Source organism: Hoplias malabaricus, chromosome 3, assembly GCF_029633855.1.
Source record: "Hoplias malabaricus isolate fHopMal1 chromosome 3, fHopMal1.hap1, whole genome shotgun sequence".
Taxonomy (NCBI): domain Eukaryota; kingdom Metazoa; phylum Chordata; class Actinopteri; order Characiformes; family Erythrinidae; genus Hoplias; species Hoplias malabaricus.
This window is the reverse complement of record NC_089802.1, coordinates 43493134-43637312: the sequence shown is the minus strand read 5'-3', so window position 1 is coordinate 43637312 and position 144179 is coordinate 43493134. Positions and strand designations below refer to the sequence as shown.

The 144179-nt window shown below is 39.4% G+C and overlaps 8 protein-coding genes across 17 annotated transcripts; 3 read left to right on the top strand and 5 right to left on the bottom strand.

Moving 5' to 3' along the window:
- Positions 1-11967: 11967 nt before the first annotated feature.
- ilrun (inflammation and lipid regulator with UBA-like and NBR1-like domains) lies at positions 11968-22941 on the top strand. The gene is made up of 5 exons (XM_066666472.1): positions 11968-12254; positions 14725-14879; positions 15218-15415; positions 17009-17313; positions 20679-22941. Exons 1-5 carry the CDS (start codon positions 12097-12099, stop codon positions 20712-20714), a joined length of 852 nt encoding a protein of 283 aa, XP_066522569.1. The 5' UTR covers positions 11968-12096; the 3' UTR covers positions 20715-22941.
- A 17844-nt stretch (positions 22942-40785) lies between these two features.
- Positions 40786-51451, top strand: LOC136690680 (SAM pointed domain-containing Ets transcription factor). The gene is made up of 6 exons (XM_066662621.1): positions 40786-40875; positions 48158-48623; positions 49465-49662; positions 49766-49813; positions 51020-51154; positions 51273-51451. Exons 2-6 carry the CDS (start codon positions 48164-48166, stop codon positions 51449-51451), a joined length of 1020 nt encoding a protein of 339 aa, XP_066518718.1. The 5' UTR covers positions 40786-40875; positions 48158-48163.
- A 4237-nt stretch (positions 51452-55688) lies between these two features.
- Positions 55689-88001, bottom strand: pacsin1b (protein kinase C and casein kinase substrate in neurons 1b). 5 transcript variants are annotated; one of them, XM_066665292.1, is made up of 10 exons: positions 87889-88001; positions 65625-65751; positions 63286-63442; positions 62754-62989; positions 61717-61872; positions 59494-59669; positions 59094-59214; positions 58468-58598; positions 57772-57962; positions 55689-57317 (listed from the first exon to the last, which is right to left on the bottom strand). In XM_066665292.1, the coding sequence occupies exons 2-10, from the start codon at positions 65682-65684 to the stop codon at positions 57208-57210; spliced, it is 1338 nt and encodes a 445-aa protein (XP_066521389.1). In that variant the 5' UTR covers positions 65685-65751; positions 87889-88001; the 3' UTR covers positions 55689-57207. The 5 variants fall into 5 exon arrangements, with proteins under 5 accessions (XP_066521389.1, XP_066521388.1, XP_066521387.1 ...); XM_066665291.1 differs by lacking the exon at positions 87889-88001 and adding an exon at positions 87284-87385; XM_066665290.1 differs by lacking the exon at positions 87889-88001 and adding an exon at positions 86899-87035.
- On the top strand, positions 87897-91615 carry rps10 (ribosomal protein S10). Of its 2 annotated transcripts, none has more exons than XM_066665295.1 (6): positions 87897-88027; positions 89122-89271; positions 90197-90371; positions 91067-91144; positions 91372-91427; positions 91535-91615. In XM_066665295.1, the coding sequence occupies exons 1-6, from the start codon at positions 87908-87910 to the stop codon at positions 91574-91576; spliced, it is 621 nt and encodes a 206-aa protein (XP_066521392.1). In that variant the 5' UTR covers positions 87897-87907; the 3' UTR covers positions 91577-91615. The 2 variants fall into 2 exon arrangements, with proteins under 2 accessions (XP_066521392.1, XP_066521393.1); XM_066665296.1 differs by lacking the exon at positions 87897-88027 and adding an exon at positions 88032-88130.
- A 1325-nt stretch (positions 91616-92940) lies between these two features.
- nudt3b (nudix (nucleoside diphosphate linked moiety X)-type motif 3b) lies at positions 92941-102023 on the bottom strand. Its single transcript, XM_066665345.1, has 5 exons — positions 101614-102023; positions 99083-99193; positions 97794-97838; positions 97011-97095; positions 92941-96543 (listed from the first exon to the last, which is right to left on the bottom strand). Exons 1-5 carry the CDS (start codon positions 101710-101712, stop codon positions 96347-96349), a joined length of 537 nt encoding a protein of 178 aa, XP_066521442.1. The 5' UTR covers positions 101713-102023; the 3' UTR covers positions 92941-96346.
- Positions 102024-104272: 2249 nt separating this feature from the next.
- On the bottom strand, positions 104273-109037 carry hmga1b (high mobility group AT-hook 1b). 5 transcript variants are annotated; one of them, XM_066665719.1, is made up of 6 exons: positions 108661-108827; positions 108482-108539; positions 107886-107988; positions 107424-107501; positions 105754-105798; positions 104273-105631 (listed from the first exon to the last, which is right to left on the bottom strand). In XM_066665719.1, the coding sequence occupies exons 3-6, from the start codon at positions 107973-107975 to the stop codon at positions 105566-105568; spliced, it is 279 nt and encodes a 92-aa protein (XP_066521816.1). In that variant the 5' UTR covers positions 107976-107988; positions 108482-108539; positions 108661-108827; the 3' UTR covers positions 104273-105565. The 5 variants fall into 5 exon arrangements, with proteins under 5 accessions (XP_066521816.1, XP_066521815.1, XP_066521817.1 ...); XM_066665718.1 differs by lacking the exons at positions 108482-108539; positions 108661-108827 and adding an exon at positions 108852-109037; XM_066665720.1 differs by lacking the exon at positions 108482-108539.
- A 14403-nt stretch (positions 109038-123440) lies between these two features.
- LOC136691463 (uncharacterized) lies at positions 123441-126932 on the bottom strand. Its single transcript, XM_066664021.1, has 7 exons — positions 126861-126932; positions 126112-126218; positions 125441-125491; positions 124717-124807; positions 124285-124414; positions 123932-124152; positions 123441-123665 (listed from the first exon to the last, which is right to left on the bottom strand). The coding sequence occupies exons 1-7, from the start codon at positions 126930-126932 to the stop codon at positions 123441-123443; spliced, it is 897 nt and encodes a 298-aa protein (XP_066520118.1).
- Positions 126933-139103: 12171 nt separating this feature from the next.
- On the bottom strand, positions 139104-141238 carry LOC136691462 (serum response factor-binding protein 1-like). The gene is made up of 5 exons (XM_066664020.1): positions 141113-141238; positions 140389-140479; positions 139969-140077; positions 139595-139815; positions 139104-139328 (listed from the first exon to the last, which is right to left on the bottom strand). Exons 1-5 carry the CDS (start codon positions 141121-141123, stop codon positions 139104-139106), a joined length of 657 nt encoding a protein of 218 aa, XP_066520117.1. The 5' UTR covers positions 141124-141238.
- Positions 141239-144179: the final 2941 nt, after the last annotated feature.

Below are 144179 nucleotides of genomic sequence, written 5' to 3'. Positions count from 1 at the left end.
CTTCATCTAGAAAAATCCAGTGCTAAGGCCATTTTCTGGTTTTCTAGAAGGCTGTTTTAGAACTAAATCTGTGGACAATGAGAGAACTGCAGCTAGTCAGTTAAAAAAATAAAACCAGTATATTTACTCCACACATAGGTATACAGTTCTGTGTGGAAAATGTGAAAATCAGATTAATGTAATCTTAATATCCTAACAAAGAATTAATTAAAACCATTATTTATTTAGCAGGAGATAAATGAGGGGCAAGAAAAATATTAAAATATATCAAGACTACCAAAACTGCCACACTCATATAACTAACACATCATTTTATTTCTTTGTGAAGGAGAAGCTCCAGTCTTGCCTCAGATCTGAAAAAAAAACCCTTGGCTGTTTGTGTTCTTCCTTGCACTGTGACAAGACAGCTCATCACTATGGGTCTGAAGGAACATGAAGCTGTCTAGAAACAGAATTTTTTTTTTTTTTTTTGCATATCACACAAAGAACCTGTTCTCAGATCATTTGGGACACTGTCGCAGAACAAAGACCTCACCATCACAGAATGTGTTTATTATTACTTTGGCTGTGAGGAAATGCAACCAACATCTAAGACTGATCTTTAAAGCATTGGGTAAATATGCATTTAATTTTGTTAGAAGAACTAAAAATAAAATGAAAGAATGCTCTGAAAAATAGCCAAAAAACAAACAGCACTTAAAAGCAAGATATTGTATATAGTTGTTCAGGATTTTGTGTAATTCTATCATATTTTGTGTAATTATATCATATTATCATCTCGTTATATACAGGGTGCAGTAGAGGATGGAATGGCATTACCCAGGCACATAGTAAAACATATTTTTAAAAAATATTTTCATGCTAAATTTCAAATCATTAATAAAAATTATTGCCAATTATTAGTACTGTAAAACACATCAGTCTTATGTAAAACAATCCATTCATTTTAAAACCAGTGCACACTTTTGAATCAAGTACCTTTTTTCATCATAAATGGTCTTAAGAACCTTACATGAAAAGGTGAATAACTACATCCATTCATTGGACAGCATGTCCTTTCTGTAATTCTTGAAGCCATAATCAAAGTGCCCTGCTGCATTTTCATTGTAATGGTTCTGAAGGAAGAGATTAGGGGAAATTCAAAGGGTAAAGTTCTGGCTCTGGCTATATGTCTAAGAATAGCCAAAGATAAAGCTCTATATTTTAAAGCAGTAAATTAAGTGTACTCGCTGCTGGACCTGGAGAGCCAGCAGCTGTCCACACTGTAACACAAATGATTCTACTCACAAAAAGCCTTGATAATTACCTAACGTGTTGAATAGAGGTTGGATACTTTTAAATGGCTTGTTGGTGTTTTCTAGGACTGCTACTCCTACAGGCTCCATATTTTGGTAATTAACTAGAGTTGTAACAGACCAATGTGCGGCACATCTTCATGAATCAATGAGTGCATGCTACATGTTAATGTGAAAATAAAAAGCTGTGCACATCCCTCACTGTGGTTTAAACCTCACTGCAAGCTTAGTGAGGCAATGTTATTCCAGCACACATAAAAGACTCTGCAACACTGTTAAACTGGGAACTGCCTCAGCCTTCAAGATGTGCACAGTGCATTCTCAGTGTCTGAGTAAGTCATTGAACTGTGGTCAGAAATGTTCATTATGCCAAAGCCGGGGAGAAAGAGAGAGGAAGAGGTGAACAGAGGAGGGGTGGAGACCCATCAGTTATTGCAGTCATAGCCTCAAGCCTCCAAGTTCCAAAGCTTCCTAAAACAGTGCATGAAATGTTAGCGTCCCAATCTGCAGAGCCAGCAATAAGGGGGCGTCACACAAGGTCCACACTAACAAGTGAAGATGTGAAAGTCAACAGCTTTAGGAAAATGTGAAGTGGGGAGGTAATAAAGGTTTAATACCGGCCTGGCTGTTCCTATGTGCCAGAGTGGTAACAAGATTACAGGCCCCTAAGACTAGCCGCAATATTGAGTAATGGAGTGATGGCATAGGATGCTGCAAGCCTTTGACAGAAGCAATGTCAAGGCTGGGCAGGAACAGCACGCAGCAGCATCAGGCTGGCATGTGGTGTCCATTTTAAATTCAGCTGTGTAGACTCCCACTAACAAAAGAAACCTAGGCTGCTTTTACCATGACTGACTGCACCAAAATAGAGATAAGGAGTAGACGAAGTCTCCCAGAAACTACTTAAGACATTTTCAGTGATGCTCAGTAAATGCACTGCTCTCTGAGCAGGAACTTGCCCGTGAACCTCAGAAGCTTTTTTGACAGGTGAGGTTTTTTCCCCTCCATCTTTTCCTTCTTGCATCTTTCACTTGCTATCTGAAGATGCACTCCCTAGACATCTTCCGTTTGCTGCATGAATTATGAATGGAGTTATATTGCCATCTGTGCCGAGAATGTTTGACCGCTCACTCAAACAAGAAATTATTTAGGAAAAAAAAAAAAACTCGGGAACGGTAACTCTAAAACATTCTCATGTTGGTTACAAGGTGCTGCAGATTGTTTTCAAAACCATGCAGGTGGTGTATGAAATATATTTCCTCTAAACCAAAGATGAAGCTATGATTTCTGCACTGGGGTTACAACTGGATTCTTTTCATTATGTATGTACAGTAGACGTTCCTCTGTGGCGTCGTAGTGTTCAAACCCCCTAAGATGCTTCTGTTAAACTTAGACTCAACATGTTCATAAGCCATTAGAGAGTATATCATGTCATATTCATTTCTGCTGAAAGAATGACGAAAGCCGTGATGAAACCAAAAAACTGAATCTTGGTGTCCAAAGTGCATGTACAGGGCAAGACTTTTGTTTGAAAACTGATAGTATTCTTAGTATTCCTTTACTGTATATGAATGTACAACTGTAGACTGTAGAGGAGGTGAAACTTTGTTTTTAATCATGGTGACCTACACTTAATCTCCAAGCTTTCATCTATGTCTTTCTCTCTTTCTTTTTATCCCTCTCCCTTCCAGGTCCACACATGTCCGAACCTGAAAGGAAAGAGTGCAAGAGAACCTCAGCAAAACAGGATGTCCTTGAGAACAGGACACTCCACCCCTAGGCCAAGAAAACATAGACCTGTCAACGAGTATGTTGTATTTCTGATTAGGCCCTGCTTCTCTCTGTTTAATTAGTTAACTATGAGTTCAGGGAGAAGTACAGATCCTAACGCGTCTCCTCCAGATACTTCTACTACAAGATTCATTCTCACAAGCTAATATTACTTTAATGCATGCATAAAGATTTGGTACTAGCATCACCAGCTCAGTCAAAACAATGTGATTGTTTATTTCAGAGAAATAATAGTAAAGGGAGTAAAGGTTCCAAAATCATGTAGCATGTGGATACACAAGAGTGTGCAAAGAACATTGGAAAAGAAATTAGCGCCCAGGAAGCATTTTCTTATTGTAACAATGTATTACTGTTAAACTCAATGGCATGATTACTGCCAGTGGAGGCAGGGCAATTGCCTCAGGCCTTATGCAATTTTCCAACCATTGCCCATGCTATCTATCATAATTATATATATATATATATATATATATATATATATATATATATATATATATATATATATATATATATACACTGTATTCATAGAGTATTAATGCTTTTTGTTGGACTACTACGTAACAATATGTTGTTGCACTTTCTTAATATGTTGCTGTTTTAGTTAGCGATACGTTTTGTTGACCAATGTGTTATAATCAGGTTTTTAAGAGTTACTCATAAGTGAGCCAGGGTTTGTGGCTGCTAACTTTAGCCTAATTAGTGAACTTTTAGACATCGACTCTGGTAATAAATGTTTTTCTGTGATTGCTGTGTGTTTCTGATGGCCAGAGTTACAGTCTGTATCACTGGAACCCAAGCTTTGTTGACGACAATGTGTTATAATCAGGTTTTTGACAGTTACTGATGAAAGAGGGCCAGTGGTAGCTCCTGCCAACTTTTGCTGGATTAACACTATTTTTAGTGTTGGACATCAATTCTGGTCATAAGTGCTTTTCTGCTGGTTGTTGCGTGATTGTTCTGGCTAGAGTATCAACAAAGTTACACTTATGCTTGTAATAACATGGTCCAGTGTATATTATGAGTGAGAAATAGCTTTTATTATGTAGTCAATATCATAGGTTGGAAACGCTAGAAGTATTTTAGCATATGTAAACCTGTGTCATTATGATATGTTGATTTATTTCATTAGCTTACTGTCTGTGTGTGGAAGAAAGTGAAAGGTGTGCTTGTGTGTTTACCACTAGAAGCCCCAAAAGCTGGTCATGGCTGATGTGAATATCCATGTCAAAAATTGCCAAAAAGTGCGTGTATTCATTCATGTGAGGAAAAATTACTGACACTGAAAACACTTCTCAAAAGGAAGAAAACACCTCATACAAGGCGTGTTTCATTAAGTGTTTTTTAGTTTTTACTTTTCTGTTTACCAATCTGAAAACAGATAACAGGGAAAGTGTCTCCTGTTTTCCATTTTCCTCATTTCAAAACAAAACTGGACGGCCAACTACACTCTCTATTCTCAGTGTCCAGATTGTCCAAAATATCTTCTGCTTGAGGACCCAAGGGAAATTATTTGGTGCAAGTACAAGTATAATTTCCTCACGCATGAGAATATTTTTCATTGTGCAAGGTGGTTTTAAAAACTCACAATTGTATTTCTCCTCATGCAAAGTGTTTTCTTCCTTTTCAGAAGTGTTTTCTTCCCTGTGAAGATTTTTGCTCACGCAAAGTGGTTTTAAATGCTCGTGATCTTTGACATGAATCTGACACCATTTTGAATATCCCTCAGCTCAGAAAGGGAGAGAGAAATTAGTGTCTCTTTGTTAATAAATATAATTAACAATACAATGATTGTAATAATACAATAATATTTTGTTATTAAAAATTATTGCTTTGTCATGTTTAGGAAAATGCTACTTTGTGTTGAAATCCACCAGTGTGGATTACTTAATTTAATGAAATATAACATATGGTCAGTGTAATGTAGCAAATAACACAGCTGCTTTCAGTGATTTGATGCAAAACTCTAGAAACACTAGGATATATTAAGGTTATATTGTCCTTTGGCAAGACCCTTAACACTACATTTATGCATATGTGTATTACGATTAAAATTGTGGATTACAGCTTCTTCTTTTTTTTAATATATTCTGTTTTAATTCTATTTTATACTTTCTAATTGTTTTTATTTTCTTTTACTTTTTAATTCTACTGTATTTTTTTCTGTATCGCTCTGTAAAGCACTTTGAATTGTCATTGTGTACGAAAGGTGCTCTATAAATAAACTTGCCTTGCCTTCTGCCAAATATCATAAATGTAAACATAAAAATGTGAAATATTAATTAGCTGAACAGTTTACCGCATCACAGTTATTGTATTTATGTTTATCTTATTGTAACTTTATTCTCTTGTTGAGTAAATAAGTGCTCACGCCCCATATCATTCAAATTCTCATATCGTTTTCAAATGAGGACATTTGTGCAGCACTGTGTGTATGCAAACTGCTCGACAGGTCCCACACTTTCGTTGTCACTGGCTGATGGGAATTGCTGATAAAACAGATTGTGAGGGCAGCAGCCCTGGCTATGAATATGACTAAAGGCTGTCAGAGTGAGCAGGGAGAGAGGGAGGAGGAGTGGAAGATGAGCAGAGGGATGGGGAGGGGAGATGTTGTGTGCTGAGCGTGGGTTGCTGACCCTTGGGAAGGTGCCTGAGAAGATGTGGAGTGACAGCTAAGGCCCAATTAGCCCCGTGCGCCGTGGCCAGCATGGAAGAGCAGGAGGGACTGATGGGCCCAGCCATGCGTTCAGCATTCAGCCACAGGCACTCGCACCGCCATGCTGCTCTCTCTCTCTCTCTCTCTCTCTCTCTCTCTCTCTCTCTCTCTCTCTACACCCCTCCTCTAGCCCTCCATTCTTTCGTCCTGCACTCTCCCCCACCCCCTTCCGTTAACCCTTAGAGCTCTATGGTCACATTTCAGCCACTTTGCCATGCTATTTAACGCTACTTACTTAATTAATTCAATGAATCACTAAATTAGTTATATAATAAACATTTATATTCTTTAGCACAAATTCAAAGATACACTTCTTTTTCCTATTTGTCACTAAACAAAAAAAAACATGGCAAAATATTATTATTATGATGTAAGAATAAATTTTTAAAAGGACTAAAAAGACTAAAGTTTTCAATTATCCAAATCATAATGAAGCTTTCTCCCTTCTGTTCTACAGACAAAATGTGGCCAAAATATTATGGACACTTGCTCAATAGCATTCTTAAAATAAGGTTATTAATAAGCATTTTAGCCTTTGCTGCAATACCAGCTTTAACATTTATGTGAAATCTTAGAGTGTAGATACTAGAGTATTTCCATGCAGATTTGAGATGTTTAGACATACCATTTTTGAAAATGTTGACGCAGGGTAAATTGTCCTGGATTACAAATCAAACTCGTCTACTACATGGAGAGCCATCACTCCAGTTTCACAGTGTAATGTTGGGTGAATTTATACCCCTCAAACTGACATTTGTCTTGGTATTGGGCATAATTCATAGTATCAAATTTCAGATTTTTTTTTATTTATTTAATTTATGGAGACTATACAAACTGTGTAAATTTCTTGCCTGTGGCCACAGTTTCAGCACTGGATTGTGTCCATTTCTGTGGCCAGTTGCTGAAATAACTGCAATTGATGTCTGTACACATTTGCACATTCTGTAAAATTAACTGCACAAAACGTATAGAGCACTGAAAAATGTGATGCATTAAACTTATTTGATTCAAGTGTGTTGCTACCCATGAATAAAATATATTTCATTAACATTGCATTACATATAGTTTTTTCAGTTTACTTACTTTTGGCAATAATTTTGTAGATGTAATATATTTTATTCATGTGGAACTGATGAACACATTTGAATTGGGTACATTCTGTGCCTCACTGCATATGCCATAGGGGATCTAGGGGGGTTAACCCTCTTCTCACATAGATTTAATACTGCATATCTCACTTTCTCTCTATCTCTCTCGCTCTTTCTCTATCTGTCTCTCTTAACCCTTTAATGCCTTCCAGTTCTTACCTCATCCCACTCTGAAACGAATGAGGGCAGCCGCTCCATTGGCTTCTTCTCTGTCTTGCAGCTGGCCAGTGACTCGCTTCGTCCACCCAGAGCTCCTTCATCCTCGCAATAAGGTGACACTAACAGGTCAGAATCTGACTTGGACAGGCTCCGGGTCAGCTTCAGGTGCCCAGGTAGACTTCTGACCTGGGAGGATGTCTCGGGTGAGTCCATGGCTTTGTCTTCGGCCTGATCTGGAGAGGTGGCGTAGTTGGGGTCACTGTCCAGTGGTGGTTCAAACATGGCTGCAATGAGGCCAGACTATGAAGCAATAAATGGCAGTGGAGGAATCTGGCCAAAGGTCCCTGCTGTGGGTCCTATCCTCTTTACCTCCGAACACGATACAGACAGCCCTGGTCCTGCTGTTATCTGCGTAAGTCTGTATTATCTGGGGAATTAAAGAGGGACCATTAAGCCCCTTAACCATCCAGTCTGTTCACTGTTGTGAACAATGTTTTGAAACATTGAGGTTGCCAGTTTTGACTCTGTTATCAGGGTCCACCCACAATTTTGCATCCTCCTGCCCTCCCTCTGGCTGAGAAACCCCAAGAGTTTTTTAAAGAGCTATTTCCTTCCCCTGTCACAACCCCTGTACTCTCTTTGCCAGACTTTTTTGCACCCTCCCCCCACCCCACCTCCACAAGCACCACCACCGCCTCTCTTTGTCTTACAGACACAAGTACGCCACCTGAAACACCCCTAAAGCAAACTACTTAAACAAAGCAGTTATATTCAGCCAGTCAACCAAAAAATGAGCCACAGATTTTCAAATGCAATACTGCATGCCCTCCTGGAAAAAGCTTGTTACACACAAAACAGCTGGTGGCGAGTGTGCTCACATTAAAGTTTACTTAGTCTGTATCTGCTATGGCCCCAATGTTTGAAACACAAACAGACAAACAAAGTGCATGGACATAAAAAAAATGACAAAAATGGCTTGCCTCATCCTGGGAGATTATTTGTTGATATCTGCTGCTCTTGTGTTGGTTGGTGCTGCTAAACTGCCTCGTCTCCTCCTCTGACTGAGGATGGGCTTGCTCCTGCATTGTGGATCCAAGGCCTGGTCTTATTCTTACTGACAGGCTTCCTAATCAGGTTACTGAGGCACTGGGAGTCTGTACCCATGCTGGATGCTGGGTCAGACCATTCAGGCTGCATGGATCAGTGTAGGTGGGATAGACTCTGTCATGAAATTTGTCTAAATTATAATGATTAAACTCCACCAGTGTCTGCTATGATCATTTCTGATTAGAGGAATTTATATACATTTCAGCTAGAAACACACAATGCTCTAGAAATAGGCCACCAAATTGAAACCCTGTGCCCATGCCCTATTCCTATATCTTAGGTATAACCTTTCCATTTGTAATTGTTGTCCAATTAATCAATAAACAATTATATGGCAATAGGGGTTAAAATTCCTGTTGCAATGGCAGTGTTGAAAAGTTGATGTAATTTAAACCTTACAAAAGTCCACATCTTAACACCCCATTCACACTAGAATACGACAACCTGACAGGCGACCAGTCATTTCCTATGAGAGCAGGCGAACTGTAGCTGTGATTTGGCAGCTGGCAACACTGTGACACAGGGACGAGCGACAAATCGAGTAGAAGCGTTCTCTACTTAATGTAAATGAGTTATGATTCAAAGAATGAAAAGAAAAAAGAAAAGAGTGTAAAGATTGGTTCCGACAGTTCCTCAGACCCAATCACAGAGACACACTGTCCAAGGTCCCTATGCTGTACACACCCACAAGTGACATCGCAAGCAGCTCTGAATGTACCCACAAGATACATCACTGGATGCAATGAATGACTTGTCACCTTCTAGTGTGAGTGTAAGGTAAAACTCATGATTCAACAACTGCTTGGAGCAAAATTGCATATTATTATTAGGTTTTAACATTGGTTAGTTACTGAGCACAGTATTACTTGGTATTTATGCTTTTCATTTGCCAGTGAAATCAGGAAATAAACCATTTAAATATATGTGTAACCAGCAACGATATCCATTTTAGACATTGTGACCCTGGTTTCTAATGCCATCAATGTAAGTAAATGTTACTTTGGAATTAATCTATTTATATGGAAAAAAAATTGTGATTTTACATCTACACCAGTGATTAAATTATGCTATCATTTTTAATAATTGCTTGGATTAAGAATTGCTTGAAAAAGAATGCAAAGGAATCCAGGAGTGCGCTGACAAACAGGGTCCAAAGTATATGCAGATCCTGCTTTTCCTTACGAGCTTGTTTACTAGCTGCATTGATTAAATAAACCAGTCAAGCCTCAAAGCTACATGACAAAGCAAAGCCCGTTATCTGCCATTACTCTGAAGTCTGTTTGTGACTGACCTGACCTCTCTACTTCAAGGAACATTCAGAAAAGTGTCAAGCAAAAATGTCTTCACCCTCATGTTATTCCTACGCTATGTGAAAACATGCAGAGATAAGCATTTGAAGGAAACAAAACAGACTGACTGCGGATGCTGAAAGGACAGCTACTGCTTTGTAAGCTGCAATAGGGGGGAAATGACATATACCGCAAGCAATCCCACAGTGGAGAAAAGACATAAGAGTGTGGCAGCTTATTAAAGATGTGGTCCATGGTTTGTATAGTAAATCTACAACAGTAAATATTTGATCGTTTAAAGGGGACATACACAATTGAATAAAAAAACACTCTATAAAATTCTGAGGATATTTCTTCACCATGTGCTGCTCTCCAGTCTGTTTGCGCTTTGAACTAATCTAATGTGTTTAAAAAACCTCAGCGTCTGTAATAGGTAAAAACCCAAAGTGTCTTGGTCCGGAATGCTAGGCTTTCTCTCTGCTCACGGCCAAAATGCAGTATTTTGGAGGATTTTAGCCCTGCCAAATGTTGAAAAGCATGAACTGAAATGATGATATTACTCTATTGTTGCTCCATATGTTGGTAATATTGACTTATTTTTGTTGACAATGGAACTGACTCTAAATTCAGGAGTGTGCTCACTGTGTGAAAGTGCTAGAAAACTAAACAACTCCAGTAACAAATGAGTTTCTGTGGTAATGAATAAATACTTAAAGACAAGTTCAGTCACATACAAATAAAAGTCTTTTTTTTCTCCTCAAATATACCATTCCACCTTAAAAGGTGCAGAGCTTCTGAACATATCAAACCAGAGAAGTATCTCCCCACTGGTGGTAATTTGCATATTGAAAAATTCAAACTCTGTAATGATCTCATTATTCAGAATGTCCAGTTACATCTGAGAGAGAATGTGTATAAGACATGTCTTCTTTGGAAGAATTTTGTTATTACAGGTCACAGATTTTCAAAAATACATATTTTTGTCATAGAGATATCTAGCTTAGAGCCGGAATTCCTAACATGGGCAAGACACAAACTACAGAATGATGCATGACTTGAGTGGCCTATTAATATTTTAGATTTTCCAGGGTGACTCCCAGCAGCACAAGGGCACAGTGTTTTTTAAGTTTTTCCTTCCTAAATTCAAATTGTTTCAGTGTTAACAAAAATGGTATATGTCACCACTTTAGATACATATTTTGACTCATTGTTTGAAGGATCAGTTGACACTGAGAGGGAGGTTTTACGTACAGTTAAGAAAAACTGTCTGTGGTAGAATTTGGCACTGTCACTGTGGTGGTACGCTCATATCTTTAATTAGGGAACATTCATTCATTTTCTGTAACCACTTCATCCTCTCCAGAGTTGCTGTCTGTCCAAAGCCCACCCGGAATCATTGGCCACAAGGGGGGAAAACCACCTGGATGGGGCACCAGTTCATCAAATGGTACTATACACTCACATATTCATTCACACACTCAGCCTACCAGCATGTGCATGTGGAAGGTGGGAGGAAAACCTAGCACCCAGAGGAAACACACGGGGTTATTCACAGAGAGAACCCTCCAAACTCTTCACAGACAGCCACCCAAGGCAGGGTTCAAACCCACAAGCCCAGGACCCCCGTGGTGCCAACTTTTTCCTCTTTCAGTACGTTTTTGTTTACCATGGGACAAAATAACTGTGATTTTTTTTTTATTCCATTCCTTTAGTCAGAGAAATGCAGTTAGACCTGGCATTCCTAATGACACCAGCTAAAGAATGATTCACAGGGGTCTATAAATATTTCAGACTTTCCAGGGCACCAATTTTTAACAGATTATTTCCTCCTTTCCATCATTAGATATACTGGTTTTCTTACATTATCCTTATACAAAATGACTTTTTCGAGCAAATGTACTGTGGCAGACAAATTTCTAGTGTTTGAATAAAACATGAATATTGCTAAAGTCGATGGGCACTGCCTTTATCTTGACCAATTAGTGTAAGGCAAACAGAACAGCTGCCTTAAGTCAGTATTTTACTTGACATGATGTTCTGATCAATTCAAACGTGTTTAATATTATCATGTTTTTAATCTTGGCTCCTGCAAACAGTGATGATGTAGGAGCCTCAGTCAGTGTAAAAGTCATAATGGCACATATATGTGAGAGGGTGTCAGATTTTAGTCTTTTAATTACAATTTCTGTGTCATTTCAATGTTTTCTAATGTATAGTTATTATTAGTTTAAATGAGGAAAAAAAGAACTGAGAAAAAGCCCTTCCTTTCAATATCAAATAAAATACACTGAGGTAAGCTGCTGGTACCCACGGTGACGTAATCTATCACGATATCGGTACAACTCCCCGTCATACCGCCCACCCTTGGCTCGTGCTTTTTTTACCCCCCTCAAGAATAGCAACAGCTGACGTGCCCCTGCTCCGTTCTGAGCGGCGGTGCGCGCGACCGTGCAAGCGAGCGAGCGAGCTAGCGGGCGGGCGGCTGGCTGACGTCACGCGCGGCCCCTCAGCCATGCGTACTGAGGCTTGTTTGTTGACTGGGTTTGTTATGAGTGGAGAAGGCCTTGGATTAAATTAAAATCTACACCCCGCCGATGGAGGGCATGGACATAGACCTGGACCAGGAGCTCATGCAGAAGTTCAGCTGCATGGGCACCACGGACAAAGACGTGCTGATCTCCGAGTTCCAGAGACTGCTGGGCTTTCAGCTCAACCCCGCTGGATGCGCCTTCTTCCTAGACATGACCAACTGGTGAGCCACAGGGCCTTTCATTATCATTATCATTATTATTATTACACGCCTTTAGCTTCTCCGACACTGTTCTTCCTCCACTCGAGCGAGTAAATCATCTAATTCATCAGCACAGGTGACCCTGAGACTGACTTTACTATAGCTTCAGCTTGTCCTTGTGATTAAAGCAAAAAAGCACGGAGCTGAAGTTAGCTCCTTATTCGAATTCCCCGGTCCACCTTAAATGGCGCAGGGGCTCCATTCTGTGCAATGAGGACCCAACTTCACCCCGCTACATCAAATCCACGACTTTTAAGGTGGAACTGAATATTTGAATAAGCAGATAACCTGAGATTATTTTTTGAAGCAGGGAAGTTAAACCTGGCTCGGACAGCTCAGATAAGTAACTAGCCTCAGCCTACAGAGTTTTAAGCAAACGATAACAAAACTGAAAGTTGCTTTTGTCATGGCTTTAAGCCGCTGGAATAGCTGTGGGCTAACGTCACTGCACATATCGCTAAGTTATGTTCTATGAAAGTATATGAAGGGAAGGAGATACAGCCCTCACATTAAAAACGATTTCACACCAGGTTATTAACTAGACCCAGGCCATTTGTTCATAACTGACATTTGAGTTCTTAGATTCTGGAAAATATGAGAAAATCCTCGCAAAAACTGTCGAGTGACGCTAAGCTATTTCCCTATTACCTGTCCGCTGTATTCCTGTTAGCATGTTCGCTAGCTGGCAAGCTCGGTCACGATTTAATACAGAGTAAGAGTTTTCACGTTTAACTTCACTTTGGACAGACATTTAACTACAGTAAACCTCTCTGATTGTGTTTAACTGTTTGGAAAAGTGTGGGAGTTGTCGGGGCACGTCCAGACTCAGGCTAATAACTCGTAGATTAACTGTAACGTTAGGTAAGTTTACAGTCACTAAACTGTCGCGGGTGAGTGTTACATAACTCTCTCCCTCTCTTTCTCTCTCTCTCTCCCTCTCTCTCCCAGCTATTCACGAGTCTATTCGTTGTTTTGATTATATTACAGCCCACACCGTCCAATGTTTTATTTATTTATTTATTTTGTCTTTTGTCTATTATGGGTTTGTGTTTTTCTGTATAGTACTTGGTACTTTAAAAAGAACCCACTTCTGTATAAGGGCTCAATTTCACGTCAAACTGAAATAAAATTGGAACATGTTTATGTGGTTGTTTCATGCCCCTATTTAATATAATACATTGTTAATTATAATTAAAACACCAAAATCCTCCTTTATAATTTTTAATCACATTTTAATTACGTTCTTCTTCCTCTAAAACATCATGTTTCATCAAAACATCAGTGAGAGCCAGTGGGTGTGGAATTTAATATTAACCAATAATATCACTATTTTGAAAAGCCTGCTTTTCATCATCCAGTTAAATCATGATGGCAAATCATGTCCTGACCATAATACTTCCTGTCCCCAAAAAATCAGTTTCACACGGAAATGTATCTGATTTGTTTAATGTTGGATTTCACCACTTAATTCTGCAACTGTACAATTGCTTGAAACATCATTTAATGTAAATTGTGTTATATTATTATATGATATGTTTATATAGCCCATGGTCTGTACATATTCATGTATTCTTACATGTTCTCTGGACTATAATCCTACAACTGAAAACATTCCTATTATCCTGCAATACTCAATAGTTACAATGTTTTCGTAATTATTGTTTATAATAGTAAGTTTGTACATGTATTCATGTACATCATGTTTTTACATTAGCAGTAGTGTTTCCTAGTTTTTATTTATTCTGTTATTTTTACTGAATATATTATATTCTATATGTAATAATCTGTATACTTGGTCTGCTTTTTGTGTCATGTCATACATGTTCACACCCACAAAGATAGATTCTTCATATGTGTAACATACTTTCTACAATAAAGCGATTTTTAGTGGTTCTATATTATCAGTAAGTTTGAGGTGTGCACTTTTGCTCAGAAAAGCCCCACTGTTCCAATGAATGAAAATAGATTTTATGTCTGTCAAAATATTTGTTGAATATTTTACACAGCTGCTCTCAAAAAACAAAGGTATTTTCTTTGATTGTCATCCAACCCCCATTTTAGCTCAGTTAATGTTATGTCTTGTGCTAGCTGAACAAATCCTTGTGATGGCTGGAAGAGATCAGAAGAGCTATAACCAAACTTATATATATATATCCCCCCCCCCCCCCCCCCCAAGAAATTATTATTCTAATGAATACACCGTGTTAACAAATGTGTTTGTGATTTTGCACAATACTGTAACTGCTTTTATTCACTTTTATCACTTATGTCATACGTACTGTCTGAATTTGGTGTTATACAATATCATTATTGCAATAAATTTATTTACAACTTTACAAAAAGACAAGCTATAATTTGAATGTGTAAATAACACATTTTTGTTACTTTCACTATGCCATTTTTTAAAGACAATGTGTGTCTTTCATAATAGGAATCTTCAGGCAGCAATTGGAGCATATTATGACTTTGAGAGTCCAAACATCAATACACCGTCGATGTCCTTTGTAGAAGATGTGACTATTGGAGAGGGAGAGTCTGTGCCTCCTGACACACAGTTCACAAAAACATGGCGGATACAGAACACAGGTTTGTGATTTGGTTTTATAGATACAGCTGGCAGTATCCTAACAGTGTCCTGTAACTATCCACAAACTATTCAGTATTGAAGTGACTTCTGAGGCTGTGATGAAGGCATCTTGTTACATGCAAAATTTTTGAGATGTGCAATGATATTAATTCTGTTCTACTGAATCATCTGGGGTTTATTTAAACTGGGAGTTTCCTGTATTTGTAACAATCCATAAATTATATATTTCTCTGTAATTTTAAAGCAGGCAAACATTGGGTGCCAATTGAAGAGGCTCAGCAATCCACTTTGTCTTAAAACTCCTTTTAAGTGCTTATGTTCTGTATGTGTGCTATAGGTTCAGAGTCATGGCCTCCAGGTGTGTGTCTGAAGTACATAGGAGGGGACCAGTTTGGTCATGTGAACATGGTGATGGTGCGGTCTTTGGAACCACAGGAAATTTCAGATGTCAGTGTGCAGATGCGCAGTCCAGCTAATCCCGGCATGTACCAGGGCCAATGGAGAATGTGTACAGCTACTGGACTCTTCTATGGAGGTGAGGCACCAGTAAACACAACCTGTGCAAAATGGTGTTTTTAATGAAAGAAGAATATACACGAGACCAGAACAAACTACTTTTGTCCTCTTTGTTCGAGGGACACTTTACTAGTGGTTGTCAAACTGGAGTTCAGGGCAACCCTGGGAGCCCCACATATATAGTGTTACAGCACAAATGTGGATATTCTGGGGTTCTTTAAGTCTGCTTGGAGAACTACTGTAATATTAAGGTTAATTACACTGAAGGATTACTGGGTTAGAAACACCTTTTTATCTACATTCATTGTTTATTTTATCAGCTCCAGTGACCACACAGAAGCACATTTGCAGGTCTCTAAGTATAGACAAGAGTCCACCTGTTTCTCTGCATAATTTATCCCCATTTCACCCAGTTCTTCAACAGTAAAGATCACCACAAACTAGGTATTATATGGGTGGTGGCTCATTCTCAGCACTGCGGTGACATTGATGTGGTGTTAGTGTGTGATGCACTGATACCAGCGGATCAGACACTGCAGTACTGCTAGAGTTTTTAAACTCTGTGTTGACTCACTGCCCACTCTGTTAGACACCCCTACCTTGTTGTTCAGTCTTGTAGATGTAAAGTCAGAGACAGTAGCTCATTTGTTGCTGCACAGTTTATGATGGTCGTCCTCTAGTCCTTTATCAGTGGATACTGGATGCTGTTGGCTGGATGTTTTTGCTTGGTGAGAATTATTCTCAGTCCAGCAGGGATGCTGAGGGATTTAAAAACTCTAGCAGCCCTGCTATGTCTGATCCACTCATACGAGAACAACACACAGTAAAACACCACTACCATGTCCTTGTCAATGCAAAGCGGAGAAAGATCCACCACAAATATTATACCTGCTGTTTGGTGTTCCTCTGGGGATCCTGACCATTTGAAGAGCAGGCTGAAATGGGTACGAGAAAGTATGCAGAGAAACAGGTGGACTACAATCTGTAATTGTAGAAATACAGTGTCCCTGTGTGGTCTGTGGAGCTGATAAAATGGACAATGGGTGTGGATACAAGGTAGGTGTTTTTAATCCCGTGATCGTTCAGTGTACTGTAGTTAAAGTGATTGTGTGGTGATCAAAGATCTTCCAAGATGTTGTGGTAACTGTGGTGGTCACACCTTCCAAGCAGGTTTCACTTTCATCTTATATGCTGTTCTGTTGCAGTTGGCTGATATCACTCTATACAACAAGGTGTTGTACCAAGAAGCCACAATTGTAGTAGTTAAGCAGTACCTAAGGCAATGTAGATGGGATCATGCCAGGGCACCAGATCAGTTGGCACAACACAATATAAATGTTTTTTGTTGTAGCTGATGTTTTAAAGAAACATTTCAGCCAAATACCTTCCAAATACCGTTTTAGCATGGATACATGCATGTTATTGCAAGTAAATGCAATGTATACAATGTTTATACAAGTGATTTTTAATTTAAAGGTTATGTGTGTGAGCAACATCCGGTGAGTACCTCATACAGGATATGAGCATTGTTTTGCTCCTTGGAGTGTTCTGTGGTTAGTCTCCATCATTAGTATGAAGCTTATTTATTGTGTACTCTTGAATATTTCTGTAGATGTGATCTGGGTAATTCTGAGCGTGGAGGTTGGAGGTCTTCTTGGGGTCACGCAGCAGCTGTCCTCCTTCAAGACGGAGTTCAACACTCAGCCACACCGCAACGTAGAGGGAGACTTTAATCCCTTTGCCTCACCACAGAAGAACAAGCAAGATGCCAAGGAGGATAATCTAAAAGATCCTGGAGGCCCATGGGTGGCCCCTCTGGACTCCATTCAGCAAGATCAAAACGGACTCTCTCACAACTCTGTAAATATTACACCAAATGGTCTCCAAAACAACTTATCGGTAGTGACTTACAGCCAGGTATGTACCGGGGTTCAGTCAAATGTATGTGCGCAAACTCTCTTCTTCTTATTAATAATTATTCATTTGCTATAGCAGACCATTATTTGTCGTCCTGACAGCAACATATGGCATCGTGTCTAAATGTGCTGTCACTATGTGACTACTGTGCCACTTATATGGGGGGGGGTGTAGGAGTCTGATAAATGTATGATAGTCTTGTGTAATTTCACAGCTTTTTAATCATTACTGAGAAGCTTTGGCTTGGAGTGTGGTGTAATCCATAATTGTGAGCTTTCATCATAAACACTTAGAATACATTATATACATATAGGAAGACACTCCAAACATTTGCATAGCAGTGTATGTAGTAGAATGTGAATTCGATGGTCCTTTATAGATGCTTTGTGAATACTTTTTTATCTATTACCATATACTTTACTTGTCACTAACCTTAATTCTAACTCTCACAAACCATAACATTAACCCAAAATGTAATAATGACAAAACAAATTTTACTCGTAGATAAATATGAAAAATGATTTTAAAGTCCTGTGCAGCGTTAGTTTCAAATTGGTCTAGAAATGTTTCAATTAATACACTTCAGATGTGTCAGGAATGATGAACTGAGATCTTTTTACATAGATAATAAAAAAAAAAAACATAAACAATGTTGAAATAAAATTAATTTTAGTGTGAATATTCGGACACATGACCTCAGTAATATTACTAAAAAAAATGTTGCGTGTTTTTTTTTTCAGTTAATGGCTTACTGTTGCACCTGTAAGGCTTGAAATATTGAGTAAACATTGTTACTTGAGGTTTGGGGCATTGCCTCCTTCCTTAAATGCCAAATAGTTAGGGCTTTCCTTATAGAGTCACTCTATTGTTCTCTGAATATGTGACACCTGACGTAAGGAGAGAAAAAAAAAGCATTGTGATGATTCACAGCGTTAGGTTACACCTGTCCTAGTTCTGTCAAACTAGTTAACACAATACATTTTTATTATATTTGCAGCCAAACATACCATGTTGTCTCGTAGGTTTTATATTATTCTCATTGCAGAGCTTGTGGAAATATAGAGAATGAAATCTCTGATGAAAAAACTAAACTGATCTGAAATGACATTTGGCATGGTCGAGGAACTGAACCTGCCTTAGTATGCTGAGATAGAGACAGTGAGACGTAAAGACAAAGCAGCAAGGAGTTCAGGAGCCTTTTCCCATAACTGTCAATTCCTGCACAGGTATGTACTGTGTAGGAACACTGATGTGTGTATATGTGATAGCTGCTGCTCTTAGGGCCACTGAACACACAGCTGGTCAGGTGAGTTGGTGGACAGTCTGGGAACCAGGAATAGAGGTCTGTCTGCTTGGATTAATTTTACCATCATGAGGAACTGGGCTATAGCTGGAGTGGTTGGTCATGCAGAAGCTTGGTTGGAATGGCGATATTGAGAAGATCAGAATTTTACCATCCACTTCAAACCCAGACTCTTGCCTTTCACAAATATGCAGCATGTTTAATCATAAGGAACAATGCCTGTTAAATTAGATGTTGCCTAAAAATCACAGCTGTGATGTTGCTGCAAGCTAAGGAGAATTCTGAGTGGGAAATGGCCTGAAATCCACAGCCCATCCAAGGCAAAATGATTGAATCTCGTACTACAGAAAAAAACTGTTAAAAGCCTATACTTACTTACCAAATATTCTTACTTTCCTATGCCAAAACACAACTAACCATTAGCCTCTCACCCTTTTCTTTCCTTGTAAGCAACACTGGACATGATTTAGGAATGTCGTGCAATGTTAGATATTCAGATTTATAGATGTACAGTTATCAAATATTTCTGTATATTCCACAAAGCAGGATGTCTCAGTTGATTGACCCAGTTTAGACATTTAGTTTCGTCTCCTCGCCTACTTGCTTGGATTCCCCCCAATCCAGGGCTTAATTTGTAAATCATGAGGTAAGGGAACACAGAGTAGAGTGATCCAAGTGCACATGGAGTGTAAAAGATCCAGAATGCCTTCGACACTTGGGGGTTAGGGGGATCCATGTACATGCTGCTCTGTAAAAGCATGCACTCCAAATTTGAGAGGTGCCGAATCCTGTTCTGGCAGGATCTGGATCAAATTAAACATTGCCCCAGTCACACAATTCAACCAAATCAGGACGCATGATACCACTGTCACAGGAATTGCCACCACATCTTTTTAAACTGCTGTTAATGCAACATCATTTGACCTCACCACACTTGGAGGAGAAATTCACCGCTAGTTAATCAGCTAAGGGGGCCAGTTATGGTCAGTTCCAGATACAGAAGGATGTGGCATCATTGGCATCATTAGATTTGCAACCTACAAATGATGGTGATGGTACATAGAGCATTTAACTTCTTAGGCTCCAGGTGGACTGTTCTTTAGCTCTCATCCTGTTTGATAATAATGGATTTTGGGTTTAATTGATCTAGATAACAGAAAAATACTGCTTTTCCACTGTTTTGTGAAAGAACCCCAGGCAGTTTTTGAAAGCAGCCTTAAACGATACAGCTAGGCATTTTACTAAACAGATAGTGGCCTAAATTTGTGTTTATGTTCCTCTCCTTAGTGTTATGTGAATGAATTATTTTGGTCACCAACCATAGCCTGGGCACCTACTACACAGTTAAACTTAATAAAGCTGGGTGTGTGGTACTTGTGTGCTGCATCACATAATAGCTTTGATTCCAAGCCTGTTATTTACTGGCACACACCCTAACCTGAAGGGCTGAAGAACACAGGCGTTCCTCACACAATAACAAGTCTTATCTGAACTTGTGGTTTGAACACAAATGTAGTAGTATTCTAACTTGATAAGCAGATGGGGTCGACAGTGTGTTTCATATTTCCCTTTTGTTACTCCGAAAGATGTGACATTGTGGTTTGAATGGTTATGATTTGTGTAGCTGAGAAAATGCACAAATTTGCCACACTGTCTATCTGCCACAAGGGGGAGTGTACTTGGTCTGAGTGAACTGAGGTGTGCTGACGCTTACGTCATGTTCAATTCAGGTTCAATTCACGTGTACTCATTTCAGAATGTTGTTCTGCTAGGATCATATTATTACTCTAATGCAGTGTTGCCCAAAGTTGCATAGGTAGCCATTGGATTTGGCCTGCCTTAAGTAATATAAGACAATTCCAATGAGAGAATGAACATGTTTCTAAAACAGACAATGCACTTTGATCCCCAAAATAAATGTAATAAATAAATAAATTGAGTATTTCTTAATGTGTATTTTTGTATTATAAATGTGTTGGTGAAAAATGGGTTGTTTTTTTAATTATTATTAAAATACTATGTATTTATTCTCACATGTACCCTTCTTTCCTCTTCTCCACAGGGCTGCCACGGGCCCTACCCTTTTGGACAGTCTTAAGGGACAGAAATCATCACCATCTGGAATCCCCCCCTTTTCTGCGGGGTTACACAGGGGAGTAACAGATTTATTATAAAGACTTGGCAACCCTCCTCCCCCCATGCATCACAACACAACCTAAGATACTGACAAGGCTGTTTGGTTCTAAATCAATATTCAGCCATGGTCAACACCTGAGTTAAGCATGTGTGAATGCTAAATTAAGATGAGTGCTAGAAATCCTCAAAAGTCAGATACACAGGTTTTTTTTTTTTTTTTTTTTTGTCTGTATTGTTGCAAAATGTAGATTCAAGTGAGAGATTTGATGTGTGTATGATTGGGTGTGCGTGTGTGTGTGTGCGCTTGGAAGCGCATGTGTGGACGATGCACAAAAGAGAAGTGAAAAAAAGCCATTGAAAAATAATTTTTGCTTGTCAAGTAGTTTTATATTTTACATGGATGTTCTTTGACTTTTACTTTGCGAACTGAACGATTTTACTGAAAAAAAAAAAATCTACATAAAAACCGTAGTCATCCAGACCTGTACTATTCAAGATAAATGTGAAATTGGTCATAACACTATTTTCTTCTTACACTTCTTCATATGATTCACGAGGCACCTGCCTTATTTAGTCCTAATTTATTATTGCTGATCTTACAAATACTTCAGAATTTAAACTTATGCCAGGATCAGTTCACAAACTCAACAGTAGTGCTTGGTAGAGGCCAGAAGGTGGAACCGTTGAACCTTTGAACAGAACACATTCTTACAGCTGTTATACTGGAAATCTAGTCAGGCCCTTCGATCATTCTGGGCTAATATCACAATTGCACTGAGCTACACAGCTCCCACTTGAAAGCCCTTATGATCTCTTTGTTGCAGTCGCTCGTGCAGACAGTTAATTTTTCTTGTGACGCTTTGAAGGCCAATAGCATTTGAGTGTGTGTGGTGGCTTAAATCATAGTAGCTCATGCCTCGGGCACAGACGTTTGACTCAAGCATTCGTTTCATTACGGCTTGCTGGTTTTTCTAATGCAAGAGTCCCCAAAGCACATGATTGTTTGACACTATTAATTGGCTCAGCCACATTTTTTTTCCACCACTGTACTATTAGTTACAAAAGGTCTAGGTTGTTTCACATCCAAGAAGATTTGGACTATTTTATGGAAGACGTTTATTGAACTGTCTTTACTGTCTTGGTTTTTGAATGTGTTCTTTCATAGATGTCACGTTTTTTGCTGGAAAATCCCAAATATAAAATGCATATGAGTGCATATTTACAGAAAATCTTTAGTCGAAAGTGTTTACGCATTGAGATTTTGGTATTTAAAGGACGCAGTATATTCAGTATGTCAGGGTATAGATTACATATCTATTTATATTTATATTTCTAATGAAATTTGACCTTATGTCAGTGATTGTCCTGCAGTTTTAATTGGCTTGTGTAGTAACTGAATTGGCTAAAACACAGATCTATTCTATGTCTCAGTTCAGTGGTCTTCATGCAAATCAATCCCTCAGAAATTATGTTGCATATGTTTTGTGTCCGTAATTACTCTGACCTGTTGAAGTGAAAGGGATCATTGTAAGAAATGTTTGTCAAAATGGCCCCCTTTGCTATGCATCTGGTAACTGATAAAATGTTTGTCATTACTGACACCAACGTTTCGTTTTTACCTTTTGGAATTGCTGTGCGTTTAGTTCAGATCACTGATTATCTATGCAGTGTTTGAAGGGGGTCATCCGTTTGTGTTTCTCAGTAAAAACAAAAATACAACGCATTACATAACACAATGCTGATGTTGTCTTAGATTGCCACAGAGATTGGACAGGTAAAATTTACTTCAGAGATATTTAATTGCAAACATTTTGTGCTGCCTACAGCTCAAGGCCAGTGTCATTGCCTCATGAGTTGTCTTCCTTTGAGTTGTTTTTGTGAATGTCACCATCTACAACAAATTATATATGCCTATTTCCGACTTGATATTGCTGTCCCGGTTGTGTGTGTGAGAGAGAGGCTGTTTCTGAGTGAGAAGATGCTATGTTGTGGTCTTCAATTTTTTTTTTTTTTTTTTTTTTTTTTGGACTTATTTCTTTTGTTTGCTGTTGAGTTTTCTGCACGGTGGCATGGAGAATGGCTGAGCAGAGCGTTTGCATAGAGTCCTATGGTAGCACATTTAACATAAAAAGACAATACAAAAATGAAGCCCTTTTCCTGTATGTGTAAATGAACATTTGTATGATTAAATCAACACTTAAAAAGAACCAAACTGTCTTTTATTATTATTATTATTACCAGGAGTTGTTTTCCAGTAAGAAATATACAGACAATGTAGTGCTTATGTGAACTTAAAGACCAACAACCTGTCTATAATTTCAGTTTTCAATTTAAAAAATATAGGTTCCAAAATGCAATTCCATAGAAGAGCTATTTTGATAATCCTGTATCCATAATGCAGTATATGTTTATTTGTAATGCACTATAAGGCATACATAATACTATATAATGCCTGCTGTAAGCCTTTATAATTACTTACAGATTCAGAAACATACATACCAGGTTATAAGGTATGCATGTATGACCTTATAAAAGCAGGTGTTATAATGCCGTATAATATCTATTAATAATAACATTATACATAGTGTAGGAGCACAATTCTTAGTTTTAGGAGTTGTTTTGGCGTTTTCTATCATTATGTGTTTTGTAGGTGGGTGGTGGTGTTTTTTGTGTGACAATTGAACCACCATCTGGGACACGTTTGGCAGTAGATAAGGCTCATGATACACAAACGAATGGGTATTGAGACAAGGCCATTCAGCCAGTAAGTGTCCTTTATTGGAACAAGGGAGCAAGACAGTATTTGGGCTTGGCGTATGATGAGTAGATCCACCAGCACACAATTCTAGACTGGATACTGCTCTGCCCCTGACATTCGGCAGACACACACACATACACACACACACACAAACAACAACCAACACACAAAACAACATCTCCCACACTTATACATTGATATTATATTGCATTATAACACCAGCTTTTGTAATGTCACACAGTCAGACCTTAAGAATGTAACTATAACTGTTTATAATAACTATTCAAATATAGAGCAGTCATTATAAAATTTGTTCACTGTTGTTTTTAGTTTAAAGAACATTTTATGTCAATCATTTATGTGAATGAAGTACAAGTCAAGTAAACAAAAAGTAAGGAAATTTGTGTTTGGTAGATTATTCCTTTGTTGTAACAATGCTTCTTGGCGTATACCGTTGGAAAGCCTATTAAATACCCTTTTAAATGATGGCAAATTTGAGGGATGAGCAGCAGAGCTGAGTAGGTGCATTGTGCCTGTGAAAATTTTGCCAAATCCTCTCTGTCAATGCCAAACAGATTATTCTACCACTGCCTTGTTTGGTGGACTGGATGACTGAAGTTTGAAGAACAAGACTTTGGCAATCCCACAAGTGTTAGATGGGGTTGAGGTCAGGACGCTGGCAGTCCATTCCATCCTCTTCACTCCCAAATTCTGGAGGTAGTCTCTGATAAACCCTGCTCTGTGAGGGTGAGTGTTGTCGTCATGGAGGATAGAGTTCGGTCCCAGACTATGGAGATATGGGATTGCCACTGTTTGCAGAATTTCATCTGGATATCCCTCTGCATTGAGATTGCCTCCAATGATGACAAGCCTTGTTTTTTCAGTGAGGGAGATGCCGCCCCACACCATCACACAGAATAAGTTGATTGGCATTGGCATTGTGTGCTCATCCCACAAATGCATGTTCCTTACAAATGTGGCACCATTGACAAGGAAAATTATCAGGATTTTCAACGATATAAGATTTATTGCCAAGAAGCATTGTTACAACAAATAAATAATCTACCAAACACAAACTTTCTTACTTTTTGTGCTATGTTTATAAATGTCCTCCCCATAATGTGAGGATACCATTTAAGGACAATTTAGAAAGCTTTGTTTGTTTTAGCCACATTTTGTGGACTGATGGTCAACAGGTAGTCTTGTGATCCCTAAGTTAAGGACAGCAGGTATAGACAGCTGTTATAGTATTAGCATCAGGTGAACGTTGAGGGCTGTGGGAATCAAACCTGCTGTATCAGATGCACACTCCAGGATTCTTGGGATATAACAGGTGTAGCTGTATTGCTAGCTGCAGATAAGGACTGTAATAACTCTTTGACAGTTTTCTTTCCAGAACTCTGAGGCAGTCCTACTGATGTTCAGAACGTTTGTGTTATTCACTTGTTGAGATGTAAATTGTAATTCAGTTTGCTTTTATGTGTAAGAATCTGTTATCTGTCACCAACACCCTGAACTGTTATCACTATTGAGTTTCTCTAGAATGAAACACAACTCAAAATGTTTTTTCTCAACCTTCTAATTATGCAGACTTGGAAATATGTGGAGTTTTTGCTTCCAACCCATATTTCTCTATGATTTAGTTGGTTTTTTTTTTTAATTATAATTATTATTCCACCCATTAGCTTTGACTCCTCCAGTCACATAGTTCTACTAAGGTTGAAGGTTTGCGCTCATTCCACATTAAAAGTAGAATTTTTATATTTGCCTAAAATATAAACAGCTTAATCGGTTTATAAATTGCATATCAATACCTGTCTAGCACAGTAAAACATATTTGTTGAGGCTGTTAATCAGAAGGAAAGGCCTATGAATGCAGAGTAGATTTATAAACTGTTAAGGGAAGCTACAGATAGGCCAGCAGTCACTCTGAAGGAGCCACAGAGTTCAGTGACACTCCAGGTACTTTTGGAGAACGTTTAGCAAAATTTTTTGATGTCAGAACAACATGAGCCCCCCCAGCATATGTCAGAAAGCAAGCTGACTGGAAGGTATATTTTATCATCCATCCATCCATTATCTGTAACCGCTTATCCAATTTAGGGTCGCGGGGGGTCCAGAGCCTACCTGGAATCATCGGGCGCAAGGCGGGAATACACCCTGGAGGGGACGCCAGTCCTTCACAGGGCAACACAGACACACACACATTCACTCACACCTACGGACACTTTCGAGTCGCCAATCCACCTGCAACGTGTGTTTTTGGACTGTGGGAGGAAACCGGAGCACCCGGAGGAAACCCACGCGGACACGGGGAGAACACACTAACTCCTCACAGACAGTCACCCGGAGCGGGAATCGAACCCACAACCTCCAGGCCCCTGGAGCTGTGTGACTGCGACACTACCTGCTGTGCCACCGTGCCGCCCTATATTTTATCATATGACCTAGAATTTCCTACAATACTTTCACAAGGCATTGTATGTTTAAACTGTAAGTAAACTGCCAGTTTGGGTTAAAGACTTCCTCCTCCCTGTGCAAACTCATCATAAACCTATTTGTGTCATATATGTGCGCCCACCACAACCCTAGTCCTATTTTCTTTTTAGGCCTCGAAGGGGGGTTGGCCAAATGCCAAAATTCAGCAAAATTTTATATCCCCCTCTCTGCCTCAATATAATTTTTTATTTTAATAAAATACTTTGAATATCTTTAGTTTCATGGTGATTTGGACAACTGTGTTCTTGATATTAAGGGGATTATGAATGTGTTGATTAATGAAATTAATTATTTCCATTGGTCCAGGAAATTATTTTCTTAGCAGGGGACACTAAAACTGTGTTATGTAAGAAAAAAGTCATGAATATCACAGATATGTTATATTGGATTGTTATTTCTTAAAAGTGAAGTCTAATTTGATTAATTTGCTCATCCTTGTAATTACTGGTTTCTCCTTTGTTACTGCTGTTGATTCCATATATGCCTGAACACTTACTTTCCAAACTACAGGTTGCAGACGTGTGTAAAAAAAAGTTTTACTGTCACCCATTTTTAAAACAAAGTTAAAAAAAAGAAGAAGTCGTATTTCACTCTCTAAACCATCCATAGTTGGTAACTGAAGCCTAGTCACTCCCAGAGACTTCCCCATCCAAAGAAAAAAGTTCAGAGACTTTCTTCAGTGATTGTAAACTAAGTAAATTTACATTTACATTTACATTTAAGCATTTGGCAGACGCTTTTATCCAAAGCGACTTACAAAAGAGGATCTAACATTCAAACTACAGCACAAATTATACAAAATACCTACATTAAGTGCAATATGTCAGGAAGTAATAAGTGCATTAAAGAAAGACATTCAGTGCAAAAGATACTCTCGGAAGAGCTGGGTTTTCAAGGATTTCTTGAATGTGGAGAGGGTCCCTGTTGCTCTGATAGTGCTTGGAAGCTCGTTCCACCAGCATGGTACCAGAGATGAGAATAGCCTCGACTGACCTGTACGGGGGGTTGGTCGTGTTAGTTGGCGCTCCTTTGAGGAACGGAGAGGGTGGGTGCTAACATATGGTTTTAAGAGTCTATTGAGGTAGATGGGAGCAGAACCAGTGAATACTCTGAAGGACATCATTAGTGATTTAAATTTGATGCGAGCAGCTAAGGGTAGCCAATGCAGCTCAACTAATAGGGGTGTGACATGTGTTCTTTTAGGCTGGTTGAAAACCAGGCATGCTGCAGCATTCTGGATCATCTGTAGCGGTCTCACAGCACAGGCCGGAAGACCTGTCAGGAGGGCGTTACAATAGTCAAGACGGGAGATTACTAACGTCTGAACAAGGAGCTGTGTTGTATGTTGAGTTAGGTATGGCCTAATCTTCCTTATGTTGAACAGGGAGAAGCGGCACGATCGAGCTACATGTGAAATACATGTGTATCACTGAATATGAAACTAGTGTTAAAAATGATAATGGGTAGACTAACTAGCAGCTGACAGCATCCAAAATGCACCCATTTTTCATCTAATGTTTTTAATCGTTTGACACCTTAACTGACAACATAGGCCACCTGCCCGTCATGTCAGGCAAATCTGGAGATTTCCAGCGAAACCAGACGAAAGGTTTCTTCCAAAGTGAAGAAGTTAGATTGAGAGATTCTGCAGGTCAATATTGTGTATATAAATTTGTTTTCTTTAGAAGTTGAAGTACTGGTATTTATCAATGAACCTTCATTATGTACACGTAGCATTCAGAAAGTAACATTTACAGTTAGCTATTTATTACTGATGTTTAGATTGCCCATGCAAAGATTGCTGTGAGGATCCAGCCACAAACATTTGTGAAGTTCTATTAAATCAAAGCCTCTCTAATCAAATGGCCCTCTAACACACCCTAAGGGTACTGGATGGAGCTCCATCTATCCAGAGACTGCACTTCCACTGCTCCACAGCCCAGTGCAGAAGGACTTTATTACCCTCGGCACATGCTTGGCATTCAACATGGCAACCTAAGGCTTGTGTAGGGCAGTTCCAGAGAGGATTGATCTATTGGCAGTGCTTTTCTATGTTAATTTAACAAGCTGAGTATGCAAAATAGAATGCCTATTTCAGCAATGGGTGCGCCCATTGACTTTAGAGGATGTGTCTACACACATTTGAACATGGAGTGTAGGTTTAATTTTAGCTTCTAACTGGAAGTGCGTGTTATTATTTGTCCATAATCAGTGAATATACAAAGTCTACACACCCAGGTTTGTGATATATAATGAGAACAAGATGAACATTCTAGAATTCTTTCCACTTTTAATGTGATATAATGTGAATAATCTGTAGAATTCTATTGAAATTGGAAATGAAATATTGTGGGGAGAAAATTAAAAAAATGTGGTCGCATAAATATGTACATTTGGCTTGAAGAACCTTTTGTTTTTATGACAGCATTCAGTCTTTTGGGGTTGGAGTCTATCAGCATGGCACATCTTGATGTGGCAATCTTTGCCCGCTCTTCCTTGCAAAAGAACTCCAAATCTGTCAGATTACAAAGGCATCTCCTGTGCACAGTCCACAGATGTTCAGTCATATTCAGGTCATGGCTCTAGCTGGGCCATTCCAAATCATGGTGAAACCGTTGCTTTGCTGATGTGGATGTATGCTTTGTGTCATTGTTACGTTGACATGCCATGCTGTAAAACTGTTTATAATTCCATTCAGCTTTACTAAAGCCCCAGTTCCAGTTGAAGAAACCAGCCCTCAAGTGTAATGCTGCCACCACCATGCTTCACTGTAGCTGTAGTTTTGGTGACGTCTAATTATGTTTTTGAGCTAAACATACCTTGTGAAATTATGTTCAATCAGTTCATCCTAGGTCTCATCAGACCATCACACATTTCCCCACATGATTTTGGCAGACTTAAAATAGGCTTCTGCAAGATGAAATCAGGCTTGGAAAAGACAAATTTTCCTCCCTACCCCACAGCCCAGACAGATGAAGGATATGGAAGATTGCAGTCACGTATAATATAAAACCAGTATTTGCTAGAAATTTCTGCAGCTCTTTTAATGTTGATGTAGGGCTCTTCGCATTCTTCTGGACCAGTTTTATTGATCGATTTTGGAGGGGACTCTAGGTCTTGGTAAAGTTGCTGTTGTGGCATATTTTGTCATTTTCTTGACTCTGTTCCATGGTCTATTTAATGCCTTGGATTTTTTCGTACTATTCTCCTGACTGATCATTTTCAACATTGAGATCCCATTGATGCGTTGTAAACTCTTTGTGGACCATGGCTTGCTGAAAGGTATATTTAAGTAAATGTCAGGAAAGTCTTATTGGAATAGCGGAACTAAATATGGGGTTAAACAGAATTACTTTAGTAAATTGCAGGTGTGTACTGACTACTATTTATCATGGGTTTGAATGTGATTGGTTAATTCTGAACAAAGACACATCCCCAGAAATAAGTGTGTGCCCACTTTTTATTTTTTTATTTAATTAGTTTTTTCCCCTCCAAGTTGTTTTGCAGTTGAATTGCACAGATTATAGATCACATTTAAGGCTGTATTTAACCTGAAATATTATATATTTTTTATAATATTTTTTATGTTATATGTATGGAACATTCTAAATGTGCTGTAAAATGTGTTTCAATGCTGTTCCCTTCAATGGAAAGACAGATGTCCAAACTGATTTCAGTTCTCCGAATCTGGATCAGAGATAAGATGCTCTTCATACTAGATTCACATGAAATTCTCACAAAGAATAAACATATGCAAAACATTTGATAGCATCCAGAAAAACAGACCATGGAAACACTCTTAGGGTTTCATTGATACTTGTCTTGTTCTGTGCTCTACTCCAGTGTCTTTTGATTTACTCCATATATATATATATAGTTTATCATTTTGTTAAAAAAACATAAAGAAACATATATTAAACATATAACTGGAATGAAAATTTTTAATTAAAAATGTTCTCCCAGTCTTTAGTCATTTTATCGTAACTGATGTGTGGTTAGTATTAAAAATGACATTTAACCCTAAAAAATAAGTATTAATATGATACATTCATATTAATCATATTAATCAATTAAACAAGAAAGAAATCCCCATAATTAAATCCTCTAAACTCAAATTTACACATAATTTGGGATAAATATTATCCCAAGAACAGAACAAATGAATGCACATTTTTTTAGCACTTTTTACTTGTTGAATGATAGCTGTGATGAATAAATTATTCTCACTTGCAATTGTTATTTTTTGTTGAATAAAATGACTATTGTCATTTTAATAATTTACAATATATTTTAACAATTTACTGTTACCATAAAATAACCAAAGTGGGGAGAATGTTTGAATTTTGAATTACATTTAATTGTTACACAAAAAAAGATTTCTAATCTATTTGTACACTTAATATTTCCAGTAATTGTGTAAAATTTTATTATTAAATAAAATATGCAAATATTTTCACACTGGGGTATTTAGAACATGTGCAATATGATGTTTAAAAAGGTTCAGACAGCGAAGTGAACTATAACAGTCAAATGCCACCCCTAGGACTGCTTTACAAATGTCTTGCTGTGTTAAGCCACTATAGATCCTTGAAAGAGAAGATGGTTCGGAGGGGCCATATTGTCTTAAGTAATATCTTTGCAAATATTTGCCCATGTCTTCACTCTCTATGCATTGTGTAACACGCCTTGGACCTGGTTCATGTCAGTGACAGTCTAGCCCACCGGGGACACTTCTCAGATGGTGAAGGGCCGCTTGTTCAAGCAATAGTAATGTTTGTCTTGGCATGGTTTCAGGTCTGATATTTTGGAAGTTGATTGGAGGGTGATGAACCGATAGTCAACCTGTGGTTCCATTGACATACTTTGTTGCAGTCTTGTGCAGTTTGTCTGACATTTAACTTGGACAACGACTGTCATCCATGTAGACGGAGTGGTTTTGTTTATTGTTAGCCACTATTTGGAAACTCTCCTATGTTTAAACTATGTTTTTTTAACCACAATATAGAAAAGGGTGAGTTTGCCAGGTTTATCTAATTAACTAATTTCACGCCATTGACAAACATCTCTGCAACAATGGATCATTGAAAAAAAAACAAGGATAAAAAGTGCTTGAGGCATTCTCTCAAGATTGTCTGAAGAGAGCACATTGTCCTTCCAACCCCCCGTGTGCAGATATCATCTGCTGGTGTATTTTTATTATCTTTCCCAAATGCAGTGTAGGTGTATGAAAGAGTATTTAACACATTAGTGTTGACACAGGTGCTCTGCAAATTTATTCACGTCATTGCTACAACAGGCTGTGCCACCAGTAAGAGAAGGAGTAAGAGCTGTACACGTAATAAACATGGAAAAACGCTTAGTTTCACAAACCTACCTAGCATTGGCCAGCACAGTGATTCTACAGGTAGTGTCACTGCCACATACCTCCAGAGTTTTGGGGTTCTAACCTTGCCTCAGGCTCACTGTCTGCAAGGAATTTGGAGTGTTCTCTAAGTGTCTGTGTGGGTTTCTTCCAGGGTTTCAGGTTTCCTCCTACAGTCCAAAGACACATGCTGATTGGTAGACTGGCTGTGTGACAGGTGTGTGCACAGATGTGTCTGAGTGTGAGAGTGACCAGTGTCCAGGGTGTGTTCCTGCCTTACAACCAATTTAGTGTTTTATTATTTAATTTAGTGATTTAAGAAATATATGCTAATTGTGTATTATAATATTTAAAATAAAAATAATTATATTTAAGTACTTTTTAGTCAACAGTTTGAACGATCTCTAAGCAGCGGTGGGACCAGGGTTTTGTTTTTTTAAAGTAGAAATAAAAATAACACCACATAGAGAAATCAAGCAAATTTAACTTTCTAACCCAAATCCATAAATATACATCAAGACAAACATGAAATCATGTCCAGTGCTACAGAAGAATACTACACTAAAAGGGGGACACTGTATTGTTCCCTGCTTTATCATAACTAATCCAACTCATTAATTAACATATAATTAGCATATGAATGAAATCATAAACACTAGAGCAACCAGAAGTGTGCAGCGCTCTAACCTCAAGGACAGTAACTGCATGAACTAGAGGATACTGTCTATGATGAGACCTGAAAAATCATATATATATATATATATATATATATATATATATATATATATATAAAAGAGAGATAGATTTATAAGAGGTCAAAGCAATCCAATAGATGCAAAAATAATTTCACTGGTGTAGGGACTTATGGCACTTTACTCACTGTGTTCTCAAGCTCTGTGGCTTCAGAATCTTTAGAATTCATTTAATGAAATGTCAGGTTCAAGATTACACTGGTAGATAGGTATGGCCTCCAGTCATTGTTCACAACATAGAAACCCACTGTGTTTCATATGCCCAGATGAACCTGTCCATGGCAAATTCTACTGATAACAGATATTGTTGCTAAGGCATTTTCACTGAATTATGAAATTATTAAAGCCTAAATTTTAGCATGTCCTCCAGTAGCACCGCTGCACATGGATCACCGTGGTTTAGAAGTAAAGTTGGCTATAGTTCCTGTTTTAATTAAGAATTAACCCCACATTTGTCAGTTATGCAGAGTTTGGTTTATTCAGTCTGTCAAACAGACAATAACAGACCACCACACTGCCATAAGCTTTGGAACATGAAGCAAATTCGGATGTAAAAAATATGGTGTATTTTTATGGTATTTTCTAGAGTGCATCAGGAGCTTTAGGGCCTAACCTAATTTCAGTGTTTAGTCACACAAGTCACATGCCTGCCTGCTTTCTAAAATTAGCCCTACATTACATCAATTAGCAATGGCAGTATACAGTATGTAAGCCAGTTATACTGTGAAAAATGAATGCCGTGTAAAAGTCTGAGTGAGCTTTCAGAATCATATATCAGCACACATAAATCATGGGTGGTCGGCTGACTGCCAGAAAGACAACACAGAATCGTACAAATAAAGAAGATCCAGTACTGTAATAGTAACAGAAACTATCCTTCACTTCAACGACCAGATATTATCTAGATATAATATATTTAGTTGTTTTTGTAACACCTTTAGCAGACAGTTGAATGTTGAATATGATGATTTTAATCTTTTCATTTAACTGTTTTCTGTGAAGGTTGTTCAAGATATCTGTGCAGTCAGAATATGTGTGTCCACAATGGGTGTACATGAAGAATCTAAATGCACTAATTATGGGCAAGGCAGGCAAGGCCAGTTCAATTGTAGAGCACCTTTTTTACACAAAAGGGATTTTAAAATGCTTTACTGAAACAGTACAGGGAAAGTACAGAAATATTATAGCAGTGAAACATATAAAACAATTCAATAATTTACCTTTTACAAGATAATACTTATAAACGTAAAAAAAAGTTGGCAGGAGTACTGGTCTTCTTTTGCCTGAGGGCTTAACAGTAACAAATACCAGTCTTCCTTCGCTGAGGAGATAACACAACAAATCTTCCTACACCTGAAGAGATAACAGAATCTTTGGGGATAACAGAAACATACCTGTGCAGTAAAAGAAAAGGCAATAAATGAGAATATATATATATGTTTTAAAGTGAGCCATAGTCCCACTCAAATAGAAGTTTTAGTCTGGATTTAAAGGTCGGGGCTCTTCAAATTTTGTCTGTCAGCTGGTTCCATTTAAGGATGTCATAGTAGCTAAATGCTGCTTAAACAGGGAGTCTACAAGCTTATGGACATATGAAGAAGAATCATGTTTATGGCAGATGCACTTATCCAGAGTCAAATGTGGCAAATTCAAGTTTTGAAAGTAAAAATCCTTCAAAATATTTTGTATCCAAAGTCTTGATACCTCTGAGGCTGGTTTGAGAGGATTAGAGAAGAAAGGAAGTTGACATAAAATCCTGGAGAGGGCTTTTACTTTCACCATCTCTGTGTGACTGACAGTTTTTATCATGTTTACCGATTTAGGCAAATGTAGTTTTAGGCCTCTTCCCTAAAGAGCCTTACTGATGTAGCATGGTGTGTTTAACTGGGTGGAGAAATTAACATTAGTCAAATGTTCAAAAGTCAGCTGTGTTTCCAAATAACCTACACTACACCCACCCACTACATTACAACTAGAAATGGGCTAAATAGTCTTCTAATTTAATTTTTTACATCTAACAATGACAAATATTAGATCATTTATTATGGTTTAAGATGATTTCATGACAGTATTTATTTACTGTTACAATGTGGGGGGCCAGCTTGATCACGGTGATCCAGTAATTTCATATTTTACATTTCAAATTATTATCTACATAAAGGGCTCATTATATGGGAAGTCAGTGATGACATGTGTTTGATAAAGTCTGAAAAGTTTGTTGGATTGTGATTGATCTGATCGCCTTCTGTTATATTGAGGAAAGTCAAATAAGTAAATGATAACCTCTGTCAGACATGAGTGAGATATATCTCAATAAAAAAACAGAACAAAAAACTCCGGTTTCCTCCCACAGTCCAAAAACACATGTTAGTAGGTGGGTTGGCGACTCAAAAGTGTCTGTAGGTGTGAGTGTGTGAGTGAATGTGTGTGTGTCTGTGTTGCCCTGTGAAGGACTGGCGTCCCCTCCAGGGTGTATTCCCGCCTTGTGCCCAATGATTCCAGGTAGGCTCTGGACCCACCGTGACCCTGAATTGGATAAGGGTTACAGATAATGAATGAATGAATGAATGAATAAAATCCAAACATTCTTGAAGCTTTGATGCTGCCAAATACACAGAAGAAGTCAATATGATTAGTTAGATACTACACTTTGCCTGAATATACCTCTATACAACCTCTACACAAATAACTCTTTGCCTGTTTGAAGGTTCTTAAATACATTATATTATACATTATGTGGAGGTCCGTCCAGGATGTGCTTCTTTTATGCGACCAGTGATTCTGGGTAGCCACTGCCACTCTGATCAAGATGATGTGCTTACAGAAGATGAATGAATACTATTGCACGTTTAATTTGTATTTTCATTGAAATATTGACTCTACATTAGAAATATGCTCAGTTCTGGATATTTATTGTGTAGTTCAGTTCTCAGTGTTGCACAGCTTCCATCAATTTAAAATCATCCATGACTCTGTTCATCATTGTGTATATATATATATATATATATATATATATATATATATATATATATATATATATTAAATGTAGGATTAATTGGTGATACATTATTGATATTTGGCTATATTTAATAAGAGAGACTACTCATCTAGAGAATAAGACATCAAAATTAAATCACATTTTTGTTAATCTTGTAAATATAATGTCATCTCTGATGAAGGTAATCTGAAGCTATTTATCTGCTCAGCAGTTGGTCATGACATGAAACTGCTGTTGTTTGTGAGTGATTATCCCATTATCGTAATTATAGTCTTACAATGGCCAAATCCTAGCGTGTACCACAGTTACCTACTTCTCAAAAATCCTTCCAAAGCAGTGTAACTGATATGCAAATGTATCTATTCTTCCACAGTTTAACTTTGTCCATTTAATGCGGCCATCAACCCACTTCTAGCATCCCTCAGTGAACCAAGAAGGGATTTACTTAACATGAGCTGAAGTACTGTGCATGGCAAGTTCTTTTGTGGTGGGATTAAACACTTTCAGGTGTTACTGGAGCTCAGCTAGACACGTTATGATTGATGACTACACCCAGTGTCAGCTCCACATTGAATGTGTTGGTCTTTGGATATGGGGGGCAATCACTTTTCTGTCCAAAAACTCTTATCTGCCTCATGAGAATGTTATTTTAGAGCAGCAAGGTGAAAAGAGCGAGAACTTGGACTTCTTGCTGTCACCTTGTAACTGCCATGCAAATGAACCTGCTCTGAGAAACACGCTGAATAAACAGCTCTCACGATGAGGCTGAAATAAAACTTTGTATTAGCTGAAGGCTCAGAAAACCTACAAATCTAGGCCAATTCCTATTCACACTCTTTAAATCAACTCAAAGAAATTATGTAATTAATGTACAGAACTCTTCAGGTAGATGTATTGGAATTTAAAATAAAGCACGAAGCTAGGTGGTGAATATTTTAGCTTTTTTTTTCGTAATAAGATTCATGTTTTTCAAAAAGTCCCAACAGTTTTATTAATAAAAAGCAACCTGCACATCTAGGCCACTAATGTAAACAGCAACATTTTCCTAGCACTAGCTGTTAGAGAACAGTTCAGCCGAGAGTAGCACGAGTGCAAACGTTATAACTTGCCCCACAGGTGTAGATAATTGTAGGGGCAAGTTGTAACAACCACTAAATAGTTTGATAAATCAATGCAAAACAGTTAATAAATATGTGCATCAACATATAGACTCTATACTTAGGTTTGTAGACACTCCCCCTTACATTGAGTAAATTCATCTTCTTTAATGTGCTCCCATTGTGGACACATACACTGTCAGTGGTACACATACTTGTTGCATAATCTCCATAGTCAGGAAACAATTTGGGAAGCTCTGAAACAGCCCCACATGAGCTTATAGTCACCTTGTCCGGTACAAAGTTTAGATTAAAGGGCTAAAAAGCACCCCAGCACTGAGCTGTGCAGCATTTGTTATGTGTTCTTTGGACTAATGGAGAACCATTCAATACCTTTGGGACAAGTTGAGAGTGTTATGTATTCTTTACATAAAATAATTTGTTAGTCCCCATTTCCTCTGGACCCCCCAAAGAGTAGGAGTTTTTTGAGTGGTGGACTATTCTCAGTCCAGCAGTGACACTGAGGGGTTTGCCAATTCTTGTACCAGCACAACACACACTAGCACACCACCACCATGTTAGTGTCACTGCAGCGCTGAAAATGATCCATCTTCCAAATCATACCTACTCTGTGGTGGTCCTGAGTAATAAAGAACAGGCTGAAAATGGCTTAATAAAGTTTGCAGAGCAACAGACGGACTACAATATGTAATTGTAGAATTACAAATTGCAACAGTATAATTTGTTGTATAAACAAACGAGACAAGTGCCTTGGAGCTGCCCCTACACTGAAGTTTTCACAGACTCCTAACTATTATTACTATTATCACCAGTGGATTGACCAGAGGAGGATAGGTCCCCTGTGTGAGCTTTGGTTCCTTCCAAGGTTTCTTACTTAACTCTGAGAGAGTTTTTTCTTGACACTGTCGCCCTTGGCCTCGCTCACCTGGGGATTTTTACATTTCATGTCAAAACTTTGTTTTACCGGCATTCTGTGAAGCTGCTTTGTGACAACATCAGTTATAAAAAGCGCTATACAAATAAATTTGATTTGATTTGATGTATAAACAGAATTTTGCAGAATTCTGTGGCTTCTAGCCACTATTTGCTAATTGAAAACCCAACTTTCATGGTACAAAAAAAAGGTAATTCAGGGTAAAATATCTGTCCACTTATAGATGATGTGACTATTTACTCTCCCTCTTTCCTACTGTAAAAAATATAATGAAGATAACACGCACCAAGTGAGAAACTTTTCTATGTGTGTTTTAAATGAAGCGAAACGAATGTGTGCGAGTGATGGTTTGCATTGGTGTGTCTGTTTAACTGTGCAAACACAACACCATGCTGGGCAATTGCAGAGGCATCATCAACATATTGACGTAAGCAGAACTCTCCCACTTGTTCTTTCTCTTTCTATTGCTCTTTATTTTGAATAAAGAAACACTTTGTAGTTTCATATTCATATTTTGGATTCAGTACATGCCCTAAGAAAAACAAAACACACTAAACTTTAAAAAATATTTGATTCAGAGTAATATTTTTTTTAAATGGGGGAATATATGGGAAAATTTGAAATATAAAGGATAAATGGTGGATTTCTTTTTAAGATTACAGTCAGTGACTGTAAATTGTAATCCAGTGTGAGTATAATCATGTTGATTGTATTAAAAATATTTGTGAGTTATTTTTCAAACAAAAACCAACAAATGCCACGTAGGAGTTTCCAGATATGAACATGCGTAAGAATGCGTTAGAACGGTTATGCTGATGAGCAGAAGAACAATGTTTGTGGTCTTTTCTAATTACTACAGTCAAGGAGAACCCACTAAAGAGGTTTGATTTCTTGCTATTTCCAGTTTATTATTATTTTTTTTTAGTCCTGCAATTTTTTAAATGTCCTTTTGTGTGTATATCAGTGATCCTACTCATCAGTCATCAGTATTGAGCTGATAGGTTCAGTTCAGTGCCAAGTTGACCCACCCACTAGAACATACAGTACAATACAATAAAGGGACGGCCTTGTGTGTAAGATATCATTATTAAGAAAATTCACCTTTAATAGCTCTTGAAAGTGTTTTGATCAGAGGAGTGATGTATGGATGCACCTAGAGGCATTTCTGACTTCAACGTCATTATGCAAAACAGCGGTTCTCAATCACAGTCACAGGAGACTCTGGAGTTTCGTGTTTTTCATATTATAACACACCTTACTGAGTACGTAGTGAGTCCACTAATACTGATTATCAAGTCTGTCGTAAATCAGGAAAAGCAGAGCACCGAAAAAAACACTGGAACCACTTATTAGAGAGAAAAGATTTTATGAGGACAAGTTATAAAATGTAAGGGTTGCACATTTGTACAAGAAGTCCTAGGCAGACACCTGCAAATTAAAATGTCTTCTTAATTCAAGGGTATTAGTAGGCAGTTTGTCTCTCTTTCCTGCAATAACAGTCTCTGCTTCTGGGAAGGCTTTATGCTATATAGTAATAATGAGAGATGAGGACTTGATTCATTCATAAGAACTTCAGTAAGGACAGTTACTGATATTGGACAATTATCTATCAGATGGAGCTATGGACCAAATGGATAAAAAAAAGCCAAAATTTAATCATAAACAATGTTTCACATTGTCCGTGTTTGAGACTATTCATGGAGTAACTTTTCTGTGAGGGTGCTTCTTCGTTAAAATCTTCAGATGCCTTGTTCCTATCACCACCAAATGTCAACAATTCTTACTTGATAACAGACCATTTCACAAATAAACCATCCTGAAATATTTGAAGATTTCATTGTTTGGAAATGTTCTAAACAATGGAATGCTAATGAAAGTACTTTTCTTTCATTAGTACTTTTTATATTTTAAGTACTTAAATATATAGTATTTAATATTATAAGGGATAACTTCTTTCTTCTAAAGTCGCACATTTCCACCTTCAATTGGGAACCTGGACTAACTTCTAAACCACAAACTACAAAATATAAACACCCACACAGTCAGGATTTAATCTGGGGCTGGATTCACTGAAGTGTTTTAAGAAATAAATTGCCCTTAAATGTGATATTTTTTTTCTAACTTCATAGTGTTGCATGTAGTTTTGCAGTCACACAGCTCCATGGACCTGGATGTGATGGGTTCAAGTCCATCTCTGGGTGACTCTCTGTGAGGAGTTTGGTGTGTCCTCCCTGTGTCCGTGTGGGTTGGTAGTGTGTCTATGTGTGTGAATGAATGGGTGTGTGTTGCCCTGTGAAGGACTGGTGCCCCCTCCGGGATGTGTTCCTGCCTTGCGCCCAATAAATCAGGGTAGGCTCCGGATCCACTGTGACCCTAGACTGGATAAGAGGTTACAGACAATGAATGAATAGTTGTTCTTTAAATATCTTCATAAGAATTGTCTCATTTTTCAAACCTTTCTATTAAGAAAAAAAATCTAACTGGTATTCTTTAAATATATATATATGATTTTAACAATTTTCTAACCTTTTGAAAGCCTCATCTCTGGGTTGTGTGTATTCCTGGTAAGTCTTGAAAATGACCAAATTAAATAGCTGAATTACTATAAATAATGTCTAATTGAATGAGATTATGGGGAAACTAATTTCTACATAATAAAATAATAAATCTGGAGTCTGATTTTGATTTTCTGTTAGCTATTTTCACCTTCGTTTCTAATTCTTGTTTATATAAACTGTTGAATGCGTAGTTTGATAGTTCTATTTTCACTTCCATTTCAATTTCAGCTGCAAGCGCCAGTGTCATTGATAGTACTAGATTCACATTCATTGGCTATATTTGTGTTATACACAGAGCAACCCCTCGTTCCTACCACCACCACTGTACACCCTCAGTGGCTGTCCATCTCAGTGACTGGATTATGTGAAATTCTCTTATAATAATGTAAAAGCTATATTTTGATGAGAACCCGATGCAAATTTAAAGATACATCCTACATATTAGTTTTTAAATAATGGCCACAACAAATTAGTTACTCCTAGAGTACAACTCCTGCTCGGTTTCTATGAAAGCCCTCTGATTTAACCAGTTCTGCTGACTGAAACGGACAGTGCAACTTCAAGTTGAAAGGAATTATTCAGTTCACCAATTTCCTATCAAATTCCCCAGGCCGCTGGTGCCTCTCTGCTGAAAAGTTGAACTGGTCCGATGACAAGCAGTGGTCGGCTCTGGAGGATGGGGCTCTGGGATGGTGTTTACTCAGGTTAATACAGCCTCCCTATAAATGTGAGTTGTAGAGTCAATGGAGCAGGCATTCTTGCACACAGATCTCTAGGTTGAGGGCTTGGCCACACACCCACAGCAGGTTCACACACACAGGAGAGAGAGATTGACATTAGTGTTAGTCAGGAAGGAGTTGGGAGGTTAGTAATGCAGTGGTGTGAGCCTAGAGCCTGTCGAGCTGCCTGTTCTCCCAACATCACCCACAGCCTCCAGCCTCACATTCTTCAACATCCTGCATCTCCATAGACTCTTCAGAAGATAGAGAGAGAATAAAAAAGAGGCAAACTGAATGCCCAGCACCTGGAGGTCAGAAACTGGGCAGGAAACAACAGGAGGCTGCCCATCAACTTCATCAACGGCCTTTGACGAAAAGAAGGACCCTTTGGGCTGCTTCCTTGGACAGACGTTACACCTGCGCAGGTAAGGGCAAATAACCCAATTCTAGCAAAGATTCCGACATCAGAAACAACCGGGACCATGTTTAATAACACTCCCAGAATTGTGGATGGGTTTAGACACCTGGGATTTAGAAAACAGCTACATAGTTTTCCATGTAGTCATTAGCTTATGATGTTAGAGATAATGAGACCAGGACAACATCACTGGAACTCAAAAATATATGTGCCCTAAACATTTTACAAGAAATTAAATATAGTACAAGTAAAATAAACACAGCAAAAAGGGTTGGAGTTTACTAGGTAAAGGAGCACCCAGCCGGGCTCTTATCATCCCCCGAGCTTTTGTGTGTGTGTTCTTTTGATGATTAATAAGTGCTGATATGGTATTCAGATCAAGCATTCCTAATCCAGGGAGTGCACCTGTTGTGTGACACACTTTGGCCCTTTCCATGCAATACTTACGTTACTGATGTTAAGACCCTGGTGAGTCATGCAGAATTAAAAAAGAAACAAAGAAAGCAGATCTTTTAGTGAGTTTCTACCTGTTTTTGTGCTGGCACCCTGCCACACCACCACCAGAGCAGACCACAGTTTCTTCCCTTAAGGAAAGCCCAAGTGACTGCACTTGGCTGCCGTACAGAGCTGACAGAAAAACTGAAGTTCAAACAGCTGAATTCCCAAAGGCACGTCAGAATTTCAATAACCTCTACTTGGGCTGAGAAAGGTTCTGCCGGGAGTGTGTGGTAGAGTGGGGGGTTTTGTTTCAGCCCAGGTGGATTGAGGTTAAGAGAACAATTACGCTCTCAGAGTGAATAATGAGGGTGACTAATTGTTCAGCGACTCTTCAAGAGATACAGTTTCAAGAAATGAAGAGAGATTAACACAACACATCCGTATTATTGCTGTTGGAACCAAACATACTGTACACAGGTAGGGAGATACAAGGTTTTATATCACAGCTGTCAAAAGAAGAAGGCAAAGTAAAAAGATTTTATTCCACTATCCTATTGGTTCATGCAAAAGTACATTTTTCACAAAATGTGAAGGACATGTGTGTTCGAATAATTAAAAATGGACAAAAATGGAGATTTCTGGTTTTCTTTGGAGAGCGACAATATGCAAATACTTCATAAAAAAAGGTATGGTTCTAACAGTGATGCCACTAAATTCATACTATATACACTATAAAGCCAAAGGTCTGAGAACCCAGACTATTCCTGCTGGGGGTCTTTATACTTCCCTCGCCCATGGTTGGTATTGAATGTGGTTACTTTAGGCCCAGTTCTGCCCCTCACCCCTTGTGCTGTAATATAATATATGATGATAGAGAGTGCTGCTGATGATCTGTCTGAAGTTTTACTGTCTCTGTACAGAGGTACAGAGATTAAGAACAGACCTAGGGGTATTTACCTACATTTTTGGTCAGGACCCACCCTTTTGCTTTAGCATACGAAATTACACAAACTATTTTTTGTGCCAGAGCCTCACCTAGTAATCTACGTATGTGTGTGATTATTTATCATAGTAATAATAATAGTAATAATAATAAAAAGAACATCTTGGAGTTCTTCCAACGTTTTTTACTAACTGATCAGACCAGATAAAGCTAACTGTATTCAAACATTCACTTCACACCTGAAGGTATCTGAATGGGCAGATGAACATAAATATAGAGTCAACTGGATCTGAGAAATTCTGGAAAATGATGGAGGAAGTTGCTTCTCAGTCCGCAAAGAAATAAAACCTGCTGTAACATTATACACCTGCAGAAGAAACTGAGCCAATAAAACAAAGGAATGCCAATAGTCGCAAAGTAAACAGAACAAGCATGTTTTGAGGTGCAAAATCTGTCACATTTAAACTCTGGCCAAAAAAGCAATTCTTATCAAAGCCCTGCCATAAACTGGATGACTTAGTGGGAATGCAATCATTTGCATATCAGCATTCCATGCAGGTTTTCACGTAATTATTTGGGTGGGTTTCTTTTTTGTTTTGTTTATCTAATGAAATCATCCATGGTCTGAAAAGCATGTTAACCAGTAATAGGTACATTACAGTCCTGAGAAAGCTGTTAGCAGGATACATTCATTCATAAAGCTTTAGAGAGAATTGTTTGAAGTTTTCTTCTCAGATTCAATGACCCTTGGATGATTGCTGCTCAATACCAAGCATGAGCCAGAGGGGTATAAATGGGATTGATTTTGGAGCAATGGAACTGGTTTTCACAAACTTCAGGAATTGTGGTTTGTGTATACGTTTTATCATGCTCACTAAATTTGTCCAATGAGATTAATCATAATACTGTTTTCTTTTAACTGTAGTTCAAATGTTTGGAAAGAAGTTCCTTAGTACATCAGAAATATTTGTGTGTATGAAGAATGAGCAACAATTGCAAATGCGAATTTTTGTGCAACTTTGTTGTAATAAATCTAAGAAAAGGGGCATAACAAGTTTTGTTGGTTGTTAGTTTATGTGTAAACTTTTCATTCATTAAAAACTACTTTGAATATTTTTTTTATAATCTTCTATTCAATCATTAGTCATCCTGATTTCCACCCTGATACCTAGGGCTCCCTCAGTCACACACATTGCCACCAACCTGGGCGAGTGAACACAAACACACGCTTCCTCTGAGATACGTGAAACCAGCCACCACCTCTTTTCAAACTGCCAGTAATGCAATATCACTAGACAGCTAAAGGTGCTTTGAGGACAACACTAAATATTCATCAATTTGACATGACTGTGTTTTGTGTTGGGTTGGGGCCATCCCACTCATAGGGAATGAGGCTCTTTACAAACTTGGCCTTGGACAGCCAAAGCATCAGCAAGAATGGAACACTGATGCTTTCTTGATGACAGGATCAATGCTTCTGCACCCCTGGGAGCACATATATCATTTCACAAAGTTTCCAGGCTACCTTAAAATATTGAGTTAAATAAACATATAAAATTAACTGGACAGAGCATATTGTATAGATTCTTGTTTTGTCCACATAAATTGACGTTTATTGAACTCAGCATTTTACGGCAGCCTGGTATTGGCAACTGACAATAAACCTCATTTACATAGCCCTTTTAATTACATACCAGTGAGAAATAAGTTGAAACCTTTACACTGGTAAGTTCTTAATGCACCGCAAGGGCATAATTCATTACACTGCAGCAATATATCTTTACTGTCTCTCACACCGTAACCCAGAATGTCAGACCTAAGTTAGGGTCTTATTCATGTGTGAGATACAGGCAGATGGCAGGAAAGCTTTAAGCTTTAAGCTATTGTGTGTAAATCATTACTGTTTTATGCCCTATCGATGAGAACAGTTCTCTTACTGAACAGCTGTGAAAGCCTGCTTCCTTGAAATTGCACCTTTTTTCATGCAGTAATATTTAATTTGCTTCCTCCAGCTGGGAAGACTTATTAATGGTTAATCTTTACCTATTACAGGCACGCTAGTTTATGCTAGCAAGGTTGTTATATTGTAAGGAAGTTTAGATTAGAATCACTGACCTTTCCAGAGGGGCCTGCATTGTTACATCTCTGTTTATTTGAGCATGCATGCCAATGGTGGTTAATACTACAAAACTCCAGCTTAACAGAATACTGTGAATGTAAACAAAGCATTTCAGGGTGCAATATCCACTGTTCGGTGAATCATGCAGTGTTCCTAGTGGTGGTGAGAGAAACAGGTGTATTTAATACCTCTAAAAACAACCTTTTATACAGTTAATACATGAACTGTCTACCGGTACATTGCCTGATGCCTAATGCTAAGGTTTTTCAACAGTTCTTAGATATAGTCTTTTAGGCTTGTTTGTATAATCATTCATGAAAGAGAGCCATACAGAAGCTCTTATAAGGTAAAGAGTGGTCAAAGTGAAAAAAAAAAAATATATATATATATATATACATTTAAATACATTAATTATATAAAGAATAAAAAAAATCATACATGCCTATATTTTACCATTGATAAAACCTTGCATATTTAACCACTGACAAAACAAAATCAACAATTCGCTGTTATTTTTTACAATTTTCTTAGAAACACTTGTTCCTTTTACTTCCATTATTATAAAGCAGTGTCAGTAATACTACACAATACCACTCTTTATCAATGTTTTATTTCAGTCACTGAATTATTCAGAATTCCCCTTTAAGGTAAGAGTCTACACAGGGCAAAAAAATCCTACAAACCCAAACAAAGAACCTGTTTCTAAAAGGGGAGGGTGAGAACGTTTGGGTATGGCTTCTGAAACACATTTTTCTTTTTTTATTCATCTTCTAATTCCAAAACCATCTTGGTACTCTAGCTGAGAACAATAGGATGTGTAACCATCATCACATATAACAAATGTCCTGGTATAAACTAAGCAGATGTCTTTTTTTGAATCTGGAATCGAATGTGCTCGAATACCACCAGATTTAGGAATGTAAAAATTTAATTAACTACAAGTTCAAATTGTTAATAAGTAAGAGTTCCAGTTCACAATGCTCAAGATCCAAACTCTTCCTTCTATCTTTTAAGGAAGCATCCACCAGCAATAGATGAAGCAATCAGAACAGCTCAGCCAGTGAAGAAAGGCCTAGAAAAGGCTCTAGCATTAAATCTATACTGTTAGCCAAATCTATAAGCGTTCCTCGGCTCAGCCACAATGAGCACCACTGACCTGGCAAATGGAGCAAGGCCTAATTCCCCTGAAATGAATTTTCGAGTCTTTAACCAAACTCATTTAGGGATCAGTCACGGGCTCTAATCCCTTGCCTAGGGAGTGTGTTTGCATCTCCTTCTCTGCTGGGCTGAGTCAATACGGCCAAATGCGCAAGGGTAATGGGCTTACCGCAAGCTGTTGCTACAGAGAGGCAGCACTAGGCCGCTGAGTGTGTCTAAGCCCAGCGCAGATGAAGGAAAAGATGCACCTCCTTTTCCAGGGAGGAGAGAGGGATGAAAGGAGGGAATGTGGGGAGCAGCAGAAGGGGATGAGAGCCATCACAGGGTTAAGAGATGGGAGGAGGGGTTCTTGAAAGGAGGATAACTTCATTTCCTTTAGGGTTAAACAGAGGGCAGCTTCAAAGACACTACCCAAGGCTTGTCTTTGTGTTCACATAGAGATGTGCAAAGAGAGCCAGTGAAATGGCCTGAACTCTTACCACCTCCGTTCCCTCAATGTATCTAATGTGTTCCTCCCAATAGCTATAAATACATCGACAGCTTGAGCTTAGTTTAATAGTACCTAATTTCCTCCGCTATCACTGGGTGTGGAGCTATCATCAGATTTTATGAATTTGGGTGTCACTATGTCCAAACAAATGCAAGGTATATCAATGAGCATGTGGCATGCGACGAATTGGTCTGAAGACGTAAGAGAACATTAACAGCAGATAATCCATGATGGACACTCATTCTCCATCTGTGCTTCGGAAGACGATTCATGGTTGGCTCAGATATCTCCTAAATAGCTCACCTGAAATAGCAGCAGTGAAATGCTAAGTTGCAACAATTTGTACTAGGTGCACAATATACTCCTGAAGGCAAAGGGAAAATGCTGCCATTTCTCCTCACCATTTTCCCCTGTTTTGACGTGTGTGGTTCAATGTATCGAAAAATATACTTCCGTCCTAATTAATGTCCAGTTCTAGCACATTGTACCCCTCTGTCTTTGTTAAAGAACTTTAAAGACTGTAATGTGTCTCATTCAGGAATATGACTCTGGGAGAACTCACTCATAGAATTGAACACTGAACCTGGAAACTTTTTATTTTCCAGTTTGCAGATTAGTCTCTATTTACAGGCTCCATGAATTAAGGAAAGGTTTTAAAATTGTAACAGTTTTCATGTACAACATCAAACTTATTTTAAATCAGTAAAGAACATATAAATGTTATGTTTAATTTTAATCAAAAAACACTTTTTACAAAACTCAGAGGATGTTTTCTCAGCGTTTGCTAGCTCTCTGGTCTGTTTGTGTGCTGGAAAAAGCTCCACTGTTTGTATACCATTCTAGTTCAGTAAATGGGCAAAAAACTAATGGTATGTGGCTCAGGGGTTTTCTCTGTGTATCACAGACTGAGCCATGAGAAACTGCATCTGGAGGCATTTGGACTGTGAAGAGTGTTGAACATTATAAAGCATGAAAAGAGATGAAGATTTTGCTCTATTCCTAATCCACAGGCGGTTAACACTGCCTTACTTTTGCTGATAGTTACATTACTTAAGGTACAAAACTAATCTAAGTTACAAATGAGTTTCTGTGGTAATTCAGACAGTGAATAAAAACTAAACTTCAGCCACGTACACACTACAGTCCATTTTTTACTCAAACATACAGTTCAAAATTAAAGATGTGGAGCTTCAGAATGAACACAAACAATGGGGAGGTTTGTTTTGCTGTGAGAATCGTAGTTCCCCCAGAAAACTCTAAGCTTTTCCCAAAATCATACATTCAAGTCAGGAACCCTGAAAATTACAACGTGCTGAAAGAGTACAAAGATTATTGCCCCATTTGGACATTAGATATTATCCTCCTTTTAAATACTGCATCAATCACATTCCCCTGCATTAGAACTTGCCTCAGCTTCTCGTCACTCTCCTGATTTTCAGCTGACAGCTCCTCTGTCTCAAGTCTCGTACAATTCTGCAGTGTCAAGCTGTCTTCTACTCAGTTCCATTTCATTTCGCTTTCATTAAAAACTCATGCTGACAGTGGAGACAGGGAACTGCGGGAATGACACCTTGAAAGTGGGCAGTGACTACTGGTTATTTACCAGGACGTCATTCACTATTCTGTAGTAGTGACCCGTGAGTAAGTTCTTCAGCCAAATCCATTTTGGCCCTTGGCTTCCCATGCTTTACCGTGACTTGCTTTGGTTCCTTAGTCCCTGCCCCACATGTCCCTCAACACTTAAAGCAACTGTGAGTCTCACTGGGACTCACTAACTCAAAGGCAACCTTGGTTTCTGTGTGGGTATTACTGCAACTGAACACCATGACTCTAGCCAAGGAATAAGTACCCCGAGAGTTGATTCTACCTGAATGGTATTGTGTCTTTGTTTGTGTTCCTTTATAAACTGTGTATTTATGCTTTTATACTGAGTAAATGTGTGGTGTATCTATTTTGAAGGATCTGCTCTTGTCATGGTTATGGTGCCATCTTTATGACATGCCTTAGTAATACTTCACTTTTTCATTTTTCACACCATTTGACATTTCACAGTGAATTTAACTTCTCAAAGGTTACAATGTTTTCTTACGCCTTGTAAATCTGATTGAAACACGTCTTAGCTCTAATCTCTTCTCTTCCAGGAGGTCATGGCCACTCCGGTGCGGGTTCACCCCGACAGTGCCCTGCTTCAGCCGCCCCGCAACAGCTCTGCCTTCTCTGAAAGTACCCTGACTCACCTCAAAAGAGAAGAAGGGACTGTGGAGACGCCAGAACTAGTGGACTGTAAACCGAGGATGGATGGCTCTGAGCGAGGAATCCCTGGACTTTATCTGTCCTGCTTTGACATGCTCTTCACCGAGGACACTGCTTGGGTGGTGAGGGTGGCAGACTCTTCTGCTTCGGCTGGCATTGGACCTCGTCCAGAACCCTGTCCAGAACCAGAGCAGTGTCCAGTCATTGACAGCCCGGGGTTAGGGAGTTCGCCATTGTCACCTGGCCTTGAAGACCAGATGGAAGAGAGGTCTCTGGAACAAGTGCAGAGTTTGGTGGTGGGAGAAGTGTTAAAAGACATTGAGACAGCCTGCAAACTGCTGAACATCACACCAGGTTAGAGACTGTATAACGTCAGAGACTGAATAAGAAGTGTAATGTTGTGCATTGCATGTGGATTATTTTTATATACATATATTTTATATAAGTAAAAAGGAGACTGCCAAACTGCCAAAATGTCGGTTACTATTATGAAGATGGATGATGCCATTTAATTAGGCAGTTGAAGAATTCTTAAGATTCAAAGGCTGAAATCCTGAATTATAATTCTCATTTGTTTGACGCAGATTGTATCTGACGTCAACTTCAGCTTTCCCTACCAGGATGTGCTTAATCCTCACTCTTGCATGTGGAGAACTTTGTTGGAGCAGCTTTACGTAAAGTCTTTGGGTGTTTACCTAGCAGTAGCTGTGTACACTGTCCAACCAAACCCTTCCCCTGCACTTTGTGAGGGACCCTGTTTAAAGAGTAAATTTCAACAGTTGCGCTGATCCATGGGCTATTTTTTTTTCAGCCCATCACAGAGCTGAAAATAGTCCATTACCAACATCTTAAAAATAGCCAAAACAATGTCTTTCATTTGGAAAAACCACTAACAATCACTATTGATTTTATTGGTGTGTCCTCTTTGGCCTGTGAGCACTTCTAACTGACATCTGTCATGCCAAATTTCGCTCCTTCAAAACAATCGCAGTGCACCTCCTTTGGTAAATACCTGTTTCCCCCGTTCACACATTTCCCTCTCGCTCTCCTTGAATGACTCTCTCAAAGGTGCATCAAAACACACAAAGCCCTGTGCAAACACAGACTAATCCGTATGACATAGGGCTTGAGTGATGCCTCAAAGGGTAATGAGTAAGACAGAGAGAGTGAGTCACACTTATCTTGGATCTTTCAGACCCAGTGGAGTGGAGTTGTGGGAATGTTCAGAAGTGGTTGCTGTGGACGGAGCATCTGTATCGGCTCCCCCAGGTGGGCAAAGCCTTCCAGGACCTTGACGGTAAAGACCTGTGTGCCATGACGGAGGAGGATTTTCGCCAGCGCTCACCACAGTGTGGCGACACACTGTATGCACATCTGGACATCTGGAAATCAGGTGCAGTTTACACCTTTGCACAAACACATACATAAATAAAGCTGACAGAGGTTTAAGTGTTTTTTTTTCTTAATATATAACTTGCCTTTCTTCACATCTTCAGCTGCATGGATGAAGGAGAGGTGTTCATCTGGAGAGAGCAGGATCACAGGTAAGGCAAAATCTCAAAGAGAGAGAGAGAAAAAAAGAAATTACAGTAATCATAATCAACAAATATCATTTTAACTGTGAACAGTTGTTATTCTTGGAGCATTTTCAGTTTAAATTATTTTTCCAAATTCGTATTTTATATTATGCCACATTACTTTGAGAAAGTATTTTATGCAAAGTAATTCTACAGTATAGAAAGGGCATGAGTGGGCAATATGGCAAAAATATAGTGGTACTACAAGGTATTTTCATGATATACAATACGCATTTAAATATTTTGTTTATTTTGTTTTAACATACAACTTAATCAGCAGTACCACATTTTACATAGTCATTTTTACTCAAATTTACTTTATTTCACATAAAGGGCAAAATTAAATCCTCATAAATGGAACTCATTAATGCACACAGTCAGTGTTCTTTTAAAATTTTGCCTGACTAAACTAAATAGCTTTTTTGTTCCAGATAGTCTGTAAATCTGTCCATCTTTGTTTGCCAAATCGTGTTAATTTCTGGCTTACAGTTTGTTTGTCCCCGCTGCTGATGATATCTGATCCAACAGATTGCAGGTCGAATATTATCTAACAGAAGTGTGCATTTTCTGTTTTTATAAATACTTAAGATGAAATTAGTAATTGTTAGCTGTAGCCAAATCAATTGATTAGGGGGATGATAGAGTTACAGTAAGGGGATGCTGTTCTAGATATTTTTGCCGTACTGCCTACCAGGCCGACCTAGAAGAGGCATTAATATGAAGCACCAAAGCTTCTCCAGACCTTCCAATGACAAGCTTATGTATTTTGGGCTTTCTTGTTTTTGAAATACCAGAAGCACATCTGTGACAATTGCTATAAGGCTAATGGTGGTCCGGCAAATCTATGCTTGCCTAGTTTCTCTTTGCTCGTTTTTCCACAATAACTTTTAACAAGATGCTTCTCAACCAGACTGTTGAGTCAAAAAAATTGCTTTTATTGTGACTTTATAATGTCTAACTGATCACAGAGAATACTGCTATTTTGCCCAAAATGCAATAAAGTGACAGTGGACATCTACATATGTGAGTGTACTAAAAAGTACTGCAAGAAGCACTTCCAGCACCAAAAGTAAAGAATGGTCTTAATCGTGGTTCAGCTTTGTACTAGAGGACTGGAAATTGTGGGAATGCTAATGGTATTGTGTTTTTGTTTGTTTGTTTGCTGTTATACAGGAGGAGAGGAGCTGTGGTCAGAAGCTGACTCGTCCTGCTCTGGTCAACCCATTCACTTGTGGCAGTTCCTCAGAGAGCTGCTGTTAAAGCCTCACAGCTACGGGCGCTGCATCCGCTGGCTCAACAAGGAGAAAGGTACAGAGCCTGAAAAAAATAAATGCTCTGCGTGGCTAACAGTAAATAAAGCTATGATAGCCCGTAAGAAATGTGAAACCTGGGTTAAAATCTCTAATCCCTTTTTCTTCCCTTTAAGGCATCTTTAAAATTGAAGACTCTGCTCATGTAGCAAGGCTCTGGGGCCTGAGGAAGAACCGGCCTGCTATGAACTATGACAAGCTAAGCCGCTCCATTCGACAGTACTACAAGAAGGGCATCATCCGCAAACCAGACGTTTCTCAGAGACTGGTCTATCAGTTCGTCCACCCAGTATGAGTCTATACTGAAAGACGAAAGAGCACAGACTGGTTAGACTATCTATGCACTGACTAACGCCCCTATGTCAAAAGTGTACAAGCTAGCACTGCATGCTAGCTCAACAGGAGTTCCATCAGTTTCTTCACACTTGAACTGAAAGATTGATCTGGAAAATAATGATCTGGTTTAGGATTAATGATCTCAACTCATAACCACAGTGGTTTTAGTGTCAATATAAGGTCTATATCAGAAATGCTCCCCTATTTTCTCAAATATGTTATTACTGCTGGCACAAAGCACCTTCATATTTAAAAGTACTATATTTACATTTTTGACATACATTTAAAATTACATATCCCCTTTAAATACTGTCAAAAGACCATGCTGACAGGACAAATAGAAGTGGTCCAACATTTCTTGGAATATATCACTTTCACATTAACCCTCACTAACAGTTAAGAAGTATTTCATTAAGAGTTTGAAAAGGTTCCAGTGAAGCTGGAGATACAGGGTTTGTACTGAGAGTTCAAGAAATGATTGTAATCTGAATCTGATATTGTAAATTAGAAACTAGGTTAGAAATACAGGGGTTTTTACACAAACAGAAGTTACAAAAACATGATGGGGTGTATTCGCATGGTCTGCCTGTCTTTCCCGCTGTCTCAGCCTTCCACTCAGCACACAAGATGAAATAGGAATTACACTGAATGTTCAAAAATATGCATAGTAAATCATTGACATGTAAAAACAAAGTGATTCATTATAGTGTGATGTAAGATGATTGATTGAACAAAAGCCTATTGTCTGTACACTCAGAAAAATTCTAACTGTGGTGGTACCCTCATGGGTACATATTCAGTACATTTAGTTAGAGAAAAAAACTGTACTATTCTCTATATTATACATGTTTAAGTTGTATTGATTTCATATGCCCCCTTTCAGGACTACAGGATATATACTTTTACACAGTTCTATAATGAAAGCTTACAAATATTCACCTCTTTTGGAGAAGTGAATGTAATGTATCTTTAGGGAACACAACTGGACTCTAAAATCACTGTTTGTCCTTTCAAAGTACATTTACACTGTTTGTACCTTTAATGAACATATATGTACCTGTACAGTGCCTTTTTTTCTGAGAGTGTACAGCCATGGAAATAGGAACCATACAGTTTATTTTATGTTTACTGTCAAATGACCAGTGAATGGATAGTTTCTCTTTCAGCTCCTCTGAGCCATGGACTTATTTTAAGAAATATGTTTCAGGCCAAACCCTGACATTCAAACTACTGTAAAACAGCAGTGTATTCATAAACTTTGAGTTTAAAAACATTTTGTGATGTAGCTATAGGCAATAAACTTTTCAGATGTCTGGTTCCTATCATCACCATCACTGTGAAGAGAAAAGAGTATTTCACATCAAAGCGCTCCAAATCTTCTTGTTTATATCTTAGCCGTGCAATTATGCAGATTTCTTTTAAATCCCCCTTAAGAACCTGGGGCCAACAGCAAATAGAGTGTTGAACTAGAACCATATTTTATATAACATAACCATACACATATCAAGGAGGAGAGCACCTGATTAGTCCATTTCTCTTAAACCCTTGATAAATATAAAACCTGGACTGCAACAAGGAACCCAGTGTTTTGTTTCTGTAAACTCTCCATTAAACACTCATATTTATCGAACATACACTTCTCTCTGTCAGTTTTCAGACACAGCCATGTGAGCTGCTGCGGCATGTGTTTGAGTAAGACTCCACTCCCTGCCAGATCAGGCACACTTTTGTGTTCGGCTCTGGCCTCCATCCAATACTGCGCTCCTCTTGCTTTTTTAAGGCCTAATCACACAGCAAACATTATTAACTCTCCCCAAAGGCATTCACCCTGGAGAAAGTCTCAACTATATTGAGCTCTTATGAATAATCTTCCTTCTTAAGACACTTGAACCTTACCTTTTTTTTTGGCAGAGAAAAAGGTGGGTTTATTGGCTAATGGTTATTGTTAAGACTAATGTGTTCTTGGCCTCATATGTATCACAAAGGTAGGTTGTTTTTGGAGAGTCAAGGTTAAGAATTGAGTTAAGAATTAGGTGAGGGTGGGGTATTACAGAATAGCTCTGAGCTTCAGAACTTGACTTGTTTTCAGTCGGGTTATCAGTCGCTCTCAATAAAGACAGAGTGTGGCCTCTCTTCTTTTTATTTTGTTTTTGTATTTTAATTTGTCTATTGCATTCATTTTAAAGGTGCAAGTAAAGCTTTCCCTGGATTTTTTGCTGTGTCTGCCATTGTTTAAAATATACATTAAAATTGTGTTGAAGTCATTGTTAAAACACAGAAGTAAAAACTGAAGTGTCTCCTACTGAATGTTTGTGCCTGTATATTCATACTTTTTAACCTGGTCAAAACACTATAAAACAAGGATAGTGCAAAAATAGTTTAATTCTCAATATTAAAGTTTCCAAAATTTCAGTTGTTCAATTGCGTACTTCAATTATTTACACATGAAAAAGGTCATTCACAGAGGGGTTTGAAATAGTTAAATAAGACATCTTTGGAGTGGTAAAGATATCAAATAAGTTCTACAATTACAAAGGTAGGGCAGCACGGTGGCGCAGCACTTAGTGTCGCAGTCACACAGCTCCAGGGACCTGGAGGTTGTGGGTTTGAGTCCCGCTCCGGGTGACTGTCTGCGAGGAGTGTGGTGTGTTCTCCCTGTGTCTGCGTGGGTTTCCTCCGGGTGACTGTCTGTGAGGAATGTGGTTTGTTCTCTCTGTGTCTGCATGGGTTTCCTCTGGGTGACTGTCTGTGAGGAGTGTGGTGTGTTCTCCCTGTGTCTGCGTGGGTTTCCTCCGGGTGACTGTCTGGGAGGAGTGTGGTGTGTTCTCCCTGTGTCCGACTCCAAAGTGTCCATAGGTGTTAATGTGTGAGAGTGTGTGTTGCCCTGTGAAGGACTGGCGCCCCCTTCAGGGTGTATTCCCGCCCAATGATTCCAGGTAGGCTCTGGACCCACCGCGACCCTGAACTGGATGAGGATTACAGATAATGAATGAATGAATGAATTACAAAGGTAATGACAGGAACCAAGTTTTAAAATTACAGACTAGTCCATCTAAGGCTCTACATATTTTGGTAGCCCACTTTCAGTCTGTTCTTTAATGGTCAGGACCTGACAGGATCACCACAGAGCAGGGTTAATTTGGGTGGTGGATCATTCCAGTGTGTTAGTGTATATTGCATTTGTATGAGTGGACCAGACACGGCATTTCTTCTGAAGATAAACACTCTGTCCACTGTTGAATCTATTGCACAAACCTACCTTAATTGTAGTTCATTTGCTGCTGCACATATTTTATTGGTCTTCTCTAGTCCTTCACAGGACGCTGTTTGCTGGATATTTTTAGTTCGTGAACTATACTTAGAATAGCTGAACCCCATGCAGAGGAAAACGTGGTTTTGGGGTTATTTGTGTCATGTACAGTTTTACAGTCTTTACAGCACTGGTGACATGCCAGTTATTTGCTTTATATGGTTATGCACTGGGTGGAGCTTTATCTCTCGGTTTTGCTTGATAAATAAACAACAATGGAAGAAAACAGTTAATTAAACGTCGTCACCTGAAACACTTACAACCTTCAACATTTTCAGCCATTTACTTTCTCTCGTTTAGTGAAGGTGTTCTCCTCGACGCCGCCCAGTGGGCTGCAATCACACTTGTGGTAAAACATTATTATGAAATAGGAGACTCTGCCCTCTAGCGGCTATGTTACACACTGCAGGTCTTAAATTCGTTCACTACACAATGGCTGCGTCTTAACATAATATTCACTATGTTCTTGCATTCTGTTCTCTTCCAATGCACACGCTGCATTAACCTATTCAGCAGTGTACTAAGAAGAGTTAAAGTAACTGGGTGTGTTCTGGATTTGGTTTTGGATGGGAAGACCATACATTAGTTAAAAGTATAAAGTCACGCAAATGTGAAAAACTTCGTTAAAGTAGAGACACAAACAACTACCTATGAAAAGAATTACATTCACTTTGTTACAGTCTATGTCGCACCACCGTGCTGCCCCAGGTTTGGTACATATTTTCTGACATTTTCAGGCCACAAGATGTCTGAATAACCGCAGTTATTGTGAAACTGCAAGGCAACATTTCAATAATACTCTTCTTAAGAACACAAGATCCTTTGTTGTTGGTGTTGAGAAACAACCAAGACAGAAATACTGAGCAGAGCATTTGTGTGATGTTGATGTGTTTTATTTTGATCTCTAGTTGAACAGTCACTACACCAGAATTAAGAGAATATTACATCACATTAAATTTAACATACAGAAGTCATAGAAGTCATCCTGCGTTTCTTATTCTCATGCCCTTAGCAAACATGAAACAGAAAAAACAGAAATAGTCTCAAGTATTTTGAAGGAATATGCCACTTCTGACTGTAAATAAAAACTTGCAGGAATCAGTTAGCATGGGGTATTATGCTAATTGTCCTTCAATTGTGTGTACATATTTCTAATTTGCACTGCTTTGGTCAAGTATTCCTTATGGTTCAGTTTTCCAGACAGGGATTAATTGTAGTCCTGATTCTACACAACATTCTGAATTCAGAGCATCCAGTGGAATTGAGGGAGAAGCCCAGGACTAGAATGAACCCGTCTGTGATTAAGTTTGTATGACTTTGAATTTTATGGACCAGTACTCAAGAGGACAGTGTCACTGACAAAATAATACACTTATAGAAAAGACATGTTTTTGCTTTGTTCAAGACCCACATGGACAAAATAAATAGCTCAGGATTTCCATGGGTGTATTTTTTATTACGAAACAATACATGACTGCATTCTCATTGAAATATATAAATAAATAGATATTTTATTATGTCCATGGGAGGATGTCAGCTTGACACTGATTTTCTGACGCCTTGGAAACAAAAAAAATCAGAACAAAGACAGGCTCGTGTTTACATGTCAAGGAAAATCCAAAAAGTAAAAGTACATCATGACGGCACCTGAGGAACACAAGCCAATCCACCTGAACTGAATTTCTGAATTTCTAAATGCCGGAGCCCGGTGGTTTTCAGTCCAGTTGCATTAAGGCTTAGAGCAGCGCAGGCAACAATCAGTGTGGAATATAAACTCCGTACCACATGCTGAAACAGACTGGACGTCATATAAATGGAAATAAAATATATTTCACACCATGGGACAGTGATGTCTTCATCAGATCAATAAATAAAAGGTAAGAAAGAAATATAAATGCATTTTTTAAACCAGACGTGATGCATGAAGTTGGGAATCGCAAACGTCATGGAATATACACAGTGCATAGCTCATTCTTGCTATGCTAGGCTTCATGGACTACATTATTTCAATGTTTTGTTTTGTTTGTTTTTTTTTTTTGCTTTTTACAGGAGAACATACTTATACACATATGCCAACTGCACATAAATTCATACACAGGGATACACAGGGATAGAAAATGTTCCCCGCACTGACAAAGTAGATATGCACTGCTTTAAATGCTGCCATTAAAATCCCCCAGACCTCTCGGATGGACACAGAAGATACAGTATTCTATGAGTATAGGTTGTGGTTTGTTTTGTGATGGTTTATTCTCTTCTCTGACAGCTTAAGTATGTTCATGGTTGACACTTCTTAGTCAGTCTGTGGCTCTAGGAGAGTGTTGGGGAGTCTCTGGTAATGTACAGTGGACAAGGGAAGTCTTTAAGGCCAGTCCAAAAGGAAGGCCGTCCTCCAAAAAAGGCAACTAAATGGGCTCAACATAATTGGCGGGGTACAAGCCAAGCTGACCACTGTCCAGCCGGCCTTTACACCAGCCTTGCTCGTCTTCGTCCTCCAGCTTGATCAGCTCATCACCTGTTAAAAAGAGGCATACTGAAGTTTGACATTGTACATGAAAACATGATGAACAAGGCTGTCCAAAAAATGGGAACATATATATCTGAATTACTATTAATATAATAATATAATTATTAATATAACCCATCAGGGGTAGATTGAGTAGCCACTCCCATCTCTCTTATTTATACCAAAGTTTCTTTTCCAGTGTGAATCCACCATAAATATTACTGACATGCTGTGGCAAAATGACATTGCCTTCAGCTCTCCACGTAAAACTAATCCCATCTGAATAGGGCTTTAGTGGGTTTAAGTCAGTAGTCATGAAAAGCTTATGTAAGTGTCACATAGCCTAATAAATTATAACCTACAGTGAAGTGTCACGAAATATAACATTTTCTGTCAAACGATTAGGATGAATTCTACCTTTCAGAGAGTTGACCTTCTCTGAGCCTGGTGCTACGCTTCTCACCTGCTTTAAAGCTAAGTTCATCCTGTTCTTGTCCTTCATAGTCATACAGTGCTCTGACCCGCACCCCTTTGTTCACGTCTTCCTCAAAAGGGTTGCTGCCTCCATTGGTCTCAGTAGTGGGCTGAGCTGTGGGCTGCTCTTCATCTGACCACTCTGCTGAATACGCCTGGTTCTTATCATAACTGCTCACACTGCAAAAATCACAGCGACAAAATGGGCACATTTTTACACTCTTGAGTTTTTTCCCAGAATATGGACAGTAGTTATTTGAGCTTGAAACATGACAGGAAAACACACTCTAAATTTATCAGTACACATGTTCATATGAGGCAGACTCTTAAATTAGCCCCATATTATTACTGCAGGACCCAACTTGCCTTATCTGTTAGTTGTACATTCCAAAAATCTGTAAGGTATATATATATATATATATATATGTGTGTGTGTGTGTGGGGGAAAGTCGGTTGTTGCACATAGCAGAATAATTAAGATCAAAGAAATTTAAAAAAAGAATAAAATTCACAAAATCAATATGTACACAATAGGTAAAATTACCAACAATTTTACAGTGCAGTATCTTGTCCTTGAAGAGGAAAAGCAGATCACATTTCCAAAGGAATGACTGAGTAAGTCAGTAATTGAATAATGTAAGTATATGGTAAGAGATGCAGTATATAAAAAGATAAACTTCTGCACCTGCCCCTGTCTGTACTCTGTGGAGTCGCATGTTCACCCGCAGTTGTGACGTGAGTGAGCGTGACACCATCGTGGTTCTTCTTCACCTTCTCTTTCTTGTTAATGGAATGGCTCAGCTCTGGGTTATATTCCTAAGGAAGTTTATTCAGTGTGAGTCATGGAGTCAGAGAGAAATAACTGCAATCAGGTGATGGTTAAAGCCCATGACATTGTCCTGGGGGTCATAGCAACAACAATATCAGAACATGTTTTTTTCTTAGAGCCCCTCTGGGGGCTTTTGTGTGATCAACTTTAAAACCTTCAGGTAGATTTCATTCCAAATATAGACATGTGCCAGTTTCTAAGTCGGATTCACAGGTTAGTGTACTCTGTTGACCTAGGTTTACCACAAAGGACAACTATCAAAATGAGACGTCATGCCACTTATTACGACCTGGGTAAGCGTATGAATCTGTTCAGGATAAGATAGATAGATAGATAGATAGATAGATATGTATTGGATATTTATGGAAAAAACTTTCAAGGGGAAATACATTTTTTTGGCTGCCTCTTTATTCCCACAAACTAATATAAAAAAAAAAACATCAATCATGCACTGAACCTTTAGGCTACAGTAATTATTGTACCTCAAACTGTGGCCAGTTCATGGGCATGCCTGGGCCGTGGTTGTTGTTGAACCACTTGAGGTCTTCTTGGGCACTGGCGGAGGTGATTGTTCGTTCAAGCTCCCGGTAAACTGTGGCATAGCTGCAGCAAAATGAGAAGCATTTTTCAAATGTAAAAGTCCCTCGGTGTTTGTGTTTTTATTTTTGTTTGTGTGCCCTATACAGAGTCATTGTTGCTGACAGTCTATGAACCCTTAAAGAAACACACTATAAATATTAGAAACACTTATAATATTGTTGTACATGACTGAAAGTCAAAGAGGTCAAATATGCTAATTAGTCCCAGTTATCTCTCCTTCATTATTAGCTACAGTCATTATTCCCAGAGCAGATGTGAAACAGAACATAACTCCTGGCTGACCTTTGGTTCTCAGTGAGGTTGAGATGCCGCTTGACATCCAGCAGCACTTCTCGGAGGAAGGCCAGTCTCTTCTCTTCGAACTGCTGGCACTGTTCAAACACTGTCTCCATGCTCTCCATGTACTGCGGCGTACACTTCCCCAGCTCGTCCAGGGCCTTCTCATATTTCTCTTTGGCCTGGCACACAGCACACGACAGAGCTATAAACATTGTACACAGGCTACATTTCAGTAAACATGCTTAACCACTTTATACATTGTTTAGATCAGAAGAGCACAGAAAACATTAGATACCTCATTCTTCACGTATGTGCAAACAAGGGTTAAGGGTAACAAAGTTAAAAAAAAAATTAACAAGGTGTTGCCAGAAAACAAGAGTTAAAATGAGTCATTCTGATTTTGATCTTCTTCTGGTGCAATTCCAGAGACTTCAGGAAAGACCCACCTCCTTTTCTGAGTCTCCACAATCACAGCCCTAGCAGTTCATGTGAGAGCGCAACGACAAAGTTAAACAGAGCAAAACAGACACAATGTGTGTGGAGAAATGAGTACAGAGTAAAAACAGCTCAGAAAAAAATAGAATAGAGATAGACTCCTGCGCTGAGCTGAGCAGTGGTTCATTATTATTTAAAGGATGATGTGCTGAAACTGGTTGTTCTGTTCAGGGCTGTTTAAACAGGGGGAGAAAAGTGCTGTGGTGTTTGATCACTGTGGTATTTTCATCAAAGCATATCACAGATATTTCATTAAGACCCCAGGACTGTGTTCATTTTGAGAAAATATATAAAAGTCCCATTGAATGATTTTAGTGTTTATGCTCTAACTAATAACCACTGATTAACAATCTGAGTTTTACATATTAATTAAAGGATAATAAAAGACATTTTGTAGTTTTATTTCTTTATCAGATCTGCTCCTGAGATGTTCATATAGCACCACATGTGTGTGTAAGTGCATGTTTGCTGGTGTTAGTGGATCAGACACAGCAGTATTCTTGGAGTTTTTAAACCCCCAACCAACAATATCCAGCCAACAGTGTACTGTAGGCAGCGTCCTGTGACAGTGAGTGGGCACATTGTTTAAAAACTCACAACACATTCTAACACACCACCACCATGTCAGTGTCACCGCAGCACTAAGAATGATTCAAAACACAAATTACTTCATTTCTGTGCTGGAGGTACCTCTGGTGGTTCACACAATTGAGGAACAGGGTAAAGGGACAAAGTATTCAGAGCAAAAACAACAAACAGTTGGACTACGGTCTGTAATAGGAGAATTACAAAGTGCTCCCATGGGGTCAGTGGAGGTGATCGAATGTACAAACAGTGCAGAAACAAGGAGGTCATATCAATAAGGCTTCTTGCATATTTCTTTGCACTGCCCTGCATTATAAACCAACATCTAGACATTACTGCTCTTACTATGGATGCTTTTGAGATTATAATAATCACAGACAAATGTATGAATAATTACTTTACTTTCACTAATTTAATTCATTACTCATATACACTGCAAGCCCACAGGTCAATCCAGAGTCATTTGAGTAGGAAGAATTTGAGGCCTGGCATGCTAACTGCTCTAAAGACTGGGGTTAAGTGCTTATGATTAATGTTAGGAGACTGATGTTAAAGGCTAATGAATTGACCCTGTGGTGCATCCGAGGGCTCGTTATTGAGCGGAACTGGGCTATTTCACATTGAGTGGGCCAAGGGCGTAACAGTGATGTCATGGTGCTCTCAGCACACTTAGATCTGCTGCCATTGTGATAAATGGTGAAATAAATAGCTCGGAGGACATGCTTTGCTACACAGTGAGCTGTCAGCTTCTAACTCTCTTGCTTATAGTGTGAACTGCCAAGTAGTCTGTTGTCATTTTCTTAATTAAGCTATGTCACACTAGGGCAGTACAACAGAATTAGATCCCCACATTTTGCATTTGCAATATACCTTTCAATAGTTATTATATTTCAATATAATGTATATGTTACTGGGGTATCAGTGTTGTGGCAGGCATTATTCGATTATTTGCATTCTTTGGACTACAAGTATAGCTCGCCAGTTTTAAATTAATCATCCTTTTATTTAATCAATATTATTAATCTTATATTTAATCTCCTTTTACATTTTAAATGCATTAAATCTATGAAAACTGCATACATTAATGACTACTTTAACTGGACTTGCACAGGCATGCATACCTTGTAATTATTTTTCTAGTCTCACCTTCTGAACATCGTTTTTGCACTTGTCCAACTTTTCCTGAAGCTTCTTCTGCTGCTCTGCAGTGGCAGAGGTCTCTCCCTTGCTGTTCGCTTCACGGGTGGAGGCCAGTTTCTCCTCCTTGCAGGCCATGTGGTATGCTTTCTTCGCTGTTTCCAACTGCCAGGAAAAAGGAGTTAGCAATCAGTCAGTGATTGGGAAAACAAGCTAACCAGTAACATCCTCAAATACATTCTGTGTACAGATTCATTTTAAGAATCCATCAGACAGCGCTAAAGGCTGCATTCCTGAGCTTTCAGAATAGGACAAGGCTATTTCAGGAAAAATCAGCACACACTGACATTATTGAAATAAGGCAATTAGGGCCCTGGCTGCCAGCAGTAATTGCGCAGTGGCCGTGTCAGATCCAATAAAGTATTGATTCAGATCTAGTAACTGTGCAAACATTGCCAAATGTAGGCCCAAGGACAATTAACAATGGTACAAAAGTGCCAGAACAGAATGGAACAAGATGGTATACACCAGAGAGATAAGGAAATTAAAAAAAAGAGGCAAGAAACTAGATCTAGCATTGTTTACTAAAATAAAATGCTGGGTAGCCATGGATTTCACACATAGATTTTAAATTCTGGGAATGTTTCTACTGTTTTGCCAATGAATTTGAATGTTTTTGCTATAACACGTATGAAGATTATTATTATTTCTGTGTGAATATGCAACATTTACATTTATGCCATTTAGAAGACAGCATCTTCCTGACAATGATTTGATATTTTTGGCCCCTGGGACTTTGATTTGACAGCCCTGTCCTAAAATCAAGGTGTGGGGGGTTTGTACCCTCCTCCAAAAGTTACATAGTGCAGTTTCTGCTGAGATGAGCCCAGAGTAGCATTGCCAAAAGCACTATTCTCCCTATTACAGGTCAATGAAGCATCTTTATAAATCTGAGACTACAATGTTAAGGTAAAAATACTACCTAGTGTTCCTTTTAACCATGCCTTCATGAATCTAGGAGAAAATATCACCTGGCTTGTCCTCACCTCTTTGAGCTTTTTGGCCCATGGTTTTTGAGCCTTTTTGAAACCTTCCTCTGCCTCTTTGGTCTCCTTGAATCCTCCCATCATCTGTTTGTGGTAGGAGTCTTTCTGCCAATTTTTCACTTTCTCCAAATCATCGTTCAGAAGACTGTTCTTCACCTCCTGGTGGAGTTCGCTCACCTTCTCTGTTTCCATCATCATCGCAAGCCATGCTCGTTCCACTGTCCCATACTGAGGGCCTGAGAAGAGAGGGAGAGAGAGAGAGAGAAAGAAAGGATAGAAGAGAGAGAATATTGAATTTGAAAGCACGAATCAGATCCCAGTGGAAATTACAATATGCAAATAGGAAGAGCCAGTTCAAACTAAATAGTACAATGATGATAAATAGGATACACCAAAATTGCCTCATTTTATCATAAGTAAAGCTTTTAAGGTACTTAATCATAATAAATCTTGTGGCCGACTGTAAGGGATTCAGCGTTACTGATGTTCTGTATAAGAACATCTTCCAGGTTTAGTATTTATTTTACATTACCTTTTTCCACCAGCTGTCTCCATCTCTTGGACCAGTCTGTTAGCTGCTGTGCATAGGCCTTCTCTATTTTGGCACGCTCATGAATGCAGCTCATCATGTCATTGCAGAGTCTGTGTCCATCATCGATCCGCTTCACCGTGCGCTTGTAGTTCCCCACCTAAGAGACCACAGAAGATAAGACCACTAAAACCAGTTCCTATAACTAAGGTTACACTACAAAACAAATCACATAATAACAATAAAGTAGTATTACACACAACATGATCAGTAGTGCTTTCATGAGGATCAGTATTGCATGACCTTTATGCTGAATTTTGTCCATAATACGTTTTAGATAGATGTCTGTGCAGCATAATAAAAAATGGATAAAAACACAATCCATTTTTATAAATAATAGTGGTTGCACAGTGCCAAAACAAATAAACAAGTCAATCTGAGTCTTCAGAAAGATCAGATATTGATTTGCTGTACGTGATATGAATGACTGGATTGTAAAGAAACTTACTGTGTACTAACGGTGGCAGGGCCCGTGTAAGGTTTACAAATATAGAAAATTGGGTTTAAAACTTTTTTAAAAATTTTTTTTAAATCAGCTATAGTAAAAAAAATGGGACTTCCTTTGCTTTTCCAATTTTCATATTTCTTCATTTCTGATCCTCAAAACTGAAATTTCATAAAAATGAGAAAACCACGCCTTATTCTATTTATTGTGCTTTGTAATGAAAGTGATAGGACTGTACCATCACAGCGGGGTAGAACAACTACTGTACCCCCTCTGCCTCTCATTAAGCACAGTTCCCACCAAACAGCGGTGTCAGCCTTTACACAATACACAATTTGATTTTACTTTTTAATATCTGGAACAGTGTGAATTTCATTCAGGATATGGGGTTTGCTGTCTGGTTTAAGGGTTATAACAATTATTTTTCAACAAAAAACAATTGATTGTGTGATTAAAACTCAGTAAATAACATCTAATTAAAGTTTAGTGTCCAGTTTGTCTGTGCTTTTCCACAAGAAACACCACTGCTGATGCATCCAGAGAAGCCTACATAGCATGACTGCCTTTTCTTGAAGTGTAGATGCTTTGACTGCATTGGCCGAGTAAATGCTGACCCTGCTGCCACGTGTGTCTCTGTATAAGTCGACCCTTAAGAAGAAGAAGACGTCATCCGCTGTTTAGTGGAAAGTCTGTGGTTTGTGTCTATGGTTTACGTTCAGAGAGCATGTCTCCCCCGCTGTGACGGTACAGTCCTATCACTTTCATTACAAGGCACAGTAAACGGGGAAATGAGAAAATGGAATAAAGAATCATTTTTCCATTTTTCTGAAATTCTGATTTTGAGGATCAGAAATGAAAAGTTAAGAAATTGGAAAAGCAAAGGAAATCCCAATTTTTACTATATCAAATTTAAAAAATGAATAAAATGAAGTTTTAAACGCAATTTTCTATATTTGTATTAAGCCTCAAACGATCAGGAAATTGAACTGATAAATATTACACAGACCATGGTAGGAACCAGGGCTCATAATGTAATGTGAAAATATATGTTATGTATAATCTTTTTGCCTGAAACTGCAAATGAATGCAGAAAAAATAAGCTTAAGGTCAAAATTGTATCACACATCCAGCAGTGTAAATGTAACAATCTGATTCAATAACTTTCTGTAATGTAGCTTTTACAAATGAAAAATTCTGGCTCCGTAGTTTTCTCTAGAATGGCACATCTCACATATACTCTATATGCAAGAGCTCAGAATTAAATGGTGTAAAACAGACAATGAGTGCTGTGAAATAAAAAGGCTGAGCAAGAACTTTGAAAACAAGAATGGAGAAATAAGAGAATCAAGCACAACTGGTTACAAATGACCTTCTCACTTTATCTTTGTTATTTTGACTGGTGCATGTCCCAGATATTTCATTAATACCCTAGGGAACTGTGTTTACTTGTGGACAAGGGGGTATAATATGTCTCTTTAACAGCTTGGTTTACTATGTGGGATGTGGCTGATGATTTAGTTACTAGTTTGCATAAAATTTCTATACTTCATTTTTTAAAGGAGCATTCAGACATCAAAAATTACACTTTTTGCTAAATTTACATGAGCAGAAAAGACTGTAGTGCCTGAATGAAATAACATATGGTACATCGAGCCTGTCCCTCATAGAGGGCATAGATATAGATCAGTCTGATCCATGCCACCAGGTTGTGATGGCTGTTGTTTAATGAGAAGAAGAATCATTTGAGGAAATGACCTACTGCTCCTCTAAAATTAAAGTACATTAAATTAAATTAAAGTAAATTAAAGTATCTGTTAGCTCTGGTTTAGTGTCTGACCTCCCAGAAGCTGTCGGTGGCCTCATCAGGGCCCGCGGTCTCATCATAGGCACCGGACATGCTGTGAGGTTCAGCAGAGCAGACTCAAGACTGGTGATACCTGCAGCAGAGTTGACTTCACCATGCACTGCACAACACAGAATTAACACAGCGTTACTCTATTATACATAATTACAGATTACATGTGAGAATCCAGAAATAACATCTTTGAAAGCAAGCCTTTGAAAGTGTATGTTCATGAAGCAGAGTTTGCTGTTCTTTTTAACTGTGATTTGCAGCTAATAAGTAGATTTAGACTTTTATTTGCCTTTCCAGAGTACAATACATACATCATAAACATCTGTTTAAAACATCTATTCAATCCCTGTATGTTTTCTAAAGCAACATTGCCTGATACTGATGGGATTCTCTGATTATTGTATTATATATGAGGGATGCACAAACACTTGCTTCTGTATGCCAGGTTATTAATCCAATGTCTCCTGTTACACATGTTGCCCTCTTCCAAAATGATTATAGCAGCCATCATTTTAATTGCCTTCTTTTGGCTGATGGCATAATGTGCCTGGGCTCTGCTGTTTACTTCCCATAACCATGATAGTGTAATGGCTCATTGATTTCTATTCCAATCCACTTTAGACAACAGAAAGGATCAATGCACCTGTAGGCACAAGGTCCTGCATACACTGTTGTTTCATTCATTGTTGAACCAGAATGGCTAAGAGTATCTGACAGTATCTGAAGGCCACTGAAGCAAGAGGGACGATGCATAAGACACACTGTTTTAATGTGACATCTAGGTGGTCCTTGGTGATCCTAGTCACTTTTTTTTTTGCTTCATCTGTGGGGCCCCTCAACTGGTGACAGTGTTGGACATTTAACTGTACTTATTATGTACTTAAATTGTACTATATGTACTTAAAGGACCACAACCAACTTAATTAACCAAATTTAAGTTAATCTACAGCATCTGCATCATGTATGTGTCAAAATATTATGGTACATACATTGTGAAAAAGTCTTTTCATTCTCATAAAGTTTATGTCTCCCACACCTACCTAATGCCATCAAGTCAATATTTAACACAAGCATGTGTATGATGTTATAATGTACATCAGCTGTAACTTATTTCACAAACATCTTTATTCAGTGTCAAAAATACATGACAATGTGAGCCAGTTATTCTGCTTTTTAAGTCCAGGTAAATACTCTCGTAAGAGCCCCTTGTTGTCATATTATTTAATGGGGTTGACAGCTGGAGCTATAAAAATTGTTGAAGGACTTTTTTTTTTCATCCCAAATATACATTTCCTAAAGGTCCTAAAAGGTGAAACTTCCAGACTGTACATAAAACAATTTTAGCTAGTTAGCTAACAACTCTTTGTGTATGCTAGCCCACATTGCCTGTAGCACTTTCTTAGCAATGGTTAGAAATTATTTTCAATCTCCTAATGGGATAATGTAGGGTGAACATCCTGGTGATGTCCCCACCCCCACCCCCACCCATCCACTCACCCCTGCCAAATGTTAAATATAATATAAAATATAGCAGACCACCCTGAGTATCACTATTAAAGCAAGCAGGGTTCTTCTCTCAAAAGACGAATTATGGCACAGTTTATATATATATATATATATATATATATATATATACACATATATATATAAGAGCATGTGGCAATATTTCATTAATAATTCCAGTAGAAATACCTATTTATACTAATAAGACTGCTTCTCCTGAAAAAGATCTTCATTATCATTTTGACCCAGGTGTCTCTCTCACAGACTGAAAAGTAAAGTGCACTATTATGCAGATGCAATTAAATTATCCAACACTGACAACAATGGTTTTTGATTTAAGAGCAAAGAGGAGGTGTGGCTCTTTCCAGTGACATGTGGGAAAAGGAGGGGGGAGGGGGTTGTGCTAGGCTGTTGTTTGATAAGGGGGGTCAGTGGGGGAGGGGGAGGGGCAACACAAGTATTTGGGTCAGTTGGAGCAAATAGGGTAACAGACTTTCAAAGACAAAAGAATAAAAAAAGAAAAAAAACCCAAATGAGCCCTAACCCTGTCTACAAAGAAGAATTCAGAGCTATGGGATTCACAAGTGGCTAAAACAACATTACAACACAACATCCAGCGCATGTGGCAGTGTAGTGCCTTTTCCAACTCATTGCTTGGTTAATCCACTCCAGTGGCCTGGGAGAGCTTTTGTTCAGCAACTACACAAGCCGCACTGCTATGGCAGACAAAAGCGTAGTAAGCGTGGCTAAAATATCCCATCCATTATCTAGCTTAGCTCACAGCAAGTGTTCTCCAAGCTGCTACCCGCCTGAGGGGAAGGGAACTTGATGTTACGTGGGAAAAAGAGAAAAAAACTATATTAATTTCTGAGAATGAAGAATGATCCCCAAGACTAATAGTCAATGGAATCAGTAGATCTATCTCCAAAACAGCTGTTCAGATCAAAGCTCAGGCCCAAGCAGATGCAGAAAACATCTAAATATTTTATACATTTCTTACAGCTCTTTTTAATTTCTGAAAATTATAAAGTACAATTATAACGTTAGAATCAATGTGCATTTCAGAATAAAGCCTTGTATATACATTTTTTCCCATGATTTTGAAACAGCAGTTGCTCACTAAGAATGGACCATTTGAAATGCTCAAAATAGACTTACAATGCAACCTGGTTCCAGTAACTTTCATTCCGTTTTAAAAATGCAGTATGATTCCATTTAAGAGAAACAAGATTTAGTTCAGACCGTGATGATCCGCAACACGAAGCTGAAAACCATTTCTCATCTGACAAAGTGCTTTACTGTATGACAAAGTAAAAATGCATGACTTGAATGAAGCATTACTTCATGCACAGATGCATAACAAAGCATTCCTTATAAAATAAAAAAACAACAAAAAAAAACATAATTTCCATAAACACAAATCTTAACCATACGCAGAGGTAAAAAGCGTGTGTGCTGCCGAGGAGCATGTGCCAGAGTGAGTCACGCGCCCACAACTGCAGCCTTAGCTTTCACTTCATCACAGACAAAACATAGCCCAGCACACCCAAACAAAGTCCCCCTGCTCATTCAAAACACATCCGCATCCCTGCTCTCAGACGACTCGACAGCTCAGGAGACAAAGGAAAATAAGACCAAGCTGAAACGTAGCTCCAAAAGGCAGCATAATACAGTGACAATACAGTGGCTTACCCGCTCTCCTCCATTAGATCAAAGCAGGAGAAGATGCAAACACATGGGTCTTCCCTCTCAGCACCAATCACTACCACTCTCCTCTCAGCATGCTTGTTATTGTTCTGCTCCTCCTCTTTGAGTAATCATGCTTTCGTCCACTTACAACCGTCCACTTTAAACCTTTGTAGTGACCACATTCCCTCCGTAAGAGGTGCAAATGAATAAATACATTTCTGAAGCAGCTTTTTGTGGGTATTGTCTGTTTGAATGTGAGTGTGTGTGTGTGTGTGTGTGTGTGTATTTGCATGTGAATGGTAGAGAGGGATTTCAGTCAAATTCTGCTCGAGCAGTTCTGACAGCCCTGGGCAGCGGTGAGCGAGAGAGCAGAGAGATGAAGAGATGACAGAGAGAGAGAGAGAGAGCGAGAGAGAGGGAGCAAGAGAGAGAGAGAAAGAGAAAAATGAGAGTGTTTAAACTTAGTAGTATTTAGGGAAGGAACAAAAATAATCAAATATTATTAAAGTGGGCCAATTCCTTTCGAACAAAGCCAAAACAATAAAAAAAGACTCAGCCTATTACGTAACAAATCACATACAACCTTCCAGGCCACCTCACTGTAAAAGATGACCTCAGAAAACAAAAAAGTCAATATTACACAAAAAATACATCGTCAGTATGATACAATAAGTGTTTCTTAATGTTTTCGGAAAGGTGTGAAATGTTCTCTTCTCCTGATAACGTGAAATAAGCAGAGTGAACTTTGACCTATTGTGTCTCATTAATAAACGAATGTGAGTCCATATGGGTCATTTGACCTGGCTTTCAGAGAATTTCAAAGATATTTATAAATGTATACATGAGTGTGAGGGGGGTGGCATGGTGGTGCAGCAGGTAGTGTTCCTGCCTTGTGCCCAGTAATTCCGGGTAGGCTCCGGACCCACCACAACACTGAACTGGTTGAGCGGTACAGACAATGAATGAATGAATGAAAGAGTATGAGGGACTGTTAGAGAGAGATCTACTAATCTGTTATTTAAAAGCTTTGGGACACTTTGCATACTTTAAATACAAACGTAATCCAATAACGTGTAAACCATTTTTACATAACATTTAATTGAATATATAAGTTTTGAAATGGTGCAAGTTTGTGGATTTTGCTTCTTTGTTTTTTCCTATTTGTCCATTTTGTATTTAATGTCATCAAATATCTATAACTATCTAAAATTTCTTTATCTAATTTACATTTCTGAAGTCCCATAAAGAAGCCATTTGATTCAGCTATTCAAAAAGATATGCATACAACATTTCTCTCAGATAGCTTATCTAAAACTCCTCAGATGATGTTCAAAGTCTGAAAGCAAGAATGTATTGCTGGTCTTTATCTACGCCACACAACAATAAAGCAACACCATATTAGTTCACTGAGGTCTTCAGTCAATATAGTTATTTAACAGCTGATGCAATTTAAAATTAGCACGTTGTGGGATGGCATTACACTATGTTAGAACATTGTTTTGGATTTGACTTCATTCAGCCTTGAGAGCATCAGTGAGTGAGGTGAGGTACTAATATGGGATGGAGGGAAGTTGACGAATGAACTCATTTGAAAGAGTTTCTCAGCCCCCTCCAGGGTGTGTTCCCACCTTGCACCCAGTGATTCCGGGTAGGCTCCGGACTCACCGTGACCCTGAACTGGATAATCGCTTACAGACAATGAATGAATGAATATAAAACAGTTTCCAAAGACTTTTGGACATATCTGTATAATCATGGTGTCTATGATCAAAGAGTTATTGCCATTTGCTTAGCACTTTGGATTATTTTGAATCTCAACCATTTATAATGAATTTCAAGAAGGCTTGTTTGTGTTTGTTTGATGTTTGAAAACTGTGTTTACAATATTACACAGTTCCCTTTGTGGAAATTTTAAGATAGGGCACAACAGTCTATTCCAAAAATACATTTATGCATAGTTTTTAATGCATATATAAATAATTAATTAGGTGTGTATGAATGCGTTTCCATATAGCAAATGTTTTCAGTGGCTCTGTCTCCCAGCTTGTATTTTCTAGCAATAGCCAAGTCTCAGCATCTGTGTATGTTCTTCAGTCCTGCTGGAAACAATCTCAGGTGGCTGCTCATGAAGGCCTTTGGGAAAATGCCAAGAGTGTAGAAAGCTCCATCAGGGCAGAGCAGGACTACTCTGAAGAATGAAGAAAGTTTTTGTCTTTCATAATTTATAATAACCTTCACTTGTATTCACAAAATCTTTAAAAGTATAAGTAGATGTTTTTAAACTTTTTGAGTGGTACGGTACTGGGGGATAAAAAAAAAAAATAAATAAATAAGGGCAAAGGGGGTGTAGTGATTGATCACACTGTCAGTTTTGGGAAAGTGTAGGCAGAAAGAGAACAGACGCACAGCCCAGAGGCAGTCAGAGGAACCTCAGGAAAATTCCACTGCATTAGATCAGCAGTCTAAGCACAAGATTTCCAATGAACACACAAATCCACACATGCACACACACACACATACACACATACAGAGAGAGAGAAAGAGAGAGAGAGAGAGAGAGAGAGAGAGAGAGAGAGAGAGAGAGAGAGAGACAGACATACACACAGAAAGCCCATCCCCAGATAAAATCACACCTCTCTGTTCGTGCTTTCCCATTTTTAATTCTACAAAAGTAGGATACAAGTGCTTTTGTTAAGATCACACTGCTGTATACAAGCAATGAAACTGTCCTCCAAGATAATGGCATCTAAGAATATTTTAGACCTGTTGATGCTTATCTAACATCCACAATTGTTATCTCAATTTTCTTCCCAATCTCCACCAATTCCTCCCTTATAGCCAGGACTACCCCAATCAACCTGGGAAGCTGAAGGAAAGCACATTTCCTCCAAAAAATCTGAAGCAAGCAAACAGCTATTTTTGAACGGCTGCTAATGGAACTCCACTGGACAGCTCAGCACGCCTGAAGGAGAATGCTAAATATCCAGACCTGTATGGTCAGCCAAAATGTCACCCATGCTGACTAGCCCTGTGCTTGTGTGGTGGCCATCCTAAACTCTGAGAGAGAGAGAGAGAGAGAGAGAGAGAGAGAGAGAGAGAGAGAGAGAGAGAGAGTGGAAGTGGACAGTTGTACTCTCTTGGATTTCAAGCCTCAGATTGTTGCACTCTCACCGGGGACTGAATTGGTTCTCTCCTGATAATGATAGGGTCAACATTTAGGCCACTGCACCCCTAGGCAGCCACAGCGTCACCATATATTTGAAATAATGATTATGAGGACCAGACGGTGAGGGTTGTGAACTTGACACATCAAGATAATATGAGATCTGAGGTAACCTTACTGACTGAAAGAGGGGTCATCACTTTCTCAGAAGGCCCAGTGTTGCCAGGACCCCCTAGGGCCATCTATTTTCCTAACTAAAATTTCAAATAGTCACCCCAGTTTTTCCAATGGCTTTGTTCCCCATGCTCTCTGTAATATGTTCAGAAAGCACTATTTTCCTTCACTGACATTTTCTAGAAACCAGCTTTAAGCTCCTGTATTCTCTGTAATATTTTACAGGTAGTAAATATCCCCTCTTCCAGCGACTTAACCTCAGGCCACACCCAAATAACAAAAATCTGCACCCAATAATTCCAGATAGGTTCTAGGTCTCCCATGATTCTGATCAGAATGAAGAAGTTACAGAAGATGAATGAGTGAATTATTTGGTCATGTTTCCAATGAAAACAAATTAACAGCTGAAAATATATTACAAAATAAAAGTCAGGGGATGGGCATATGGAAACAACACATCTAAACTTATATAGGGGCATAGGTCATGTAAGAAATCACATTTAATAATTGTACAATCGGATGAAGTATATACAAAAGCTCCAATTCTTTCCAAACTAGAACAATATCAGGGAGGATACTAGGAAGTCGTACTAGGAAGAGAGGAAGTTAATACTAATGGGAATGATATGACATGCCTCATTCTACAGTGTCTAACCTCTGCCACCCTAAAGTGCTGCATCACTGCAGTGTCCCCTCCTCTGCAATGTTCATGTTGCTGCAGATCAATGTGTCCAAGGTCACTAAAGCTGCTGCTGTATGCATCCATGCATTCACATCCACACTGAGGGCAAAAAAAAACAGGACCCACTCTAACCAATAGCTAGCTCTTCTCCTCTCTCTCTCTTTCTCTCTCACCCCCAAGAGGGTATCACATTTATCATCACCTGACGAATCAAGCTAACCACTAACCCTTAACCTGCTCCTCTTTCACAGATATACTGAAACTACAACCAGCATTAGCACCACCAGAAAGATGCTAGGAGCTATAAAGTGTTAAATATGTGGCCCAAAGTTCAGAATTCCTTAACATCAAAGCCTACAATCCAGGACCTAGCCACAGAATTCCACTTTTCCTAGTGTCCAATACTGCTACCCCTGTCATAGCCACTCCTCTAAATATAGACCTGGCCAGAGATAAATTATTCAGGCTTTCTGTTACCTGATAACTGTAGCAACCAGCGCTGGGCTGCCTGGAGACACACATGAGGTCAGGGTTCATCTCATTTGAGCCGTGGGAGCCATCACTGCTCCTTCATTGTGAATATCTGATAATGTCCCAATTAACTTCTCCAAAGTGCTTTGAGGCTTAATGAGATTTAGTGAAATTTAATGATGCAACAGAGCAGAGATTACGAATGCATTTGTCAGACGACTCTGCAGATGACTCTATATTGTGTAATGTTTCTCAGAATGGAAATGCATTCTGTAGTTTTCTGTAGCCTTTCTGCAATAATAAATTCTATATTTGTTACTAACATAATATCCTTAAAAAGTTAATGGTTTGTCATTTTTGTTTTGACTTATTTATTTTAAAATGCAAAGCACCTCATGAAACTGGCTTGTATCTCACAAACGTACTCATTTGCATACTCACTTACTCATTCGTGTTTTAGAAACATGAGTAACAGGAGGGGATGCTATTTAGTGCTTTGCATCAAAGAGACAATTTTTATTTTTTTTTCACTTTGTTTTTGATTCCACATTTGTGGAGTTTTTATGGTTTAATACAGCAAAATAAAATGTCTATTTTTTGTTGCTACCATCACCACCTGTAGAAGGGATATACAATTGTAACTGGTTCCGCAGGGACAAGCTGGAGTGGCATCTGTGATCCAAAATATCATTGTCTTTACAATGCAATCAAATTCTCTGCAGTTTCCTTCCAATATCTAATGTTAAGCGTTTCTAGAAGTGCAGAAACTGTTGCTCCTGTAAAAGGTGAAAAAACACCTATTAAAAGCCTTTATCTCAGAAAGGACACAGCATGAGCAGGTTCCCTGCAAATACTGTAATATGCGAGTCATCAGTTCTATCTTTTTTCCAGATTAGAGGTAAAAATACAAAGGACTGTGACATAGTAGATGGGGTGACAGAGGGATGAAAGGATGGATAGCAGGCTCAGGTAAATGAGCACTCTCAATATGAAATGCAGTTATGCTTCAGATCAATTGCCAAATCCTTATTATCTTTATGCCCAGATTAATGGATCTCAAGAAGTATAAAGATAAATCGGTGGGATGACGAAGGATAAAAAAGGATTTAAAAGGAGCAGAGTGGAGGCTTTTGTGTTTTATTTTCATATAATACGGCAAGTAGAAAGTTTTCAAATACACTTTATGTCCTAACATTAGTAGACACCTGCACATTTGACATTTTGTCTGAAATCCAGGGAGTCAGTTCTCCTTTGTTACAGAAACAACTTCCACGGAATATCCAATAAACTACAACCTCAATTCCAATGAAGTTGGGACACTGTCTAAAACATAAGTAAAAACAGAGTGTGTTGCAGGCCTCAAATTCAAAATGAGTGAATATTTGCAACAAAAAAAAAAAAACAATAAAATGTATCCATTTGAACATTAAACATCTTGTCTTTGTAGTGTATTCAAGTGAATATAGGTTGAAAAGGATTTGCAAATCATCGTATTCTGTTTTTATTTATATTTCACACAATGTCCCTACTTAATTGAAATTGGGGTTGTAGATGGCATTCAGCCACATTAACATCATTCATTCATACATTGTCTGTAACCGCTTAACCAGTTTAGGGTCGCGGTGGGTCCTGGAATCACTGGGCACAAGGCAGGAACACACCCTGCAGGGGGCGCCAGTCCTTCACAGGGCAACACACACTCACACACTTACTCACAGACTTATGCCCATGGACACGTTTGAGTCGCCAATCCACCTACCAACGTTTTTTTTTTCTGTGGGGGGGAACCAGAGCACCTGGAGGAAACCCACGCGGACACAGGGAGAACACACCAAACTCCTCACAGACAGTCACCCGGAGCGGGACTTGAACCCACAACCTCCAGAACCCTGGAGCTGTGTGACCGTGACCTGCTGTGCCACATTAACGTGAGTAAAGTCATATACAGATGTTAGACGTTATTCCTTTCTATAGAGGATATGCAATTTGTAAATGAACGGTTAGTTGATTTTGAGATTTTAAGGGAGTATCTGCAAACTTTTGGACACCCAATGTAAGGGCAGATATCCATGAGATGTGAAGGCGAGAACATTTGTCAAATGAAACATAAAGTTTATGCATAAGCATAAATTTTCCCCTTCAACCTGATACCAAAAGCAGTTCCAGGCTACAAATAAACTCTGGGCCATAAGTTGCTGAACACAACAGTTTAAAAACCTCTAATTCCCCAAATCTGGCCACAGCTCTACAAAACACAGCACAACACCCAACACACAGGCCGTTTTCAATGATCCCCAGGCAGAGTTATGGCCACAGCGGCCTATTCAGTCAATACAAAATAGATTAAAGCAACCTGAAAGGTGACAGCAGAGTAATAACAGTGAACCAATTTCCTGACCAGCAGATCCCAACAGACCCTTGGGAAAACTACCCGAAAATCAGAGTACACGTTTTACACCTGAGAGTTGGAGAAGCATAAAAGCCCTTCAGGCTAAACCAAAATGACAACATACACTCAGGTCATTTGCATAATATTTAAAATATAACAAACCTATAATGACAAATGTCAAAATCATTTTCTGTTTGGTATCTTGGGAAAAACAATAAGGTAAAAATAAGGTAATGTAATTTCTAAACAGACGTTATCACATACATTACATGAATCATCATATTATGGTTTTCAGTAGCTGGAAAAGACACTAGTTCCAAAGGAAAAAAGCTATTACTAATTTCAGTGACTTTTTATTCAACATTTCATGTACTGAGAAGCACTTTGTCTAATAACGGAGGTGAACTGTAAACAACGCAACACATGGGAAATCCCTTTAAGGTTCTTGACAATGAAACACACTGTTGGTCAATGCTGTACAAATAGCTCCCAATACTGATATAGATACTGAAACATCAAGTATTGGTTTTGGAAACCTGCAAAACTTTGAAATTCAGAGTTGAAATTAACTATTTTGATAGAAGCACTTCAAGTAAGAGGAGGGAGTAGCTGTTTGTGCCAAAACTACGCAAACACTCTAGTGCACCACAGGAAGAAATTAACAATATGCTATTTCAGGTTTGATTTGTTACAGGACAAGATCTAGTTCATTATTATTTTATATTTTTTTTCATGCTGCTATCCCATTCAATGTCTCCTGTACCTTCTCAGACTGATACCTTGTGTCACATGTATAAATAGTGTTTGTGATGTGTTTGGAATTTCCATTTCTAGTGACACAGGAACATATCTTGTGATGTATCACCCAACTTATTGTATGACATAGCTCTTTTATACAAGATATCATGTACAAATGTAGCACAAGAAATGCTTGTAATATTCTATGCATAGTTGTTCATGGAGAGACGATGCCTCACCTGGTAACTCCAGTCTAAAAAACAGTTTCCACGGTTAAGGCTGGCGAGTGATCCTCCTCTCAGTGCAGGCTTTTAATGCACAGATGACACACTGTTTAATGCCACACCCTGCTCCAAGTGTTACACACACCAAATAGTGGACTTTGGCAATTCTCTCAGGGACATGCCAATCCATCAGTAATTAACAGACAGACCCCTCCTAGCCATAAACTCTGATGAAGTGTCTTAAGAGCTACACGGGAAAGAAACACTCCTTTATGTCAAACGTCACCCTGCTCCTAGCAACCTGAAGGAAACACATAACATAGTGCTGTGAAACCGCCCTTTAGGTCGGTAAATTCTGACTGAACTGTCGATTACGTACAAGTTGTTCACTTTTCAGCTTCAGTTAATTAATATATAAATGAATAAATAAATAAATATATACCTTGTACAAATATAGCAGAATAAATGTTTGTAACAATGTCTTGTCAATTCTATGCATAGTTGGTCATGGAGAGATGCCATTTCAAAGAAACATATGACCAGTTCTCATAGAATCCACACATTATTGACCCTTATAACAGCTTCCATTTTTTTCAGATTTCCTTTCTCACAGAGAAAATCTGCAAAGATTCAGAATTCATGACATTTGGACATACAATTGTTTTACATGGCCTTGCACAAAATATATCAAAATAAAAACACTCACTTGATCAGCAAATTCCAACAATAAAAAAGGTAGATCAAATTAATTCTGTTGACTCATTACAACACCCACAGATGCCCAGCTGGAAGATCTGATGATATTGTGGATGTTCGCAGTTCACAGTTTTGTTTATGATTTAAAGGCCTCATTTGCATATTGCAGCCTTCTGTGAAAGCAGTTTGGCAAACCTGCTGCCAAAGCTGCAATAATGTTTCACAAATGCTACCCCTGACAGTCATACTAGCTAAGCATACTCAGGCCATATTTAGCACAATAAAATACAACTGCTGTCATGAAAGTAAGTCCACAGAAGTTGTTTGACATTCACTTTGATGACAAGTGAACTGACCACAGAATGGTTCAGACTCCTTTCATTTTGACAACAGCTTTCTCCTCACCAAGGTGCACATAGGGAATGTCTTGTTCCAGTATTTCATATGCTTTTAACAAAATAGTTTTTTTTCTCTCCAGTGCTCTGGATCCTACACTGAAGGGACATGGTGAGAATTTCTTTTTAGGGAAAAATCTCATGAGCACCACTTAGTATGTCGTGAGCACCACTTAGTATGTCGTAAGCACCACTTAGTATGTCGTAAGCACCACTTAGTAAGTCATGAGCACCACTTAGTAAGTCATGAGCACCACTTAGTATGTCATGAGCACCGCTTAGTATGTCGTGAGCACCGCTTAGTATGTCGTGAGCACCGCTTAGTATGTCGTGAGCACCGCTTAGTATGTCGTGAGCACCACTTAGTATGTCGTAAGCACCACTTAGTAAGTCATGAGCACCACTTAGTATATTGTGAGCACCGCTTAGTATGTGGTGAGCACCGCTTAGTATGTCATGAGCACCGCTTAGTATGTCGTGAGCACCACTTAGTATGTCGTGAGCACCACTTAGTATGTCGTGAGCACCACTTAGTATGTCGTGAGCACCACTTAGTATGTCGTGAGCACCACTTAGCATGTCGTGAGCACCGCTTAGTATGTCGTGAGCACCGCTTAGTAAGTCATGAGCACCGCTTAATATGTCGTGAGCACCGCTTAGTATGTCGTGAGCACCGCTTAGTATGTCATGAGCACCGCTTAGTATGTCGTGAGCACCACTTAGTAACTTAAGACTTACTAAGTGGTGCTCATGACATACTAAGTGGTGCTCACGAGATTTTTCCCTAAAAAGAAATTCTCACCCTGTCCCTTCAGGGTCTCCATAGGATCCTACGCTGGTATCATAATTTTTCATTTTCATGTTAGAAAATTCCGTGCTGACCAACATAATGAATGCTTTTAGAGTTTTTATAGCGTCCACCATTTTAAGTTTCCATATAAACTGTAATGGAGTGATGAAGAGTGAATTAGCTCATAAATATATATATATATATATATATATATATATATATATATATATATATATATATATAAATCCTACACACAGATATAACTCATCTATTCTTATGCCATGTGGCTGCTAGGCTATCAGTAGCTAGCAGTAAATTAGACCCTATATCTGGAACCCTGTATATTCCTAGGGGTGTTGCCAAGTCTAATAATAGGTGAGGGAAAATCAATAAGCAATATTTTGTGTTTAAAATGGGTATCAATACATAGAAGCTCAAATACAAATATTATAATTTTATTTTTTAATTATGAGTGTATATTATGCTCATTGCAAGACTGATTAATTTAAAAGATGGTGTTCTGTCTTTGTCAATGCAGTAAATATTATAATAATAAAATTAAATAGCAGAGAGACAAAATGCTATAATATGACACTGAAAACTACTAGCAAAACTTTAATCACTGATCAAATTGTAAAATTGTTTTGAAAATATACCTTTTTTTAACCTGTCTAACGTTAAATATTGCAATAGAATAATACTGAGGCTAAAGTATTTTGATAATAGCATATCACAGAGCTAGCAGATATTAAAACCTCTAAATGTTAGCCCTTTGGAATGTCAGTGGAGCCTCAAATAAAACTGTTCTGCTGAAGAAATAGGAACTTGAGGAATTTAATCTGGCAGCTCAGCTGACACCTTTCCTGTGATGTCCTTTAAGAGTGTGAGACTCATGGCACTATAAATGGTAAAAGAGCTCTCAAACGAGTAGAATGACAACAGTTATCAGCATCAGCATGATCCTCCTCTTGCACTGGAGCAAATAATTTTTCAGTTATGTCAGGTTCACGGGTTTAAATACACACAAAACACACAGGACAGCAGCACAATCCTTCGCTATAGCTCAGTGCCTCCAGATTTGAAAAATCAAGTCTAGGGAGCAGCATGAAGCGCCTCTGTCTCCTCTTAGCTCCTTTACAGGGAAGTCACATTAGGACTCCTTCAGTCATTACAGCAAGAAGTGTTTGGACGTGGTTTCACATACAGCAGCTGTTGTGCTGACTACACAGTACTTACACAGACCTGCAATGCAGACAAACACATGCTCCGATAACAGATCATTGTTAAAAATGCCAAAACACTATTAATTCATTTGACACCAGGTATTAGCAGATATTTGCGTTGGGGGAAAAAATCAATCCTATTAATAAATACTGTAACAAATCAAACCTGAAATAGCACAAATTCTGAATGTGATCTTATATTGCTGGTTGTGTATATTTTCTGTGAAATAGAGTGTTTAAATAATTTCTACATCATCATATCCCTCAAAAAACATTGTTATTCATTTTTTTTAGAACTTTACAGTTTCCTTAGGCTGTGGAATGGCCTTATAAAAAGTGATACATTTCACACATAATTTGATCCCTATCTGACTTACACTGTGAAATAAAATGTGTTGGTAATACTACGTAGAGTCATTTCGGTTCCTGACACTGATACTGTACATTATAAGCCATAGCTGCTCTGATTTATTCATGTCCAAACCTTGCTGAGTAACTGCCCTGCAGAGGGAAAGGGCTGCTAACAAGAGAGTCTGACTCATGGATTAAATGAATAGTCTGGCAGGTTCTGAAGCATGTGAATCAATCTCTCTCTCTCTCTCTCTCTCTCTCTGTCTGTCTCTCTCTCTCTCTCTCTCTCTCTCTCCCTCCCTCCCTCCCTGAGGCAAACATGGTGTAGTAGTTTGTTATGGTTTGTTACATAACCTCAGGCAGTGTTGATTACTGCCTAAAACAGGACACAAACTCTGCCCCTCACAAAAAGCCAGCAAAACAATATACATAAATTCATAACCTCTTTTTCCTGTAAAAATACACCTGATGCCTAAATAACCCATCTGAATACAGCGTGTATCTCTAGCTGTGTCTAAGGCTCAGCCAGAATCAATATGTCTGACCATCCTCTTTCAAGTGTCCCCCCTCCATCTCTGTTCATATCAACTAGCATCTGGAGATTTGATAAGCGCCGGCCAACAGCAGCCGGAAATCGATGGAAACGAGAGATTGCAGCAGAGCTGGGTCAGACAGAGATGTAACTCTAAAACCCATTCAGTAGTTTTGGTCCAAATTGTAAATAATATGATCCTTCAAGCAAAGCAGAGGGCAAAAATACTGACGACTGAAATCCCATTAATTGAAATGTCATGGTGACTCACTCAAATCTATAAAATATTTTGGGGGCACCTACTGCATAACAAACAAAGAACTCGAAGCCAATAAGCACGTGTCATCTGCACTGACCTCAGCCCAGTCTGCTATCGGTCATCAAAACAAGAAGCAGCTCATTGATAACTTGAATGCAACTCAACCGTGGCAATTTACTTAAGATTGTATGTGCATGCTGTTGAACTCAAAAAGCTTAAAACAGCATACATAGCAGAGATCTCTAAAAATATCATTCTTATATGATTATCAATAAACACCATATACAACAAAGAGCTAATTAAGCAAACTTTGAGTGAGGAAATAACGTTGTTTCAAATAGGACTGAGGGCGGCACGGTGGCGCAGCAGCTAGTGTCACAGTCACACAACTCCAGTGACCTGGAGGTTGTGGGTTTGAGTCCTGCTCCGGGTGACTGTCTGTGAGGAGTGTGGTGTGTTCTCTCTGTGTCTGCGTGGGTTTCCTCCGGGTGACTGTCTGTGAGGAGTGTGGTGTGTTCTCTCTGTGTCTGCGTGGGTTTCCTCCGGGTGACTGTCTGTGAGGAGTGTGGTGTGTTCTCTCTGTGTCTGCGTGGGTTTCCTCCGGGTGACTGTCTGTGAGGAGTGTGGTGTGTTCTCCCTGTGTCTGCGTGGGTTTCCTCTGGGTGACTGTCTGTGAGGTGTGTGGTGTGTTCTCTCTGTATCTGCGTGGGTTTCCTCCGGGTGACTGTCTGTGAGGAGTGTGGTGTGTTCTCTCTGTGTCTGCGTGGGTTTCCTCCGGGTGACTGTCTGTGAGGAGTGTGGTGTGTTCTCCCTGTGTCTGCGTGGATTTCCTCCGGGTGACTGTCTGTAAGGAGTGTGGTGTGTTCTCCCTGTGTCCGCGTGGGTTTCCTCCGGGGGCTCCGGTTTCCTCCCACGGTCCAAAAACACACATTGGTAGGTGGATTGGTGACTCAGAAGTGTCCGAAGGGGTGAGTGTGTGTATGTGTGTGTTGCCCTGTGAAGGACTGGCGCCCGCTCCAAAACTAAGTCATCAAAATGGTTCTTGATTTTTTTTTTTACTTGTAATTTAGGCCTTACATTCAGACTGCCTTTACTGGTAAATAAATGCATTTTTTGCCTTTTTTGGCTATAAGACTCTAATTAATCTTTCTAATGTTTGAATCATTGCAATGAGGAAACTCTAATTTCATTTAAACTGAAAAGCTCTACTGTATAGACTGCATGATGAAACTGAAATTGATTGTGATTAGGCCAAAAGTTACTGAACACCTGCTCAGCATCTGTAATGGAAGGCTTTAGACACTGTAACATTGCTGTGAAAATGTGATGGGTTTCAGCCACAAGGCCAGGCACTGATGTTCGATGATTAGTTCTGGATAACAAACATTAATTGTTCACATTTTGTCATGCTGTGCTAGCATAGCTTACTGACCACTTTAAGGTTGTTGCTAAACACATGGGAGATACATAGCCAGAAACACTAATATTACTTACACACTACAAACACCATACCAATCTATTGTAATGCAGGTGCAGTGATGGTGCATTACTTTGTTTGGTAGTATGTGGCTCTGGCCACAGCTGAAACCTCAGCACACAAGATTAAAAAGACTTTAAAGTGCAGCCACAGATGGCTTAGGGGCCCTGCGGTTGACTGGAGTGACTGGTAGGTTACTGGTTCATATCCCAGAAGGGGCATTAAGGTGAAATTCATTAGTAACCAGGGAGTCAGGATCCTGCGGAAAAGATGCCCTTAACTATGACAATTCACCTAGGTTTACAGAAACAATAACATGGCCTTTCCTCCCTGAGGTCTTTCTTGTTAATGAGCAACACTGAACAGCTTGTGAAGTCTGTTCTGCCTGTAATGAAGGCTGTAATTAGGAATGAGGATTTCTGATAAGGATATGTTAATTTGTTGCAAGAAATTATGTCACAACACACTTTTTTGTCATTCGTTCACTGACTTTATGTAGATACATTCTCATGAATTTCTTCCTGCTGACCATCCTATGTACAATCAAATGTTTTTCAAGGTGCTACACACAGTAGACGTTTAAGACTATATGAGGGGCATGAGATAGAATGTTTTAAAGTGTTTCAAATAGAAAGATTCTTTAAAAAAATAAAGACCTTTGATATGCAAATGAACAGCTATGGGGTGTCTAGACTATAATTTATCACAGGCAGTGGTGACCTGAAACATCCTAAATGCTGTGGATTGTGGCACTGCTCTGAGGGAGGATGGCACTGATCTTTTCTGATTTGAATGTATGTATTAAATGCTGCCTGCTTTTCTTCTGATAGTTGTAATAATTCTGGCTAGTGAACATTAGCGTATCAGTGTACTGATGCCTTTAAAGCATGTCTTGTGCAATTTGTTTACAGGTACCTTCATGCTGAGACCGTATGGGCAATAAGCCTCTGCAACGTTCCGTTTCAGACACAGCAACAGTACATCAACTACAGCTAGCTAGGCTGCTCTCACTGAAAGAATCACTCTGGTGCTACTGTAACGTCATATGTCTGCAAACAAACATAACTACAAGCACATAGGAATGATTGACAAAAAGTGTTGATACACAGCTAATTTTGGATCTAATCAGTTTGTAAAGTCTATCAGGATAAAGTATATATATATATATATATTATGAAGCAATAAGTGAGTGGTTTATGTACTGCAACTCCATTGGCACTGAATCTACGTCATAATTCATAAGAAACAAAGTAGTCAGTGATACTCCGATAGGCCTGAGGAAATGCTGACCCTGCTGATATTAACGCCCCACTCAAATGCCACTAGCATATTTCAAATGAATCAGAACATGCTCAGTTAATTTAATAAGGGATTTTTATATATAATAATGTGTAAATCCACTGTCTTCCACACAGTAGACTTGAGGTTAGACTCACAGACCAGGCAGAAACGCTATGCTACACCAGTATGAGTCCTTGGGCAAGATGCCTAACACTGCATTAGCCTAAATCTGTAAAATTGTTAACAACTGTAAGTGGTTCTGAATAACAGCATCTGCCAAATGCCAAGACTGTATATGTAAATGATCAGAATCTGTATGTGGGATGCAGGGATCAGTGTGAATGCAAAACAATTAAAAACCAGTCAAAGTGTCCGTAGGTGTGAGTGAATGTGTGAGAGTGTGTGTTGCCCTATGAAGGACTGGCACCCCCTCCAGGGTGTATTCCTGCCTTGCGACCAGTGATTCCAGGTAGGCTCTGGACCCACCGCGACCCTGAACTGGATAAGGGTTACAGATAATGAATGAATGAATGAATGTCACAGTCATGACAGCCGTTGCCCCATACTGTATTACATCATGGTACAATTTTGACATCTAACCCACAACTACAGACAAAGGCACACTCCAAGTGTTCAATACTATCAGCTGCAAAAACAGATGGAATTTTCAGTTTAATTGTATAAGCCAAAGGTGTCTGAAGCTTCAGCAATGACTTCATCCTCATTCATTTTATGTTGGTGACAATCCTATTTACAAGTCAGTTAGAACGTTCTTCCAAAGCACTACACAATGACAGGAGTGAAGGGAGCCATGGACCTCAGGATAGGCCTCAGCTTAATAAAATCACAAATGTCAGACCTTTGTGCCCTGTCAGTGTCCATTTCATTAACATGTGCAACAACAATGCCTCAAGTAAATCAGACAGGAAACCAACAAGTCAATCCAGCAGATGGGCTGGACAACAGTATAAAGAGATGTTCAGTACCCTGGACAGTTCACTGGTCAATTTGGGACAGCAGTGGTCTGATGGAAATCTCAGGGTTGAGCTCTTGCAAGAGATTTCATTGAACAACAGAGCAATATGAGCTGGGGAAAAGTTTAAACAGTGTATTTCATTCACACAAAATTAAATCAGACTAGGGGATCCAGAATTCATCCAATTACAATAAACAACTATTGTCTGTTACAATAGTGCCTTCTCAATGATTTAATGAACATTTTCATGATTACTTATAATGGGGAATTGTAATCAGAATAAACTGCTTTAAAGGCATACAATTCTTTTAATATTTTAAAAGTCTTCCTATCTGCTTTTCTTTAATAGTTCAGTTTGAGAAATTTTGTAGGTTGCATTTGTTGTACACTCCCTGCCTCTTTAACAAACTGTGATTATTATTATGTGTGATATTTATTTTTATTAAATAAAACTTTGATTACTTAGTACGTCTTCAAAATAATCTGCAGATTACCCAATAAAAACACTATAATCAATAGTAATATGAACACCAGAGACAACCCACAGCCAAGTAGCAAAAGAAAAATACAACTGCAGCTGTAATTTCCTTATAAAATCTAATTTCAGTGGTCATTTCAAACATTCAGATGACAATTCTCTCATGTCATCCATAACTGTAAGGACTGCTCTTTTCTCCTGGTGACCTTGTGGCAGGGTAATTAGGCTGGACTTTAAAATTCACAATACAAGGTCAACGAGGATTCAGAAATATATCTCAGAGGAAGCAGCAGAGATTGCTTTTACAAAAATGGTCTTGTGTGAACCCTCCACAGGGCTCTGAATTAACAGATCTTTTAATTGCTTCATCCACACTGTAATAAAAGAGTGTGTGAATTAGATTTAACTGAGAAACAAAACTGTGTCTCATATGCGGTTCTGATGCAAAACTTTGGGTACCATGGAAAGTTAAGTGCACATCTTCTACAGGGGAGAAATAATTATATATTTTAAATAAAACAACACAGATATTTGGTCTGTTATGGCACTGTTACTATATCTATATGCCAATATCTTAAATAAAGGAATTATATAGTAACTACGTAAATGTGTTACGACTAATCATAATCTTTCAAACTGTTGCTCATACTCTTTTGGTCCCCTTTCACCCTGCTTCTCTACTGTCAGGACCATCACAAGACCACCACAGGGCAGGCAGGTGTGATGTGGTGGTGGATCATTCTCAGCGCTGCACTGACACTGACGTGGTGGTGTGTTAGTGTGTGTTTATATTAGTATGAGTGGATCAGACACAGCAGTGCTGATGGAGTTTTTAAACACTCTTTGAGTGTCCCAATCGCTCTATTTGACACACTTACATTGTTGGTCCACCTTTTAGATATAAAGTCAGAGACAGTAGCTCATCTGTTGCTGCACAGTTTGTGTTGGTCGACCTCTAGTTCTTCACCATTAAACACAGGACGCTGAACACAGGATGCTTTTGGCTGGATGTTTTTTTTTGGTGGACTATTTTCAGTAGTTTCAAAACTCTAGCAGCACTGCTGTGTCTGATCCAGTCTTACCAGCACAACGCATACTAACACACCGCCAGATCAGTGCTGTGTCGGATACTCTCATAGTGCAACACACACTAACAAACACTAACACATACATACATTTAGGACTGCCTCCAAGAATTGTGGGCCGGGTGGTAGCATATCACACTAGGCTCTGCCATCCAACGGACCCCTGATAGTGAGAGGACCTCAAAATCAGCCCAACTACCCCAACCCTCCCCCAACCCAATATGGAGAGTACAGAATTTCAGTTTACCTATTTAAACCTATAATTAAATTAGTATTTAATTAAATATTGCCTCGGAAATGGCCGCTGTAGCCGAGAGCCGTCACTATTTTGGTAAAAGCTCATTATTCATTTATCAACAGGATCCACTTACAGCCATCCACATGCGTCTTACCCCAGTCTCACAGCCGAGAAAGAAGAGAGCGTCAGCCGAGCGACTCCTTTAAATTCCCCTCAGATTTCCCGAGATACAAGCTCGCTCTGGAGTGTCCTGTCCCCGCCTGAACACGGCGCAAACCCCCCGAGCCTGGGGAGCCTGTACCCGGAATAAGCTCCCTCTCAAACGGCCATACGGCGCCTCAATTCCGCAGCAGAGAACCACACACTCATCACAACACACTGTACACACACATCACAGCACGCACACTCACAGCATACCATTCACACACTTATCACTACATACCGCACACGGAAGCCCGCGTGTCGCTGTGCTCCTGTCACTCTCAGTCGGTTTTCCCGTGTTCTCTGGATAAGCCTGGTCCTATGAAGGCCCTCTGTGGTCCTGTGTGGTCCTACAGTGCGGATCATGAGCTGAGACAGTGATGCTGTTGGAGCTGAAGCGCAGCGGCAGACGGAGGGGGGAGGGGGAGGGCCCAGGAGCAGGGACTCGGAGGCTCTTACATATTCATGACTTATACCCTGGAGACGGCCTAAACCGTGGAATGGAGGAAACCATTCAACTAATAAATACAGTCATACACTGGGTGCAGCAGCAATAAACCCGTGTCTTTCACGTTTAAGGTTATAGAGCACAAGTTTTCGCGTCAGTGTGTGCTCTGACACCTTACCTTTCAGCAGTTTGTGATAAGAGTTTTCAGTTGGTTTGGGCCCGACGAGGGCTAGCTTTCCATCTCCACTCTCATCAGTAAGTCCTAGTTCCCGAGATCCAGAGATTAATGTGTATATTTAAAATAAATCTTATTTACAATCCTGTATTATTAAGTCATATGTATAACCTTTATATATAACCTTATATAAAACGTTATATATCTCAGTCATGACATTATTACAACCACAGAGCAGATATTAGATTATTGTTGGCGGTACTCTCAGACCAGGAGTGACACTGTGGTTTTAAAAACTCCAGCAGCACTGCTGTGTCTGATCCACTCGTACGACAACACACACTAACACACTACAACCACGTCAGTGTCACTGAAGCGGAGAATAACCAACCCCCAAATACCTGTCCTGTGGGGTCCTGATCATAAACGAACAGGGTCAAAGGGGGTCAAATACAGTATGCAGAGCAACAGATCTGTAACAGGTCTTACAGTCTGTAATTGTAGAACTTCTAAGTGCTCCTGTATGGTCAGTGGAAGTCAGAAAATGTATAGCGAATGTAGACACAAGCAGGTGGCCATAATGTTATGGCTGATCAGTATAGACGCACCAGCCTCAGCTCCAGTGTAATGTGTTCTGTCTCCGGTCCTGTTGGGGGCGATACTGACCGAGGGCGCCGCAGCACTATCAGTTCTCAGCGCGTCACTGCCCCGGTCCTTTCCCTCTCCGGTCTCCCAGCGAGTGTAAAGGTAGGCCGCGACCAAGCTCTAAAATCCAGCAAAAATCTCCACAATCGTTTTATATGGGGCATATTTTGAGGGTCCGTGTATTAGAATACACCCTTAGGAACATGTAGGTGTCGGTCTTTGGTGAAATGGGATTTATTAACTATGCTATATGAGAGGAGATGTGTGAGGACGCTAAGGCGGAAAATAGCGCGCTGTGTACAGCCGTCTTTTAAAACACTGGGTTCAGAAATACAGGGTTTGAAGCTGCAGTGCGGTGGGTCCAGGAATGGTTTAGAGAAACGCCTGGTGTAGGCTAAAGTGAGAGGTTAGGGTAAAATGAGCCTTGGCGTAAAACCTGGAGCTGTTTACAGAGCGTTGCGATGGCACTAACTTGGTCTGGTGATATTGAACTGTTCTCCGGCGGCGTTGGTGTCTGTGGGCTGTTTCAGTGTAAATGAGCTGCTGTTAAACTTGCAGGACTTTTTTCTTATAAACAAGTTCACACTGAAATAGGACGGTAGACAAACGCTTTTCCGAGTCAGTTGCCTCTGTTCTAGAGGAGGCTGTGAATCCGTTATTAATCTTCCTGAGGTTTTTGGGGCATATTTTCATTACACAGCTTGTTTATCTAATTTCCTTTTGAACATGATGAACAATAGAGTCGGGCAATTGCCTTAACCACAAATGTATATAACCGAATCACAATAGGTTATGATACAAGAAACCATTGTCATCATCAGTGGACCCCAATTAAATACAAGACAGACCTGGGATGTGGGTTTTAATTCAAATTTGTTGTATGCTATTTTAGTTGAGTCCAGCCCTTTAGCTGATGCTTGGCATGTTCCATGGTGAATTGGGCATTTTGCTGTCCCATGGCATACCCCATTGTTTAGGCAGTGCCTGTCCTTTGGGTGTTATACCAGCTAGAAATTGGTGTCTTAATATATCTGATTTGTTGAACGTTGTTTGAACACATCCAGTACTAGGTAGATTGATGTTCATTTCAGTTTTAGACTGAAGGTTAACAGTTCTCATTTAAATTAATCAATGAATGTGCAGTTTGCATCTATATATTTAAAGTATAACCATCACTGAAATGTTTCTTCCTCTAGATGTTGATGCCCAAGAAGAATCGCATTGCCATCTATGAGCTCCTCTTTAAGGAGGGTGTCATGGTGGCCAAAAAAGATGTCCACCTGGCAAAGCACCCGGAGCTTGCTGACAAGAATGTGCCCAACCTTCATGTGATGAAGGCCATGCAGGTGAGAGCTTGACCTTATGGACCTTAATGTGAAGGTGAATCGTCTCATTGTGTGTTGATGAAATACACGTGAGCTTTTGGGTCTGGTGTGGTTCTACAGATCTGGAGTAAAAATGTTTTTTGTCTCTCTCATTGCCCTTGGACCGAAACCTCAGTTGGAAACTTTTCCTGAGAAGGAAATACTCATACAGTTTAGTTTAATGTTAATGTAAAGATTTTATTCCATGGAGGATTTTGACCATTTATCCTGAAACTTTCACATAATGCAAGGATTTATTATTTATTTATTTATAAATGTGGGGGAAAAGAGACGCAGGGTTTTATTTTAATTGTGAAACATACCATTATCACTTCCTCATTTAGTCAGTACCATTCAAGTGCTTTTCTTGTTTGTTTGTTTAGTAATTCAACAGTAGGCCTAACCTCTGCACAGTAACTTGCATTTTATTTTGATGGACAGTTTTACAAAACTGATTTTAATACAGGGTTTGCATACTGTTGTTGTCTGTTACTTGCACTAGCATCTCTTGAACTCAGCATCTTTATATAACTGAAAACCTTTCATCTGTCAGTTTAGATGCTAGCTTAAAATCCTGTGATCTTAATTAATCATTGTGTGCTTCCTGGATTCGATACATGAATTTGTCTGGATTTACTGCAAAATTAAAAATATATTGTTTCACCTGAGTTTAATGCTGAGAGTTTGTCAAAAGTGATGGTATGTAATTTCTTCTGTAAGCTGGTAAAACATGTGCAAAGAGCAAATCATTTATTTCGGATTACTTTGTACAGGGTTTTATATCTGCTAGTTGAAGGGGGTTCAGTTGTGACATTTGGGGTAATTTGTCAAACGCAAAAGTAGCTTTGAGTATGCCTTGAAACGTGAAGCGTTTAATTTATATTTATTTATTTATTGGCTTTATTAGTCTCTGAAGTCCTGTGGGTACGTCAAAGAGCAGTTTGCCTGGCGCCACTTCTACTGGTACCTGACAAATGAGGGCATCCAGTACCTGAGGGACTTCCTGCACCTGCCACCTGAGATCGTGCCTGCAACCCTCCGCCGTCAGACCCGCCCCGAGACAGCCAGACCTCGCCCCAAAGGTGCGTTCCTATAATGTTGGAAACCTTGGGTTTCTTCTTTGTCACTATTCAGCATTAAATGTTTGTCATTTTATTTTCATTTGTTTTTTCATCCTGTTTTTTGTTTCTAATGAATACATTTATTAACCATTTAAATTTGCTGAGCCCAGGCCTTGGCTCATCCTGGAGGACATCAGGTTTTCCTTACTTAAAAATGAAAGAAGCTCTCATGCAACATGGGCTAACAGAGCATTGTCCTCATTGCTTAAAAATACCCTTGTGGGTTGTGTTTGTAACATTTAAAAAAAAAACCTGACTGAAAAATTTTTAATTTTATGATTTTAAAATTAGTTTCTGTCTTTGTGAATGACATTTTTAGTCCTCAGTTCTGTGATTACGTTTAGTTTCTCCACATGGATAAAATCATAGGGCCCTCATTCACGATGACTAAACAAAATATATCATACTGTTTTGTCTGATGTCTTGGTACCTCTCAAGTCACATTCCTTTTGCTTGAGTTTTTCTACTCACTGTTGTTTGCTTGCTCACTATGTACCTGGACAGTGTCAGATGTGAAAAAGTGAAACATTCAATTATTTTTGCAAATTTAGTAGAATTTATGTCCCATACGCTTGGCACATATGGAATGTCAAGCTGAATCTTTGTGATGAATTGCAATGCAAATGAAGAATAATCTATAACATTTCTCCCCTCAGGTCTGGAGGGAGAGAGACCAGCTCGTCTGGCCCGTGGAGAGGGCGACAGGGATGCGTACAGGCGATCTGCAGCTCAGCGTAAGTACACACTACTGTCCAGCCCTCTAGCTGAGCAAGTTGGGGAGAGTGTATAGTAGCACAGAGTACTTAAGTACTGTCTTTTTGGTTTCACCTCACCTTTGGTCAAGATGACTTGTAATGCTGTTAAGAAAATTAAATCAGTATTTCCCCCTAAGAATGCAACCACACACAACTTGTTTGTTCAGGTGAATGTTGAGCCTAAAGCATGTTTTGTTTGACTGTAGCTGGAGCAGACAAGAAGGCTGAAGCAGGTGCAGGAGCTGCCACAGAATTCCAGTTTGTAAGTACCTCCATTAGGTGGCATTTCAGTGCTATTGTTGTGCAACTGTTCAATAATAGTTTTGGGGCAAGTGGTTGCTGACTTCTACATTTTTCTTTGTTTCACAGAGAGGTGGTTTTGGGCGTGGCCGAGGACAGCAGCCACAGTGATTTTCCACATTGTCTATATAATAAAAATTTAAAAAGTAATATTTGTCAGTGTTTTTCTTTTTCCAGAAGGAACATAAGTTGACCAAACGTTGAATTGCTACCATGAAAACATAGCATTTACACATGCACTTTATGCTTATTGAATGTTTAGATATAAAGTAAATACAGGCTGTAATGTGTTTAGTGTATGGTGTACAAATTAGGGCATCCTCAGCATCAGTAGTCAGGCAGTGAACGGAATCATTCCTCACACGAAATGACTGAGTCTCGGGGAAAAGCTTCGTCATGTCTCAGGTCTCAAGTAATTGAACATCAGGCTTCAGACCAAAATCGCTCAGACAGTACCCCTGTCCATAGATTTGATAATGGCTGACAATGCAGCATGTTTATATTCAGTATTGGACACATTAGCAGTCCTGATGTAAATGTCATTAAAAGGGAGAACATGACTAGATTTACACATGTTCCTTCACGGAATATAAGCTCAAGGACACGTTTTTTTTGTTGCTCATTTAAATAATTTCTCCACACATTTTTCAGAACGGTGAATAAAGTGGATCTTCAGGGACCACTGTCAGAGTGTATCTTATGTATTGTCCTGTGCTAAACTTTAGAAAATCAATATTGCTACCAAAATCCAATTTTAAAATTCATGATAATGCATTTTGGTTTTACAATTTTGGGTCCTACATTAAATGTGACATAGTAATTAAAATATATTAATGACACCAATGATGCTGGGTTAATAACATTGACAATGGTCAGTGTTTTGAGACATTGACAGCCCTCAACAAATGTACTTTCATTGACTGGATTGTTTACATCATGCAGTGACTTCATGAGTAAGATCTAATCTTCATAATCACCTATAGCTAAGGATGTGTGACATACTGAGTTTACATTGATTTATCTGTGAATTTAGATTAAGTAACCTGATGAATCATGTCTGTTTATTTCATGGTAGTACATGGTTTATATAATTTAAATCAACATGGTGTTGTTGCCCTGTTTTGAATTAGGAAAGACAGGAAGAGAACACCAGAGAGCTGATTTTGAGTATTCAAAACAAGGGTCCATATAATTTTCATAGTATTCCTGGACTACACCACATCAAAATACGGCAAAGGTTAAATCCACTCCCATAGAGCAGTGGAACTTATCCACTGTTGGATATGAGCTAATCATGATTTATGAATCTGCTTAAAGGTAAGTATAAAAATAAAGTGTTTACTTAGCATTTATAGGTTCTGATGGCTTAAAAGCAATGTTAGGAGAAGTTTGTTGCCTTCCTCACATAACTGAATAAACGGGTTTGGATACCCAAACTACTGTGTAAAGAAAGACAAGGGCAGATAATGTGAAATACTGATGTTTATTGGCACATTTATATTACATTCTCATACTGGTATATTCCACAATCCCAAAATCACAAAGCAAATGTTCCAGTGAAGGGTATGCTTGTTAAACTGAAAAGGGTCACAGTTGTTGGGACTAGATGAGTGAAGTCTAATTTTCTTGTTGGTTACTACAGGCTGTGGTCAACTATAAGCAAATTTTAAATGTGACTTATTTAGGGCATGTAAAAAAAAAATAAAAAAAAAATCAGACTGGTGTTCTGGTATAACGTGAGTTTACATTCAGGGTCTAATTATTCGCTGGGCTAGAAACAAGGTGCAATACAGCATGACTAAGTAGTCAGTTCTATGGTGGACTTTGGTCTGCATACAAAACGTAGTAGTCAGGATTGTTTCTGTGGGATCAAGACACTGTAAGCAGAGTCAAACCTGGAATGGGTTTTATATATATATATATATATATATATATATATATATATATATATATATATATATATATATATATAAACACTTTTTCCAAAATCCTACAATGCTCTATGTATTCCACATATAATCCAATAATACTCCCTGCACGGGTGAATTAGTTTTAATTTAGTAAAAAAAAAAAATTCCTTAGCATACGTTTCTACAAGTGATTGTTCTATGTGCAGTTAATAGAAGAGCCCAGCAACCACTGAACCTTCTGGGTTATTACAGATTTAACAAATATTCTTGTTGAGTCACACCATGTAATAAACATGCTTTGTGGGCAGACAGGAAAAGTTTAGCAAATCCAGCAGAAGTATTTAAATTTTAGTGTTTGACAGAGACTAGTCTAGCCATGTAAACAAAACTCAAGAATTCCAACCTAGTTACTGAACTGAATCAATTGCATCATCATGGCCTCTGTTAAGACCCATACCTGAATGTTTAACTGGCTTCTCGCTCAGTAATAACCAATCCCTTAGAGCTGGTTTCCCAGACAGGGATTAGGCTTAGTCCTGGACTTTTTTCCTTTCAAGGGTGAAACTTTGCAGAACATTGTGCAGCTCTGGACTGTGCATAATCCCTGTCTGGGAAGTTTCCTAATCAGGATGTTTTGTAGAGGCAAACCTGAAATATTTTTACTACATCTCAATCAAATAAACAAATCTTTCTGAGGGAGGAAAACACAGACCGTTAAATAAATCATGCTCAAATATTTCAGAGAAAATAAAAAGGTGACATTGCTTCAGCTGCCAATTCTCTACAAAAAATGGTTCTCAAAGTGGACACTAGGGATTCCAAGATGCTCCATATTTTACACCATGGAACAAAAAATGTGGACCATCTGTAGTTCCCAGAGATCCCGTTTGAGAACCATGGTTCATGTCCTACGTCCTGCTTGAGATTTAACAGTTCCATTGCCAGTGATTGGAAACTCATGTGTACCATGCCTAATATCAAACCACATGTATTGTACTTTGTATTTTTATGTTTGACCTATGCAGAAAGAGAACAAATGGCTAACTACAGTGGCTCCAGATTCACAGTATTGTGCCAAATGCTGCTTGCCATTAGAAGGGCAGGTAAGCAGTCTGGCTAAGACGACTTACTATACGATTAAGGAGGGAAAGAAAAGGGAGAAAAAAAAGCCTAAAGTTCAAAATCACTTTTTACATGTTAAAACAAAGTCACTCATCTGTACAAGCCTTGTTTTTCTCTGCATCATGTTACAAACAGCGTATTAGATCATGCTGTTAAGCAGGTATGGAGCATTTGAATGAGGATGCGGACTCAACACTTCTCTTAAGAGATCAAGAAAAGAAAGATTACTGCGAAGATCACTGATAGATATAAATAATCAGGGCTAGGAAAAACCTTCATCTGCCTAAATTAACACCATATGACATACAACCCTTCCACTGAAAACCACGTTAACAATAGGCAGCATTTACTACTTATGCCTTCATGCAGTGGACAAGAGCCATTTTTACAAGCTTAAAACAATTTGAGGGGCAACTAAGGCGTATGGGTTTTCTGTGGGAACATTCAAAGGAACTGCTGCCTTTGACCAAATAAAAAGTGCCTTCAACTCGCTCAACTTAAATCACTTGATAATAAATTAAAAATGAAAATTGATATGTGCCTATGTTTGGTTCTTTTCTACCCAAACTGGTTACATCCACCTTTATCATCCAACGTAACATGCCTTTTAAATAATTTTAGGTTTAGTGGTTTTTGGCATTGAAAATTTAGGACTTGTTTTGTTTTCTTTCTTTTTACAGACCTCTTTTCGCTGGCACACTTTCACCATCAAAACATTGAAATGAACGAAGGCTTGTTTGAGAGATTAACAACATGCCAAACCTCAAGGACCATTTTATATAATAATGAACATGTAGGACACACTGCTGACCACACAAAGCACACAGCCTTTACACTGAGGTTTGACTGAGGTTTCCAAAGCTAGTTTGAATTAAAAAAGATGCTCTGAACCAAGATGCTAACATGAACAACTGTGAGCAGACACAAAAAGGGCATGAAACCCATCAATTAGCATGTTATGTTAACTATAAGCCCGCCAAGCTTGTATCATTTCACTGTTATTGTCAATGTTGAGGTGAACTATCACCGTTAAACTCAGTATATTGAAAGACTCAGGTTCCACCCTCTAATTAAGGACCAAGCATAAGTAAGCCCTCTGCATGAATTTCTTCTTCTCACAAAATATTTACAAAATACCAAAAGGGGCAAATGGGGAGAAAGAGCACTACTCAGAAGACCTACTGACACCAAATACAGGTTGAACATTCATCAGATCACCCAAACTCGTAAGACAAATAAATATCAGTGCTCATGCAAAACAACTGACTTCTCACATTTCCATCCGTTCAGGCAGCTAAGCGTTTCCTTCTCACTGTGGGGTGGTTCAGAGAACGAACACATACACACACTATCACTCACACACTAATACGTGCTCACTCACTCTCACAAACAGAAAAATGAATGCGTAAAAATATTGAAAGCCTCAAGCATAAGCACTAGGCTATGTGTATTTACATCACAACAGTAAAAAGTAGTTCTTGCATTCATTTAAACTCACACTTGGGCCACATAGAGGGCACTAAAGAGGGTTGGGGTATGGGGCAGAGGAGAGAGAGGGTATTTCATGCAACTGTCCATTTGTAAGGGAAAAATCAGAGTAGAGAGACAAACATTAAATTTACATTTACAAAACATGTTTTTGAATATTTATCCAACACTTGTCAAGTTTGTGCCACCTTTCTGGCACTCAAAAAGGGTTGGCAAGGCAAACCATTTTTAAAGAGAAGGAAAATGAGAGAGAGAGAGAGAGAGATAGAGAGGCAGAGAGAGGCAGAGAGAGAGAGACAACTGAAAGAATAAGAGCGAGAGTGGTGGCGGAAGCATCCAGAGTGTCAGTGTTGTGTATTAGTTATCTGATATCAGATACAGAGCTCTGATTTATGTTGTAGGTGGGCGATAGGTCTCCTCCTATCGTGGCCACTAGGGGCGTCCCGTTACTGGTCAGGCAGCCCTCCTGCAGAGCCTCGAAGTAGGTGGCCTGAACTGGCTTGTGACACTGCAACACTTGTATGGCATCGTCTATTTTAAACCATTCCCTTTTTCTCCCTGTCAACAGAAGAGGAGGCACAAGCCCTCAGTTGTTCAGTCTTAGGCAGAAGGACTGGTCAATTCATATAAAGTAAGACTGCTTTTCTGGTAGAACAATATTTAAAGTGACATGCTGATATTGATATAAGCAGTATATCCACAATGAGCATTAGATCCATAGCAGATCCATTTCATCTGTGGCATTCAGGACAGTTAACTACAAAGCTTATACATTTACTGAGTTCTTGAAAAATAAGTTAAAATCTCATAAAACATATTAGTAATATTTGATTAACTTCATTAATGTTTAAAGCTTAAAGACCACCTGATACGATGATATATTTATAAACCATGATACTGAATAAGATTAACATCACCCAGCTGTACTACACACTATTCAATGCACTTATGGCACAGTGTAAATAATCAGTTCCATGTTTCCATCTATAGTTACACTTATCTATAAATAAACCTCAAATACTCACCAATGTTTACAGAGTCCTCCCAGTCTTCCAGTACTTCTTTTACAATAAGAACATACACATACGTCCTGTGTTTCCTATCTCGATTCTGAATAAGAGGAAAAATCTTTCAAAATATTGTAGTGCAGCAGACACACTGTACCTGGGTATGGGTTACAAATCTCACATCAATATGCAACTGAGAACAGTCTGTCTCTGAAATAGACACAGCAAATATCTTAAAAGAAGACTAAAACTGATCACATGAATCTCCATCCACGTGCCGTTATTTCACCTAACTGAACATTATCTTGTTTCCCTCCAAATTATAATTGTGTCTATTGAATTCTCCTATTCCAACACTGCAGGAAATCTCCTGTCACACCCTGCGTTCAAATTGGCAATGACGCAACATGACAATGTAGCTGAAGTTCGTTCATTTTTAATGAGAGCTGGTGATTTCCAGCAGCACGAGGCAGCGTGAAGGCTGGCAACACCAAGTGGGTGGAGTCAGTGACGTGATGACACTGAGCAAAGTTTAACTTAGGAGCAAATTGATGTGGTGATAACCAGTAAGAATTTAGCATCTACACCACTATGTTCAGTTTCGGTGAAACTGTGGCACTGAAGTTCAGCTTGATTTCATAAAGGCCATGATCAGCAATTTGATCAACAAAAGATGGAAAGTCGCTGCAGGTGTGAATGTAGAGTTAGAATTTGAGCTGAATATAGAATTTCTGATCAGACAAATTTCTAAATCAGAAACAAAATTTGGGTAACAACAAGTTTGACATTAATGCAACTTACCTCAAAAATTCCTACTAGTCTTCCTAAAGTGCCTTTCACACCAGCCTATCAGAGCAGAAGAAGCACATTTACAGTTTTTATCACTGAAAAATAGAGGAACCTGTGGAAACTGAAACATACTCCAGTGTTGAAACCAGTCATTTAACAAATGTAGTAGGAAAATGATTCAGTTTTTCTATTCATAATTCAATAACAGCTTTTAGCACATTCAAAACAAGGCAACACTTCTTTTGATCACTAAATAAACAACTTTTGAAAATTCTTAAGACCTCAAGTAAAAACTGGTTAAACAGTATTGACTGTTTATGTCAGTCTGAAACAGGGTTTAATCTGAACCTGGGAAACTGGCCTCTGTGTAAACACCTTGAAGAAAAGTAAACAAAAGATTCTTGCATTACCGGACTGGGACAATTATCCATACTGATAGACACACTATTGTGAATCGTAAAATTTCTGAAATATATGCTTTGTTTTAGAGTATTAAAAAACCTCCAAGATGTTAATAACACTTTCCCCAAACAGCAAAACACTTTTCAGATAGTCTGTTTAACAGAATACTTCAGTTGCATTTTGTCAGTTTACCATTTCAAACCTAAAACACAAATAATTGGACAATTCAAATGATAAGAGGACAATTCAAGTGACGTTGGCACACACTCTGCTTGGATCCTGGAACATGTGCTTCTAGGCAGGACAATCGGTTTCAAATACCTACATAATGCTAATTCAACAATCTATTCATTATTCCTTATTGTGGCAGTACACTGATCATACAAAGGGCAAAAGTCTGCATTCTCTGTGGTCTAAGGAAGCTTAGCCTAGTGTTGCTTCTGGAGTTCTGCCTAACTGGAGCACAGCCAGGGTGTAGAGTAAAGAGCAGTAGTTAATCTGAGTTTAACGCCCTTTAACACTCCACTGTAATGTGATCGCTCTCTCCACGAGTGATGTGTATCACTGCCCATCACAAGAATCTTTGAACAGAACATGGGGTTAGCTCAGAAGGGCTATAAAGATATAACAAAGACCCAGCTATCTAAAGCACAAAACTCTGCCCAATACGAACAAATAGCGTTGAACAATTCAACAATGTTACTTTTTTTTTTAAATTGCCATTCCTATCAAAGATGCATAACTGGCAGTTATACATTTAATACAGTTGTAAACTCTACTCAGATGATTTAAGGATGTGTCATTAGTCAGTTATTCAAAATCCACTGAATTGTCCTGCATCGGTAACAATGCTACAACAGAATCCACATTCAACATTAATATCTAAGAAGGGGTCTAACCTCTTCACAAACTTCTCGGACAGCAGCAACATTGGGCTCTTCCTCTGGCTCCATTCCCCCTCCTGGTACGATCCACTTGTCTGGATGTCGACTGCTACTCACCAGCAACACCTGAATCAACACAGCAATCAACAACTGATTCAGTACAGTTTACACAGCAAGATCTCACAGATGACTTCACATATCTCCACGGTCTCACAGAGGTGGATGTGATATACACAGGCTGTGATTTGGTTGGCATAATGAACCAGGATTCAATTGCCAGCTCTGCCAGGAACACAACACTATACACTAAAGAGTCCTTAGGCAAGACTCTTAACATCTTCCCTGGTAACATCTTCCCATGAAAACATGATTAAAACATAAGTCAAAATGAATAGAAAATCTACCAATTAATGTATGGTAAATGCTGGTATTCTACAATATTAAACAGACACTATATTTTTATAATGGTCAACTCTGAAACCAGTGTTTTTAGGAAGACAATTGGCCATTTCACCAAGTTCATGTCGTGTAAGAGAAAACTAGGATCCCCTGGGGATCAATAAAGTATCTATCTATCTATCTAGGACTTAAGGATTATTGTTGGTCAATGAACAAAGATTTTCTTAATCATCTGATAAAAAGGCATTTATATTCAGGCTCAAGTGGCCTGACACCTTCTTTAATGTTTTTAGCACTATTTGGCTGTTCAAACTGTAGTTTTATGACATATGAAGTTCACTAGATAGGCCATAGGGTTACATTTGGTTTAAGAAAAATAATAAAATGTTGACAGTGCCTTTAGCAATAAAAGTAGTGGAAAATGTTCCTAAACATGTATGAGGCAAAAGTTAAGCTGCCCTCAAAATTTAACAAAGAATTATCAAGCCATAATAAAATAGTAAATAAAAACGGTGTTGAAAGTCGATTGTAATGGTTAGAGACACCCTCTACAGAAAATCAAGTTTTTAACCTTGTTGATGTGTCTCTGTTGTGTTGTGTATATGCTAGAAAACATAACACTAGTGAAATAAGAAATGAACACCATGGCTGAGCATGTGAACTTGAAATGGAAGTGAAATGGCAGTATTTCAAAATATTCAAATTGGCGTAATCAGACAGCTGGGTTTTCTTACATCATAAACCTATGGAAACCATTCCTGTCAAATTGCAGGGCAGAGCTTTCAAGCTGCTGGTCCCCGGCAGAGGGGTGGGTGTAGAGGGATGCGAGGGACTATATTCATAGATCCACTCATACTGAATAAGGGCAAAGGGGGAGAATTATGTATAAGAAACTTAGTGGGCATTACAGGACTTGTTTTTCTTGGAAAAATTCTAAATATGTGTTTTTTTGTTTGTTTGCTTGTATTTGATGAAAACATTAGCTTTTAGGGTTCAACCGATGGCCGGACTTTAAAATTCTATGAATAAATGTGTTCTTGGCCCTAATGTTTTAAAATAAGTCAGATTTCATAACTTGCTAGGATGGCTGAAAAGTCTAAGTAGGATTACTAAGCTCCGGCAAAACAATGGATGCATCTCAATAACTCCCTCTTCCAATGAGAGTGCACTATATAGATCCTAAAATAACGGCTTTTACTAAACATGTTCATGCAATAAGTTAACAGCTTAAATTAATTTTGTCCAGAGTGACTCGGTATCTAACATTTACAGCAGTGCTTGGCTTCAGAGGCCTTAGTTTCGTTACCTAAAAATTGCACTAGATACGAACTAGGAAACTCGGAGAGACAGCCAACGAATAGAGCTTAGCATTCGTCTTTTTTCGTTTTTGCTCACAAATCGGGTTACTTTTAAGCATCAATGAGTTTGGCCAGTGAAAGTAAAAGTAATTTCAATAGTTTATAAATTACACAGATATTAGTTTGCTGTTTTTCTCGCAGCTCAGTTTTTCACTGACAAACCGGACTCGGCTGAGCTACCGTTAGCTCCCTGTAATAGAGGAGAACCGACAGCTCAGTCTGAGCACTTGGTTAACAGCTGTATGAAGGTGAAGTCGGCTTCTTAATCACCGAGTTGTCTTTCTTTTTCCATTCCACATTAAAACACGCATTAAAACGTTTTAGACAAAGAAAGAAATTGGCTTTTACACTCAAATTGTTCGTTCCGCCTTAAAATGGTGGAACCTTAAAACACGAGGCTGACATCGGCTTGTTTCGCCAGTTTTTAGGTTTTAAGTCCTCATTCCACCTTAAAACTGTATTGTTTAAAACCCGAAGCTGCTATATGTCTATTTCTTCTCTAATTTCTCCGTTCCAGTTTAAAACGGTACTGATCTGCCTTTTCTCTCCTCTACCTGAATTCTCCGTGCCACCTTAAACGGTGCAATCCCCAGAGTGTAACTGCCGCACCATTTAAGGTGGAACGGAGAATTGCAATAAGAATGTGGTACGAAGCGGACTTCGGGCTCGTTTATTTATTAAGCTGAATCCATGACTCTGGAGCCAAACGATGCTCATATTTACAGAGCACTTCAATGTTTCAGAGCGACATTTAATCGTGTTTATGGCCCTCTGATCCAGGGCCCTCACCTCCTCCTCACTCTCGCTCCTGAAGCACAGACAAGCGGCCCTTTTCTTATAGCCATCTCCATCATACGTGCGAGTTTGATTGGACTTCAGCTTCATCATCTCGGCTCGACAGGGTCTAAAATCGCAGTTCGAACCTCCAGGAGATGACACGGCCTTCACACGCAAAGTTCACAAACGGAAACCCTGCGTTGTTAATAAAACAAAAAAGTTCTTCTACGCTTCATTTTTCCAAAGCCAAGCGCATCTCAGCCATAGACGCCATTACTGAAACCGCTGCGTCAAGCACGCAGCTCAGGCCTCCGTGAATGGTGATCCGCTCAAAAAGTTGCGTAGCCACTTTTGTAGAATCGGGAATCCATTCCACAGCGTGTCTACGAGAGCCTCTCATAACACACCGCAACACTTTCCACTTTCACAGGCTTAGACAGCTGCAAGGGTAGAACCTACCTCGCAAATTAATACACTTTCTACATCCTAAAATGTGGTTTAAAATCAGGTTAATAATTATGGAACGTTTCACTTATCACTCCAACATTTTAAGAGTTTTAAAACCTGTCAAATGATTAAAATTTCTTTATGACTAGCTTCTAAACTGTGATTTCAATTTTGTTTGGATTAAAAAAATGCTTTCCACTTGCACTGGGGTCACAGAGGAGGACTAAAGGCCAAAATTCTGATTAAATGTTTTATGCCAGTACCCAGTTCTATATAATACTGAAAATTGATTATTTGACACTTAACAATAGTAGAGCATATGATGGTGCTTATTTGAACCATTTAAAATAATTACAAAAATAAAAATAAAACAATAATAATAATAGAAACAAACAAAAAAAAACATTCTAATATTAACCTTTGTCAATTATATCAGTTCCACTTAATAGATGGGTGCACATTGTTTTTTCACAAATGTTAGCCCATTTCGCCCTGTTTCTCAACAGGACCACCAGAAAGCAGGCTGGTGGATCATTTTATAGACTGCACTGACACTGATGTGGTGGTGTGTGTTACTCTGGTGGATTAGGCACAGCAGTGATGATGGAGTTTTTAAATCCCTCAGTGTCACTGCTGGATGGAGAATAGTCCACCAACCAAAACATCCATCCAACAGCATCTTCTGACCACTAAAGATAAACTAGAGGATGAATAACTAACTGAGATGAGCTACTGTCTCTGATTACTGCACCTACGATTTGGACCAAAAAAGTGGGTGTACACAGTGGCCAGTGAATTCTGAGCTACCTTCATCATAAAAACTTGTTTATCAAGAAACACACATAACTACAGTATATTTTCACTAAACATATATTTTCAGCAATCAAGGTATCTGATTAAAAAGCATGTGAATTGGTATGTCATCTGACTAATATGACTAGTTGAGGCATCGTGTCTAAAAGGATTTCTTCTGATCACACTTCTCACACTTCAATCTCTAAAGTCATATATAGCTCTAAGACAAATTTCATACCTTTGGTCAGATAAGGATTTATCCACAACTAACTGTTGGGAGACATTTAAGGCGTCTAAGTGGAAAGTGCAAAATTCAACATTTGTAAATTAAATTCCTATGTCTTTGTCGCCCTGTGAAGGACTGGCGCCCCCTCCAGGGTGTGTTACTGAATTGCGCCCAGTGATCCTCGCCCTGAACTGGATAAGCGGTTACAATGAATGAATGAATTAATTAATACATTGAATTCCAGGTTTTCTGATGGTCCATTTTTGACATTTGGACCAAATGTCACACTAAATATACAGATTTGAATTGATCTCATGCATTTAAATTATGAGAAATATGTAAAATACTTCACGTAAGCAGCCACTATTGTTTCTTTATTTGTAAGAAAGGGTCATTTGGCAATATTTTTGGTAGAAGTTATTAATCGCCATTGAAATATTGTTTATTTATTTGGAGATCCATCACGATTCTTTTCCATCCAAGTTAATGAGTTATCTGTAATTATTTCAAACAGGGCTAAACCAGGCCAGAGGTGTTCTGCTGTTGGTTTGGAGATTATGCTTACCTCATAGTGCTGTACCAGTAGGTTTACTTATCTTTGCACAAAACATCAACGTGGTCTTCAGCAACTTGAGGAAATCTGCAATATTTATTTATTCATAAAGAAAAGTTAATTTAGAAGTTCATCTTCTGTTAGTGTTTTTTCTAACGAAAGGCTAATGGCTATGTGCTATCATGCCTATAACATTAGGGGTGTTTTCACCTAGATGATCATGTTTTTGTGCCTCTTTTTTTAGGGCTCTCATTCCTATCTACGACTGATATAGGCCTTTTATTTTGCAACGCATTTCTGTCTTATTACCTTTACTCAAGAAATGGTTTTTATTATATTGCACTTCAACATAATTCTGCTTTGAAAAACAAATCATGTTTTTACACAGTCGAGTCTTTCAGGTCAATTTGCATTCATTATCAAATTGTTAAGCCATTTTTGCTTAGAGAGGGCAAGTAAAATTGGCTTTATATTACATTTGAATAAATATTAGGATGAAGGTATTTATGTAGTAACTCAGATAATTCCAAAGACATCACAAACTTTATACCACAGGCAAAATTCTCAGGGGAAAAAAAAAACAAAACAAAACAAAAAAAACAACAACCCAGAAATGAGAAAATGTATTTTATTAACAACACAACATGCTACACAGGTACAATTTAGTTCTTAATTAGACATGAAATAAATATGTATCCTGCCGCTGCATCAACAAAATGTGGTATAAGCCTAAAAAAGTTTGTAGACAATTCCTCAGCTGCATCAAAAATAGGTGCAAGGCAAAGGCTATTTCTGAGTGAAAAGACAAAACATATTCTATACAGAAGTCATCAGTGCTATCTGAACACTACCTTGGTCTTTTGCTGCCTTTCTGTACACTGTAATTCCTGAGGTGGCTAATGCATATTGTTGTAATGGTTCAGAAAATATGGGCATGGATGAAATGTGTGACGTGAGCTCAGAGCAAAAAACAGTCATAACAAAAACGTGGGCTTGTCAGAGGCACAAGCCATGGTACTGAGGTATAGCAGCTTGAGTGAACATTATTTCACGTGTTCATTGTAAACTCCCAGTAGTATTTGCAGGGACTCATTTAGAATAGTAATAATTTAAATTTCAGAGAGTAGTGTTTATCAAATACAATATCATAAAGACTTTAATCCTCATCAGTTTATCTCGGGTATATAATCTGTTGGGTCTGTTAAAAACAGTTCAATCAAGCATGGCAAATTTGTCAATGACTAAAACACAAAGACTAACAGTCTATTGAATTTGGTCACAAAATTAGTGCTACTGGAATGTCCTTGAAGTGAGAACTATGCTCAAAACAACTACATCAACTAGTCAACTAATACAACAGATTGAGAAAGACTGCAGAGAATGGTTTCTCTTGATCTAAATCCCATTAATGTGTGGTCAGTATATCTCACAAACTACACACACTTAACCTTCAACAAATGTCCAATACTCACTCATCAACATGTATAATAAAGTAAATCTAATCAAATTAACTCTAGTCAGTTTATGGAGCAGGAGTGGTTTAAAACAACTGCATTTATGCAGAAAGCCCTCCACTAAAACTATAGGACCACTACACATCACGGTCAAAACATACAGCTTGCTCTTTCTAATTCTACATCCCCCGCCTTAGAAGCCACATAAAATACATAAAAAGCCAACCTGAACAAAAGTAGAAAAGCTCCCAGTAAGCACCATTAAATGTACTAAACACTTACATCATCTAATTCACAGATTTCTAAAATTATTCCAGTTTTTACATAAACTGATTGTGTTACAGAGAAAGAGAGGATATTTGATGTGTATCAGTCCTGTAAAGTTGTGAAATGGGTTGGAGCGAATGACATTCCCTTGTTAAACACAGGTTGCAGATTAGTGAGTGGTGCCAGGTTGAGTGTCTTGAGGTAGTGCTGAGGATGAGACAGCTACTGCTCCTCTTCCTCCTCCTCATCTTCCTCCGAGGAATCCTGAGGTGCCTGATCTTCCTTTTCCTAAAACACACAGCAAAATAGAAGTAAATAGTCGAGGTTACCATTTTGGGCACAAAACTATGGATGCACATTCAAAAGTCACCAGTATATTCAGAAATAACTCTGTATGTTTAGTCTATTACCTCTTTCTTGGGCTTCCCCTTTAGCTTCTTTGCTGAAGACGCTCTCTGTGAACAGACATTGTTTTAGCCTCAAACACATCAGTTTGTCAATTCTTTGTGCTACATTAAAGCTGGAGTAGGTCATTTGTCTTAAAAACTGTTCTGTTACATATATATCTTGATCTGGGTCTAATGACATTAGTGGAGACTTGTGCATGAAGATACATTGGCAAGTGTGTGTAGAAACAAGGCGGTGGTCATAATGTTATGGTTGATAAGTGTATATGTGACTCAGACATGAGGTAGGTAGAGGTTGTGCTCCTCTCTCTGATTTACCAAGCATTTGTGACATTTCTATGTTGTAAAGGAGTGGCTTTGGAATTAGGGCTGAATGTAGGGGGTGGGACTTTTTGGTTGCATTTTTTCAAGCTTACACACTGGTTTATACAAAATCACCTACTCCACCTTTAGGACGGACAGTGTATTGCAAACCTTCCAGTTGGTGATAAGACTGTCATGACCATCCTAAAACAACGAAGAAAAAAAAAAAAAAAAAAAAAAAAAAGGAAGCAGAAAAAATATACTAAAAATAATTCAAAAAGATAAATGTTCATGCAGAAGTCCATTATCAGACATTACAATATAAACAAAGCTATTCCGAGTAGATATACTCTTAACCAGTTAGTGGTTCACAGCGATGGTGCTAGGAACAAGATGTCTGAAGGCTTTAAATGTGACCCTCTTTCCACAAGTTATCACAGCCCTGTTGAGAATGAGACCACATTTACTACAAATGCAAGGAGCCCAACAGCAACAAACAAGGAGCAGAAGCTCTGGTTCTTGACCATTTGTCCCCCTCTGTTCTCAATTCTGCCATATTTAATTAGTACTCTTATTTCACAGCATGCCTTTTGTTTGTTTTGATTTGTTTAACCTCTTTGTGCTCTCACATAAATGAGGGTCCAGTGTTGTGATTGGAGACACAGAAGAGGCCAACTCTGAAGTGTCTGCACTCTATGTAAAACACAGGACAAAATCAGAACAAATCATTTTATCCTATGTTTTCAGACTTGGGCAGATCAATACTGTCTGTGTTGTTTTATTTCACACTGAGGGCTGGGATCCCCACAATGTGCTCATGCACTCACTTCATGACTTTTTCACATAATATATCCCTTTGAATGAATCTAAATAGGGTTTGAGTGTAAAGGGTGTTGTAAGGCAAGTTAATTCCCAAAGAGAAAAAATTATTACAACTATTCTACTATTATCATTACATATGAAACTGTGAAGGTTCGCTAGCTATACTTGCTTCCTATCAGCAGTACTGTAAAATCGGTAACATACTCTGCAAGGATTATTCCATATCAGGACACTCTTAATGACTTTGTTTACATCTCCAGCACTGAATTATGTTTCTATTAGAATAGGTCGAATTCCCCTGTAAATATATCGCCAGATTTTCCAGTAGAGAACAGCAGAGGGTGCAATTGTTGAGCTTAAAACAGGTGGAGGGGGCAATGGGTTCATTGTGAGCTGTGACGTGGTGGGCGAGACAGACTGACAGTGCTGAGCCTATAGCTCTAGTAGGCCATCTACTGAAGGCCTGAGGATGATCCTTTAGCAGATAACACGCTCTCTTTAGGCTTACTGAACCTCAAATATACAGTTGCAGTTCATTCAGGACTCACTTTCTTGGAGGGCCCCTTGTTTTTGCTGCCTTTTGGCCTCCCTCTTGGTCGTTTCAGAGCTGGGGATCCACTGGACTCCTGGGATTGGGAAATACATAATCAAACATGAGGCTGAAGTTCAGAACTCTGCTCACAATTTTATTTTAGTTATGTGTGAATCTGGCAAAGGCTGTGCACACAGGCTTAACCCCCTTTACTGTATTAAAGTTACGAGGGACCTGTTCGCTCTGGCTCCGTCTCAAATTGCTCCCTACTTCCTACATAGTGATTTTTTGTGGGTCTTTAAATATTAGCTCGTGTGTCCAGAGATAATTGTGTGTTTAATATGAGCCGTTTGGTACCCTGCCGCATGTGCACAACAACTGTTTGAGCTAACACTACATTATCTATGCGAAAATGCCAAAACTCCAATAGTGCCCTAGGTGCGCCATTTGAGACGCGCCCCTTGTTGGTGAACGTTACCTTTGGATGTTTTCTCGGTCTTCCTCTTCCTCTTTTTTCCACTCCATCCTTTTCTGCCAGAGAGAGGCTTTGTTTTTCGGAATCGCTCATGTTCTCTCGTCACCTGGTCGAAGACAAACGATTTAGAAAGTCATTTATTCCGTTTAAAAACGCACTACGTACAAAACAGTGTTGCCGCGAGAACCCACGGACGTGTCCCAAATATCATCCACTTCCCTAAGTAGTGCACTTCGTAGGTCTTACAAGTAGGGATCCTACATACAAATAGGGCACTAAGGTGTGGGATAAGGAGTCTTGTAGAATATGATTGTTGTGAAAAGAAAATAACACGATTTGTGTTTGATTTCTTAACCCACAGAGTGCACTAGGTAGGGAGTAGGGAAAGATTTGGTGTTCTGCCCTCGTCTTACAGTGCGGTAAGGTTATTATATACAGACCAGCAGATTATAATTAATGTATTCCACCGCCCAAAACAACCCAGTGTATATGTCCATGACCAGAAGTAGAAAGACAGAAAGAAGCGCCCAAAAGCTCCAGTGTTTGTGATGTTTTTGAGGCTGTACTCGGCTCTGTATTTGGCCGAGATCAGAACTCACCGCGCCCGCGAGGTTTGTCGCGAAAGACCGCTAAGACTAAGGAACCGAGAGGAATGAACTGGAGGAAAAGCAGGAATCGTTAACTTACACGGAACGCTCCGCAGAATAGTTTTCACACAGACGAATAGAAAATAAACGCTGGTGTGCGTGTATTATTGTGTATCTGCTCTTAGCCCCACCTCCTGAGCACAATGTCTCCTCGATTGAATTAAATCACAATGTCCGCTCGCTGAGGAAGAAACCCGGCTACACCCAGAAAACTAAGTGCCCTTTATCCGTGCTTCTAGAAATAAACTCTCTCGAGAGGCTCCGAGAAACCTTACACCCTTCTCGGGACTGTGCTACGCTATAAAATATAATAATAACACACCAAAGCCCGTGGAGAAGTCGTGGGAGGCTCGGACTGATGCAGAAACAAAGAGGGCGGGGGAGACCATCTGCTTCAGCAGCTTCAACTCGGCTCTGGTCATTTTATTAAGCTCACAGTCTCAGCTGTAGTCCACTTAGAGAATGCAGAATCCCATAATAGCCTCACGAAAAACACGGCCGTTTACCAAGTCATAATGAATCATGTCTTAGTATCTCATAGTTACAGGAAGCTTTATCATTAAGTTCCACCTGTTTATGTTTAGCCACAGCTTGTTGATTGTTTGTACTAGTAAGTGTATTTGTTACCATTTCCCTCCACAGGAATAAATAGGGTGCAATAGTGTGTGCAACCTCGTGTCATACTAGTAACGCACAACATATACAGGATGTGACACTTAAGAACACCCTAGAAATCACATGGGGTCATAGCAACCTTTCTGAAGCACTCTAACAACCACCTGGAACACCTTAGCACAGAACCTTTTCCACCATTCGGTTCACCATAATTATAAAATATAATGGCCATCAAGAATATTCTCAACTTTTCATATAAAATGTTTTATTATTTCTCTAAATCTTACTTCTCATGGACTGACACGTGTGTTGTCAAATTCAGTTCAGTCACACAAATAAAAATGTATAACAATTTTAAACATGTACAAAAGTACATGGAAATAAATTATCCCCTTAGCTCCAGATGTTAGCTGAATATAAAACTTCACAAATTTACTATATAAAATTATATTTCCATCATTATATGTTAATCTGACAGATGTACAAAGTAGTACATTTAATCATTTTTATGGTAGTATCATTGTGATTGCTGCAGCTTGCTTCTGAGTCAAGAAGAGAAACCCTTGGTGGGATGGATGAGAGGCAGACTCTTGACAGTGCCTCCAGAGTTGTCTTCAATGTGTTCCTGGATCTTCCCGTGTCCGCGTGGGTTTCCTCCGGGTGCTCCGGTTTCCTCCCACAGTCCAAAAACACACGTTGCAGGTGGATTGGCGACTCGAAAGTGTCCATAGGTGTGAGTGTGTGAGTGAATGTGTGTGTGTCTGTGTTGCCCTGTGAAGGACTGGCGTCCCCTCCAGGGTGTATTCCCGCCTTGCGCCCAATGATTCCAGGTAGGCTCTGGACCCCCCGCGACCCTAAATTGGATAAGCGGTTACAGATAATGGATGGATGGATGGTGTTCCTGGATTTTGACTTGTGGCCACATAAGGAAAAACAGGCTCACATAAGCAAGAATGGCAAAAGAAACTCATTGGCACTAACAGCAGGACAGCAGCATTCATATGAAAAACTGATCCAAATAGAATCGAAATCTGGCATGCTGCAGCTTTAAGCTGCTCTCTAATGAAAGTTTGATTAGCTACGATTCAAGTTCTGTGGGAATATCATTAGCAACAGGTGCAACAGGAAAAGGGTCTGAAATCCACATATTACTATCGCTTGGGATCCTCTGGAGGACATTCCATGAGTTTCTCTGTCGGCTCTGAAGGATGATAGAAGGCTGTAATGGTGACATTTACAAATTGAATATTTTCCAAAACTCAAAACCAGAAACATATCCATTTTCTCTTCCTTGACCCACCTAGTACACAAAGCCAGGTTACAGTCCTTCAGTCTTATCAGGAACCAAATTGATGTTCTTCTTTTTGCCATGGATTGACAGGTTGAGCTAGTTAAGTTGTGAAGATACAAACCCCATTTTTCCAGAAAAGTGGGGACATTTGTAAAGTACAATGAAAACCTGAATATGTGATGTGTTAAAAGCTTTTCAGAGTTTTCACTGATGAATTTCATTCATCTGTAAAGGACAACTGAATGTTAGTCGTGGCCTAATGGTTAGAGGAACAGGTTTGCTATTGGAAGGTTTCTGGTTCAATCCCGTGGCTGCCAGGGACATCCACAGCACATATACCCCAAAAGGCTCCTCGGGTGCTGAGGATGGAGACCTGCTTCCCTGGGCGTTGGTGTTCGCTGCCCTGATCACCTGTGTGAATGGGTTCATTGCCACAAAAAATGGGTTAAATGCAGCAGGAAAAATGTTATTCAACTGTATAGTTGTACATTGATCATAAAGCACTTCATTTTCGCTGTAAACAAATTTAGAATTTTATGCCTCAACACTCTCCAGAAAAAGTTGGGACAGAGGCAAAATAAGTGTGACAATTTTATAGAATATACAAGAAACATATAAAACTCAAATCATTCCATAATAAGCAGCTATAGTGGTAACAGGTGAAGGGATCGTGATCAGCTTCAAAAGGAGCTTCCATCAAGGGCTCAGAACTTTGTGCCAAAGTTTGTGAGAGAATTGTCAAACAGCTCGAAATGACATATGAATCAGTGGTGGCTGTTGAGATATTTTCTAGTTGGGGCTTTATGATGAATTTTCAGATTCAACAAACAAAATCCCAGTACAATTTAACACATTCTACAGGACACCAAAACTCAGTCATTTTTAATTGACATTTAAAACAATCAAAAGAGTAGTCACAAGGTACAATAATACAAATTATAACTAAATTACAGGGTGCAGCAGGTAGGTGTCGCAGTCACACAGCTCCAGGGGCCTGGAGGTTGTGGGTTCGATTCCTGCTCTGGGTGACTGTCTGTGAGGAGTGTGGTGTGTTCTCCCTGTGTCTGCGTGGGTTTCCTCCGGGTGACTGTCTGTGAGGAGTGTGGTGTGTTCTCGCTGTGTCCGCGTGGGTTTCCTCCGGGTGACTGTCTGTGAGGACTGGCGCCCCCTCCAGGGTGTATTCCCACCTTGTGTCCAATGATTCCAGGTAGGCTCTGGACCCACCGGCCACCCTGAACTGGATAAGCGGTTACAGATAATGAATGAATGAAAGAACTACATTACAGACCAGTTCAGATATATTCTCAAAAATATTATATTATGGATTTTTAGGCTGTATTGTATTGCTTGATTATATTGTGTCTATATATATAAAAAATAAATACATTAAAAAAACCTGAGCTCTCTCTCTTTCTCTCTCTCTCTCTCTCTCTCTCTCTCTGTGTGTGTGTGTGTGTGTGTGTGTCTGTAAATATCTAGACTAATATGGCTTCATATACACAGAATGTGTGTGATTGTCTGACCTGCCTGCAATCCACATCTGTCTCCTATGTGCATCATGGACAAGAGAATCACGCAAGAGTCCACAGACAGTTGAGCAGCTGAAGTCTTGTATCTAGCAAAAATGCAAATAAATTCCACTTGCAAAACTTTAACAATTATTATCAGAAATTAATGAGTGATTGAATGGTGAGAATAAAGGGAAAGGTGATGAAATACATAAATATACTGCTCTCCCAACTTTTTTGGAGTGTGGTGTGGCTGTGCATTATAAATCTGTTTATATTTTGAAAACACAGTCGACTTGGACAATGAAAGCATGCTAAATATTTCTTTGTGCTTTCGTCTGTTAAATGCATTTAAAAAAAATTAACAAATTACAGAAGAATTCTTTGTTTTTATTATATTTTACGAAATGTCCCAGTTTTTCTGGACCTGGGGTTTGTATATCAGCAAAGTAGTATATTGGGCAATTTGGCCAGAGAGTTTACATCAGCAAGTGGGTATTTATTTTTTCTCTGATAGAAAACGCTGGATTTAATTCTTGAGCTCAATCAATCAACTGAGGATTTGCCCTCTCGTTGCTGTCACTTCAGTGTGTTGCAAACACGGAATACGCTGAGCTTCTATACTTTCACTCAGTGTAAATAACATCCAGAGTTCACCGCATTTTTCTTCACATACTTTAACATTTTGATGGCCAAATCCATAACTTTGTGTTGCTCTGGTTACATCCTTTTTAATGCCAATCTCTCACATCATAGGACACAATGCGCTACCTGTCACGATTCTCTGGGTGGACTGATGGAGGTGGACACACTTGCTAAACACAAACTTTAATATAACAAAAGATATAACAAAACAAAGACAAGTAACTACGGAAGAGGAACATGACTAGAAAACACTACGAAACGACTAGGAAACAAAACGACGACTTAGAGAGGGAAAGAAACAACACGACATGACTAGGAACAAGAAATACACAAAACGACACGACTTGGACTAGGAACATAGCAAAACAACACAACATGGCTTAGGAAACAAAATGACTTGACTAGGAGAGGGAAAGAAACAACACGACATGACATGACATGACATGACATGACATGACAATAGCAAAACAACACAACATGGCTTAGGAAACAAAACGAATGACTGATACCAGGAAGTGACACACGGGAACTTAAATACTACATACAAACGAGACACACCTGAAACAGATAACGAGGGTTAAGGACAAGGCGGCGGAACAAAGGCGGGACATGGGAGGAGACAAGGACAACAGACAGAGCCATGTGCAGAGAGAGCACATGGCGAGGAAAACAGGCATGACAGGACGAGGGCGTGACACTATCGTTGATTTACCTGACAACCCCACTGTGCTTCCCTGTCACTGATGCTCCACCATCAGTGCATACCGCCAAAGAGTTTCTCCACTCCAGATAATTTTTGCAGAAGTAAATGTCCATCCATCCATCCATTCATGGGGCAGCAGTCTGAGCAAAGATGCCCAGAACTCCCTCTCTTTCAGGGATTGTGGGTGGGGGGATTTCCAGGCTATTTGAGAAATATAACCTTTCCAGCATGTTCTGGGTCTTCCCCAGTATCTCCTTCCCATCGGACATGTCACCTCAAACACCTAAAAAAAAAAACACCTTTCTTTCTCCATGCAACATCTGGTTACAATGTAACTGCATTTCATTGGAAACCTGGCCTTTGACATTATAGAAATTATTGTTTGCTTTTGGAGCTGCAGTCCATAATGTTTTTTAAGATGTCTGCAAGATTTGAGTAGTCTATTTCGTCTTGAGTAACCTCCTTAGTTTTGAGCTTCATCTGAGAGTCAAACCACATACTGGGCAATTGGATAATACAGTGTCAGCTGTGTTGTCTCTAATTGATGACATTTAGCACTAGAAGCTTGACAGCTGTAACCTCCTTCCTTGCTCCTGCCTAAAAGCATTAAACAAGCATTGGAACAAGCATTAAATAATTCAAACCCTGTTTCTAGAAAAGTTGACACGCAAATGAAAACAGAATTCAGCACCTCTCTTTTACTATAGGACAATGTCCTGTTGTAATTCATGCAGAATGTGGATTGACATTCATTTATTCATTACCTGTAACCATTTATCCAGTTTAGGGTCACAGTGGGTCCAGAGCCTACCTGGAATCATTTGGCGCAAGGCAGGAATACACCCTGGAGTCCTTCAGAGGGCAACACAGACATTCACACACTTTTGAGTCGCCAATTGCACCAGGAGGAAACCCACGCAGACACACGGAGAACACACCAACTCCTCACAGACAGTCACCCGGAGCGGGAATCGAACCCACAACCTCCAGGTCCCTGGAGCTGTGTGACACTACCTGTTGCACCACCGTGCCGCCCCTGGATTGACATTGTTTTTCTAAAATAAGCAAGGCTTTCCCTGAAGAACTCAATGTCTGGATGGCAGCATGTTGCTCCAAAACCTGTATCTATTGTTTGGCATTAACGGTGCATTCACGAATGTGAAAGTCATGTGTGCCGTGTGCACCCCATACCTTCATGGAAGCTGGCTTTTGAACTGTATGCTTACAATAAGCTGAATAGTCCCTCTCATCTTTAGATCAGAGGATGTGACATCCTTGATTTCCAAAAAGAATGTCAAACGTTTCTCGTAACACAGGACACTTTTCCACTTCTAATATGAGCTCGTGCCCAGAGAAGACGGCAGCATTTCTGGATCCTGTTTATATATGGTTTCTTTTTTCCATTTGTGAGTTTTAGCTGGCATATGTGGATGAAGAATCAAAGATGAGTTTCTGAGCCTGTGTAGTGATTCCTAATTTTAATGCAGTGCCACCTGAAAGCCCAAGAATCACAGCCAGCCAAAATTGGGCATTGTCCTTTGCATATAGAGATTTTTTTTCAGATTCTCTGAATCTTTTAGTTATATAATCTAGATAAAGAAGTCGCCAAGTTCTTTGCTATTCTGCGAAACATGATTGTCAAATTGGTTTAGTACTTGCCCTTTCATCGAGTGGTGAAATCTTGTCATTGACCTGATGGAAATTGAATCTAACTAATTCTTTTCCCTATGTGTAGCATTACACAACTTTAGCACACATCTTTGCCCTGTCCCAAATGTTTTGGAACCTGGTTTTGGCATCACATACAAAAGGTTTCAGTAAACAGTAACATTTCCAAGTTTCAACCTTTGAAATTTAGTATTTGTAATGTCTTCAAATAAGTATTGGGTTTAAATGGTTTGCACAACATTAAGTTCTGTTTTATTTACATTTTGCACAGAGGTAAAGGGATTAGTAGAGTCAAAGCAAGCTGAGCTTTCTTGGAGTGGTTTTACAAGTGTAGGGTGGCATTAACATATCTTCTCACTGCTACCATCACTCTGAACGTTTAATACCATCATGAGTCTGGCTAAATAGATCTGGCTTCTTCCTGAGTATGAAACAAGACTAAACTCACTGTGTCGCTCCTGGATCAGGTTGTTATTGCTCAGACAGAGGAGAGGGTAAGATCTAGTATGTTTTCCAAGAACGAGGACTGTTCATTAGTCTGGAAAATTCTTGAATTTTTACTAGTGAACCCTCTACATTTGGCACAACAGCTCAGTGTGGATTCACAAGAAGACCTTTTTCAGTAGAGACTAATTTGTTTGTTTTGACCAGATTCTTTCCTCAAATAAATGCAGAAATATTTAGGTGTCTAGTCTACATCTTTTTATATCTTATTTATAAAGAGGAAGAGGGAGTCATGTTTCAGTTAAGGTGGATGGGAATGGGGCGGCACGGTGGCGCAGCAGGTAGTGTCGCAGTCACACACTGGACCTGGAGGTTGTGGGTTCGATTCCTGCTCCGGGTGACTGTCTGTGAGGAGTTGGTATGTTGTCTGTGTGGGTTTCCTCCCACAGTCCAAACACACACATTCACTCACACCTATGGACACTTTTGAGTCGCCAATCCACCTACCAATGTGTGTGTGTTGCCCTGTGAAGGACTGGAGCCCCCTCCAGGGTGTATTCCCACCTTGCACCCAATGATTCCAGGTAGGCTCTGGACCCACCGCGACCCTGAATTGGATAATTCAGACAGGAAGAAAAGGACATGTAAATAAAATGAAAAGGGTAATTCTGTCTCTTAAAGAGCTAATGAAGGATGATAAAAATGATTCACAGCTTGATGAATTAATGCATCTGTCTGAGGATGCCAGTGCACTGCATGAATCTTTGCTGCCTTTAATTCCATCTGATGAGAAAGATAAGCAAAATGCATGGTTTTCAAGCATCACAAATTACAATAAAGGTTTTATTGAGGATGTTAAAATATGGCTTTCTGAGGTCGATAAATGTTCAAGCAGGTCATTTTTTGACACTGTGCCATCCCAAGAAACCTCATTAGAGGGGGAAATGGGTTTTCAAGACCACGCTGAAAAGAAACCTCAATTGTTTCTTAATCTTCAGCATGACATCTATGATGATGTGTTGCTATCCGATAGTGTATCTAATCAAGGCAGCAAGTTAAGCTCAAAGGTATCGTCAGCTACATCTGCACATCTCAAGGCAGAAGCTGAAATGGCTGCCTTGCTCGCATGTCAACGTATGCTCAAGGAGCAATTGAGGAGAAAGAAAGAACAACTTCAACTTGAAGCAGACATCGACGCAACTGTTGCAAAGGTCAATGTGCTGAGAATTGGATCAACTGCACATAGTACCGCTTCACAGAAATCCAATGGAATGGAATCATATTTTAAAACGTATTAATACTGATGCAGAGACCTTTTTTTCCACAGAAAATTAATTTAAAAGGAAATACAACTATTAGAAATGTGAAGCCTACTAAAACCAGTGCAGCAAAGCATGAAAAGGGATAAGCCTGCACCTCTCCTAAGGGGGCCTTCTGATCCTTTAAGACCATGTAGCACAATTCCAGGTCTGGATGCTGGTCTATCAACAAATTGTTTCATTACTGCCTTAAAGAGAAATTCCAGTCTTTGATGGCAATCCTCTGCACATTCATGCCTTCATGCGTTCGTTCGAACAGGTCATAGAAGCAAAAACAGGCAATGCTGACGATTGCCTGCATTACCTCGCACAGTATACCAGGGGGCAGCCCAATGAACTCGTAAAGAGCTGTCAACATATGTCTGATGGTACTGGATATATAAAGGCGAAGACTCTGCTGTATGATCATTTTGGAAATGAACATGTAATTGCATCTGCTTATCTGAACAAGGTCCACTCATGACCATTAATCAGATCAGAGGATGGAAAGGCTATTCAAGCATACTGTTTGTTCTTACGTGGGTGTTGCAATGCGATGGAAGAGATTCATGGCCTCTCTGAATTGAACACGCCTGCCACTATGCTTGCTGTGATTAAAAGGTTACCATATATGTTGAAAGACAAATGGTGAACAGTAGCGTGTGACGTCCAGGAGAGGCAGCATCTCAGAGTTTCATTCGTTGATATTGTTTTCTTTCTTGAGCGTCAAGTTAAAATTGCAACAGATCCTGTCTTCGGATGTCTATGCGACACTCCTCCAACACATTTAATAGTAAAAGGTAGTGATGGAGGGAAACGTGCTTATCCAAGAGCTAAAGGATGCAGCTTTGGTACAACTGCTATTGCATTTGAGAGAAAAAACCAAACAGAGGCCCAAGATCATCACACTTCTGTGGAAATTTGTTTGTTCGGTAAGGGTGGACATACGCTGGAGTCATGCTCTCTGCTTGATAAGAAACCTCAAAATGAAAAGATTTCCTTTCTTAAAAGGAATGGTATCTGTTTTGGCTGTTTGTGTATTGGGCACATCAGCAAAGAATGTAGAAAACGCTTTTTATGTAAAATTTGTGGTTTCAGACATCCAAGTATCCTTCATATCCATCACAAGGGTGAGAAAGATATCGAGACTGACACTGAAGCAGATAACATTCCCGTTACAGTTCAGACTAGTGGTCTTACTGGGGCCAGTGAACAAGACTGTAAGCTTGCCATTGTACCAGTTAAAGTAAAATAAAAATAAAGGCCAAAGAGCAGTGGAAACGTATGCCTTCTTGGACCAGGGAAGTTCAGCATCATTTTGTACAGTGGGTCTTCTGGACAAATTGAATCTTGCTGGGAGAAAGACCAAGATTATCTTGCGTACCATGGGACAAGATAAAGTGGTGGACAGGACTGGATTGGAAGTTGTTGGGTTGGAGAGTGATTTTTACTGTGAAATGCCTGATCTCTTCACTCAACATAGAATGCCAGTTAATGTGTGTAACATCCCAACACAACAAGATCTGGATGACTGGCCACACTTGAAGCATGTTTATCTGCCAGAAATTGAGGCACAAGTGGAGCTTTTGATTGGCATGAACATGCCCAGAGCGTTGGAACCTCTGGAGGTCGTCCAGAGTGTAGATGATGGACCTTTTGCCATTAAGACTGTGCTTGGATGGACGGTAAACGGGCCACTTGGCAGGGAGTGCTGTGGAAGACCAAGATGTTCATCAACAGTCACCGCCAATAGAATTTCTGCTGTTGCGCTTGACAAGTTATGGAAACAGCAGTTTAAGATGGACTTCCCTGAGAGCAGCCAGGATGAGCAGCTGGGACAAGGGAAAATTCCAAGTTCTTGAAGTTGGTCAGTCAGACCACGATTCTGAGTGATAGGCACTACAGTATTGCCCTGCCTCTGAAGGACCGAGATATAAGAATGCCTGACAACCGTGCGATTGTGGAACAACGCACCTTAAGTTTGAAGAGAAGGTTCATCAGAGATAAAGACTTTCACAATGTTTACACCGCTTTCATGGAATATCTTATATCCAGGGGGTATGCGCAAAGAGTGCCAATCAAAGACTTGGAGTGCAGTGAGGGCAAGGTTTGGTATGTTCCCCATCATGGGGTTTACCATCCTTTTAAAGGGAAACTCCGGGTTGTCTTCGACTGTGCAGCATCCTTTCAAGGCATTTCTCTTAATGCGCAACTTCTAAGTGGTCCTGACTTGACGAATGCATTGGTTGGTGTGTTGACTAGGTTTAGGAAGGAGCCAGTTGTGTTGATGTCTGATATTGAAGCCATGTTTCACCATGTGCGTGTGCCAGAGGAAGATGCTGACCTTTTGAGATTCCTCTGGTGGCCTGGTGGTGATTTCAGTCAGAGCATGCAAGAGTATAGGATGGGTGTTCATTTGTTTGGGGCGACTTCTTCTCCGAGCTGTGCTAACTATGCCCTACGGAAATGTGCAGAAGATAACAAAGCACAGTTTAGCCAGCAGGTGATTAACACCATCCTATACAGTTTTTATGTGGATGATTGTCTCGACTCAATAGCCTCAGAAGAGGAAGCCATATCCCTTTATAAGGACCTTGGAGACATCTGCGCTAAGGGCGGCTTCCGCCTGACAAAGTGGAGAAGTAATAGCCACCACATTCTTGCCGTAATACCTGAGAAGGAAAGGGCAAAGGAAGTTAAAAACTTAGACTTGGACTGTGATCTTTTACCCGTTGAGCGAGCGTTGGGAGTGCGGTGGTGTGTGCAGTCAGATGCATTTAAGTTCTGCATATCCATCCCAAACAGGCCAATGACCCGCAGAGGAATCCTTTCCACCGTTGCTCCCATTACTTTCACAGCCAAGAAGATTCTTCAAGATCTGTGCAAGAAGGGGATAAGGATGGGACGACATTATACCACTCGCAGTTTCCCAAGAATGGAAAGACTGGGTTGAAGAGTTGCATCTGTTGGACAACATTAGCATCAGAAGATGTTTAAAACCTCCTGACTTTGGAGAGGTGACCACTGCTCAGTTACACCACTTTGCAGATGCAAGTGAGAATGGGTATGGTGCTGTTACTTACCTGCTCATGCGTAACAGTTGCTCACGCACCCACAGTTCCTTCATAATGGGGAAGTCCAGGGTGGCACCCCTAAATCTAGTAACGATTCCTTGTATGGAATTTACGGCAGCTGTGGTGGCAACTCGTATGGATATACTGTGGAGGAGGGAGCTAAGGCTCTCTCTCTTAGATTCAGTGTTACCTCTGTGTTGAAATATATCAATAATGAGACATCTAAGTTTCGTGTTTTTGTAGCGAACCGAGTGTCCGAGATTTTAAAAGTCTCCAGGGCCTCCCAGTGGAGGTATGTGAACACAACACACAACCCCGCAGACCTTGTTTCTAGAGGTATGAGGGCAGAGCCTTTTTTAATTAACACTGAATGGATATCTGGCCCTGCATTTCTTATGCAGCCAGAGAAAGAATGGCCTGTAAACCCAGAGAACATGCAGGAACTTCCACATGAAGACCTTGAAGTCAAAGTGTCTGACGCTATTAATGTTTTACAAGCAGATGATGATGGTGGCCCATTGACTGATTTAATTAGTCGTACCTCTTCTTGGATACGCATCTTTGGGGTGATGGGTTGGATCCTGAGGTTCAAGACATTGTTTTTGCATTGTGGAAAGGACAAGGCACGTTTTCAGCCTTTATCTGATGCAACTCAGCGTAAGGATGCTCATCGCAAGGTGGAGTTCCATAATGACTTTCTCTCATTGGAAGAGATTAAGGATGCTGAGATGCAAATAATAAAGTTCTGTCAGTGGAAAAGGTATGCTGAAGAAATCTCCTGCCTCCAAAAGGGAGAGACCGTGAAACGAAGCAGCTACATCTATAAACTGAATCCTGTTTTAGAGGAAGGGGCGGCACGGTGGTGCAGCAGGTAGTGTCGCAGTCACACAGCTCCAGGGGCCTGGAGGTTCGATTCCCACTCCGGGTGACTGTCTGTGAGGAGTTGGTGTGTTCTCCCCGTGTCCGCATGGGTTTCCTCCGGGTGCTCCGGTTTCCTCCCACAATCCAAAAACACACGTTGGTAGGTGGATTGGCGACTCAAAAGTGTCCGTAGGTGTGAGTGTGTGAGTAAATGTGTGTGTGTGTGTATGTTGCCCTGTGAAGGACTGGCGCCCCGTCCGGGGTGTATTCCCGCCTTGCGCCCAATGATTCCAAGTAGGCTCTGGACCCACCGCGACCCTGAATTGGATAAGCGGTTACAGATAATGAATGAATGAATGAATGAATGAATGAATGTTTTAGAGGATGGTGTGCTCAGAGTTGGCAGACGTCTTAGTAGGGCTGTTATGTCAGAAAATTCTAAACATTCTGCCATAATCGCTAAGGATCTTCATATTTCTAATCTCATTTTACAGCATATCCATAAAGAGGTGGGCCATAATGGTAGGAACCATATTCTCTCAAGGCTGCATCAGAAATATTGGATTCCTGGTGCGGGCACCTTGATAAGAAGCATCATGTCAAGGTGTGTGGTCTGCAGACGGCTTCATGGATCCTTAGGCCAGCAGCAAATGGCTGACTTGCCTGAAAGTAGAGTGGTCCCTGAGAAACCTCCCTTTAACTTTGTTGGAGTGGATTATTTTGGTCCATTTGAAATAAAGCGTGGGAGAAGTATTGTGAAGATTTATGTTCTTCTTCCATCTTTACGTGTTTGGCGATTAGAGCTGTACATATTGAGGTTGCCTCGTCTCTTGATACTGACTCTTTTATTACGCCGTTTCATTGCGAGACGAGGCCAGGTTCAAGAACTGCATTCCGACAATGGTACCAACTTTGTGGGGGCAGAGCATGAGCTGAGACAAGCTATGGAAGAGTGGAATCAGGAAAGGATTGCTGATGCATTGGCTTTGAAGGGGGTTAAATTAATTTTTAACCTTCCAACTGGATCGCATCATGGAGGAGCATGGGAGCGGTTGATTCGCTCCATCAGAAAGGTTCTCAAATCCACCTTGCAGACACAGTATTTTGATGAGGAGGGCCTTCAAACTGTCCTGTGTGAAGTGGAGTCAATCCTGAATAGTAGGCCCATTACACAGGAATCCAACGATCCAAATGATTTGGAAGCTTTAACACCAAATCACCTCCTCCTTCTCAAGTCTAATCCATGCTTACCACCTGGTCTGTTCCAGAAAAACTATCTTTATGCACATAAGAGTTGGAGACAGGTCCAATACATATCTGACCTCTTCTGGAAAAGATGGGTTAAAGAATATTTGCCACAACTTCAGCAGCGCCAGAAATGGGCACAGAATAAACGCAACTTTACTCCTGGAGATGTGTTTCTCATAGTGGATGACTCTACCCCTCATGTTTCCTGGATCATTGGCAGAGTCACAGCAGTTGCACCAGACAAGAAAGGACTTGTACGTCAGGTCTGGGTTAGGACCTCAACCAGCCTTGTACGTAGACCGATCACGAAGCTATGCCTTCTTCAGGAGGGTTCTGACTTATGACAACACCTTGGAACCAACTTGATGGGACTACAATATGACTTGATGTTGACAACACTACAGATATATTTCACAGACTGCCTTGATATTTAGGCTAAGTGCTGGTAACCTCTGGCCTATGACTGACTGACAAGAAGAAGAAAAGAAAGAAGGTTCCCAGATACATTGATCCACTTTATACACTACAGTAGAAATGGCATAAATGGTTCAAATACATTTATTTCCAAGAAATGTTTAAGGGTGCCAGTAATTGTGGAGCAGGTCATTTTATGTGAAATAATTATTTTTTAGTCAGGATTATTTCTTTCTTTCTTTTTTTTTTCACTTGAGTTGATTGCTTTTTTTCTACATTTTTAAAGAGTGAGATTATGCTTCTGCATTGAAAAGATTAATTTATTTTAAGGCTTTAAACACATTTTAACTAGGTGTGCCAATAATTATGGAGGGCGCTGTATTGGTCCACTGTCATAAAAAGGCTGGCACACCACTGACTGTAGACCACTGCTGGTCCACCATCGGACCACTCAGATTACTGTCCTTTACAGGATATAACTCATTTATAATCTCCTCAAACAGATTTTACATTCACAGAGACTTTTATTCTGGAAAACAAACTAATACAAATATTACCAACAACTGTAAGAGATATAATAACGAGTATAAGCCTGATATAAAATGATTAAATGCTAAGAATGTTGACACTGTGCCGAATTAAAATTATTTACTAATCATATTTATAAAGAATAACAAAAGAACCTAATAAAGGGAAAAAAAGGTGGAGCTAAAATGTGGCATTTGTCTAAAATTCTGTTTAATCACCAGCGGTCCGCCCAGAAAATCCTGTAATCAGGTGCTCAACTGATTCTTCTTTCTAATGAAGAGTGTGATGGAAAATTCCATTACACAGTGTGATTAGGTAGGATTCAGTATTTTAGAGTACGAGACATTGTGTTTAAGCTCTGTGTCTGTGATGCTTGTGCTTTTAAATACGAGAAACTACAAGAAGCAATGCCCTGGAACAGAACGTTCTCTTATCATAAAGCTGCTGAAACTTGCTTTTCTGTTCTGTTATATTCTCCCTGTTAGAACCAGAAAGAAAATTTCTGGTTCCCTATAAGACAACCACAAAGGGAAGTGAGGGCTGAATTGCTTTTTGCATTTCTCAATAAAAATGTTATTCGTATGCTGACCTGAAATATCTTTTTTAATCATTTATTATAATTTTTCCGGGACAAGAGGCATGGGTCTTATTTCTGGAGCAAGTCCTTTACACACTGCTACAGACGTCTTGCCCGTACGCTTTGCTGGTTTAGGGATTGTGGCAGGAAACTTGCCGGCAGACCTGCCTGAAGCCGTGAACCAAAGCAGAGTGGAACAGCTACTTTCTTCAGTTAACTCTGGTACTGGTTCTCTCCATTTAGGAATCTTTGGAAACCTGATCTAAAATAAGAAACAAAAAGAAAAAAATTATTTCTCATCCTAGAAAAATCTCATGATCACATTAGTACAGGCTTAGAACATACTGTCCTAATAAACTGAAATACAACTCCACATTACACAGTATTTCATAACATTATGTAAAATATTAATAATAGGTTTCACTCTGTAACCTGTTCATAAATCTCAACCTTTAAAGTTTGGATAACTAATACATTCTCAGTTTCACATGTGATAATCTAAAGGTATTTCCAAGATGTTTGCCTGACTTTTCTGTTCTGCTGAACGTTGTTCGCAGTGGTGGTTTTAATGTTAAGCTTCTCCAAGGTGGGTCTTTTTGGGCAAAGTCTTGAACCACAAGGGTTTGATTCTGCAGGCTGCTTCACTAAAGGATGTACAAATGTTAAGCACATCTGTAATGGCTTTTCCACTGCAGGTTTTATCACTTCAGGCTTCTTCACTGCAGGCCTTTTCAGTGCAGGCATTTTCACTGCAGGTAAAACAGAATATAAAGTTAAACACATTAAAACCTTCTTATGTGTTTTGTTTTTGAAAGGTAGAAATTATCTATAAATTAACAAATCATCTTTAATTAAACGTTGTAGTTGTTCTCAGATCTTACCGTTTTGTTTTAAGACGTTACCATTATTTCGCTCCTCTTTTTTCACGGTGCCAATGGATGGAAAGTTTACCCCTTCTTTCCAGATGGATTTGGCAACCAGACACTGAGGGATGCTCCCTACAGCAGGAGCCTGAAAGATGAGAAAGTAGAATCATCCTTTAATATAATGATTTAGTTAAATGTTCTCAGACCATAAACATCTAGACATTATGGCAAGACAACATAGAGCTGACACTGAACTAGAATTGTAGTTGTACAGGAACAGGAGTAGAACGTCTCTGGTCTGTTTTGGCATTTTACTTTATATCAAAGGATAGGATCAATACAGGAGGACAGCAAAATCCAAACATTTAAATAATATATATATGTTCACTTAAATTAAATGGTCACGTGCACACAGTAACTTGACTAGCATGGCTGTACAGGCCCTACCGTTTGTTGAAAATTGTCCTGAAGTCTGTTTCTGGGTTTCGGTCCGAGACTCCTCTCTTGCTTTACATGGGCCATTTGAGTGTCCATTGTCCTTCAGCACAAGCAAAACAAAATCTCAGATTAAAACACACTTCACATAAAGCCTTCCTAAAGAGTTTACTCCATTTTGGATTATTGCTTTATAATATTTGATCAAAGCACAAAATCAAGAGGTCAGATTGTCAGAGCATTGATCCATGCCAGTCTAGCCCTGGGAAAAACATTTACAGGCTTGCTTCATTGGTTGATTTAACATAGCCATGACACTAATTCTAGTGCTTTAACTGGGTAATGAATGTTTAAAATAGGTCAATGTTTACAAAGTGCGGACTTCTCAGGTGGAATTATTCATTAATATATAGGTTTAGGTCCTCATTACATTGTTTTTGTCCAGTCAAAATGTCATATTTGTCTTACACTTGTAGTTTGTTAATGTTATTGTTAATCTACAGAAAATGTAATGATCTAACGTGTAATTGTGTAATTCATCTGTGATGTGTTGAGGGACAACGTATGCCGTCTACGTATGCTGTCAATAAAGCAAAATTATGGTTTATAGCTATGGGGAGGGTAGAGAAAAAGAGAGTTGAAGGTATGAGGATGAGGGTCTCTAGAAAGAAAACGGAGATGGATTAGAAAATAAGGCGAGAAAACAGAAAGTTAGGGGAGGATTAGAGTATCTTACATTACTCTCATGGTTCCAGCGCTGTGTCTGTCACCTCCAAGCAGAACTGAGCTTTAAATAGAGTACCTCGCTATGTGACGTCACATGGAGACGTCTATAACATCATTTACATATTCTTATGAGGTCACAGACCGAACTCGCTCATAGAAGCGCTTACGTTCAGTGCAGTTCCAGTCTATGGAGAAGTTTCTCACTAATTTGGTCCATCAAAACATGCATGAGCTGAACCAATAGTCCTACAGGGGGCGCTAACAACCTTCAAATGAAAACAAAGATATATATAAGGGATACATTTTATTTTATTTCATTTTTTTAAATTTTTATCTGATCAGACGGAAAGGCTGAGGTCTTTGTCCTGCTTTTCATGTGCTACTAGAGTCAGGCTTTTTTATGTTGATCTTGGTGTAACCAAGAAAACAGTAGCAACATTTGAAGCTTTGGTATTGTGTCCTATTCTTATGGTGGATGTAGACAGTTAAAATGGTGTATGTAAATTTCTGAACACTGACAACCTGAGACATTAAAGCTGAAATAAAGCTTTCAAAGTTCAATAGCTTTAAAATGACCTCTGATTTGAACAAAGTAGATCCCTGAATTGACTTGAAAAAATACAGGTTTGATAGCATGACATTTGTAGAGTTGTGAAAGTGACTTTATAAAGTTTATATAACCTTTCTTCCTCATCTGAGGCTTCATACTCCTCTAGCCACTTGGCATTGAGCATGAAGACCTTGGGGTCATGTGCGTCTGATTCAGACACATTCAATATAATGCTTTTCTATAGAGATTATACAAACCATGTTTCACAACAGAACATTCTAGAACCAACATAGGGTTCACCTATGTTACAGAGTTCACAGATTTTAAAGGATAGCTGTGAAGTCTTTGACATGTAATTATAGCTTGATGAACAGGACGGATTCACAGCTAAATGCTGAAATTATTTAATCTCTATCTTTTCAAGTAGCTGCTGTTATATAGGCATCAAACTCCCGTTTGACTTTGTGGGTCGATATGGATGTCAATGTAAATATTGTATTTGTGGAGCATTTCTATTAGTTCGTTCATTATGACACTTTCACACAACGCGAAGGGCTGCTGTGTTTAAATGATGTAGTAAACTAAAAATGGACAAAAATGGAGATAAATTTTCCTTTGGACAGCGACAATAAAAAAAACTTAGTGCGGTACACAGCTGGAGTAGAGCGCAGCTGGAATTTACAGTAAAGTAAAAATGTACAAAATGTGGTGTTTATAGGTTTATAATGTATATTATTAGGCAGATGTATGTGTGGTAGACATTGAGTAAATCAATATGAAGGACAATGGTTTGGCTTGAACTTATTACGCTATTAGGCAGCCTGCAGTCTCAGTCGGAGCTGCTGGATGTGCTTCTGCTGAATCACAGAGTGCACCTTACCTGGAGCAGGAGAAGATACTGCTCAGACCTGACAGAGGCCCCATCCACACTCCTCTCTCCATTTTTGAACATATTCCCTTCCAGACAAATCCAAAAACAGCTGCATACTCATGCTAGTCCAGTAGAGGGCCATGGTAACTCTTAATGAAATTCCTGAATCTAGATATTAATAGTGCATTATATATTTTTAATACAGCATAATTTATACTTATTCATATGTAGGAGTCTTAGGTAGTGAAAGAACCGTTCCCACGGGACTGAGTGGAAGGACAGGAAACTGGGTCCGCCAATCAAGGATCACTCCAAACTCCAAATTTATTTTCACCCCAAGCGCTTAACTTTATTTTATTTACTCCAAACACAAAAATAACAAAAGAAAAATAAGTAAAAAGGATCATACAAAAAGAAAACAATAGGCCTATTTTCTTAGAGTACCACACACTGACTTCACAGCAATCTGTAGATTAAGGTTTGCCTAGTCCTCTAGGATAGCTCTTTCCAGCTCTCCCTAATGACTCTCCTTCTCTGCCCTTTATAGGTTTTGGCCCCGCCCCCTAATTAACTTGAGCCAACCTATTCTCCACATTCTGGTAGTACCTCTTTAAAACTAACTTCCATTATCCTCATACCTAAGATCTAATCCCTAAAAAATAAACATGCGTATGACATATATTTCATCTTACCGGTAAGTATACTCAATCCCATTCAAACTGTTCCCTTCTTTCCTCTACGGGTACCATATTAGATCACATACCCCCCTTTTTCAACTGAGGGCCCTTCGCCTTCTAAAAAAAAAAGGAAGTTGGATGGACCTCTCCTCCTCTACCCACACTACCTGAGGGACAAGCAGGTAAACACTTTTAAAACATATACATTTTTAACACATGGTCTACTACGTGTTACAGATTTAGTAATGAGGCAGGCCTTCACCTTATCACAAGGAGTCTGAAATCTAGTGCTAGCTGCATGTACATTGTAGTTTAATGACTTATGTACTTCATTATAGGGCAGGGGTAATTCATTATAATTCATTAAGGTCCAGTTAGAAAACATAATGTATAACTTGCATTATGATCAGTGCCATATCCTGTACATTAAAATTGGCTTAGAATTATAGCATCATTTTATGTAGTTAACAGCTGAGTGTCAAACCAGATTACACTTTAAATTATGTCTAAAAATATATTTTAACAAGATTTACAAATAATTATAAATAACAAATAGTCTTGTTCTCATTTCAAGTAAAATTTACAAATAAAACAAGGATTTTTTTAAAAAAACAGAAGCCTATTTTAAATAAAGTCCATAATGACTTGTCTTGTAGTTGAAGTTGACTTTACTGCTTTTCCATAAATAGCAATCTGATTGGCTCTTATTGCTGAAAGGCAGGACTTTATCCGTAAACAGAATCCATGTTCAGCTTTCCCTTATTTTTAATGTTTCTGGTTTTACCTCACATAACACTGTTGTCCTGAAAGTGTCCCAAAGGAGCTTTTATCATGTCCCTTGGGCTATTTTCACTGGCCTCAGGACAGCGGTGTCTGGAGTCCTCATTGGTGTCAGTCATTGGAGTCACAGTGCTCACGATAATGCACAGCTCTGATTGGCTGAGTAGCCGCTTGTGTGATATGCAGAAACACGTGTGATTAGTCTGTTCCTGGCGCTAAAACTAAACCATAATGACTAGAAGAGTCACACCCCTTAAAACACACACTCTGTTAAAAATTAAACAGCTCTTAGTAGTTTATCTGTTACAGGTCCAGGTCCGGAGAGGACAGCATCTGGGTCCGGACCAGGACTGCGGCCTTCCTATTGGTGACTCCTGTTACAGAGAGACAGGCACGCTGTGTGGCGTCAGCTTTTCTGAAAATATCCATATGCTTTCATCCATAGAAAAGAGTGACAAAGGCATTTTAAAACATCTCCACCTTGGAGAGCATTTTTGAAAACCTGTTTTCAGTGACCGTGTGGATGGGAGGCCAAGACAAATAAACTGAGTTTTTAAAATAAACTGTTAGGTGCTGGATGAGGTGTAGAAAGTGTGAGTAATGGACTCTGGAGGGGAGTAGTAACTGCAGCCATAATCTTTAGTTAATGTACAGAAACCTCAGCAATGTTTTGTAACCTCACTAACCTCCTCCAAACGTTACATAGTATAGCTCCTGGAGTGCTGAGCCCAGTGTAGCAAAAACAGTTTCCGCTCTATTCGCCTTATTACAGGTCAAATATTACTTAGTGTTCCTTTAACTCTGATTATGGACATAGACCGTATCTGTGTGTGTTGAAGAACTCAGCTTTTTGTCCTGTACTCTTACAGAGTGTGTTAGACTAAAATCTGTTTCAGTGTATGTTTGTGCCTTTGCTGGCGGCCTGTGTTTCTTTCTCTTCTGCTGCTGATTCCTCCTGTAAAACTAATAATGGCGCCAACATCTTCCCAAAGGCCAAACGCTATTTTGAAGTAATTGAGAGTCTTCGCTCAAAGAGCTCACATCAGCTCCGTGGAGAAGTTTGTGAACGACAGAACAGCAGAGCTCTCTCTCCTTTTAGATATCGGATGAACGAAACAGTTTTTTCATTCCACTGTTTTTAATCAAAGATTGTTTCAACCTACACTTAAATGACCAAATAACGGTATTTCTAGTTTTGCCTCTTTGTCTTGGTAGCATTCTGGGGTCTTGTGGGACTCTAGTAAACAAGTGGATAACTGAAATTGGCGATAAAGTCAGGGAAAATAAGCTGTTTAAAAGAAAAATAACAATATCGTATGGAAGCGCTAAAAGTCCATAGGTCTGAGAATATTCCCAGACAGTGAGTATGTACAGCGCCCTCCATAATTATTGGCACCCCTGGTTAAGAAGTGTTCTTTGGCTTCTAATAAATTCTTTTTTTAAATAATTATGTGGGAAAATCACACATTAAAAAAAATAAATCTTTTGAATGAAATAACATGTGCCACAATTATTGGCGCTCCTCTGGTGTTAGTACTTTGTACAACCTCCTTTTGCCAACAACACAGCACTTAATCTTCTCCTATAAATCTTCACAAATACAGAGATATGGGAGAATAGGAGAATACAGAAAGAGTGATCCTCGACCATTCCTCTTTGCACAACCACTTTTGAGGACAGGCATAGGCTTGGGTTTTTCTTGGTTTTGTGTGCACCTAAGGGATGATGTGCGCTAACTGGGTCACATGAAGTTGGTGGTGGTAATGGTTTGTAATATCACCTGTTTACTTGTTAGGTGAGAGGAAGTGGGTGATGGGGGATGCCTACTTTTTGCTGACCGACCAAAACGCTGTAATCTTGGCTGATGTGAACAGTTTTTGCCTGTGAACTGCTTGAATTGGATTTTATACCGTTGTCGATCGTGGATGTCTGTGGACCGATTCATTGATACTTTTAATGTTTGAACGTTGAAGATTTGATATAAAATAAAGCAACTTCAACTGAAGCTTGGACTGGTGTTTTAACAGCAGAACGCGCCGGGCATTAGTTTCCCCTATTCAGCTGCTCGGCGACTCTGAAGTCTATTGAAGTCGCCAAACATTTGTCAGCAAAAAAAGCACGGCAATGGCGGCTTCTGGATTCAGTGCACAGCCTGAATGCTGATGCGAGCCCACACACCACCGCCACTAAACCAACAAAAGCGGCCCGCCCGAGAGAGTCGGGAAAACAACGGTGGTATGTAACCAGTGCTTGTGCTATTTTTGGCTATTGCTTGTTTGAATGCAGTTTGGTTACTTCCACGTTGTGACGGGCTTGTCGCTGTGTTTGTTGGACCATGGCTACTGCCGTTTAGACCTGTGTGTAGGCCTGAAGTTCATTGGGAATTTGGCATGTGGGTTGTGGCTTTGCATGTGCTTAGCGAGCTGTTAAGAAATTGCTACTGATACTGAAGTCGCCTTTAAGCTGGTTTTGAATGTTATTTGTTTGAACGCTAAAAATGAGCGGATCACAAGCTGCATCTGTTGTTGGGTTCGATTCCCGCTCCGGGTGACTGTCTGTGAGGAGTTGGTGTGTTCTCCCTGTGTCTGCGTGGGTTTCCTCCGGGTGCTCTGGTTTACTCCCACAGTCCAAAAACACACGTTGGTAGATGGATTGGCGACTCAGAAAGTGTCCGTGAGAGTGAATATGTGTGTCTGTGTTGCCCTGTGAAGGACTGGTGCCCCCTCCAGGGTGTATTCCTGCCCAATGATTCCAGGTAGGCTCTGGACCCCCGCGACCCTGAATTGGATAAGCGGTTACAGATAATGGATGGATGAATGAATTCAGACAGGAAGAAAAAGGCATGTAAATAAAATGAAAAGGGTAATTCTGTCTCTTAAAGAGCTAATGAAGGATGATAAAAAATATTCACAGCTTGATGAATTAATGCATCTGTTTGAGGATGCCAGTGCACTGCATGAATCTTTGCTGCCTTTAATTCCATCTGATGAGAAAGATAAGCAAAATGCATGGTTTTCAAGCATCACAAATTACAATAAAGATTTTATTGAGGATGATAAAATATGGCTTTCTGAGGTCGATAAATGTTCAAGCAGGCCATTTTTTGACACTGTGCCATCCCAAGAAACCTCATTAGAGGGGGAAATGTGTTTTCAAGACCACGCTGAAAAGAAACCTCAATTGTTTCTTAATCTTCTGCATGACATCTATGATGATGTGTTGCTATCCGATAGTGTATCAAATCAAGGCAGCAAGTTAAGCTCAAAGGTATCGTCAGCTACATCTGCACATCTCAAGGCAGAAGCTGAAATGGCTGCCTTGCTCGCATGTCAACATATGCTCAAGGAGCAATTGAGGAGAAAGAAAGAACAACTTCAACTTGAAGCAGACATCGCCGCAACTGTTGCAAAGGTCAATGTGCTGAGAATTGGATCAACTGCACATAGTACCGCTTCACGGAAATCCAATGGAATGGAATCATATTTTAAAACGTATTAATACTGATGCAGAGACCTTTTTTTCCACAGGAAATTAATTTAAAAGGAAATACAACTATTAGAAATGTGAAGCCTACTAAAACCAGTGCAGCAAAGCATGAAAAGGGATAAGCCTGCACCTCTCCTAAGGGGGCCTTCTGATCCTTTAAGACCATGTAGCACAATTACAGGTCTGGATGCTGGTCTATCAACAAAGTGTTTCATTACTGCCTAAAAGAGAAATTCCAGTCTTTGATGGCAATCCTCTGCACTTTCATGCCTTCATGCGTTCGTTCGAACAGGTCATAGAAGCAAAAACAGGCAATGCTGACGATTGCCTGCATTACCTCGCACAGTATACCAGGGGGAAGCCCAATGAACTCGTCAAGAGCTGTCAACATATGTCTGATGGTACTGGATATATAAAGGCGAAGACTGCTGTATGACCATTTTGGAAATGAACATGTAATTGCATCTGCTTATCTGAACAAGGTCCACTCATGACCATTAATCAGATCAGAGGATGGAAAAGCTATTCAATCATACTGTTTGTTCTTACGTGGGTGTTGCAATGCGATGGAAGAGGTTCATGGCCTCTCTGAATTGAACACGCCTGCCACTATGCTTGCTGTGATTAAAAGGTTACCATATAAGTTGAAAGACAAATGGCGAACAGTAGCGTGTGACGTCCAGGAGAGGCATCATCTCAGAGTTTCATTCGTTGATATTGTTTTCTTTCTTGAGCGTCAAGTTAAAATTGCAACAGATCCTGTCTTCGGAAGTCTATGCGACACTCCTCCAACACATTTAATAGTAAAAGGTAGTGATGGAGGGAAACGTCCTTATCCAAGAGCTAAAGGATGCAGCTTTGGTACAACTGCTATTGCATTTGAGAGAAAAAATCAAACAGAGGCCCAAGATCATCACACTTCTGTGGAGATTTGTTTGTTCTGTAAGGGTGGACATACGCTGGAGTCATGCTCTCTGCTTGATAAGAAACCTCAAAATGAAAAGATTTCCTTTCTTAAAAGGAATGGTATCTGTTTTGGCTGTTTGTGTATTGGGCACATCAGCAAAGAATGTAGAAAACACCTTTTATGTAAAATTTGTGGTTTCAGACATACAAGTATCCTTCATATCCATCACAAGGAGGAGAAAGAGGTCGAGTCTGACACTGAAGCAGATAACATTCCCGTTACAGTTCAGACTAGTGGTCTTACTGGGGCCAGTGAACAAGACTGTAAGCTTGCTATTGTACCAGTTAAAGTAAAATAAAAAAAAAGGCCAAAGAGCAGTGGAAACGTATGCCTTTTTGGACCAGGGAAGTTCAGCATCATTTTGTACAGTGGGTCTTCTGGACAAATTGAATCTTGCTGGGAGAAAGAACAAGATTATCTTGCATACCATGGGACAAGATAAAGTGGTGGACAGGACTGGATTGGAAGTTGTTGGGTTGGAGAGTGATGTTTACTGTGAAATGCCTGATCTCTTCACTCAATATAGAATGCCAGTTAATGTGTGTAACATCCCAACACAACAAGATCTGGATGACTGGCCACACTTGAAGCATGTTTATCTGCCAGAAATTGAGGCACAAGTGGAGCTTTTGATTGGCATGAACATGCCCAGAGCGTTGGAACCTCTGGAGGTCGTCCAGAGTGTAGATGATGGACCTTTTGCCATTAAGACTGTGCTTGGATGGACGGTAAATGGGCCACTTGGCAGGGCGTGCTGTGGAAGACTAGGATGTTCATCAACAGTCACCGCCAACAGAATTTCTGCTGTTACGCTTGACAAGTTATGGAAACAGCAGTTTAAGATGAACTTCCCTGAGAGCAGCCAGGATGAGCAGCTGGGACAAGGGAAAATTCCAAGTTCTTGAAGTTGGTCAGTCAGACCACGATTCTGAGTGATAGGCACTACAGTATTGCCCTGCCTCTGAAGGACCGAGATATAAGAATGCCTGACAACCGTGCGATTGTGGAACAACGCACCTTAAGTTTGAAGAGAAGGTTCATCAGAGATAAAGACTTTCACAAGGTTTACACCGCTTTCATGGAAGACCTTATATCTAGGGGGTATGCGCAAAGAGTGCCAATCAAAGACTTGGAGTGCAGTGAGGGCAAGGTTTGGTACGTTCCCCATCATGGGGTTTACCATCCTTTTAAAGGGAAACTCCGGGTTGTCTTCGACTGTGCAGCACCATTTCAAGGCATTTCTCTTAATGCGCAACTTCTAAGTGGTCCTGACTTGACGAATGCATTGGTTGGTGTGTTGACTAGGTTTAGGAAGGAGCCAGTTTTGTTGATGTCTGATATTGAAGCCATGTTTCATCAGGTGTGTGTGCCAGTGGAAGATGCTGACCTTTTGAGATTTCTCTGGTGGCCTGGTGGTGATTTCAGTCAGAGCATGCAAGAGTATAGGATGGGTGTTCATTTGTTTGGGGCGACTTCTTCTCCAAGCTGTGCTAACTATGCCCTACGGAAATGTGCAGAAGATAACAAAGCACAGTTTAGCCAGCAGGTGATTGACACCATCCTATACAGTTTTTATGTGGATGATTGTCTCGCCTCAACAGCCTCAGAAGAGGAAGCCATATCCCTTTATAAGGACCTTGGAGACATCTGCGCTAAGGGCGGCTTCCGCCTGACAAAGTGGAGAAGTAATAGCCACCGCATTCTTGCCGTAATACCTGAGAAGGAAAGGGCAAAGGAAGTTAAAAACTTAGATTTGGACTGTGATCTTTTACCCGTTGAGTGAGCGTTGGGAGTGCGGTGGTGTGTGCAGTCAGATGCATTTAAGTTCTGCATATCCATCTCAAACAGGCCAATGACCCGCAGAGGAATCCTTTCCACCGTTGCTCCCGTTATTTTCACAGCCAAGAAGATTCTTCAAGATCTGTGCAAGAAGGGGATAAGGATGGGACAACATTATACCACACGCAGTTTCCCAAGAATGGAAAGACTGGGTGGAAGAGTTGCATCTGTTGGACAACATTAGCATCAGAAGATGTTTAAAACCTCCTGACTTTGGAGAGGTGACCACTGCTCAGTTACACCACTTTGCAGATGCAAGTGAGAAGGGGTATGGTGCTGTTACTTACCTGCTCCTGCGTAACAGTTGCTCACGCACCCACAGTTCCTTCATAATGGGGAAGTCCAGGGTGGCACCCCTAAATCTAGTAACGATTCCTCGTATGGAATTTACGGCAGCTGTGGTGGCAACTCGTATGGATATACTGTGGAGGAGGGAGCTAAGGCTCTCTCTCTTAGATTCAGTGTTACCTCTGTGTTGAAATATATCAATAATGAGACATCTAGGTTTCGTGTTTTTGTAGCAAACTGAGTGTCCGAGATTTTAAAGGTATCCAGGGCCTCCCATTGGAGGTATGTGAACACAACACACAACCCCGCAGACCTTGTTTCTAGAGGTATGAGGGCAGAGCCTTTTTTAATTAACACTGAATGGATATCTGGTCCTGCATTTCGTATGCAGCCAGAGAAAGAATGGCCTGTAAACCCAGAAAACATGCAGGAACTTCCACATGAAGACCCTGAAGTCAAAGTGTCTGCCGCTATTAATGTTTTACAAGCAAATGATGATGTTGGCCCAATTACTGATTTAATTAGTCGTACCTCTTCTTGGATACGCCAAGGTTGGATCCTGAGGTTCAAGACATTGTTTTTGCATTGTGGAAAGGACAAGGCATGTTTTCAGCCTTTATCTGATGCAACTCAGCGTAAGGATGCTCATCGCAAGGTGGAGTTCTGTAATGACTTTCTCTCATTGGAAGAGATTAAGGATGCTGAGATGCAAATAATAAAGTTCTGTCAGTGGAAAAGGTATGCTGAAGAAATCTCCTGCCTCCAAAGGGGAGAGAGCGTGAAACGAAGCAGCTACATCTATAAACTGAATCCTGTTTTAGAGGAAGGGGTGGCACGGTGGCGCAGCAGGTAGTGTCGCAGCCACACAGCTTTAGGGGCCTGGAGGTTGTGGGTTCGATTCCCGCTCCGGGTGACTGTCTGTGAGGAGTTGGTGTGTTGTCCCCGTGGGTTTCCGCCGGGTGCTCTGGTTTCCTCCCACAGTCCAAAAACACACGTTGGTAGGTGGATTGGCGACTCAAAAGTGTGAGTAAATGTGTGTGTGTTGCCCTGTGAAGGACTGGCGTCCCCTCCGGGGTGTATTCCCGCCTTGCGCCCAATGATTCCAGGTAGGCTCTGGACCCACTGCGACCCTGAATTGGATAAGCGGTTACAGATAATGAATGAATGAATGTTTTAGAGGATGGTGTGCTCAGAGTTGGCGGACGTCTTAGTAGGGCTGTTATGTCAGAAAATTCTAAACATCCTGCCATAATCGCTAAGGATCTTCATATTTCTAATCTCATTTTACAGCATATCCATAAAGAGGTGGGCCATAATGGTAGGAATCATATTCTCTCAAGGCTGCATCAGAAATATTGGATTCCTGGTGCGGGCACCTTGACAAGAAGCATCATGTCAAGGTGTGTGGTCTGCAGACGGCTTCATGGATCCTTAGGCCAGCAGCAAATGGCTGACTTGCCTGAAAGTAGAGTGGCCCCTGAGAAACCTCCCTTTAACTTTGTTGGAGTGGATTATTTTGGTCCATTTGAAATAAAGCGTGGGAGAAGTATTGTGAAGCGTTATGGAGCCATCTTTACGAGTTTGGCGATTAGAGCTGTACATATTGAGGTTACCTCATCTCTTGATACTGACTCTTTTATTAACGCCTTACGCTGTTTCATTGCAAGACGAGGCCAGGTTCAAGAACTGCATTCCGACAATGGTAACTTTGTGTGGGCAGAGCATGAGCTGAGACAAGCTATGGAAGAGTGGAATCAGGAAAGGATTGCTGATGCATTGGCTTTGAAGGGGGTTAAATTAATTTTTAACCTTCCAACTGGATCGCATCATGGAGAAGCATGGGAGCGGTTGATTCGCTCCATCAGAAAGGTTTTTGGATGAGTATTTGGATGAGGAGGGCCTTCAAACTGTCCTGTGTGAAGTGGAGTCAATCCTGAATAGTAGTTCCATTACACAGGAATCCAACGATCCAAATGATTTGGAAGCTTTAACACCATATCACCTCCTCCTTCTCAAGTCTAATCCATGCTTACCACCTGGTCTGTTCCAGAAAAACAATCTTTATGCACGTAAGAGATGGAGACAGGTCCAATACATATCTGACCTCTTCTGGAAAAGATGGGTTAAAGAATATTTGCCACAACTTCAGCAGCGCCAGAAATGGGCACAGAATAAACACAACTTTACTCCTGGAGATGTGTTTCTCATAGTGGATGACTCTACCCCTCATGGTTCCTGGATCATTGGCAGAGTCACAGCAGTTGCACCAGACAAGAAAGGACTTGTACGTCAGGTCTGGGTTAGGACCTCAACCAGCCTTGTACGTAGACCGATCACAAAGCTATGACTTCTTCAGGTGGCTTCTGATTTATGACAACACCTTGGAACCAACTTGATGGGACTACAATATGACTTGATGTTGACAACACTACAGATATATTTCACAGACTGCTTTGATATTTAGGCTAAGTGCTGGTAACCTCTGGCCTATGACTGACTGACAAGAAGAAGAAAAGAAAGAAATAACTTGGATGGATTTTTAAGTGCATTGTATATTCTTTTTTTTCTCTTCCTTTTCATTGAGAATCTTTGATGTAACGTGTTGTATGTCTTGGATTGTGGTGTTAGATGTATAATTATTACTGAGTGGTAATGTGCCTTGGTCATTATTTTGCTGAAAGACCCAGTGAACACTCATCTTTAGCTTTCAGGCAGAGGACACCAGATTCTGATTCAAAATGTCCTGATATTTCTAAGAGTTCATGATCCCATGTGTCCTTACAAGGTTCCCAGGTCCTTTGGAGGAGAAACAGGCTGACGGCATCACCGATCCTCCCCCAAACTTACCAGTGCGTGGTGCAAGATACACTTGCGTCCTCTTCCAGGCTTGTTTGTCACTGTTTGTCACATTTCCAGATGTTTTGAACTTTTTGATGATTGCTCTGTCTGTATATAAGGGCCTCTGCAGGTGAGTGGCTATTTTCTTGTAACCACTGCCTGATTTATGGAGGTCGACACACATCTGCTTTACTTGAACAGTGTGTCCTCTTGTCTTTCCCATGTTTAAAAGTGAGTTAGAGAAATAGGCCTCTGTGTAACGCCATATTTATACCCCAGGGAAACAGGACGTGATACATTACTAATTAAAGGTTCCCAGACACATTGATCCACTTTATACACTACAGTAGAAATGACATAAATGGTTCAAATACATTTTTTCCAAGAAATGTTTAAGGGTGCCAGTAATTGTGGAGCAGGTCATTTTATGTGAAATAATTATTTTTTAGTCAGGATTATTTCTTTCTTTCTTTTTTTTTCACTTGAGTTGAAGATTGCTTTTTTTCTAAATTTTTTAAAGAGTGAGATTATGCTTCTGCATTGAAAAATTAATTTATTTTAAGGCTTTTAACACATTTTAACTAGGTGTGCCAATAATTATGGAGGGCGCTGTATTGGTCTACTGTTATAAAAAGGCTGGCACACCACTGACTGTAGACCACTGCTGGTCCACCATCGGACCACTCAGATTACTGTCCTGTACAGGATATAACTCATTTATAATCTTCTCAAACAGATTTTAAATATTCACTGAGACTTTTATTCTGGAAAACAAACTAATACAAATATTACCAACAACTGTAAGAGATATAATAACGAGTATAAGCCTGATATAAAATTATTAGATGCTAAAATTGTTGACACTGTGCTGAATTAAAATTATTTACTAATCTTATTTATAAAGAATAACAAAAGAACCTAATGAAGGGAAAAAAAGGTGGAGCTAAAATGTGGCATTTGTCTAAAATTCTGTTTAATCACCAGCGGTCCGCCCAGAAAACGCTGTAATCAGATGCTCAACTGATTCTTCTTTCTAATGAAGAGTGTGATGGAAAATTCCATTACACAGTGTGATTAGGTAGGATTCAGTATTTTAGAGTACGAGTCATTGTGTTTAAGCTCTGTGTCTGTGATGCTTGTGCTTTATGATACGAGAAACTACAAGAAGCAATGCCCTGGAACAGAACGTTCTCTTATCATAAAGCTGCTGAAACTTGCTTTTCTGTTCTGTTATATTCTCCCTGTTAGAACCAGAAAGAAAATTTCTGGTTCCCTATAAGACAACCACAAAGGGAAGTGAGGGCTGAATTGCTTTTTGCATTTCTCAATAAAAATGTTACTCGTATGCTGACCTGAAGTATCTTTTTGAATCATTTATTATAATTTTTCCGGGACAAGAGGCATGGGTCTTATTTCTGGAGCAAGTCCTTTACATGCTGCTACAGACGTCTTGCCCGTACGCTTTGCTGGTTTAGGGATTGTGGCAGGAAACTTGCCGGCAGACCTGCCTGAAGCCGTGAACCAAAGCAGAGTGGAACAGCTACTTTCTTCAGTTAACTCTGGTCCTGGTTCTCTCCATTTAGGAATCTTTGGAAACCTGATCTAAAATAAGAAACAAAAAGAAAAAAATTATTTCTCATCCTAGAAAAATCTCATGATCACATTAGTACAGGCTTAGAACATACTGTCCTAATAAACTGAAATACAACTCCACATTACACAGTATTTCATAACATTATGTAAAATATTAATAATAGGTTTCACTCTGTAACCTGTACATAAATCTCAACCTTTAAAGTTTGGATAACTAATACATTCTCAGTTTCACATGTGATAATCTAAAGGTATTTCCAAGATGTTTGCCTGACTTTTCTGTTCTGCTGAACGTTGTTCGCAGTGGTGGTTTTAATGTTAAGCTTCTCCAAGGTGGGTCTTTTTGGGCAAAGTCTTGAACCACAAGGGTTTGTTTCTGCAGGCTGCTTCCCTAAAGGATGTACAAATGTTAAGCACATCTGTAATGGCTTTTCCACTGCAGGTTTTATCACTTCAGGCTTCTTCACTGCAGGCCTTTTCAGTGCAGGCATTTTCACTGCAGGTAAAACAGAATGTAAAGTTAAACACATTAAAACCTTCTTACGTATTTTGTTTTTGAAAGGTAGAAATGATCTATAAATTAACAAATCATCTTTAATTAAATGTTGTAGTTGTTCTCAGATCTTACTGTTTTGTTTTAAGACGTTACCATTATTTCGCTCCTCTTTTTTCACGGTGCCAATGGATGGAAAGGTTACCCCTTCTTTCCAGATGGATTTGGCAACCAGACACTGAGGGATGCTCCCTACAGCAGGAGCCTGAAAGATGAGAAAGTAGAATCATCCTTCAGAACCTTTATTATAATGATTTAGTTAAATGTTCTCAGACCATAAACATCTAGACATTATGGCAAGACAACATAGAGCTGACACTGAACTAGAATTGTAGTTGTACAGGAACAGGAGTAGAACGTCTCTGGTCTGTTATGGCATTTTACTTTATATCAAAGGATAGGATAAATACAGGAGGACAGCAAAATCCAAACATTTAAATAATATATATATATTCACTTAAATTAAATGGTCACGTGCACACAGTAACTTGACTAGCATGGCTGTACAGGCCCTACCGTTTGTTTAAAACTGTCCTGAAGTCTGTTTCTGAGTTTCAGTCCCAGACTCCTCTCTTGCTTTACATGGGCCATTTGAGTGTCCATTGTCCTTCAGCACAAGCAAAACAAAATCTCAGATTAAAACACACTTCACATAAAGCCTTCCTAAAGAGTTTACTCCATTTTGGATTATTGCTTTATAATATTTGATCAAAGCACAAAATCAAGAGGTCAGATTGTCAGAGCATTGATCCATGCCAGTCTAGCCCTGGGAAAAACATTTACAGGCTTGCTTCGTTGGTTGATTTAATATAGCCATGACACTAATTCTAGTGCTTTAACTGGGTAATGAATGTTTAAAATAGGTCAATGTTTACAGGGTGCGGACTTCTCAGGTGGAATTATTCATTAATATATAGGTTTAGGTCCTCATTACATTGTTTTTGTCCAGTCAAAATGTCATATTTGTCTTACACTTGTAGTTTGTTAATGTTATTGTTAATCTACAGAAAATGTAATGATCTAACGTGTAATTGTGTAATTCATCTGTGATGTGTTGAGGGACAACATATGCCGTCTACGTATGCCGTCAATAAAGCAAAATTATGGTTTATAGCTATGGGGAGGCTAGAGAAAATGAGAGTTGAAGGTATGAGGATGAGGGTCTCTAGAAAGAAAACAGAGGTGGATTAGAAAATAAGGTGAGAAAACAGAAAGTTAGGGGAGGATTAGAATATCTTACATTACTCTCATGGTTCCAGCGCTGTGTCTGTCACCTCCAAGCAGAACTGAGCTTTAAATAGAGTACCTCGCAATGTGACGTCACATGGAGACGTCTATAACATCATTTACATATTCTTATGACGTCACAGACCGAACTCGCTCATAGAAGTGCTTACGTTCAGTGCAGTTCCAGTCTATGGAGAAGTTTCTCACTAATTTGGTCCATCAAAACATGCATGAGCTGAACCAATAGTCCTGCAGGGGGCGCTAACAACCTTCAAATGAAAACGAAGATATATATAAGGGATACATTTTATTTTATTTTATTTTATTTTTATCTGATCACAGAAGGGAAGGCTGAGGTCTTTGTCCTGGTTTTCATGTGCTACTAGAGTCAGGCTTTTTTTGATCTTGGTGTAACCAACAAAACGGTAGCACCATTTGAAGCTTTGGTATTGTGTCCTATTCTTATGGTGGATGTAGACAGTTAAAATGGTGTATGTACACTTCTGAACACTGACAACCTGAGATATTAAAGCTGAAATAAAGCTTTCAAAGTTCAATAGCTTTAAAATGACCTCTGATTTGAACAAAGTAGATCCCTGAATTGACTTGAAAAAATACAGGTTTGGTAGCATGACATTTGTAGAGTTGTGAAAGTGACTTTATAAAGTTTATAAAACCTTTTTTCCTCATCTGAGGCGTCATACTCCTCTAGCCACTTGGCATTGAGCATGAAGACCTTGGGGTCATGTGCGTCTGATTCAGACACATTCAATATAATGCTTTTCTATAGAGATTATACAAACCATGTTTCACAACAGAACATCTGTCCACAGATGGGTTCACCTATGTTACAGAGTTCACAGATTTTAAAGGATAGCTGTGAAGTCTTTGACATGTAATTATAGCTTGATGAACAGGATGGATTCACAGCCAAATGCTGAAATTATTGAATCTCTATCTTTTCAAGTAGCTGCTGTTATATAGGCATCAAACTCCTGTTTGACTTTGTGGGTCGATACGGAAGTCAATGTAAATATTGTATTTGTGGAGCATTTCTATTAGTTCGTTCATTATGACACTTTCACACAACGCGAAGGGCTGCTGTGTTTAAATGATGTAGTAAACTAAAAATGGACAAAAATGGAGATACATTTTTCCTTTGGGCAGCGACAATAAAAAACTTAACTGACTTAGTGCGGTACACAGCTGGAGTAGAGCGCAGCTGGAATTTACAGTAAAGTAAAATAAATATTTACCAAATGTAGTGTTTATATGTTTATAATGTATATTATTAGGCAGATTTATGTGTGGCAGACATTAAGTAAATCAATATGGAGGACAATGGTTTGGCTTGAACTTATTACGCTATTAGGCAGCCTGAATCACAGAGTGCACCTTACCTGGAGCAGGAGAAGATACTGCATCCACCCCATCCACACTCCTCTCTCCATTTTTGAACATATCCCATCCATCCATTATCTGTAACCGCTTATCCATTTTAGGGTCGCGGGGGGTCCAGAGCCTACCTGGAATCATCGGGCGCAAGGCAGGAATACACCCTGGAGGGGACGCCAGTCCTTCACAGGGCAACACAGACACACACACATTCACTCACACACTCACTCACACTTTTGAGTCGCCAATCCACCTGAAACGTGTGTTTTTGGACTGTGGGAGGAAACCGGAGCACCCGGAGGAAACCCACGCGTACACGGGGAGAACACACCAACTCCTCACAGGCAGTCACCCGGAGCTGGAATCGAACCCACAACCTCCAGGCCCCTGGAGCTGTGTGACTGCGACACTACCTGCTGCGCCACCGTGCCGTTGAACATATCCCCTTCCAGACAAATCCAAAAACAGCTGCATACTCATGCCAGTCCAGTAGAGGGCCATGGTAACTCTTAATTAAAGTCCTGAATCTAGATATTAATAGTGCATTATATATTTTTAATAAAGCATAATTTATACTCATATGTAGGAGTCTGAAATCTAGTGCTAGCTGCATGTACATTGTAGTTTAATGACTTATGTACTTCATTATAGGGCAGGGGTAATTCATTATAATTCATTAAGGTACAGTTAGAAAACATAATGTATAACTTGCATTATGATCAGTGCCATATCCTGTACATTAAAATAGGCTTAGAATTATAGCATCATTTTATGTAGTTAACAGCTGAGTGTCAAATCAGATTACACTTTAAATTATGTCTAAAAATATATTTTAACAAGATTTACAAATAATTATAAATAACAAATAGTCTTGTTCTCATTTCAAGTAAAATTTACAAATAAAACAAGGATTTTTTAAAAAAAAAACAGAAGCCTATTTTAAATAGTCTATAATGACTTGTCTTGTAGTTGCAGATGACTTTACTGCTTTTCCATAAATAGCAATCTGATTGGCTCTTATTGCTGAAAGGCAGGACTTTATCCGTAAACAGAATCCATGTTCAGCTTTCCCTTATTTTTAATGTTTCTGGTTTTACCTCACATAACACTGTTGTCCTGAAAGTGTCCCAAAGGAGCTTTTATCATGTCCCTTGGGCTATTTTCACTGGCCTCAGGACAGCGGTGTCTGGAGTCCTCATTGGTGTCAGTCACTGGAGTCACAGTGCTCACGATAATGCACAGCTCTGATTGGCTGAGTAGCCGCTTGTGTGATATGCAGAAACACGTGTGATTAGTCTGTTCCTGGCGCTAAAACTAAACCATAATGACTAGAAGAGTCACACCCCTTAAAACACACACTCTGTTAAAAATTAAACAGCTCTTAGTAGTTTATCTGTTACAGGTCCAGGTCCGGAGAGGACAGCATCTGGGTCCGGACCAGGACTGCGGCCTTCCTATTGGTGACTCCTGTTACAGAGAGACAGGCACGCTGTGTGGCGTCAGCTTTTCTGAAAATATCCATATGCTTTCATCCATAGAAAAGAGTGACAAAGGCATTTTAAAACATCTCCACCTTGGAGAGCATTTTTGAAAACCTGTTTTCAGTGACCGTGTGGATGGGAGGCCAAGACAAATAAACTGAGTTTTTAAAATAAACTGTTAGGTGCTGGATGAGGTGTAGAAAG

Excerpts from the sequence above, each read along its gene's own strand:
- ilrun (XM_066666472.1), top strand. The coding sequence starts at position 12,097 with ATGGAGGGCATGGACATAGACCTGGACCAGGAGCTCATGCAGAAGTTC. Across the intron at positions 14,880-15,217 it reads ATGGCGGATACAGAACACAG|GTTCAGAGTCATGGCCTCCA; the intron begins GTTTGTGATTTG and ends TGTGTGCTATAG. Across the intron at positions 17,314-20,678 it reads CGGTAGTGACTTACAGCCAG|GGCTGCCACGGGCCCTACCC; the intron begins GTATGTACCGGG and ends TCTTCTCCACAG.
- LOC136690680 (XM_066662621.1), top strand. The coding sequence starts at position 48,164 with ATGGCCACTCCGGTGCGGGTTCACCCCGACAGTGCCCTGCTTCAGCCG. Across the intron at positions 48,624-49,464 it reads ACTGCTGAACATCACACCAG|ACCCAGTGGAGTGGAGTTGT; the intron begins GTTAGAGACTGT and ends TGGATCTTTCAG. Across the intron at positions 49,814-51,019 it reads TGGAGAGAGCAGGATCACAG|GAGGAGAGGAGCTGTGGTCA; the intron begins GTAAGGCAAAAT and ends GCTGTTATACAG.
- pacsin1b (XM_066665292.1), bottom strand. The coding sequence starts at position 65,684 with ATGTCCGGTGCCTATGATGAGACCGCGGGCCCTGATGAGGCCACCGAC. Across the intron at positions 63,443-65,624 it reads CCACCGACAGCTTCTGGGAG|GTGGGGAACTACAAGCGCAC; the intron begins GTCAGACACTAA and ends GTGGTCTCTTAG. Across the intron at positions 58,599-59,093 it reads TGAACTGGCCACAGTTTGAG|GAATATAACCCAGAGCTGAG; the intron begins GTACAATAATTA and ends AAACTTCCTTAG.
- rps10 (XM_066665295.1), top strand. The coding sequence starts at position 87,908 with ATGTGTTCTGTCTCCGGTCCTGTTGGGGGCGATACTGACCGAGGGCGC. Across the intron at positions 89,272-90,196 it reads ATGTGATGAAGGCCATGCAG|TCTCTGAAGTCCTGTGGGTA; the intron begins GTGAGAGCTTGA and ends TGGCTTTATTAG. Across the intron at positions 91,428-91,534 it reads CTGCCACAGAATTCCAGTTT|AGAGGTGGTTTTGGGCGTGG; the intron begins GTAAGTACCTCC and ends TTTGTTTCACAG.
- nudt3b (XM_066665345.1), bottom strand. The coding sequence starts at position 101,712 with ATGATGAAGCTGAAGTCCAATCAAACTCGCACGTATGATGGAGATGGC. Across the intron at positions 97,096-97,793 it reads GACTAGTAGGAATTTTTGAG|AATCGAGATAGGAAACACAG; the intron begins GTAAGTTGCATT and ends CCTCTTATTCAG. Across the intron at positions 96,544-97,010 it reads GGAGGACTCTGTAAACATTG|GGAGAAAAAGGGAATGGTTT; the intron begins GTGAGTATTTGA and ends TTCTGTTGACAG.
- hmga1b (XM_066665718.1), bottom strand. The coding sequence starts at position 107,975 with ATGAGCGATTCCGAAAAACAAAGCCTCTCTCTGGCAGAAAAGGATGGA. Across the intron at positions 105,799-107,423 it reads ACAAGGGGCCCTCCAAGAAA|AGAGCGTCTTCAGCAAAGAA; the intron begins GTGAGTCCTGAA and ends GTCTGTTCACAG. Across the intron at positions 105,632-105,753 it reads AGGGGAAGCCCAAGAAAGAG|GAAAAGGAAGATCAGGCACC; the intron begins GTAATAGACTAA and ends TGTGTGTTTTAG.
- LOC136691463 (XM_066664021.1), bottom strand. The coding sequence starts at position 126,932 with ATGTTCAAAAATGGAGAGAGGAGTGTGGATGGGGCCTCTGTCAGGTCT. Across the intron at positions 125,492-126,111 it reads GCCTCAGATGAGGAAGAAAG|CTCAGTTCTGCTTGGAGGTG; the intron begins GTTATATAAACT and ends CTCTATTTAAAG. Across the intron at positions 124,153-124,284 it reads TAACGTCTTAAAACAAAACG|TGAAAATGCCTGCACTGAAA; the intron begins GTAAGATCTGAG and ends TTTTACCTGCAG.
- LOC136691462 (XM_066664020.1), bottom strand. Across the intron at positions 140,078-140,388 it reads AGGACAGTTTTAAACAAACG|GCTCCTGCTGTAGGGAGCAT; the intron begins GTAGGGCCTGTA and ends CTCATCTTTCAG. Across the intron at positions 139,329-139,594 it reads ACGTTCAGCAGAACAGAAAA|ATCAGGTTTCCAAAGATTCC; the intron begins GTCAGGCAAACA and ends TTCTTATTTTAG.